The 128,497-nt window shown below is 48.7% G+C and overlaps 1 protein-coding gene across 1 annotated transcript; it reads right to left on the bottom strand.

The window, feature by feature from the left end:
- Window positions 1-10,462: 10,462 nt before the first annotated feature.
- Window positions 10,463-118,758, bottom strand: ITPKB (inositol-trisphosphate 3-kinase B). Its single transcript, XM_007988258.3, has 8 exons — window positions 118,450-118,758; window positions 114,906-117,045; window positions 27,578-27,677; window positions 26,068-26,281; window positions 20,856-21,060; window positions 18,451-18,552; window positions 16,368-16,439; window positions 10,463-13,670 (listed from the first exon to the last, which is right to left on the bottom strand). Exons 2-8 carry the CDS (start codon window positions 116,838-116,840, stop codon window positions 13,455-13,457), a joined length of 2,844 nt encoding a protein of 947 aa, XP_007986449.3. The 5' UTR covers window positions 116,841-117,045; window positions 118,450-118,758; the 3' UTR covers window positions 10,463-13,454.
- Window positions 118,759-128,497: the final 9,739 nt, after the last annotated feature.

Genomic DNA, 128,497 nt, shown 5'->3' with positions numbered 1-128,497 from the left:
AGCGCCAACAGAATTCCTGTCCACCCGTCTGGGCCCTCACCTTCCAGGGCCAGCACTCAGCCCGCAGACCCCAGAACACCTCATCCCTCCCTGCCCTCGGCACTCCTCTGCTCTCTGGCCCCGCGTGGTTTTCAGTACCGCTCGCCTCCGGTCGGTTCCCCGGATACCGGCCTCCCACTCCCCGGGACCCAGGTCCCCTTTCTTCCCTTAGATCGCACCCTGGGCCACTTTCTGGCTGCTCCAGGTGGTTCCTGGGGTGACCCGGGCTCGGGAGTGAGACCCAGGGGCCCCGACTGCGGGCTCCAGGGGCAGCCATGCACAGGAAATCCTTTGTGGCCGTGTAGGGAGGCCCTGCTGGACTTCAGGGCTGCCAGTCACCCAGAAGGTGCAGGGGGCTCCCTCCTTCAGGGTGCCATGAGCCTGAGGTTATCCCCATAGCACAGGGAGCGAGCCGAAGCTCAAAACCACAAGGCGCAGAGCGGCTGTGTAGGCTCCAGGGCACCACACCACACAGCCGGTGTGAGTCTTCTCGCACAGGTCAGCAAAATGAGGCGGCCAAGAACTCGGGCAGGTGAGGGCCAGGGGCTCCCCGTGACCCCTCCATCCCTCCCTACCTTCCCATGAGACTATCTAGTGTCTGCAGGTCCACCTGCTCCAAGAAAATGGGAGTCCTCAGCTAGCTCTTCCCATGACCCATTCATGGGACTGCAATGAAAAGAGGCAGAAACGTCAGACGCTGCACAATTTCATTCAGAATAAAACCATACGAAACGAAACAATGAAACAATCCCTTCATCTTAACTTTTTATTTTTATTTTTATTTTTAGACAGAGTCTCGCTCTGTCACCCATGCTGGAGTGCAGTGGCGCAATCTCAGCTCAATGCAACCTCAACCTCCCGGGTTCAAGCAATTCTCCTGCCTCCGCCTCCCAAGTACCTGGGACTACAGGCACCCGCCACCACGCCCAGCTAATTTTTTTTTTTTTTTTTTTTTTTTTTGTATTTTTAGTAGAGACGGGGTATCACCGTGTTAGCCAGGATGGTCTGGACCTCCTGACCTAGTGATCCACTCGCCTCGGCCTCCCAAAGTGCTGGGATTACAGGCGTGAGCCACTGCGCCCAGCCCATCTTAACTTTCAAGAGAATTGGTTAAGATACAACAAAAAGGCTGGGCACGGTGGCTCACACCTGTAATCCCAACATATTGAGAGGCTAAGAGGAGAGGATCACTTGAAGCCAGGACTTCGACACCAGCCTGGGCAACACAGTGACACCCCCCATCTCAACAGAAAATAATTTTTAAAAAATTCCCCGGGTGTGGTGGCTCGCACCTATAGTACCAGCTATTGTGAGGCTGAGGTTGGAGAATAGCTTGAGCATGGGAGGTTGAGGCTGCAGAGAGCCATGATTTCACCACTACACTCCAGCCTGGACAGAAAAAAAAGATACAACAAACAGTTGTGCTGCTGCTAGAAAATGAGAGAGGTTACTTCTTTTTTTATGAGACAGAGTCTCACTATGTTGCCCAGTCTGGGGTGCAGTGGCACAATCATGGCTCACTGCAGCCTCGACCTCCCAGGCTCAAGCAATCTCCTCACCTCAGTCTCCCAAGTAGCTAGGACTACAGGCTCACCACTAAGCTCAGATTTTTAAATTTTTTTTTAGAGATGGGGCTCTCACTATTTGTCTAGGCTAGTCTTGAACTCCTGGCTTCAAATTATCCTCCCACTTTGGCCTGCTTTGGCTTCCCAAAGGTTACTCCTTCTAAGCAGAACTTTGTTTGAAAGGGGAAAACATATCATTGATATACAGTGGTTTACTATACATCTTTGGCTATAGCCTGTGATAAATTGTGTCTCACTACTATTTATCTTACTCTATTAATTTTTTCATATAGGCAGTACCTAGAGGTTTGGTACAAAACTAAAAGTAACAGAAGGACCCAGTTTGGTGGGAGGAACTCCACCTCCCTCCTCCCCAATTCACTGATGGGTCTCCTTTCCAGAAACAAGGGTCCTTACTAGAGAATTCCTTGCTATCACAAACTGTTACCAACCTAGCTTTTTTTCCAGTTAACAATACAACCTGGGGTGTGCTCCTTCTCAGTGCTGACAGCTGCTTCATTCATTTAAGAGCTGCACAAGGTGGATGTATGTATTTAACCAGCCCCCACAATGACACAGAGGTCATCTTCAATCTTTTACTGTCCCGGAAAGGAACATTCTTGTACCAATGTCATTTGACCTGTGGGTCATGGTATCTGTAAATAAAAAACCTGGATAGTTTTGCTGGGCCACTGAGTATGTGCTTAAAAAATTTCGAATGCTGGCCAGGCGCAGTGGCTCACACCTGTAATATTGGCACTTTGGGAGGCCAAGGTGGGCAGATCACCTGAGGTCAGGAGTTTCAGACTAGCCTGGCCAAAATGGTGAAACACGTCTCTACTAAAAATACAAAAAAATTAGCCAGATGTGGTGGTGGGTGCCTGTAGTCCCAGCTACTCAGGAGGCTGAGGCAGTAGAATCGCTTGAACCCAGGAGGCAGAGGTTGCAGTGAGCCAAGATCGCGCCACTACAGCCTGGGCAACAGAAGTGAAACTCTGCCTCAAAAAAACAAAAAACAAAAAACAAAAAAATTGGAATACTTATTGTCAAATTGTCCCTTACAAAAGTAGCATAGCTTTTTAAACAAGCTCACTGATGTATGAGTTGATATGTTATTCGTTATTGCTCCTTATTTCATGAGTTTAAGCATTCACAAATAGTTAGATTTTTTATATATATATATAAACAGATTTTATTAAGAATTTATGAGCTCCATAAACAGCAAGTCACTGCCCCTGCCCAAGCCCAGATGCTGTTCTAATCCTGACAAGGGCACTGTCATGAATCCTGGGTGGTGGGGAATGGAGGTGGTCCCAAGGCCTCTCATCTGCTCACTGGAGTACATGGGCTGTGGTAGGCCTTCTAAATTCTATTTTTCCATTCATTTAACTAACATTTTCCAAGTTGCCACTATGTAGCAGGCCCCGGGCTGCAGCTGGGGACGCCAAGATGATGACTACTTATAGTGTGGAATAAGTGCCAAAAGAGAAGGGCTCGGGGACATGGAAGGGGAGCCCATCTCTGTCAGGAGGATTCCGAATGATTTGGGCACAAAGCAGTAACCAGAACAAAATCCTTACACATGTACATGCTTCTGATTATGAAAGCCAATTATGCTTGTTGGGAAATTTTTAATTAAGCAAAAAACTGTAAGGTAGAAAAGCCTTTGGGAGGCCAAGGTGGGTGGATCACAGGAGGTCAGGAGTTAGAGACCAGCCTGACCAACATGATGAAATCCCATCTCTAACAAAAATTAAAAAATTAGCCAGCCGTGGTGGTGGGCGCCTATAATCCTAGCTACTTGGGAGGCTGAGGCAGGAGAATCGCTTGAACCTGGGAGGCGGAGGTTGCAGTGAGCCAAGATCGCGCCACTGTACTCTAGCCTGGGAAACAAGAGGAAAACTCCGTCTCAAAAAAAAAAAAAAAAAGAAAGAAAAGAAAAACCACTCATGATCCCATTATCCCATCACTCAAACCAATCTCTGTTAATAATCTGATGTTTTTCTTTTAATTCTAAAACTTCAGGACTCACTGGCACATCCACTTCTGAATTCTGCATTTCTCACTGAGCATGGCAGTGTGTGTCTGCCTGCCTGCGGTGCCCCTGCAATCCTCTGATGCTATCCCCATGACTCCTGCCAAGGTCTGTCTCCTGAACTCCAGGCCCACGTGTCCAGCTGGCCTCAGAGGTGGATGTCCCACAGCCACCTGTAACTAGATATGTCTAAACTAAACTCATTCCCTGCTCCCCTGCCCTCCAGTCCTGCCTCTCCTCCCATGCTCCCAGCTCAGGGAGGGCCATCCCCATGCTTCTGGCCTATCAGTCAGTCATTCTCGGGGCACCCAGGCCTACCCTGTCACAGCCACAGTGGAAGGGCATCCGTGCGACCTCATCAGCATCTCCCCTGCTCATGGCCTTGACCTCACTTCAGGACCCCATTATCTCTCCTCTGCTTCACCTGACCTCCTCCTAATGAATCTCCTCGCGTTGTCTTCCTTTCTTCTAAGCCACAGGCAGCCAGAGTGACCCCATCACATGCAAATGTGATCTCATCATGCCCCACCTTGACAGCCTCCAAGGACACCTGCTTGTCACTGCAGGAAAGTCCACGCCTCACCCTGGCTCCCCAGGCCATGATCCAGCCCTGACACCCTTACCAGCTCCATGAGGGTCCTCTGCTCCCACTGCCTGGAGCGACTCCAGAAGAAGCATGCTCTAAAGGTGTCTCTGTGACTTTCATGTTCTGCTCCATCCTCCAACCTCCTGGTGCCACATCCTCTGCAAAGCCTCCCTTGAGTGACCTTCTTGTCCCTCTCCTTGGTCAGGCCTCCTCTGTGCCCCGTGGAGCCTCATGTTTACCCCACCATGGCCCTCTTCACACTGCATGCTATGTGCCTGCAAACCTGACCACTGCCACGCCATGCCTTATATCTGGGTTCTCTAATCCTGGCTCTGGCATTCACTAGCTGTGCAAACTTGGTCAAATTATTCAATCTCTCTGAGCATGTTTCCTAATTTATACAGATATTTACGACAACACTAATAACACCCCCTCAACTGGCTGTTGTACAGATGAAATAAAGTAACCTGCGTACAGTGTGCACCACCCTGCCCAGCACACAGGAAGCCTTCCCTAACCTTTGGTTTTGGTGATTCCTTCATCATTGCCATGGTCACTGCCTTTCTGCCAGGGCAAAGATGTAGCCAGGCTGGGAGAAGCCACGAAAGAAAGGGAGCTTTCTCTTCTCCAGGCCTTCCTGGGGGTACACGATTGGACGTCGCTGAGCTCCCGACCCATCTTCCTTTTCTTTGGGCACCTTGTAATGCACCAGATCGTCCAGAAGGGGGCAGCCTCTGCAGGCGGCGCCAGGCTATTTCAGACGTCTCTGTAGGCGGCAGTCTTGATCTCACTCCAGCACGTGTTCTCAGAAAGCATGACTAAAATTGGGCATTTTTTTTTCCCATTGAAATAAAAACAGGGCTGCTGTCGACAGCAAACTGGCTCTGTAAGATACTGTTTGTCCATAATTTGCAGAAGCTATTTTTAAAATAACCCAAACACGTGTTGCCACATTGAAAGTCACAGAAATTAGCATGGCACCCCCCCCACCCCCCGCCTCCGCAAAACTGCTTTACTCATTCACAAGCTTGAAAAGGTACAGGTTGGAAGTTAAAAACCATCCAGGATATTAGTTAGCAACAGATGCACCATTATCAACTGAATGTTTGTGTCCGCCCCCTACCCGAAATTCAAATGTTGAAGCCCTAACCCCTCATGTGTATTTGGAGATGGGGCCTGTGAGGAGGTGGTAAGGGTTGAATGGGTCATAAAGGTGAAGCCCTAACCCAATAGGGCTAGTTGCCTTATAAGCAGAGGAGTGTACTCTCTGCAGTGTGAGGACGTAGTGAGAAGGTGGCTGTCTGCAAGCCACGAAGAGAGCCCTCTTGAGAAACTGAACTAGCCTGGCATTGATCTTGGACTTTCCACTCTCCAGAACTGTGAGAAAATACATTTCAGTTAAGCCATGCAGTGTGTGCTGTGTTGTTATGGCAGGCCAAGCAGACTGAGGCAGGTGTCTGATAGCACTTTGGCCCTCTCTTGTATTACTACTACTACTACTACTATTATTATTATTATTATTATTATTATTATTATTATTTGAGACAGAGTCTCACTCTGTCATCCAGGCTGGAGTGCTGTGGCACGACCTCGGCTCACTGTGAGCTCTGCCTCCTGGGTTCATGCCATTCTCCTGCCTCAGCCTCCTGAGTAGCTGGGACTACAGGTGCCCACCACCACGTCTGGCTAATTTTTTGTATTTTTAGTAGAGACGGGGTTTCCCCATGTTAGCTAGGATGGTCTCAATCTCCTGACCTCGTGATCCGCCCGCCTCGGCCTCCCAAAGTCCTGGGATTACAGGCATGAGTCACCACGCCTGGCCCCTCTCGTGTATTATCGTTGTCATTATTACAACAACTAGTTATTTTCTTGTTTTAAAAAAAACCCTGCAAGCCCTCACATCTTGCTAAAGCATGAAATCCATCTTCTCATTCCTGGCTTGCCATTCCCTTTCTCACTTGTTTGTTGAATTTGTCATCTCAGGCCCATGCGTGGCACTTGAAATGCCAGGAGCAGGCCACAGTTGTTGCAGTAAAACAGCAAGAAAAATGACTTGTCTGCTGTTTCGATGTGTTTGTGGAAACTAGGATAATGTTCTGTGTTTCTGTGGGAGGGCATGGGAGTTAGCCTGTGAGCTAAAGAGTAAACTTGGTTCTGCACAGTCAGTCTGTGGTGAGGAGAGATGACTGGGGTATGGGGGGGTGCCTAGGCTGTGCTGCCCTGAAGGGTTACAGAGATCCCAGAACAAACAGTGCCTCCTTAGAGAGACCCAGGGTCCCCACCTGCATTAAAGAACTTTTTCACACTGCTGTAAAGAACTACCTAAGACTGGGTAATCTATGAAGAAAAAAAGGTTTCATTGGCTCACAGTTCTGCATGGTTGGAGAGGCCTCAGGAAACTTACAATAGTGCCAGAAGGCAAAGAGGAATCTAGGCACGTCTTACATGGTGGCAGGAGAGAGAACGCAAGGCGGAGAACTGCCAAACACTTTTAAATCATCAGATCTTGTAGGAACTCACTTATTATCATGAGAACAGCAGTGGGGAAACCACCCCTATGATCCAATCACCTCCCACCAAGTCCCTCCCTCGACATGTGGTGATTACAATTTGAGATGAGATTTGTGGCAGGGCACGGACACAGAGCCAAACCATATCCCCACCCCACCCCAACTCCCCCAGTCCTGCTGGAGAGCAGGTCCTGCCAGTTGATCTTGGGGGCTAGAGCCAAGGGTTGCTGCAACTCAGCTGTCCATACTTCACAGGGCCTGGCCACGTCCCCAAACGAGGACTCAGCTTGACAATGGCTGTCTCAGTAATCCCAGAATAGTGCTGGTGCTGGGGCAAAACCTGCTGCTGGGGAGACCTCCTGGACTGCTCAGGGATAAGGTGCAGAGTCATGGAAAGGTTTTGAACCTTGTTTCAAAGCCTGCATCTGTTGCCTACCAGCTGTGTGATCTTAGATGAGTTACTCACCTCTCTGTGCCTCTGCTTTCTTACCTACAAAATGGGGTTGATGAAGCTCATCATAGAGTTTTTTATAAAGATCAAACTACTTAACTTTAATCACCTGGAACAGTGCCTGGCACAAAGCAATCCTTAATTGTTACTGGTTGCCAATATTCTCAGGCAGGAGTTGGCAAACTTTCTCTGTATAGGGACAGATAGTAAATATTTTAGGCTTTGCAGCCGTGCAGTCTCTGTGACAACTACACAATTCAACTCTGCTATTATAGTACTAAAGCAGTTATAGACCAAACATAAGTGAATGGCATGGCTGTTTCCAATAGACTATTTAGGAAATCAGGCAGGCCATATTTCTAAGGTGACACCTGTTCAGAAGCTGGGCGGTTAAGGGAGTGGAAAAGAGGGGGCCAGGGGCCAGGCAGGTCTCTGATGCACAGAGATGTCACACACTAGAGGGAGCAGGGGAAGGGGCCACTCGTCCATGATGTCTTACCAGGTAGGGTTATTACAAGCCAGGGCCCATACACCATCTGGGCATTTACCAATGGACTTTGGAGGCTGGGGGGTGTCCGTGGGTCCCTAAATTTGTACATAGTATCATTTGTGTACATGCATATGAGTTTTTCTGGAGAGATTTACAGCTTTCTCTAAATTATCTAAGGGATATGTGACCCAAAAGGTGAAGAACTACCATGTTAACACAAGCCACCATCTGGATGTCAGTGAAGACCTCCCAGAGATTGTGGTGCCCTAGCAGATGTGGGGAGGAGAGGTCACAGGGCTGACCTGGCCCACAACTGCTTAGAAGCAGGCATCTCCCAGTGCCTCTCCCAGGGTCTTCTCCTCATCGCCGATTCTCAGACTGGTTCGAGGAGTGTTGTTCTGGTGTGCCCTGGTATGGAGATGGCCTCCCCTCACCAACACCGCTGAGCACTCCCCAGTCAACCTACCGTGGCACCCCACAGAGTTCCTTTATTCTCAGCTTCTCTCCCCTCCCCACACCAGAATTAGGGGGCAGTCCCATGTGACGCCAGCCTCCTGCCCAATCGAGTAAAAGGGTGAAGTCCTCAGTCGAGGACATACAAGGGGCAGAGAGGACCAGCAGGGGCTGGGGGCCGGATGGACGCTGCCCTGCTGGTGTTTGCTGGAAGAGGTCCTGTCCAAACTTAGTTTATACAACGTGCCAGACTGCAGCCACCCAGCCACGGCTAGTACGGTGCCTGTGGTCTTGAAACCACATCGCCAATGCTGCCACCCCTGCAGGGACACGTTATGGCGGTGTGGCACCTGTGCACAGGCTCGGGGCCCCATGGTTACTGGAGAGGCTGATGGTGCCACCCCAGAAATCACACCCTCCGGGAAGACTGACCACTGGGAAACAGAGCCAGCGGGCGCTAGCACAGATATTTCCATCCCTGCCTCCCCTAGGCGGACTGTCCCCAGACACGGCAGTTCACCCAGTGTCTCTGAAGACATCCCATAAGACTAAGGAGTTGGTCACACTTGCTGCCAAGCAGTGGCCATGGTGACCGGTTTCTAGGGGCCCAGGCTAAGGCAACTGGTGCCAGCAGTGGTCCTGGAAAGCAACTGGTGACTGACCATCCAGGTTTGCAAGGACACAAATGGGACAGCTCATCTGCTTAGAAAACAGCCCGCAGGGCGGAATTCTGCAGTTGGATGGCCCACCAGTCTGAAGGCAATAAAAGGCTCCATTGCTGGACATTGGTTGGCACCTGCAGAGCTGGTTGCTGTGGCATCACCAACAATACCATGTAAGTGAAGGCACAAAAATCTGAAGGGAGCATAATTACCGCATGCCAGTCTGGGAAGAGCAGGTGAAAAGACCCTGTGGCTTTCATCATCTGTACTCCCAGCCTATCACCTCTCAAAGTGATGATAAAGGAAGGATGCAGCTGGGCGCGGTGGCTCATACCTGTAATCCCAGCACTTTAAGAGGCTGAGGTGGGAGGACTGCTTGAGGCCAGGAGTTTGAGACCAGCCTAGGAAATATGGAGAAATCCCATCTCTACAAAAAATGCAAAAAAATTAGCTGGGTGTGGTGGTGCATGCCTGTGGTCCCAGCTACTCAGGAGGCTGAGGTGGGAGGATCACATGAGCCCAGGAGGTGGAGGCTGTAGTGAGCTGTGATTGTGGCACTGCACTCCAGCCTGGGCAACAGAGGAAGACTAAAGAAGGGAAGAGAAGGGAAGGGAAGGGAAAGGAACGGAGGGGAGGGGAGGGGAGGGGAGGGGAGAAAGAAAGAAGAAAAAAAGAAGAAAGAGAAAGACAGAGAGAAAGAAAAAGGAGGGAGGGAGGAAGAGAGAGAGGGAAAAAAGAAGGAAATAAGGAAGGAAGAAGAAAAGGAAGGAAGGAAGGAGGAAGAAGGAAGCAAGGAAGGAAGGGAAAAAAGAAGGAAAGGAGGGAGGGAGGGAGGAAAGGAAAGAAGAAAGGAGGAGGAGAAAGGAGAAAAAGGAAGGACCTCCATCTCCAAATAAAGAATTCTGAGTTCTGCAAATGAAGCCCCCAGCAATCCAGAGCTAGGGAGAGGCCTAAAGGAAAGTGCACAGTAGCAGATGATGAAGCCATCACGATGTGTGTCAGGGGCTTTGCCCCCAAATGTCTTTTCTGGACGCCCCAGCCAAGCAGCCATGAACTAGTTCTCCAGACCCTCCCTGGGCTGCTACTGTGTGCCAAGTAAGGGGCTTAGAGCCTGGGATCTGGGACAAAGATAAGACAAGCTCTCTGCCCTCCAGACACTGCTCCCCACCCCAATCCCCACCCCCAGTTAGGAGGACGACAGAATTGGTTTTCAATCAACGCACATTCTAGATTCAAATCCCTGCTTCCCACTTAGGTCAAGTTGCTTGATCTAAACCTCAGTTTCCTCATCTGTCAAACAAGAGACTATAAATCTTTGTTCAGGGAATTGATCTGGGTAAAACAGGAACTTTGATGGGCGCGTTCAGCCCCAGTCTAGCTTAGAGTAAGGCCCCAGAAGCGATCACTGCACCGGAGACCCCCCTGCTTAGAGGCAGTGCTTCTTGGTTGATGTTCTAGTCTCTGAGCTACTATTTCAAAGTTTTGTAAGGGTTAAAAAGACTCGTTTTGGAGAGTGGTTTATATTCTTTACAAATTAAAATGTTACCCAATCTGACATCCACTCTCCTAACAGCCCCCATGCAGGCCCTCTAGCTTCCTAAGACTCCCCAGCCTGCCCCTCAGCCAGGTGTCAAGGGTTGGGGGCCAGAAGGATCACACCACAGACAGCGCTGGTCTCCAAGGCTTTATTCAGGAAGGTTTGCATCTGTTTGACAGGCACTGTGCAGGGGGTTTGTAACAGTTCAGTTTTCTCCAAGGTCCCATGGGGAGAGGGGTGCAGAACAGAAAGAGCCTCTCGGCAGGTGTGTGTGGGGGGGTCCTCTCCTCCAGAACAAAGGCCACTGATGAGGTGAACACCCCAGAGCCAGGGGCTGGGTTATATACAAAAGGGGTGGACAGATGCAGAGAAACTCAAAGCTAAATACAACTGAAGAAGGAAAGAGTCCATCTTTATGGGGTCAGGGCTTCTTCTGGGCTCTTTCTACCAAGTGGGAAAGGAAGTTCAAAACAAACGCAAAGTTTTCAAGGAGAAACAAGTCCAGCCTTTCGGTCTTAGTGTTCTGTGCAATTTTAAAACCCAACAAAATAAATATAATTTAAAAATGCCTTACATGACACTAAAGGCAAGCATGGGAAAAGCAAGCAGTTGAGGAAACCTTCCGAGAATGCTAAGCAGTGCTGAATGCCAAGAAGTCCCCGGGCACCCTGGAGGATGGGGCAAGAGGGCCCAGCGCCCATTCACCTGGGCACAGGTACACAGAGTTTGTCCTGCCTGCTGGCACCTGCACTGCCAGGACCCAAGGAGTCCCTGTGGCGATGAGGGCTGGGCAGGCATGGTCTTCCAGGCTGCCAGGGCAGAGGTTCTGGGAGATTCCATTTCAGAATCCATCTATCCCACTGAGACAAAGGGAAGGGCCAGATGGCAGGGAAGCAGCTGGCAGAATGGCTTGAGAGACAGAGTAGGTGTGGAAGAGAACTAGCATGGTAAACACAGAAAAAGAAAAGGAAAAAAAAAAACCCAGAAAACAAAAACCCTAATTAACAGAATAACCCTAAAGTGATGCTATTTCACACACTTTCACATATTTAATGTAACCCACAGCAAAGTATTGCCAGTAAGAGGCCCCACGGGTCTCCTTTAATAAGCACATCATTTGCATATTAGCACATTGTTTGCAAACAACTGGTGTCTGCCTAAAGTGCTTGGAACATTTTGTTCTCTTAAACAGGCCCCCTGTAATTTTCGTTCATATCATGATTTGCTTTAGCAAACTTCTTTCACAGATAGAAGAGGATAACTTTTGGCCAGTCCATAGTCATATAATCTTTACGTCTGAATTAATGATGCCCCTGCCCTGCAAATGGCTGAAGCACAGACTACCAGGGACCCTTCTACCCCAAAAGTCACTATAGCTCCAGAGGCCGAGTTGACTTTGGCTCCCCAACGCCCCCGTCCTGCTGCCTCCCAGATCACATGCTGCCACGAGGTCTCTCGTGCTCCACCGGCTGCGGGTGTGGCCTTTAGCAAGTCAGCCCACACAGGAGCTCACCACTGTTTTAAACAAGAGCCAGGAAGTTTAAGTGATTTCCTTTTTTAAAATCTGTACTTATACATCCTCATGTGTCCCACCCTCCACCCCCACCAAGTGTCACTCACACTTCCAGCACAAAAGGGGAAATGTACGTGGGCAGGCTGACAGTTCCCGAGAGACCCTGGGGCGGTGGGGTGGGCAGTGGTTACTCCAGACACACACACCTTGATCCACAGTCTCCCTCTGTGTCCCTATCTCCTGGACTCTCGCAGCTCCTGTACCTCTGACAGCAAAGGAGTGGGTGGCAAGCCCCAAGGAGCCTGGGACAGAGCTTGGGGTTTTGTTCTTAAGAAGTCATGTGAATTCTACATTCCCCTCCATAACAGACTCACTGGCTTTCAGTTAAAATTGGGCTTAAATAGGTCTTCCATGAATCTTTAAAAGCAAAGACTTCAGGAAGAGGTGCCTGGAGCACGCCCTGGCATCCACTACATACCCTGCAAAATACCCATACTACATTGGAGAAGCAGGAATCCAAGCCCTTCAGGCGGTTAAGACTTATTTCAGAGGCAGTAACAAATGATGCCAGGAGGCCACCATGGCATCTCTGGAAGCCAGAAGCCTGCCTTCTTCCTGCCTGGCACGGACCTGAGCTCCTCCCCTATTTCTAGATCTGCAAGGGACTCTGGGCCCCATGACAGGAGCCCACATACGCAAGCAGGGTTGACCAACTAGCATCAGGTAGGTGAAGGTCAAGAAAAGCGTGTCCCTCCCTGGGGCCAGGGCCCAGAGACTCTATAGGTCCCATCTTCCCCTGGTCGCACCCCTGGAGCTCAGCGTGGCACAATGTGCCTTCTGAACTCATGGGATGCAATTCCAAATGGAAGAGCACAGCTTCTGCTTGCCTCCTCTGGGAAGGCCTAGATCACAGAACACAGCCAAGCTGGCTTCAGCCTTCTCCTGGCTCCTGGGTCTGGCCTGGAGCCAGCGGTTTCCATACCAGATGGGTGGGGGGCCTTGCCTGAGCAGCCCTGGAGAGGCCACCAAGGCATCCCTGAGGCTGCTAATCGGAAGACACTTTGCTCACAGTCAACATGTGGTTCCCTGATGGTTTTGTGCCCCAACTACCAAAAAACCCTGCTCCCAGCCAGGCACCAGGAACCCGGCTGGCCCCCTGGGCTCTCAGGTGGGGAGGCCCTGGCAGAAACAACACTGTGCTTGGCAGCACTCTAACAGCACTGGCCGCCAGGGGGCAGCAGGCCTCCGCAGGTGGTTGGTCCAGGCTGGCGCTTCCTAGGGGGCTCCCAGAGGCAGGGCTCATCTGGTAGGGTCCCCTCAGCACCCAGGGACCCCCTTCAGTTCTACACCTGACCCACCTCTCGGACTGGGCATTTCTCTTCTAGTAGGTGACCCTCTCTACAAAGAGCAGTCCAAACACCACCTCCAAGCTCTGAAGTTAGGAAAATGACTAGAAACTCTCATCTCTTCTACAAAGTGTCTTGTAGTGCAGTTCGGGAGGGTCAGTTCTGGGTTTGAGCCCAGGTGGAAGTGAAGGAAAAGTTAGGAATGAGAAAGGAAGCACAAGGGGAGGAAAGGAGGCCCAGGTGAGGGCCAGGGAGGGTGTGGGCAGCTCAGGCGAGTGGGGCATCCTGGGACATTTCTGTCAGGATGTCAATGAGGTTGTTCAGCCCCGAGAGGTAGCCATCCTCCCGGTTCCCCTCCTGCCAGGGGACATCATGCTGCAGGGTCTGGCCCTCAGGCAGGGGTGTGGTTTTCCCAAAGTCGATCATCCACACTTTGGCCTGTTCCTTCTTGTCATGGATGAAGAGGAGGGAGCTGCCAATGACCTGAGGGGAACAGGCGGGTGAAGGGTGAGCTGGAGCCCCACCTTGCCCTTCCCACTGCGGCCTGGGGCTGGGTGACCAGGTGGGGAGGCTCACTCAGGCCGGCGCCTGCAATTCCAATCCCCATTTTCAGCCAGGCAGCAGAGCTGGCCCAAGAATGGCCATGCCTGGGCAGAGGGCATTGGGTTCCAGGGTTGGTGGCCACCCTTCTGTGTGGGCAGCAGCAGGCACCCCTTCACGCCCCGACTCTGGTCTGCACACTTTCCACTCCTTCCCTCCTTCTTTCCTTCCTTCCTTTCCTTCCTTCCCTTCCCTCCAGACAGGGTCTTACTCTGTCACCCTGGCTGGAGTGCAGTGGTGCAACCTCCTGGGCTCCAGCGATCCTCCCACCACAGCCTCCCAAGTAGTTGGGACTACAGGCATGTACCACCATGCCTGGCAAATTTTTTGTTTTTCATTTCTGTAGAGACAGGGTTTCACTATGTTACCCAGGCTGGTCCCAAACTCCTAAGCTCAAGCCAACCTCCTGCCTTGGCCTTGGAAAGTGCTGAGATTAGAGGCATGGATCACTGCACCTGGGCAAACTTTCCACTCTTTCTAGACCACAACCAAACCTGGGGCCTCGCCCTTCCCCCTCCTAGAACCTGACTCCTCCCAAACACTCTGGAGGGAATCTCAGTGAAAGGGAAGGTGCCCAGAAGAGTCCAAACTCTCCCGGGGCGAGGGTGGAAAAGAACCCATTTCAAATGCACACAGCACCCCACCACAGCAGCACAATCCCCTGCAGATTCAGGGTGGACAGGCCCTATAGGGCCTTCCCAGCCTGGCCCAGGGACAGTGGGCATCAAAGAGCCTGCCCCTCCTGGGAGAGCTCAGAGCCTCTGCGTGGGAGTGAGGCGCTTTCCCAAATACGGCCACACATACCCCTGGGTCACCTGAGTGGGGCCAGAGGAAGGCCAGGGGGCACAGAAAGGGCTGAGGTGATATTCCAGCTTCCAGCAGTGCAGGGCAGGTGGGGCCCCTGGCAAGGCTGAGCCCAGAAAAGGGGCTTCCTCTTTCCAGGTGGAAAACAACAGATCCCAGCTGATTTGGCCTCTTTCCAGACCTTAAGGGAGACTCCAAAACGTGTAGAACAAAAGGCTTTTCCAAGAAATGAAAGCAGAAGTGTTGAAGAAGGGTGGGAACGGCTTTGAGACAAAGCTCTGTGGCCTGAAGTCCTCCGAGGCTCGGCCCCTGGGGTCAGGCAGCCAGGCAGCACCCCCATCCTCCAGAAAGGCAGCTGGGACAAAGGGGGCTCTGGCAGGAGGCAGGAGGATGCTTCATCAAGTGGAAAGGAGAGGCCCCAGGAGGGGCTGAGGGTCGTCTAGGGGACGAGGAGAGCAAAGAACATTCTGAGAAGGACCGAGCTCCCTGCTAGGGGCAGATCAAAGCCTGAGTCTCCTCTCTAGGTGTGCCACCCCCTCCTCGCAGCCATCCTCTCCAGGTGCCCCACAGGGAATAACATCCAGGAGCAAGGTAGGCCATCTGCCTGAGAAGGGCCGGTGGTGTAGTTTGCAGAAAGATGCACGGCCCTGCTGGGTGCCCCAGGGCTGACCCTATGAGTTCCTACTACTGGCTCTGCAGCCTTCTCTGTGGGCAGGGCATAGGCTGAGGCCACCTCCATACAAGACCCCATACAAGAGGGCCTCCACGAGACAGTCCAATGAGAGGGGCTGCTTTCCTGAACCACCTACACAGCTGCAGGGAGCCGCAGGATCCCACTTCACACCCACGGGGTTAGACAGCCTCAACACTGCAGCTGTGTGTGTGTGTGTGTGTGTGTGTGTGTGTGTGTGTGGACGTGTGACTGGTAAAGGCATGCATGTTTGTGTATGAGTGGGTGTGCACACAAAAATGTGTATGTAGATATATGAATACATGTGTGAGTGTGTATGTGTATGACTTGTGTCAATGTGTGATGTATGAATGTGTGCATGCATGTGATTGTGATGTGTGTGTGTGTGAATGGGTGTGATTTGTGAATGCATGTGGGAATGTGTGTGCATGTAGGGTTTATGAGTGTGATCTGTGAATGTGTGTGGTACAGGATTGATAAGTGTGGGATCTGTGAATGTGTCATGTGGCTGGGGACCTGGACTCCCCATGTCAGGGTCTCATACCCCTCCAGGGAACCTGCCGATGCCTCCCAGAGCCTCTCTCAGGTGTCTCAGTTCCCCACCTGCTGCCCGCTTCCCCTGCCAACCAACATATGCAAAGGTGGGAGGTTCCAGCCCCGCCCGAGAGTGACACCTGAAGACCTGCCTGCCCTCCTCAGGGTCTCATCTGAAGATGTAGGTGGTGGTCGGTGGGTGCCCGGCTATTCTAGCAGCTCAGAGAGCTTCTGCCCTAAGACCATGGGGTGTGTGGGATAGAAGTCCTGCCACAGCTGCCCAGAATGGACAAGACTCTGGAGCTGGAAGGACAAGGGAGGAGAAAGGGGGCAATAGCCAGGGGTCTCAGGCAGGACAGCCTGTGTGGTCACCCTAGGGAGCATTAAGACGCAGCTCCCCCATGCAGCGAGGCGGCTGGTCCCTGATGGCCTGCCTCTGGCTGCACCAACCTGAAAATACCCGACCCCCCCGCCCCGGACTTCTGGAAGAAGAAGGCCTGTCGGCATGCCCAGCATTCTGCTCAAGAGGGCAAAAGCTTGCCAATATCTACCTCGTGGCACTTGAAGAAGGGAGAAACTTCTAGAGTGGTTCGAATGGCCTTCAGCCGGTCCCGATAGGCGATCTGGGAATAGAAAGAGGACCAGATTTTTAAACACTGCGTAGGGGGAAGGGGTGGATTTTAGTCCATTTAGCTCATTAGAGTCACTGACTGTAGAAATGGCAGTGACCTTACACCCTGCTCATTTATTCCAACCTCCTTATCTACAAATGAAGAAACTGCAGCCCAGAGGAGGGGCTGCAGCTGGGGCTCCGCTGCCACCCTTTCTCCCACCAACCTCTCTCCATGAACGGGAGGTGTGGGGAGGGCAGTATCAGAACACCCACACAGCCTCTAGTGGTTCCTCCTGTGAGTGTGGTTTACCCTGAATGCCGGACGTCTAGACGCATCTTCCTGCAAGCAGGGCTGCTATGGCGACTTTCTCAGCATAAATGTCAGTACCCTTGACTTTTGAAAGGACAGAGTAAGAGGGAGAACCACAAATATCTCTCCCAGTGGCCTCTCCATGGAGCCCTATAAACTCGTGTCAAGCTGTGTTGGCCTTGGGGGTGCTCCATCCTCCCCAGAGGCCAGCTCTGTGGGTCTTACCCGCCGGCTGCCTTGGGAAGCCCGTCATACACAGCTACAGAGTTCCTCAATGCCTGCTGGAAAGCAGTGACAGCTGGCAGGGCCAGCCGAGCAGCCCCCGGAGTGTTCAGCACCAGGAACAAACCCCTGTCGATCTCAGGCATAGGAGGCATGTTCCATGGCGGCCACTGCTAAGGGGCTGAGATCCTCCCCTGCAGGGGACTCAGGAACTGGAGGACTTGGGCTACGAAAGAGTCAGGTGCATTCCCCATGTCTGCAGCCTCAGAGCTTGCCAGGAGCCAAGGGAAGCCTCCCCAGCTTGAAAAGGAAGATTTCCCAGTTCCAGTCAGTACTGAGTCTCTTTGGAGAAATGGCTACCTGGTCCTCCCCTACTTGTTCTGCAGCTGCTGTGGCCTGTTCAGAAGGTGCTGTTCACAGGGGCTCTAGGGCCTGTGTCCCAGATGTGCCTGGATCTATGACTGTCCCGGGGAGCTGTGCACTTGGGCCACAGGGGCACGATATTCCCTAATTCAGCTGGAAGGGTCAGTGCTCTGGTCCCAGTGGGCAGAGCGTCTATCCAGCCTGCGGGTCGCTGCAGCAGCAATACACAAGACAGAACTTTGTCATGAACTTGCACAACCCACACCCCCAGACTTGGAGACAGCTTGCCAGCTCTCCCTGGCAGGGGGCAGTGTGACCTCGGGCACACAAGATGGGGACAAACAGGTCTACCCACAGCAGGTTTGCTGTGAAGATTTGCTGCACACTTGGCATGACACCTGGCAGGCGGCGGGCACTGTGGAAACCCAGCAGTTCTCTCTCTCAGGGGATGGGAAATGCTCTCTGGAGCTATGGGGCCGATGGCTAAGGGAGAGTCAGTGAGTGTCCACCAAGCTTCCCCGCCTACCCGACGCATGCCTGGGACAAGCACATTGCCTTCCTCTTCACTTTCCAAGCAGAAGCCTGGGGCCAGGATGGATACATACTTTCCTGGGTACAAACTTCAGTGTCCTTGACCTCTTTTTTTTTTTTTTTGAGACAGTTTCACTCTTGTTGCCCAGGCTGAAGTGCAATGGCAAAATCTCAGCTCACTGAAACCTCCACCTCCCGGGTTCAAGCAATTCTCCTGCCTCAGCTTCCCAAGTGGCTGGAATTACAGGCATGCGCTACCATGTCTGGCTAATTTTTGTGTTTTTAGTAGATTCACCATGTTGGCCAGGCTGGTCTCGAACTTCTGACCTCAGGTGATCCGCCTGCCGTGGCCTCCCAAAGTGCTGGGATTATAGGTGTGAGCCACCACGCCCAGCGTGCCTTTGACTTTTGAAAGGGCGGAATGAGAGAGCCACAAAAGTCTCTGCCAGCGGCCTCTCTACAGAGCCCTACAAACTCCGGTTGGGGTGTGCTGTCCCTGGGGGTGCTTTGTCCTCCCCTTAGGCACCTCCAGAGTAGACACAGTTGTCCCTTCCTGGCTGGCTGGAGAGACCCTCTCTGGAGGTGCCAGACTCACCAGGATGTTATGGTTTCCTTTAGTGAACTCTCTGAAGGCCTCGGTGACCTGCTCCCTCGTTTTGGTCTTCTTGAAGTCCCGGTTCACGGTGCCGTCTTCTTTCTGAGAAAAAGAACACCACCCCACCCCGAAGGGGGTCAGCAGGGACCCTCGGGCAAAGACTGTTCTCACCCACCCAACACCACAGAGCAGGCGAGCCCCATCCGGACCCGGGGGAGGGCCAGCGGAGGCACCCAGGTGCCCGCATATGGTGCATGGAGGTGGCATGCACAGCAGAGGGGAGCCTGCCCTGTGCCCAGACACAGGGGAACACAGAGGGTGGCACTGACATCCCTAGACAAGTGAACAGTGGTAGGAAATGCCCGGAGATGTGAGGGTCATCTGGGCCGAGGATGGAGTAGCATGGCCAGGGTCTGGCCCGTCCTGAGTGCAACAGCAGGGCCGAGAGAGAGGATCGGCCTCAACTTCCCACTCCGGGGCCTGGGCCCTGAAACCGGTGCCCAGAGGTCCCTGCCCTCCAGAGGCACCTCCCCTCAGCACAGGCAGGAGAGACTTGCTCCTGCCCCGAGCTCACATTGACTTCCTTTATAATCTACCATCTCTTCTTTCAGGTTTTCTGAAAGCCAGGATCCAATACAGCCCTGCTCATCTCTGCTCCCTCACCCACCCCACTCCCATCTTCTCGGCCCCAGCACTATTTCCATTCCGTTTGTCCTGGGCCAGCATGTGGGGCTTTGCTGACCTATAAGGAAATTTGTTCTTTAGGGACAAAGGGTGAGAAAGGAATGCTCCGCCAGGAGTCCCAACAGTGGGCCGTGTCTGCCCTCAGGCTGGAGATTACTTCAGCTGTGTCCTCACTGTGGCTGCCTTTGACAGGACTGGCAGGACCTGGGGATGAAAGAGCAGCCCCTGGGTGCCGAAGGGGCCGAGAGCGGGGGACCACAGGCAGTGCACCCCAGGCAGAGCCTCTTGGCTAAGGCTGGGGTGGGCAGGTGACGGTGAAGACAGCTGGCTTCTCTCTGAGCGGGAAGACAGGCTGTTGGCCGTTCTGATGGCTGGACAATAGACAGAGACCAAGAGCACATCCTGCTTGAGAGGGAGAGGTGAAGGGAAAGTGGATTGTTTCGAACAAATAAAGTAAGGAAAGCAAGTGCTAAGGAGAAGGAGGAGGGGTACAGAATTTGCATCCAGTCTCAGAGCCGGATGCAAAAAAGAGGGAAGGGCTACAAAAGACAAAAAAGGGGGCAAATGCCTTTCTCAGCCCAGAGCTCGCAAAGCAGCTGTCCCGGGGGAAGGTAAAAACTTCCCCCACATGCCACTGTGGGCAGCGAGCCATTGACAACTTCGGAAGCGTACGTCTAAATGCCATCTGAAAGGAGGCTGAGGGGAACCTCCCACCAGGACCATCGGCTGCCCAACCCTGACTCCAGGCTGGCCACTGGAGATGATGCAGACCACGAATGGACAGAGAATGGGAGACCTGACAACCCCACAGGGACTGCCATCTGCTCTAGAGGGACAGCTTCTGAGACCCTGAGGGGCTGGCGCCCCAAAGCCCTGCTCTTGCAAATTTAACAGCAAGGGTGCACGCAGGGGCCCAGGACAGGGAGGTCAATTCAGACAGTGCCAGTGATCAATCCAGACAGTCATCAATCCAGACAGAGCCAGTTCCCCAATTTATTCTGGGGAAAGTAAACAAACATTTGAGCATAATCACATATAGGAAGCTTCTGTGTGCCCATAGCCAGAGTTAAGAACTTTTCTGCCAGATACACATAGGTACAAAGGGATAGAAGGGAAAGAGCTATCATTTTGTAAACCACGAACACAAAGTAAATATATTAATTAGGGGAATATTACATTTACTTACAAAGTTTGTCATGTTTATTTGGGGCTTATGTTTCTATTTCTGTTCCAATAAATATTTTGAAATTTCAAAAAAAAAAAAAGAAGATTGAAGAGCAAAGAGGAGAGAATGCGGTTTCTGAGGGACCCTGGCTCCAACATCAAAGGCGGCCAGCATGCTCCTCCCTTCCCTGAATTGTCTGCCAGTCCCGGTTTGCAGCCACAGCAGAATGAACCAGCTCCCCTACAGGCATCCCGTAGGCAGCTCTCGCTTGGCTCTTGGTGCCAGGCACCGTCTGGGCTAAATGGAGAGTCCTCGGCAGAGGGCTGACAGCTGGGCAGGCTGGAAGCCACTCTGCTCTGAGGCCTGAGCCCCCCACACAGCCATCCTGCCTGAGGAATAGGCTGAGGTCTCCAAATGTCTGGCCTTGGGGCAGGCCACCCACACTCTGAGCCTATGCTCGGAGAAGCTTACAGCTTCCAAAGGGCCCTGAGAGAAGCCAAGCCCCCCAAGGTGGGCACGGGTGGGGCCTGAGGCTGCGCTCACTCGCCGGCCTCACCTTGATTCCCTCGATCCTGAACCCCAGGGTGGCCGTGGAGCTGATGGTCTCCCGCCACTGCATGTACCGCGGCTTGGTCACAGCCCGCTGTGCTTTCTCCTCCTCAGTGGGGGCCTCAGGGTCCACTTCGATCATCTTCTGGTACATGTCCTTCCGCAGGCTGGGCTTCTTCCGGGCCTTGGTGAGCTCCTCCTCCAGGTAGGTCCTGTGTAGGAGGGGAGGCGACATGAGGGCCGCGGCCTGGGGCAGGGCTCACCAGCAGCTCCTTTCCCGCCTGGTGGATGAAGGTTTGGGGTGTGTGTTGCCCGACAGCCGCAGTCAGCTCAACGCCCTGAGTCAAGGCACGACCTTCGGAGGGGGTGGCAGACTCTGTTCCAGCTGGGGCTGGCTCTAATATTTTTTTCTTTGTTTAGATAATTTTTTTAGTAGATAGGGGAGTCTCGCTATGTTGCCCAGGCTGGTCTCAAATTTCTAGCCTCAAGTGATCCTCCCACCTCGGCCTCCTAAAGTGCTGGGATTACAGGTGTGCACCACTACCCAGCCTGGGGTTGGCTCTTGATCCAGGAGAAAAAGGGCAGCCTCACTGAATCGGACTGCCTTTCACTCAGAGCCCATCGGCTGGTCTCACAAAGCCCAAGGAGCTCCTCCTCAGGAGACCCCCACAGGAACCGGCAGAAGAAGGAAGACGGAGGCAGGGCAGTGGGGCGGGGGGCTTGTCCTGATTTCTGCTGCTACAGTGGAGCTGAGAGAGGGGACTGGGGGGCACGGTCTACTCAGGGCTTCACTGTACCCCCTTGGCTGCCTGGGCCCTTCCATAAAGTGAGGGCTTCCAAAGCCAGAAGCTGTCCTGGCGAGAGAAGTCTGTCCTCCTCAAGCCCCAATCTCTGCTGCTCTCAGGCAGCCTGAAGGCTGAGCCTGCCCATAAGTGTCTCTGCTCTTTCCAAAGAGGGGAAATCTTCTGGAGCACAAAGTTCAGGTCAGAAGGTGGCTTCGGAAGGGGCCCCAGTGTGGATGGAGAAGCCCGTAGTGTGGGAGAAAGCCAGGGAGCTCCCTCAGCCTCTGCTCATCCTGGAGACATGCCTGGCACACCCCACCCCATCGCCACCAGGCCTCCTCATAGGTGAGCCCCCAGCCCAAAAAGCCTGAGAAAATGCTTCCAACTCAACTGCCTCATGGCCCTGGCCTCCACACAAGCAGCTCCAGGTGAACTGGCGGGGACCACCTAGACACGGGGAGGTAACAGGGGCAGGGGCAGCAGAGAACCTGAGCAGCCTGGGGCTGAATCGCTGGCCCTGAGCTACCGGGACACAACCCCTCCCCCAGCACACACCTCTGTGCTTCTACCTTCTCCAGAGCAGAGGTGGGGTGAGTCATCCCACCCCCGCTCCCCTGCTCTCTTTTTAGAGCCCCAGTCTCCCTACACAACAGGCTCAGAGGCTGCCCACAGCCCTTGAGGAGGCAGAAATCAGCAGTGTCAGTTGCAGGATGGGGAAGTTTTCTCCCCTTTGCCCTGTGTGGGTGGGAGCTGCCCACAGAGGCCCCGCCCACCTGCCCTCCACCTGGCCCTCCACTCTTCCCACATCTGTCTCCCAGGCCTTGTTCCAACACTGCCCACCAACTTCTCCAAGTTGCTGGTTTGGGACCCAGAACAGACTAAACAAAAACTACAGCGTCTTAAAAATGACAGGCTTTAGAAACCACTGTATTAACTGAAATTTGCAGTGAAAGAAATGGGAAGAAAAAAACAAATCCTTTGGGTGTGAACTTAGGCCTGGCTGGTTAGGACCTTCTAGGAGGTGATGAGGGCTGGAGGGGGAGGTCAGTAGCTTTAGGTTGGGCCCCGGCATGCACACACACCCATGTGCGCACATACACACACACATGCTCATGCACACACATGCACATAAACACGGACTCCTGTGCACCACTGCACACACAGGTGCACCCATGCAGGACACGCACAGAGTATACCCCTCACATCCAGAGTCAGGTCAGTGGTGACGGGGGCGCCGAGGCAGGGGCTGCGTGTGCATCCGTGTGTGTACCGTGTAGAAAAGGGGCAGCCAGGCTCGGGGAGGGACTCCTGAGGGTGCTATAGGGGCCCGCATGGTGCGTATCTGCACTTCTGCAAAGAGCTCTCAGCACCTCCTTAAACAGGAAGCAGACCTCAATGTGAAATCCCTTTTCACATGGCCTTTCTCCAAAAACGGCCCCCGTGGCTCAAAGAGCTGCCCAGGAGAGGAAAGGGGCTGGGGGGGAGATGCCCACAGGGGCTGCCAGCTGGATGGTGGAGTGGGAGGCCCACAGGGAGGTAAGGTAAGGCTCAGCCCCTCCCCACAGTCCCCTGCCTGCCCGAGGCAAAGTCAAAGCTCCAAGCCATGCAGGGAAGCAGAGACCTGCTCGCCCACTCACAGGACGCTGGGGGAGGAGGGGACTCAAGACCAGGTGGAGGAAGTACTCCTTTGAGACAGGCCAGCCCAGGGAGCCAACAGGTGGCAGACAAAAGCCACCCAGAGCTCCTAAAGGGCAGAGGTGCTAGGGACGGGCTCTCACCTGCACTCCCCAGGCTGCTGGTCCCGATGTCAGGAAGACAGTGCTGACTCTCCGGACAAGTCACAAACCTCAGAGCATGCCCCAGAGCCACTGAGCATGTGTCGGTGGGAGCCAGAGTTCCAAGAAGCCCCAAGGTGCAGACACCACCAGCAACTGCATCACATTCTCCTTAGTGCCACCCCTCTGCCCCCGCCATGCCCAGGACTGTTTGGTGACCAGCCCTTCCATTTCTCTGTGACATGTCTCAAACCCTTGTGCCCTGGGACTCAGCAGTTGAGGGAGCCCTGGGCTCCAGCCTCCTCACCCTGTCATGGAAAGGCCACATTCTGGAGGTGACCATGAGCGGCCAGTCTTGGGAGAGGCTCTGCAGCCAAGGGTTCTGGATGAACACATTTGGGGGAAGGCCACAGTCCACAGCCCAGATGGAACTAGCCCGGCACCTCAGGGAAATGCCATGGAAGCTGGGTCCCACACAGCTCCCTTGGGAAGGGCTGGGCTGCGGCTGGGGGCCTGATTTGCAGTCAAGCAAGCCTGGTGCAGAACTGCACCAATCTGCTGCCTGGCTGGGTGGCCTTGATGAGTCACTGGAGTCACTGAACCTCCTGGTGACAGAATCCTCCTGCTTATACTGGAACATGACCCATCTCCCAGAATGGCAGTGAGAACCCAATGGGATAAATAATTGAAGCATCTAGCACAGCCCTTGGAAAAAGAAGGGTCCTTAGGATTTGTGTGCAGAAAAGACGGGGCTGGGTGCACCCTGCTTCTGGGGAGACCTTCCTCTTCCCCTCCATACATACTCTTCTCTCATCCTGCTCCCTCTGCCTGCCAAGATGGGTTCATGGGTACCGTCCACGGTCACTTTAGGTCTCTCCTGAGAGTGCTAGGGTGCAATCAGTGAGAAGCTGCGGAAGTCAAGCGGGTGGGTGGGGGCAGCCCTGGGGCAGGAAGTGGGGCTCCTGTCCCCAGCAGGAGCAGGCAGGTTCTGGGGTAGCCTGGCCCTGTGCTTGGCTGGCTGTGTCCTTGGGACAGCCAACTTCCAGAAATGCCCAGCCAGTGTTCTTCACACAGGCCATACATTTTTGGCCAGGTCTGAGTGGACTCCAGTTGGATTATTCTCTGTGTGGTCATCTAAGAAGTCCTGCTGCTATCTGGGTTGGAAGGAAGGGCTGGGCCTCCCCTGAGAGGACACATTCTGGTGCGCCAGGGGATGCCATCCTGGGTCAGAAATCAGACTTGGGAAAAGCAATGGCCTTGAGCTGGCTGGGGGCATGTTCTGTCTCCTCCCTGCCCTATCCCAGGTCCCTGTGGGCTAAAGATAGTAAGGAACTTGGATGGTGGGAGGGAGGTGGCCAGAGATGGCGCAAGAGCAAAGAGTGGGGCCTGTGCTTCTCCATCCCCCATTCTTTCCCTGTGGGTGACGGTGAGGGAACACAATAGTCAGTGGCAGGGGCTGATTTTAGGACAGAACTCCCAGGAGGAGAGAGAAGGAAGGAAAGAAACACTGGCTGGCTTAGCCCACTTCTCTCTTGGCCTCTCTCTCTCTCACACACCCCTCTTTCTCAATCTCCTCTTAAGAGAAATAATCCGGTTAAACCAGTCACAGTAGACACAGCCTTTTGCTCTGAGCTGAGTCTCGGTGCCTGGCCTCCCAGACAGCCCTGCAAGGCAGCATGGAGGGGCCCGGCATGTGGCCATCTAGCCCAGGTGCTGCAACCAGGGCCAGCCCCAAAGCATGAGCACCGCACTCTGGACACCACGGGGGCCAACAGCCTTAGGGAGGTTCACCAAACCCGCACAGGGGAGAAGGAGCCATGCTGTGGATGACTCAGGGTGGAAGGGCCGCAGTTTGAGAGGTAATGAGAAAACCCGGCCACCTAAAACTGAGCCCCGAGATCAGGGCAGCCAGCCTCAGGCATCCCCGTCTGCTCTCTGCCCTGCCTCCTCAAGCCCACTCTTCCTTTCTCCTCTTCCCTGGAGTCCTCTCCAGGCTTATCCCCTGGGCAGGTGTCAGGGTGAGCCTGAGCCTCTGTCAGAAACCTGGGGGTGGGAGTCAGTCCTGCACACAGGCCCAGTGACTGCTCCAGGCTCACCTTGGGCCCCTGTGGCACCCTGCCATGTGGGTTTCTTGAGCTCCGTCAGGGGCTTCCTCCTCCTCTTAGGCAGGTACAGGTCTTTATTAGTAAACCAGCATGTTCTACTAGCCACTCTCTCTTCCCACTCACCAGGGCTGAGGAAATGGAAAGACCTCGATTCCCATCTCCGCCGGCAGCTCACACAGCAGGAAGTCACCATCCTGCGACCTCCCTACCTGGTGCTCCCCACATCCCTAGTGATCCCACCTGAACCAAGGGCAGCTCTCTCTTCCTTCTCTCTAGGGGGGCTCAGAACCCAGCCGGTGCCCTTTTTCTGATTCTGCCAGCCCCTGGCTTCTGCTCACTGGAGAAGGAAAGGGGCCATCATGGGCAAAGCCAGGTCCCGGAACCCTCTGCACATAATGGGAGATTCCTGGGGATGGGGAGGTTCTAATTGGTCCAACAGCTTCCTCAGCCTGCCCTTGTACCTGCGAGGCCTCCTGGAGGCCCTGAGTGCTGTGCTGTGCACTTGGCACGTGGCTTGCAGCGAGGCAGGCATGTGAGGTGTGAGGAGCCTGGCTCACCTGATGCCCATCTTGCAGTCCATCACACAGGGCGAGTCAAAGTCGGCCAGCAGGTCGTCCATCTGGTTGTAGCGCTCCCCGTCCTTCACTACATCGCCGTGGTAGGCAGGTACGAAGGGCCTCAGCACATCCACCATCAGCCGGTCCAGACAGCGCTGCTCTGACTCACAGTGCTTCTTCAGGATCCTGCCATTGGCAGCCGCCTTGAAACTCCCTGCAGAGCAAGTGGAGAAGGTTCTTGGTCCCCAGCTGCAGGCAGCTGGCAGAGGCACCCTCCCCGGCACAGGGCCTGGGCCTCCCTGGGGATAGCTGACAGTGTGCCTATGTCCCTGCTGTGGACTGAGCACCTTAAAGGGAGTGGGTTAAAGACCCAATCCCCCACTCACTAACTGTAGTTCTGGGCTGGTTCCCCAGCTTCCTTGACTCCAGACTCCTCCTCACCAGTGTTCCCTGCTGGAAGAGTACAGAGCTAGGTGAGAGACCAAGGTGCCACGACTCAGTCAGTCCTTAGTGTTGCTATTTTCATCCTCACCTCCATCATCAGCCCTGCTTCTCGGCAACGAAGGTGTCTCCTGGCCTCAGTAGAGAAACCCTGATTGGACAGGATTCAGAGCCAGGATGGGGAGATACAGCAGGCTAAGAAGTGGGGCCGGGGGGGTCTAAGGCTCGGCCCACCTGGGCGGCACTTCTTCTGAGCCAGACCCAGTAAGTATTCACACAGGCTGTTCATCCAGGTGTCTTGGGTTGGGCCAGTGTGGTCAAGGAGGTAAGCGAAATGCTGGACCCAGTGCTGGCCTGCAAAGGACCCACAGGCTGGTGAAGTCATGAAGGCCAAGTCCACAGACAGCTCCTGACATGTCTCCAGATGACAGCGCTTCCAGAGGGTCCCATGTGTGGGCTGGATGGCTCTGGGGCCTTGGCTCCAGATGTCCCTCCTCCCCAGCCCTGCCTGGACTCAGTTCCTGGCCACCTTCCACCCAACACCGCACACCGCCCTGTGGTTATGGGGTGACTTGGCCACATCTTCCACCAGCTGCAGGCTTCCTCGGGGCAGAAACTACGTCTCCATTAATACTGCAACTGCCAGGACCATAGCAATTTGGGCACAGAGTAGGTGCTCAATGAAGGGGTTAGCTTTGCCTCTTTGTCCAGGGTGACAAATGGCAGGTAAGCTATAAAGACTGATGGCTTCATCTGTCTTATTGAATACAACTGCAAGAGAGAGAGAAAGAGAGAGACTGGAAGAGACAGAAATAAAAGCCAGAGACTGAAAGAGGGAAGGATGTGTGTTTTGGAGGAACAGGGTGACACAGACTCCAGAGAGGTCAGTTGTCTATGGCATTTACAAGGCATTGGTAAGGCTGCAGCCTGCAAGTGTGGCTGCGATTTCAGACTACAAAGTCTCGGAGGGAACTTGCTCTGGAGCTTTGATCCCCAGAATGCGGCATCCAGGGCACCTCCCCAGAGGGCTGAGCATCGTGCCAGGAAAGTCCGGGAGACCTGTGTCTACCTGCGTGTCCTGCCAGCTGGATCCAGGGGTACTTCTTCTTGAAGGACATGACAAAGGGAGACCAATGCACCATGTTTTTTATTTTCCTCCATGATTTGCTCTAGAAACAAACAAACAAAAAGCTCTACATTAGAAAGACAACCATTAATTTCTGGTTAGGACAAATTCAAAGTGAAGGCCCTCATTGCCTGTGGCCACAAGATGGGAAGGGTCCTTGGTGGGCTCCGAGGACCTTACCAGCACCATCACCTATGCGGCACGTGGTGGGAGGTGGCTTTACCCCATTTAACGAACAGCCTGAGCAAAATGCTCAGGGGAACTCCCCTCGTCCCAAGAGCAATGACCCCTCCAAGGAAGGCTGGAGAGGACACGACCACCCAGCCGCACCACATTAGTTCATATTCAATTTGTAGATGCGGAGGCAACAGAAGCACCTCTTGCCTGCGAGTGGTTTGGAGACTTGAAAGGAATTCCTCAGAACAGAACCTGCACCAATGGCTTCAGGTCACACAGGAGGGAGCAAGTCCACAGCTCTCTCCTCTGCACTGCGCTCCGCCCTCTCAGGATGTTTCTTCAGTGAAAACAGCCAGGGCTGGGAGTGTGCGTGTGTGTGCGTGTGTGTGCATGAGTGTGTGTGCATATGTGTGCATAAGTGTGTGTGCATATGCGTGCGTGTGTTATATGTGTGCGTGAGTGTATGTGTGTGCATGTGTGCATGAGTGTGATATGTGTGCAAGAGTATGTGTGCATGAGTGTTTGCATGAGTGTGTGATATGTGTGCATGAGTGTGTGCGTGCACATGTGTGTGTGTTTGGGGAGAGCAGACCCTTTGGGCAGAAAGGAGAACTAAGGTATATTGAGCATCTTCTTATTTTATTTTTTCAATGAGCATGCAAGTCAATTCTTTCTATTTCCAGCTGGTGGAGCCTGAGCCTGGGAGAGGTAAATGATGAAGCTGGGATTTAAACATTCATCTATACAACTACTTGAAAATAAATAAAATTCTTTTCTTTCCCAGCAAAAAAAAAAAAAAAAAAAAAATTTAGAAAAAATATCCTTAAGTGAACTTTAATAAGAACAGACTGCGGAGATGAAGATCAAGTGTCCCCAAAACACACCCGCCCTGAGGGGGGCGATGAGAACCTGAATGAGAAGCACTGTGAGTTCCTGAGAAAGCAGATCCCGGACCAGCTAAACCACGGAGAGAAGAAGCCATGAGGCTTGCAGAGGAGATGAGGGTGGTCCCGCCTGACAGGGGGACACGCTGAAGATGTGGTTCCCACTCCTTGCCCTGAAGCACCCAGCTGCAGCCCTCAGGGGTCAGTGGTGGCTGCTGGGTCCCCAAGGTGAAGTCAAGGTGAAATCAGCTTCCTTTGTTTTTTCTCTCTTTGCTGAGACTCAGCCGCTTCTGTCATCAGGTTTTCAAGTTAAAATCTATTTAAGGAGAGGAATTCTTCCTTACTAAACCTGGTAATTTTTATCCCCATCCCAGAAACCCTCACCCCACCGCCAAGACCAACTCTATTCTTAAGAGAGGGCAGCACCCCACGAGGCCATGTGACAAAAGGGCCAAGGCTTTACTGACAACGGTGTTTTTCCTAGATCCTTCTGATGGAGATCGCCAAAGAAGGCTAAAGCCAGCAGAGGCATTTCTTATCTAAGCACCCAGAAGGCTGCATAAACAATCAGGGCACACAATGCATGAGGGGAACAATGGAAAAACCTCATTACATAAGATGAGCCCAGCAGTGGCTTGTGGGGGATGCCCCTGCTCAGGGGGAAGCCATTACGGTGGGTCCAGGGGGAAAGTGCATAGCCAGTCACCACCTGTGGGTCACATCCCCGCAGCAGAGCTCAGAGAGGACAGGGGCTGACAGGCTTTGGGGGTGGTGTGGGAGGAGGGGAGCCCAGAGTGGTCTCAATCCAGCGCTCGCCCCATCCCATGCCATGTCTCCATTGGGAGAACCCACACCGCACTGCTTCACAGCCCCTCTTGGGGCCTCAGTTTCCTGTGTCCGGTGAGGAACAGACAGCTGATATACCAGTCTCCTTGGATGGATGGACACTCTAGGGCCCTGGAGAGTGACCTTCCCTCATCCCAACAGCAATGGCCCCTCCGAGGAAGACTAGAGAGGGCCACTCTCCCAGCTGCAGCAAGCCACTTTACCGTTTATGTATACAGGCGGAGGCAAATGGGCACGCATGGAGGAAGGGTCCCAGGACCCTAGAGGGGCCGTGCAAGGGCAGCTCACTTCGGAGAAGGAAGGAGCTTATGGAGGCTGCACCCACCAGAGACAGTTGGGGGCCAGACTCAATGGAGAGAAAGAGAAGACTGCAGCTGGCAGTGGAATTGTGGAGACAAAGGCCCGGGGACTGGGACTGGGAGTGGTTGGGAACCAGACCTGCTATGGGCATGGGGGCTGCAGGCAGAGGGAGACAGGTGAGCAGGCGAGGCCTTGGGAGAGCGTGGGGCGGGGAGGAAGGCCAACCTGGGCCCCAGAGCCGGCTCCCCTTTTCCTCCTCAATGACTGACCTTGAACAAGTTCTTAGCCCTCGCTTGTAAAAAAGACTGACACATAGATTCCCGTTCTCCCAGGAGACAAAGTTGTCAGAAGATGTGGGTACAGGGGTGTCTGTGGGAGGGTCTTTAGCCCTCTATGTTCAAGGAGGGGACCCAGGTGTCTCTGAAGTTACTCCAAGAATGGTCAGTCCTGTGCTAGGCGGAGTTGCCGGCCTAGGTTCTGAACAATAAAGACCTCGGAGCCTGGGGCAGGGTCAGGCCCACCCTGTTGGAGTGCAGCTCTCCCGAGACCCACAAGACACAGTGAGCAGGGGCCTGTGACCCAGGAAGGTGAACAGATGCTGGGCAAGAAAGTGTGGCTCAGCCTCTGCAAGGCCATTTGAAGCTAAGAAACTTCTAGTTCTTGGACCTCTCCCAGAGGCTAAAGACCAGGGGTCCAGAAAGGAGGGGGTGCTCCAGGGTGGGGGTCTTCTGACAGTTCAAGGGATCCACAAGCCTCTCACATTGCTGAGCTCTGACGAAACCAGGCACCTTTACTGCTTGGCTGCCCTCTGCCCACACCTCCTCCATTTCTTCACCATGAAAACAGGTCCCACGTGGCCAAGGCCCTGAGAGTCCCCCGATCCCAAGGCTGCCCTGCCTGGATGAGGGCCGTGGAATATTCCACTTGTGAGAATGCCACGCACTTGCACTACAGACCTCTTTTCTCTCTGCCAGTAGCAGCACACAGGGTTTCCCCGTGGTTTTTAAATAGCAGCACCCAGGCACTGCCTAATGTCAGTGCCAAGCAGTAAACAGAAAAAGCCATTTCCAGGTCCAGGCTTGGGGAAGGAGGGCTGCAGGGTGACCCCAGCTGCCCCAGCCCAGCCCCTAGGAGCAGAGATAAACTAAAGGATGGGAGGAGATTCCAGAGAACCAATGTCCTTGTGATGGTCGGGGAGACCACAGCACCCACCTCAGGAACCAAATCCACTCCAGGCACACGCCACTTTCCAGGAGCAGCCAGGCTAACAGCCCTCCCTCCGAGCATGGTGGGAGGAAGCCCCAGTCCTCAGAAATGAACTCCAGGCCTCATCCGCCAGCTAAGACAGGTAACAAGGCAAGAAAGGAGGACAACCCAGAAGAATCCCACCCGGAGGGGTTTATCTCCCGCCCCTCCGGCCCTCCCCTGTGGGAGATATTCAAGAGTGAGCTCTCCATGGCAGCCTCTGTCTCTTCTCTGTCTGAAATCAGACCCAGTCCCAGGTCTTCAGCCTCTCAAACCAAGCTCTAGGAAATACAGAAGCAGCCTTCAAATGCCTTGAACATGGTGTGGCAAAGGGAACCTGGTCCCCCGCCCAGGGCAGAGCTGGCCACCTGCTCCTGCATCACCTCCCAGTCATCAGGGGAATCAGGACATCCCTTGTGGACCCCTCCTGGAGTGCTCCCAAAGCTCTCTATGTGTGGCAGGTCCCTGCTGGCCTCCTGGGGCTGTGAACTGCTCCTTGGCAGACCCGGGGCAGGTGGCAAGCTGACTGTGGCCAGCCCTGCTGTGACCCTTACTTCCTCACACGCAGATGTGGGGCCGGCCTAGCCAGTGGATGTGCTGGGTTTCTTCCGAAGCTAGCTGAGTAGTACTGTGCAGGGGACTTGCTGCTGGCTGGCATTGCTTTTGTCATCTCTTGGGGAGATAGGAGGGCCCATTTCTGCAGACTTGCCCCAATACCATGGCATGGTGTGTGCACTCATACCTGTTACCATTTATGGGGCTCTCGCTATATGACAGGCCCTGGTTAGCACATTATGGCCTTGTTACTATGTTCTAGTTAGGAGCATTTTCTCCATTTTACAGATGAAAGAGTCTGAGGCTCGGCAAGTTACTTCCCCAAAGTCATCCCATTCTATGCCCTGCCAGTAGGTACCACGCACATGGGAAGCCTCCAGCCAGTTTACCCACTTCCGTGCCTATCAACGAGTGAGGGCCCACCTCCAAGTGCCCCTTCCAGTCTCAAGACAGCAGGATGAGGGGACAAGAGGCAGAAGACTGGGCAGGAAGGACAAGAGCAAGATTCCTCCAAGGTGGTTCCCCTGGACAGTCAGGATGCCAGCCCAGGAAAGTTTTCTGGCTGCTCTGTTAGCAGAGGAGCCCAGGGCCTCTGATGCCCCTAAAGCTGGCCACCAAAACCCCAGATATGTCCCTCTCTGGGGCTGCTCAGGTGCCACTTCCAGTGCAGCTGTCAGATGACACAAGGTTTAAGCTCGCCCACATATCAGATCAGAGCAGCCAGACACTTCTAGACTCTGTGGATGGGATTCTGCACTTGTGATGTTCTTGGGGACACTTTGGTGGAAAGGAAAGCACCACAACGCAGGAGTGCCCCTGGGCAGGTAAAGGGCAGTGGAGTGGGCTGGAGACACACAGCTTTTACTTTGGTTCTGGGCAGGGTGGTTAAACCAACTGAAGACCAGGCATGAGGTCTTTCAGGTAACCTCCGGCCTCAAAGGCTTGTATGCAAACCAGCTGGGGAACTCCCTAGGTGGCTGCGCTACTGGTTACATGAGCACTAGTCTGAGCTTTGCTTAGCTGCTCCTCTGCAGGAAGGGTGGGCAGTGCCTGCTGCTGACTTTGTCACCCCTGCCTGTTGCGACCTGGACCCTGCTCTGTAAGAGGGTCTCGTGCTGAACTCCAGAAGCACAGGGAAAGATGGAGCTTCAATTCACTCAGAGAAATGTAGAAAGAAAAGATCAGAAAACAGCCAGACGACGGTGAGGGAGGGGTGGTGGTGGTGGTGGTGGTGAGGGGGGTGATTTCTTAAAACTCAGAGAGGCCTGGAGACCTCTGGTGTGGTTTTGTCCCCTGGCACCTGACTTGAAGGAGCTAAAATATTCAGAGAATGTGGAGAGATTTGTAGTGGGAGGGAAAAAAATCTGACAACAAAACCCCAACCCTCCTTGTGCTGGAGGAGACAGGAAGTCAGAGGCGAAGGGAGCTTGAGGAGCTGGCAGACAGCAGCCTCATTCCCCCGCAACAGAGAGAAGCCTGCCCCAGCTCCCAATTCTGCTCCCCACGTCACCTGGGAGTAGGAAGCCCTCGCCTTTGGGAAGCTCAGGGCACACCACATTTTGTCTCCCTTTTCCTCTTCCCCTTTTCCCAGAAGTTCCTCTGAAGAGCAGATAGGAATCTACTCCCTGGAGGCCAAGGCCTATACAGAACCATCTCCTCCTGCTCAACACACACAGCCATAAAACAGACCCGGGGTTCTGTGGCAGGGGGGTGTAGAGCCTTCCTGGGCAAGCAGTTCCTCCTCCCCACCTCCCCACCTCCAGCCCATCCTTGGAGCTGCCCCGAGCCAGTGGGGCTGCCTGGGCAGGGTCTGATTCTGTGTGTTTTTCTGGATCAAGTTCCAACCCTCCTGTGATGCTAACGGTTCCTGGGTGTCGCCATCCTCCCCGGGGCCTTTCCCATCAGGCATCCTCAGTCACGCTGTACAGAAACACTGCCTTCAACAAATCAAAGGGCAATTGGGCATAGCATCCAGGTCTAGCCTTTGTCTTTCATAAGGCAGGCAATAAAGGACCGCTGGGGGCAGGGAAGGAGGAGGAAGGAGGAAGAGGAAGAAGAGGAGAAGAGTAAAGAGGGGGAGGAGGAAGAGGAAGAGGAGGGAGAAGGGAGGAAGCAGAGGAGAGAGAAGGGAGAGCAGGAGTATAGGAAGAAGAGAGGAGAAGGAAGAGGATAGGGAAGAGGAGGGAAGGAGGAAGAGGATAGGAAAGAGGAGGGAAGGAGGAAGAGGAGGAGGTTGGGAGGAGGGTAGAAAGAGGAGGAGGAGGAAGTGGAGGGGAGGAGAAGAGGAGGAGGAGGAGGTGGGGAGAAGGAGGAGAGGAGAAACAGGAGGAGGAGGAGGAGGGGAGAAAGAGGAGGGAAGGATGAAGAGGAAGAGGAAGGAGGGGAAGGAGGGACCCAGGTCTACCCTACTCTAGGCTGTGGAGATGTGTGGGCCTCTGGCCACCCCACTTACAAAATGCTTTAACTATCATCAGGATCATCTACATAACATGCAAAATGAAAATGAGGGGCCCCTTGTCCAAAATTCAGTAAGAATGTCATGATGGGGAAAGCAGAGCTTCACCAAGCTCGGGGTCCTTCTCAGGCCCTATGACTGCTCAGCCAGGAAATGGGCCCTGCCTCCTGGGGAGGAAATGGCCCCCCTGTTAGGAGACAGCAGGTGACCCCAGGCCTGCAGGCCTATGTGGCCTGCTCACAGGCAATGACCAGAGGCTCCTCAATCCTTGGGCAGGGGAAGGCTCAAGACCGCAGGCACCTGTGGCTCTTCTTTCGGGGCTCGGAGAGGTCTCCTGGAAAGGCCGGGCAGGAGAGGTGAGGAGGCAACTAGACCTCAGCCTTCTGCATGTTCTTCAGAGTCTGGCCTTGCTTCCTGTCCCTGCAGTGCTGTCTGAGCCGGTCAGCGGCCACTTGCCCAGCCCAGCCTTCCCCACCGGAGGCCAAGTCACCCAGGGCCAGCACTTCCCATCCTCAGCTCAGCCCACACGCCCTGCCAGGGTCTACTTCCCGTCTTCTTTCCAGCCACTTCCCGCCCCTCCAAACCAATGTTATGTTTCTCAATGCAATTTGGGATGGGTGGGAGAAGAAAAAGTTGTGACGCTGGGGGCAGACACTTGTGTGTCGTGAGGACTGCATGTCACTGGCAGCCCTGGTGACATCCACACATGGCACCATCTGCAGCACACCTGGGCTCACATTCTCTCGGGCCTGTGGAGCTCTGCAGGCAACTTCTTGCTCCACACACCTGTCCCCATGCCACCTTAGGCCCACAAGGGTGTCAGCTTCTGCTATTAGGGACTTTGCAGAAGAATGACTGTGGATGCTCAGGGCTTAGCTAACTCCTGTATGGACTTTAAAATGCAACCCAGATACCCTCTTCCCAGGAAGCCTTCCCTTGCCTCTCCTGGGTGCTTCAAAAGAGCCCTGGGCATGCCTCCATCCCAGTTCTCTTTGACACAAGAAAGAGACCTTGGTTTACCCTGGTGGGCCCTCAGAGACCCCCAGCAGGTTTCCTGAGTGCCTGGCTGGGCAGGTGCCAAGCCTCACAGGATCCAGGAGGAGGGAGATCAAATTCAGCAGGTGTGGGAGGGGCTGTACTTGCCCATCAGGAGCCCAGTCAGAGGCTCCTGAAGAAAGTTCACATTCTGGGCAGGTGTGGGCTCCACTCCATTTCCTTATCAGGGCCCTGACATTCCTCTCCTGGAAGCCACAGCTGTGCTGGAACAACTTCAGAGAAGGAACGAGGACTTCGGGAAGGCAGCTCCTTCCAGTCCCAGCGTACCCCCAAGACAGCTGCCCTTCCTCCAGCCCCCTTCTTGCTGATTTTGCCAGGCCCACAGTGGTTTCATCACCTTGCACATTAAGGGCTGAAGCGACATACATACTTCTGTCCCCCTCCATGAAGATCCTAAAAGGCAGCCCATGGAGTTGGATGTTGTTCTACAAGACAGGACGATGACGCAGAACGCAATTCAGGTTTAGAGGTTGGAATGAACCTTTGTTCTGCCGCCTTCCAGCTGTGGCACAGGCAAACCTCAGTGTACACTGGGCACGGCAGGTACCAATGCACACACCCTGCCCTCCCCATGCAGTCACTGTGAGAGCCTGAGCAGGTGACAGGCACAAGCAGCTGCTCTGTAGACTGTCACGGATAGGCAAACCTTCCAGGCTCACTTTGGTTTTTTGCTTCTGTGTCTATTTTCTTAAATTGAAATAATTTTTTCCTCCAAGGCATAGCAGATTGGCAAGCATCCAACTAGGCACTTTCAGAGGGCCTGATGGTGGCCAGTGGCGATCAGATGAGTTAACTGTGTGATTAATTGCTTACAAAGCTTCTCATCCATGCCCACGGCAGCTCTGGGGATTCATGGGGCAGTTCCTCAGGCCCCCAGATGTGTAACTTGGAAAGAGTCAGAGCCCTGGTGAGTCAGTATCAGTTTCTGGTTCAAGTCACTGACATTGCAAAAAGAAGAATGATTTCCCAAAGCATCTTATTTCACATATGTGGAACTCTGCTAGGCACTGCCAAAGAAAGATATTTTCAAGGTGAATAATAAGATTGCTTGGCAAATTTCATTTTCTAAAGTGGGTTTACATTCTGTTCTTAGCCTCCTTCTCACCTGACTTGTTCCCCCAATTTGCTACTTTTTCCTCCAGCACTTCTCTTTTTATTTAAACAGTTTGATCACTTGGCTTTTATTTTTAGATAATCATAAAGAAAGAGTCTCCGTTTGTTGTTGTTTTTGAGTAAAAGAGATGAGGGGAAATCTCTAAAATATGAGAAATGGGAAATGATCTGTAGACCCTCTAACACTCCAAAAACAGTATTGCCGGCCTAACTCTGCTGCGTGTGTGCAAAGAGATGACGTTACATGTCTACCATGATGTTAGATACTATACTAACAGCTCAGGTAACTCTCACAACACTGATACAGTTGTCTCCATTTTGCAAATAATGAAACATGTTCAGAGAGGTTTAGTAACTTGCAAAAGGTCACACAGAGTCCAATCATACAGAGTCCAGGTTTGTGCCACTTAATTCCAAGGATTTTGTTTCAGCCAAGGATTACTGGGCTCCTATCATCTCTCTCGGACCTGGGGCTATCTGCTTCTCCCCTAGTTATAAAATAGCCTCACATAAACAGCAAGGGCTTTGTCAGAAGAGTGACCTTTCAGATGGGGGAGGCCTGAACAAAGGCCTACTTTCCCCTCCCTCCAACTCTGTTCCCAGAACGTCCTTACTGACACATACTCAGGGAAGGCACATTTAACAAAGCCCCGAAAGTGGATGAAGAACGCCCCTGCCCGGGGAGAATTTGTTCTGTGTCAAAGTCTTTGTTCTGCTCTTGGAAAAGTCTGAGTGAGAGTCATTGAGTTTTCCATGTTTGGAAAAAATCCTTTTTTCCTTCCTTCTTCATTTGGTCTTTCTAAAAAAGCAGTTAGGGTTTCCCTAGTGATCATTATTTCCTTCACTGGGGAAAAGCCTGGTGTTTCTCCTAGGCTGCAGAGTGGAGGCGGTCGCCAACTTTGTTCATTGTATTCCCCCTGGCCAGGCCCAGCTGGGTTGGCAGCAGCTGGGTACAAGCCCAGGCAGGTAGGGGCCCCTGGCTCAATAGCTCCCTCCTGTAGCCTTGGTTAGAAACCTGGCTGGGGCCAAAAGTGAAACCTGCCCCTGCCAAAAAGGAGCTGGGGGGGGAGGAGGGGAAGGGCTTTCAAAACTAAGACACCAAGGATCGGAAAAATTAAGCCCAAGGACTTGGCAGGACAGGTAGCTCCGGCTAAAAATAAAAGTCTGGATTTAAGACTAACTGCCTTTCCCCCTTTAGCAAACAAGAAAATCCCCCTAAATGCCAAATGCAAAAGCACTTTCAGAAAAGACCGGAGTAAGGTTTTATTTCATCCCCCGTCTCCACCCACCGTGTGATGTTCCCGCATGCTGGATGGCACAGAACATCCTCCATAGTGCTGCTCACCAGGCACGAGGTTCTTCTCCCCTGCCCTTTATGGAACCCATGAGCGTAGGGTAGGGATTACTGAGAGCTGTCGGGTGGGTGAAGTCCCTCCTTCAGAAGCAATTGCTGGGCCTGGGGCAGGAGACTGAGTATGGTGGGTCCTTACCAGCCCCTGCAGACCAGGACCCCCTGCAGGGGCCAGGACATGCAGGGGCCACACGAACCAGCTCAGTGAACTAGCTAAACTAGCTCCAGGTAAGTGCTCTGTCCTCTCCAGGCCCAATCAGGTTGTGAGGGCTGCCGGGCCCCTGGTTTGCAGTGTGTAGACCTGGTCAGGCTGAAAGCTGGAGCTCCCCACCTGGCTGACCCTTTTTGAGGGATGCCACCATGTTCAATCAACCCCTAGCAGCACATTCTGGCCAAAGCCAGGAAAACCCTGAGTGACTGCCCAGCTGTCTCCTGTTTAGCTGCCTTCTTCCTGTTGCAACTAGAGGCCCAGTTTCTAGGCCAAGGGTAGCACCCAGACTGGCACCCAGGGGGCCTCTATCATGGCCACTCTTTCTCTTCCACCATAAGCCCTAAACCCTGCCAGAGGAGGCTGCCCAAGGTCCAGCCGTCAAGCACAGGGCTCCAGGAACAGCCCAGGGCCTCACCAAGGCTCATGACCACCCATAAGAGGGAGCAGGGTCCCTCCAGGATACACAGCCACCCCCAGATACTGCCCCACACTCACTCTCTGGTGTGCCCACTCCAATCTGTCAGGGCAAGACATCCCATACCTGCCCCACCTCCAGGTCTGCTGTGCAGATGCTCTGCACAGAAAGCTCTCCCTTCTCTGTGTACCCACATCCTACCTCTCCCTCCAGCAGATCCCCTGGAATCTGCAAACTGGCCCTACCTTCTCCCTGAAGTCTCTCGGGCCACTCCAGCCCCACGCCATTCCTGGAATCCTCCCTAAAGCCGGAAGGAGATGCAGGATGTGGATATGTAGAAGGGTGGAGGGAGAGCTTCCTGGAAGGGCACCTGCACAGCAGACCTGCAGGTGGGGCAGGGAAGGGACAGGAAGCTGGAGTGCTTCGTGATTCTTGTGTGCCATACCACGTCTCCCAGTGGCAGGAAGGCTCCTGGGGAACTGGGGATTTGTCCTAAACTTCTGTATGTCCCCCAAGCTGGACAGCCAGCGGGAATCCAATACTCCCGGCATCTGGCTGATAAGAGGACCCTGCGGGCCCACCACATGGTAAGCGCCCAGGCCTGGAAGATAAAGCACACCTACACCAAGGCTCACACTGCTTTATGTTCACCTGTCCCACCTGGATTTTTCTAGAGACTTCTCCAAGCAGCAGGAGGGGGCATGTTTGTGGGAATTTCCTGTTTTGTCTGCCTGGGTTTCTCTCCAGGACCCCATGGCTGGCAGCCTGGCTGGCCCCGGGCCTCAGGGTTCTTTTTCACTCAAGGGTTTGGAGGGCAACCTTTCACTCAGGTTAGTCACTGTTTGTTCACTCTTCCATCCCTCAATCTGGGATGCCCTTGCTGGCAGGCAGGGAACATCTCTCCGTGGGTGTCCCCAGTGTCCTGCAGGAGCCAGGGACATTGGAGACACCAGCAAAGAATGCTCTTCTGTTAGCGACTCTTTCAGGTCCCGACTCCTTCCCTCATCCACACTGTATAGGAGCTGGCATCAAAGGGGCCCGCAATCTTGCTAAACCAGAGTCTTTTTTTGGTTACTCAAGAATCGAGGTGTCCTTCACCCAAAATGGAAATGTTCCTAACCTTCCCTATTGGGCAGGGCCCAGCAAATGCTCCATCTCTGGTGAGAAGGTCATTAACTTGGCTCTTCCCTCCTCCTCCCTCCTGGATTCCATCCTCTTAAGAACTAAAAATAATGAAGGGCTAGAGGAGAGAGGCGAGAGAGGAAGAAGGCATAGGAAATGCTGTGCTGAACAGAGGCCTGGCAGAGCTCACACTAGGAGCCTCACAGAGCTCACACCAGGGGCCCCTCCAGGCCTCAAAGGCTGCTGGGTCCGGAGGCTAGGACGGGACCAACAATAGGAGGAAACAGGGAGTGGCCAAGGGGGCTGGGGAAGAGCACGAGGAGGGTGTGCAGCCTTTCCAGGCTGACTTCCTAATGGATAAAGCTCAGAGGACAGAAGGGCTCAGCCTTTCCTCTGGGAAAGGGCGCCTGGGCTCTGCCCAGCCGGTTAAGGGCCAACCCTGCAGCAGATCCTCTCCCGCCCTGCGCTCGTTCACTCCTCCCCAGAGATTTTATTTTTACTTTGGTAAATGCAAAACAAGAAGGCCAAGTTACAGAGGGTGGAAATTTACCCAAGGCCTTTACTGATCAGCAGACAATTGGCACTGAAGTTCTGGAACCTCCGAGCACCCGCAGACTCCATCTTGGGCCACTGTCTCAGAGGGGCCATCTGGGGGACTCAGCCCCATCCCCACCCCCTGGTCTGGGGAGCTAGAGTTGCTTAATCCTTCCTTTATAGCCCACAGAGAGGTAAGCAGGGCAGGAGCGCAGCCCACAGCATGTGAGCTGTTCTAGTGCCAGTTCAAGAAATAGCTCCTGTGCTATTTCTCAGCCAGACACAGGGCTGAGTATTTGCTATGGGTGTGTGATAAAAGTCTCTCAACCTATCACAGAGGTGCTGTCACGGTCCCACTTTACAGATGGGAACACTGAGGCACAGAGTCATGAGACAACTTGCCCAATGTTCTGTACATGTGTAGTCAGGCAGGCTGGCTGCCGGCTCCAAGCTCTTCATCATTCTGCTGGGCTGCCTCATTTCCTGTCATGTGGAACAGGTAACATTATAGCCAGATAAACTCAGATTTAGATCCTGCCTCTCCTGGCTGGTGGCACTAGGCAAGTTACTAAACCTCTCTGAGCTTCAGTTTCCTCATCTGTAAAGTGGAAATACCATGTATCCTGAAGGATTGCTTTCTGGGTTAAATTAAATTCTCTGTGTGCAGTGCCTGGTACATACACAAGAGGGCTCAACAGAGGCAGATACATATTGCATACCTCTCACGTATACTGTCTGGTCTGACCCCCTCAAGGTCAAGAGCCTATGGGTCAGATGAACTATACGGGAGGCAGCTCTGTATGGGCCCAGCAGATGTTAGCAGTAGGGTCTGACCACCTCCTCCTCTATCCCTGATCCCAGCCTTGAATCTCACCTTTCCACAAGGAAAGGGCAGAAGGTGAAGGCCACAGCCAGGAGGAAGTGGATCCCCAACAAAAAGTCCTATTCCCTGCCAGAAACAGTCTTTCTGGAACTCCAAAACGTCCAGGAGCTACTTTCTAGCCAGGTGTGAGAGGGAGTGCATGGACGATGAGGCAGCCTGGCACGGGAGCCACCAGAGGCTCTCGTGTTTCCCGAAAATCCCCTCACCCAAACCTCCCGCAGGGAGCTGGGATCTGAAATAAGGAACTCTGCCTGTTCCCTGGGAGACTGCGCTGGGCAACAGGGACACAGGCAGCTCTGCTAGGTGGCCACAAGTGGGAACAGACGTTTTCATCCCATGCTGGAGGATGACATTTACAAAGCCAGGAATCTAAAAGGAAGTTTTCTGCAGAAAGTTCAAGAATCTAAAATGCCATCTTCTCTCCCCCAAGCTCTCTCAGGCACAGCTCTGCTGAAGGAAACACACTTACTTCTGTGTGAGCCGCTTGCTAGTAACCCCTGGTACTTTTTCAGAGATTCCTGAGATTGAAAAAACTTCAGGTTACACATTTTAAAATCTTAGGATACTACTGGATATAGTAGAAAGGACAAGATTTCCTCAACCTCCAATTGCTAAAAGTTTACCTCTCTAGGCCAAGAACATTAATGGACAAAATACTGCCTTCTAAGTAGTTTCTGGGAATGCAAAAATGATGTTGTAAGAGATTTGGTTAAGGGGGTCACCCTGGTCTAACTCCAAAGCCAAGAGTTTTGGGAACTCCCACTTAAGGAATTTCTAACACGGAAACTTTTGAGGAAGGACTTGAATACCATATGATGGCTTATAAGCAGTTATCAAGCTACACTGGAACAATTCATATTTCTGACAGATTATGCTGATTTGCCTGTGGCTAAATGGCACTCAGTGAGTGAGAATGCAGACTTGCAGAGAGAACCAGAAACCCCAAGCTGCTTTCCAAAGAAGCGTCTGCAGCCCTGCCCCAGCAGTGGCCAATGCGCAGCTCTGAATTCTGCTATGAGTCACCCAGCTTCCCTCTCCTCACCAGAGCTGTTCAGGGCAGAGACCCTGTGTCTCAGTTCAGCAGTCATGCATCTGTTCACGTGAAGACCTCTGGAAGCACAGGAAACAGGTTGCCAAAAAGGGACACCAGAGAACCCCCAAGTATGAGCAAGACTCATCAGCTCTCAGAGCTCAGCTGTCCCCCAGGTCATCTTGACGGTATGTGTGACGGTATGTGTGATTTTCATAAACAGATTGACTCATCGCCCTTCCCCGTGCATCTCTGTCAACCAGGCCCTGCTAGTGGCAGTGGGTGCTTACGTAGCACTTTCCCCATGCGACAGGAGCCTCCCAGGGCCCCTGAAAGGCAGGCACCAGTCTCGCCTCCAATTCCCAGAGCGCAAACAGGGGCAAAGGTGTGCCCCCAGGTTTGTGTCCCAATCCAGGGCAGACCTTGGGGTCTTGCCCAAACTCCTACCCTGGAAGCCTGCATGCCCTCCTGCAGCCAGGTTCTCCCACCCACCAGGCGCAGGGACACCCTGAAACTGTTTCCTTCACTTCTTGCTTCAGGCTACAATGATTAAACATTTCTTCCTTTTTTTTTTTTTTTATGAGACAGGGTCTCGTTCTGTCTCCCAGGCTGGAGTGGAGTCAGTGGCGCAATCATGGCTCACTATGGCCTTAACTTCCTGGGCTCAAGCAACCCAGCAATCCTCCTGCCTCAGCCTCCCTAGTAGCTGGGACTATACACATGTACCACCATGCCTGGATAATTTTTCTAGTTTTTCGTAGAGATGGGGTTTTGCCATGTTACCCAGGCTGGTCTTGAAGTCCTGGACTTAAGGTGACCAAAGAAGTGATCCACCCACCTCAGCCTCTCAAAGTGCTGGGATTACAGGTGTGAGCCACCACGTCCAGGTTAACATTTCTTTTATACTGAGGTCTTTGGCAGCAGCTTTTGGGATCATTACAGACAGCATGGGTTTTCACAAAAGTGAGGTGAGGATCTCCTATGAGACAGGGGCAAAGAAAGGCTGCACCTCAGGTCCTTCCTGTCTTCTCCCTCAGATTTACAGAGAAGCAAAACCAAGAAACAGAGCATCAACATCCGTAGAGGCTGGTCCAGTTTTCTATCTAAGGGATCTTAAAGCTTGGCCCCCACAAAAGTCACTCTCTTGCCTGCACAGCTTACGGAGGCTTCTGGTTCTCTTAGACTTGTTTCATCTCCTTCCTACTGAGTTAGAGGAAATGAAACATTATTGAGGGAATGCAAGCGGGTTATCTGAAAAATGTATTCTGGAATGATAGAGGCTGAAGAACGGGCTTAAATGACCTCTGGGAGTCCTTCCAGTCAGTGAGCCTGAACACAGGCACGAGAGAGGCACTTGGAGGAATGGTCTGCTTTGTGCAGTCAGGGTTTAGGTCTCACCAAGCTTGGGGCCTCTAGGCTCAGGAGGCAGGAGCTGAATAAGAGCCCCTGACCATCTCTGAAGAGAGCAAACTTCCTTTGAAATGTCCATCTGCTGTGTGCCAGGGAGTACACGTGTCCCGTTGGGACGAGGGGAGAGCCTTGGGGACTCTGTCCCAGGGAGAAAGACTCCAGACTCTAACAGTGACCACAGCCCTCTTGCAGGCTCAGCCCCTCCAAGGTCTCCAGGGAGAGCTCACATTTAGGAACTGTAACATCATTTCTAGGGAACAGAACCAGCTGGCTGACTTATTCCCCTTAACTTTCAATGTTATTATTAGGGCACATCTGTCTCAGAGTGAAGTCACCAAGGAAAAACCCAGCTGAAGAAAATATTTTCAGGCAGTCGTCATTTGAATCTTCGGAAAAGGAAGCGAGCCGATAAACTGCCAAAGAGCCCCAGGATTCAAGGTGGCCAAAGAGGCGCATGGAAAGTATTTGCCTTGGGAATGTGGGCAGCTGAGCTATTTACACAGTGTGTGGCCAGCACGATGCAAATGGACCAGAAGCTCCTAGAACTGTTTCCTCTTCCCTTTCCTCTCTCCCTTTCCCTTAACAGGAAAGCCAGCCAGCAGAGGGTCCCCATAAGCCTGAGTCAGGAGGAAAGGCCATGGGTGAGTGACCAGCAGCCAGGTGATGTAGGACAGAGGCCAGCAGACTTACTTTGTCGGCTGCATTTTTTTTTTTCTAAATTAGCTGCCAACATTTAAAAATCAGATTGCACACAAAAATCCGAATTCCCAATTTCTCTTTGAAATTCTGGGCCTGTAATCCCGGACAGTGGCCCCTGCCTGGGGCTGAGCAGCAGCCACTTAAGATGGGGCCTTCTCTTCCCCTGTCACTGGGCCCTGCTGACACAGGTCACCTGCCTGGCCCCTGGTGGCATCTGAGTTTGAACTGCTGGATTTAGAGACAAAGGGGAAAGTGCTGAGGAAAACCAAAGAGCTCAACTGTAGTCTACTCACTGGTCATGTCAGTGCGGGCAAGTCACCTACTTTGCTGAGCTGCTGTTTCTCCCTCTGCAGAGATGAAAAAGGACAGCAAGGCCTCAACCCCAAAACTGTAGGGAAGACTAGTAGGAAAACAAGAGACGTGTTTGAAAACCTGAACACACACCATGCATGGTAAGATGTGGCCCTTTGGGTCTAAAAGACGAAACAGAACACCAAGACAAAATAGCTCTCTCTGATGAGATAAGTAGCAGAGGAAACGAAAGGACACACAAAAGCTACCTCAGTGGTCACCTGCAGGGGCTGAGATGGAAGCCAGGACTTCTAAACCATCCAGCTCCACCAACCTGGCCCCGCCTGCGGTACCACCTCCAGGAGAAGCAGAACATCACTGTGGTCGTGGCTGAGCAGTACCTGACTCTGACCAACCTCTGCCTCTAATTAGTTAGAATGCAATTTAGAACCGGGGATGGTTGGCATTTGGGACTTCTAGCCATGGCCCAGCCCAGGTGAGGCGAGGAGACACTTACGGAAGCATCTTTGGTGGGGCCAGGAGGAAGCCTAGCATCTTGGCAATGAAACTCAACACTCAAAATGCTAGGAGCAAATCACAGGGCACTGTGGTCTCTGAGGATTTCACAGTGTAGTGGCCAACTGCATTCTGAGGGGTGACCCAAAAGCTCCTGGCCATCTGCGGTCTTTCCCACCTGCCTGCCTAAAAATCAAAGAAATGACAGACATGACTGCAGAGGGCTAGCTACCAATGGGCTTCTCAGAAGATGAGGAGAGGTTTAAGTGATAAAGGCATCTGTCCTATACCTGCCCCAAAGCCCTCCCTAAGGCCACATGTGGAGAGTGAGCAGCTGTGATACCAGAAGGGGGCACATGGCACGGTGGGATCTGGTGCCTGTGGTCGTGGCAGCAATGACTCAGGCCACCCAATCAGGGCATGACTTGGCAAGCTCTGCCAGCTCCCATCAAGCCATAGGAGCTCAGAGGGAGAAGTTGTAAGTGCTTGCAGCTCTCAGGAGCAAGAGGTCATCTTGCTTCTTACCAGCTCCTTACCAAAGCATCATATGTGGCGGACATGGTTCCCTGATGGCCAAAGGCTCCAGGGGCTCTGGGTAGATGGAGCATGTGCAGTGTCATGCCCCAGCAAACAGACCCCACAGACCTAATGGGACCACACTGAACATATGAGGTCACAAATTCCATGGGAGACCCAAAGATCTACCCTCAGGGACAGCAAAGGAGATTCTGGAAGAGGGCTGCCAAAACATCCAGTCAATCATCAAAGTTCCTAATTTACCACTCTGACAACTCTCCCTATGGCCAGCACCCCTTGCTCTTCCTATCTCTCCAGGATGACAACAGCCTGCCCTGCCTTGGGTGTGCCTTCCTGCAACCCTCATCACTCATCAGCCTTGTAGACCTTTCTAAAATATCAATCTGGTCATGCCAATTCCATCATGTGTCTCCCTGGCTTTAAACCTTCCGTGGCTTCCCTAAAGCCTGCAGGACAAAGGCCACAGACCACACAGGGACTCTCAAGGGCTCTTGCCCTCTCCCCACCAATGCGTCCCTTCACTCCCTGGGCTGTTGCAAAACTGATCTGGTTGTGTTTGCCGACCCACACCACACTGCTTCATGCTCCTGAACCTTTTGTGCTGGCCCCTCTGGCTGGAAGACCCTTTCCCTAACCTACCTAGAGAACTCTTTTTCATTCTTTACCATGCGCAATTATCACCTCCTCTTTGCACTTTTTGCCCAATGCACTCAAAAAGGCTAATTACTTCTCCCCTATACCTCACACATGCTTTTGCTTCTCTGCTGAGATCGCATTCACATGGTCTGCTGATGACATGAGTGTAACCCCTACTAGAGCGAGCATTCCCTGAGGGCTGGAAATGGCCAGTTCACTGCTGAACCTCTAGGCCCTACCTGGCACACTGCTTTCCCCGGGTTGAGAATCGATAAATATAGGCTAACATAAACACGTGGGAACCCCGCCAAGACCCAAGAGTCTGGCTGAGAAAGCAGAAGAGTGCCCAAAATGCCCAGCCCTTATTGTGGGGTCTGGCTTAAAGGTGGGGTTTCTGAAGCAGAAAGGTAAGTTGAGTAAGGGTTGCCTCACACCCGGAGGCCAAGAACCAGAGGCAGCAGCCTCCAGACTCAGCGAGGTCCCACTACCAGGGCCAGCCCATCAGAGAGAGAGGCGAACAAGGAGAGCTCCGGAACCAGGACCCAGGCAGGTAACCTGGGCTGGCTCCTGGGCTCCTTCGTCCAATCAGGCCACCCGTACTTTCTGACATTAGTGCTGTCCCTGGATGCACTGGACACAGCTGGGAGCGCTTTCTCCTTCAGATCTGGGATAGGGCTACAGGAATTCAGAAGAGGAAGTTATTACTTTGGGAGAAAAAGGGAAAAAATTAAGGAAGCTTGATGGAAAAGGTGACATGTAAGCTAAGTCTTAAAAGACGAGGAAAATGAGGGGTGTGTGCGTGTGTGTGTGTGTGTGTGTGAAGTGGAAGTTGGTGTTTCAGGATTGAGAAAAGCATAAGCAAAAGCCTAGAAGCAAAAAAAGCACCAACAGCACAGCCAACAGCTTGGCATAGCTCCGCTCAGCTCGGCACCAAGGGCCTAGCACAGAGCTGTCTGCCCCAGACGGAGGCAATAAGAGGGAAAATTGCCTGTAGGGAATTTAAAACAATACTGAAACTGATGGGCTTTTTATCATGACCATGAGCTGGCAATTCTGATTTAAACATAATCTAACACCGCCCCCACCTCCCCCTCCCCCCCACCCCTGCCAACAACCTTTTGTCTAATTCTAAACAATTGCTGCATTATTCTTGACTTTTAATAATACATGTAAGCTTCAAATTCACACAGACTAATTACCTTTCAATAAACATTATATTCTCTATGGAAGTTAATTCAAGGAACTCGTATTTTGGTTGCAAAGCCAGTCCCTGACACCCGTGGACTCAGCTACCCATGCTTCAAGAGCAAGTTCACAGGATTCGGTATCATTGGCACTCATTTTGGGGTGGCTTGTCCCCCGAGTCCTGTGGTACAATGTGTTCCTAAGCTTGAAGACCAGACCAAAAATAAAGGCTGGAAGCAAAGTCACTGTAAAGACAAAGAAATAGAACCTGGGCTATTCCATCCTCTCATTCTACCAGACCACTTGGGAGTTTTTATTTATGTTTCTAACTTGTCAACAATGAGATATTATTCAGTCCTGAAGAAATGAGGAACAGGACTTTTTCGCAATGTCTGGAATTTACTGTGAAATGGGATTGTTGTGAATTTCTGCCAAATTTTATGTTTAAGATTTATCCTATTTGTATATCTGCTGTTTCAACCAAAAGAAACTTTTCAAAATTAACAGGAATAAAAAGCGCTCTGCGACCAGCTTTGAGGGAAGATAGACCAACAAATGCGGCTTTGTCTATTGATCATGATGAATAGGCAAAGAGCAGTATTTGCGAAGTCTGATCAGTTTACAGAAGACTCAAAACCAGAAACCGTAGAGTTTTATTTACTACAGACCACTACGAAAGTGTAACCTTTCCCTTTTTTCAAATAAGCATTAGCGTCACTAAATTCATTACTCACCGCCCCCCTTTTTTTATTGCTGGCATCATATACACAAAATTCAAAAACAGCAATGTTTAACTGTCTGAAATTCTTTTCTGGTCATCTTCATCATCATTTATTTCTTAATTACGGAAATCACTTTCTTACTAGAGGAGGGGAGTATTTTAAAAAATCTACTCCTGAGCTGGGCGTGGTGGCTCCCGCCTTTAATCCCAACACTTTAGGAGGTCAAGGCAGGTGGATCACCTGAGGTCAGGAGTTCGAGAACAGCCTGGCCAACATGGTGAAACCCCGTGTCTACTGAAAATACAAAAATTAGCCAGGCGTGGTGGCGGGCACCTGGGCTAAGGCTGGAGAATCGCTTGAACTCAGGAGGCGGAGGTTGCAGTGAGCAGAGATCACGCCATTGAACTCCAGCCTGGGCAACAAGAGCGAAACTCCATCTAAAAAAAAAAAAAAAATTGTACTCCTGGTGTAAAATATGCTAGATGCACCACTGATTCACCTTCCTAACAAGGAGGTCCTAAGGGAACAGAAGGTGAGGCTTCTGGAATAACAAAGCCAACACAGGCCTCAACCGCCAGGCTAATGAACTTGGACTACAGTCTCTAGGTAAATAACAGAGAAAATTATAAAGAACTTTGACTATCCAAAACGTGAAACCTCAAAGTATCTAAAGCAAAGACACCTGCAAACCAAAGCACAAGTCAAATAAACTGGAGAAAATATTTTACAAAATAAAGTATGATTGAAGGGTTAAGTTTTATATACAAAGAACTCAAACAAATGGGTAAAAACAATCTCAGGTGCCAATAGATAACCTGGCAACATACATATAATTCAACATACATATAATGAAATAACAATATACTCTTTGCCTATTAGCAAAAAAAAAAAAAAATTGTGTTTTGTTTTTTGTTTTTGTTTTTTGAGACATTGTCTCACTCTGTAACCCAGGCTGGAGTGCACTGGCACGATCCTGGCTCACTGCAATCTCCGCCTCCAGAGGTCAAGCAATTCTCCTGCCTCAACCTCCTGAGTAGCAGGGACTAGAAGATGCGCACAACCATGCGGGGCTAACTTTTGTACTTTTAGTAGAGATGGGGTTTCACTATTTGCCCCAGCTGGTCTCAAACCCCTGACCTAAAGTGATCTGCCTGCCTTGCCCTCCCAAAATGCTGGCATTACAGGCGTAAGCCACGAGCTCGGCCGCAAAAAAATTTTTTTTTTAAACAGTGAATCCTAGTGCTGGTGAGGAGGAGAGTAAGGTGTGACACATACCAACCCACTGCTCGGAGGCATCCCCAAGGCACATGACCTTTTGGGAAATCAGCCCAGGAATAAGCTACAAGGGCCATAAAAATGTTTCAACCTTTCAGTTAGTTATTTTACCTCTGGAAATCTACTTAAGGAAATACTCCAAAATATGGAAAAAGTTACATGCACAAATATGTTAATTACGCCATTGTTTCTAATAACAATAGTAGTGAAAATAGCCCAACTTCCAACAATAGAGGAATGATTAAACAAATTAGGGGCACATCCTTGGGATTGATCATTCAGTCCTTAACAATAAGAGTTAAGACAGAAACGTGGAAATTTTTGCTATAAGATTAAGGGGTGGGGAGCAGAATAAGCTATGAAAAATATACAGACTTAGGCTAAGAAGAAATATACCAAGAGTAGTTATAATAGTATGCATTTCTGCACATTAACTTTATACTGGCTTTGATAAACAATTTGACCCTTTGCTCTGATTTCTCAGTTATTATATTCTATTGTACTAGATGCATATTTGTTTTAAGTATCCGCAAATCTTTTAAATAAGGTAGAATACAAATTAACCAATTAATTAATAATTCGTAGAATCAAGATGTTTCATTACGATGGTAGGGTTATGATGATACCCATTCTTTTTCTTTATTTTCGAAATTTCTGTAGCCTGGTTAGTTTGCTTTTACAATGTAAAAAATATACAGAACACCAAATAAACAAGTAACATAAAGAAACTGCTGCCGGCCGGGCGCGGTGGCTCAAGCCTGTAATCCTAGCACTTTGGGAGGCCGAGACGGGCGGATCACGAGGTCAGGAGATCGAGACCATCGTGGCTAACACGGTGAAACCCCGTCTCTACTAAAAAATACAAAAAACTAGCCGGGCGCGGTGGCGGGCACCTGTAGTCCCAACTACTCGGGAGGCTGAGGCAGGAGAATGGCGTAAACCCGGGAGGTGGAGCTTGCAGTGAGCTGAGATCCGGCCACTGCACTCCATCCTGGGCGACAGAGCAAGACTCCGTCTCAAAAAAAAAAAAAAAAAAAAAAAGAAACTGCTGCCATATCTTACACCTTCAGTGCTCCTTCCTGTATTTGATCTGAGAACACAGCACTCTCCAAAAGGTCACTTCAGCTAAGGGAGAAATAGGGCTTTCTTCCTGTAGGTTCTGTGAGCTGAGGACTGAAAACTGTTCCCTGAATGGGTTGACTGCTCCGTGAAGACCCCAAGGAACTCTAGAAGCCCAGGAACATTAGGGTAGGATCATTCTGATGACAGACAGCAGCTAGACTCCTAGGGTGGAGGGGCATTCCCAAAATTCAAACAGCATGGGTAAGAACAGGATCAGAAAAGAGACTGATGTGGGAAACCCTTCCACAAAGAACAGATCAAAGGAGTGAGCCCCTGAGGGCAGGGACCGTAGTATCCATCTTTGTACTCCTTGCTACAAACGTGATGCCTAGTAAAGGAACCCAATAAATGCTGTTGCTAATGGATTCATGCATGCGTGCACACATGCATTCATTGTTTGACAAATATTTACAGATGTGCCACTGTTCTAGCTGCAGGTTATTTAGCAGTGAATACAATGAAGTCCCTACCCTTAAAGCACCTTACATTCTAAGTGCGGAGAGGTAGATGATAAACAAATAAAGACATATTGCATCAGGCAGCTATGAGTATCCTGAAGATAAATAAAGCCAGGTAGGGGGAAAGGGAGAGCCCCGGGGAGGCAGGGAGAGGGGTGTGCTGGCTTAGCTGACCACGGCCATTCTGCAGGAAGTGAGGGGCTGAGCCATACACAGGTGGAGGGTAGGGCACTGCAGGCACAGGGAGCGGCCAAGTGCACAGGCTTTGAGACAGGTGTGTGGGCAGCTTCAAAGGCCAACAGGAACAGCAAAGTGGCTGGAACAGAGTAAACAAAGAGGAGAACATATCACATATGAGGTCAGTTCTTGCAGAGTTTTTTAGGCCGTTCTTAGGACTTTGGATTTTATGTCAGTGAGACAGGAAGCTGCTGGAGGGTTTTGGGTGAGGAGTGTCATAGTCTGGCTTATGTTCTAAAAGGCTCACTCTGCTTATGAATAGAGTACACCTGGGGAACAGAAAGCAGTAGAGAAAGGGTGAAAAGAAGAAAGATCCATTTTGAGGCTGCTGTAATTGTCCAAGTGAGAGAGGAAGATGGATTTTTTTTAAACTCTCCACTTTAGACTGAGAAAGAAAAATGTTTTATCTGAGAATCCAAACCCCCTTTAATTATCAAACCCAGAGAGGCACCGAAATGTGACAGCGATCACGTCTCCCCGCCTGAGCTAAATAATCACCTCCTGAAGCCACTTGCTATGTGAGCTCTAGACTAACTGATGCTAAGTAGCCATAAAATGACATATGCTGGACACCATCACTCGTACTATATAGTTCAACAGTATAGAGCAATCACTATCCAATGTTATCTCTGTAAACCGGGGAGGATTCCTGTCAAACAACTTTGTCTCAGCCCACTTCCTTGTTCCTTTTGCCTTTGAAAACCTGCTTATAACAAAGGCCAAACAGAGCACTCCCCAAGGCAACTTGGAAGTGTGTCCCAGGCAGCTGTCCTCAACCTTGGCTCAGATACTAGGTCGACAAGACCGGGACTGTCTTTCGGTGTGAGGGGCATGGTTTCTTCCCACTCCCACTCTAACCTGGAGCTGCAATCCCTGCTGAAAGAATTGCCCTCTAAAGGACTAAGGATCTCAGCAACAGGGAAGTGGGAGGAATCTTCACGCCAGAGATAAAGAGCCGGTCCTTGGGCATGGGTGGGAAGCACTGGGGTGGGGCGAAGAAATCTATCTCCCGGGAGGTGTTATCACTTCATAAATCCCAGATTTGATCAGGCAATGTAGCCATCTCACTATTTCAGGCTGCGGCTCCTAAGACAAGTGTGAACTGGGCAGACAAACAGGAAGAAGGTCCCAGGTGGAGAGCCTGCATTTGGCTTCTGTACCCCAGTTCCAGCAATTAACAAAGCAAAAACCTGCCGCACTCAGAATGATGGCCCTTCCCAACCAGAATTCTGTTTCTGACAAGTGGCAAAGATACTTTAAACTGCACCAAGTGTATGACAAGGACAATCTTCTGGATATTCCCATTTAAACAGGGATGGGCCAGATGCAGTGGCTCACACCTGTAATCCCAAAACTTTGGGAGGCTGAGGCAAGAGGACTGCTTGAGACCAGAAGTTCAAGACCAGCCTGGGCAACATGATGAGACCCCTGTCTCTACAAAAAACACAAAAATTAGCCAGGTGTGGTGGTGTGCACCTGTGGTCCCAGCTACTCAGGAGGCTGAGGCAGGAGGATTGCTTGAACACAGGGGTAGAGGCTGCCATGTTCGTGCCACTGCACTCCAGCCTGGGTAACAGAGCATGACCGTGTCTCAAAAAACAATAAATAAAATAAAACAGGGATGAACTGGAGAAACTTCATCAAACTGTTCAGGATGAACTGGAGAAGGTATAGGTGCTGTCTTGCTTAGAGGTGGGGATGATTTAAGGAAGGCTAACACAAGGGCCTTGGTTAGTCTAAAGATAATCACAGCAACCAGGTGGTGGTACCAGGAACTAGTCCACCAAATCCCAACCTGCAGTCAAAGAGTCTCAACTCTCACCTATAAAGGGATCCTCCCAAATTCTCTAAATGTATGGAAATCTTTGACAGGTCTTCTGAAGCCTACAGTCATAGAATAGATATAGATAAATAGTGTAGATATTGTATAGCTATAGATTGACATGTATATATGCCGTATACATTAGATACATGCTATATATTTACATTTCTTGGCCTTTCGGCTTTATTATCTATCTCCACAAAGTAGGACACAAGACAAGCTTGTTTCCCATTTAAGTTTTTCTACCTGGACTGTTTTGCAAATCTGCCAGAGAGTTGCAGGATACTCCTGCTATGGAAAGATTTCTGCCAGACAGGCTCAGAGACCTGCCCTGTTACTGTTCTATTTAATAATGCATGCACACAAACACACAAATGGGGGACTTTCTTCCCCATGACTTTCACGGCATGGCTGGGGGCAGAGCTGGGAGATTTTCATGGCCCATTTATCCTCAAACTGCTCCATTTCCCCCTTGATCTCAGTTGCCACCCGACTAACTCCGGGATGATTCAGCTCCATACCACAATCATCTCCTGGTGATAGAGTTCCATGGATTTAAAAGCGGTAAGAAAAACTGAGACAGATTCAGAAGAGATTCTAGTAACCCCAAACCAGCAATTACAAATATTTTTTAAGTATTCATATATATATATATATATATATATATATATATATATATTTTTTTTTTTTTTTTTTTTTTTTTTTTTTTAATTTTTTTGAGACAGTCTCACTGTTGCCCAGGCTGGAGTGCAGTGGCGCCATCTCGGCTCACTGCAATCTCCAACTCCCGGGTTCAAACCAATCTCCTGCCTCAGCCTTCCGAGTAGCTAGGATTACAGTCACCTGCCCCCACACTTGGCTGATTTTTGTAGTTTTAGTAGAGATAGGGTTTCACCATTTTGGCCAGGCTGGTCTTGAACTCCTGATCTCTCGTGATCCACCTGCCTCAGCCTCCCAAAGTGCTGGGATTACAGGCATGAGCCACTGCGCCCGGCCTAATTTTTGTATTTTTAGTTAGAGGCGGGGTTTCACCATTTTGGCCAGGCTGGTCTCGAACTCCTGACCTCAAGTGATCTGCCCGCCTTGGCCTCCCAAAGTGCTGGGATTAAAGGCATAAGCCACCATACCCAGCCACAAGTTTTCATATATTTTTAAGTATCTAAAATTAGCACCTCCCTTTAAACCTTTTACTCACCCTTTCCTGACCCCTTCCTTGTATCCCCTATTCCCTTTCGGTTTCTTCACCATCCCCATTTGTCTCCTTTTCCTCAGTACCTACCCACCAAGTCCTGCTCTGCTCCCATCCCACTTCAGATTTTCGTGTCTATTCTGTAACACCCTTAATGACCCACTGAGGCTGTGAGCTTCCTGTTTACCCACAAGCGTTTAGTGGATCCAGCAATCCTACCAAGCGTTAAAGATGCTGTAGTCCTACTGTGCTGCCTCCAACCCAGTTCCTTCCAAAACAAAGCAGGATGACAAGGTGACTCCACAAGAACTGCGTTTGACCTCTGTGTGGGTTTTGTTTCCAAAGCCACAGCAGGGTACTCTGAAAACTCTAAACCAGAGGGAAAGGAGACCTAGCCTTCAGAACTCTGTGTGTGTGTTTAAAGGCAGAAAAAAAAAAAAAAAAAAGGAACCAATGAGGTTGTCAGAAGGGGATACTCTGCCGTAACTGGTGTTTACCACGACCCACCGGGTGCTGAGGAGGAAGTGGTTGCTATAACCCCAAGGGGGAAATGCTCGCTTGAAACAGGAAAATGGAACTCTTACAACTTTCCATTAGCAGCATTCGAGAAGCCGGCCACACTGGGAAACGCTTGCACAAGCACTCCCCAGAGTCCCTGAGATGAGTGTCAAGACAGTCCAATCACAAAGCACAGATCAGGACACAGATACAGGTCCATGTTGTTTCCAGAACGTCTCAGCACTGGAAAAACTCTCATGATCACTTCCCTTACCTCCAGCAGGCTGAACTTGTAAGGAGCTGTGGGGAGGAGGAAGAAAGGGGGAAAAGGCAGGATGACACATTGGAAAGAACGCTGGGCCCAGTGAGGATCAGAAGACCTGGGCTTTAGTCCCAGTTCTGCGATTTACTAGTGGTGGAACTTTGGGCAAATTACCCACCCTTCCTGCTTCTCGATTTCTACTTCCTCTATAAAACAGGGATATTGTTCACTGCTTTGCTCACATCCTCGGGCTGCTGTGGGAATCATATGGAATCCTTCATAGGATGAAACTTGTATGTGCTATGCAAATGCTTGTTATCAGTGTAAGATTCGAATCTGCATAAAGCTTTCTTGAGTCCCAGCCTCTTGCTCCTCAAACGCATCCTCTCTGCTACACTTCCACCTGAGCACTTCCTCAACCCACTTTACTTGTAATTCTGCCCACACTGCTGCAGAATTTCAGTAGAAGATCCCATAGTCTGGTCAGAAGAGTATAAGCAAGTCTAAATAACCAAAGTGGGGGGAACTCAACCAAATCACTTGACTCTGGGCTCCGTGTTCCCACATTCTCTCCTCTCCAGAGATGAAGATTTCATCCTCAATGGCTAATTTGCCTGCTTGGAGGCTCAGATTGACCCCTGTTCTGAGTCATATTTTCCATTTAGTAAAATGAACATCTGGCTGCTGCATGATGCCTTTTGTGTACCGTCACCTACGCCACAATTATCTGCAAGGTAATTCATGCCACTACAGCACGGTGCAAAAACAGGGTTGGTTTGGGATGGTGAAAGTCAGCCATCTTAGTTTCAATCTTACATGCAAATTCTAATGAAGAAAAGCCACTACCAGCAGGTCCACACACACTCACAAAGAACTCATAAATTCTTTTAATCCAAGTGTTCAAAGGGATCTTAGGTCCCAGGAACCATCCTGCTGTTTCATCTCAGTGGGAGGCAAGATGGTTAAGGAAAAACAGCTCTAGTTTCCTCCATCCCCCCAGTCCTCCTATCGGTGTGATCTTGACCAGGCCATCCAACCTTCTAAAAACCTTGGCTTCCTCATCTGCAAAATAGGGGTAATAACAAGACATGTCCTTCCCGGCTCCCAGGGTTATTATGGCAACCAAGTGAGAAAACAGATGTGAAAGTGCTTTGCAAACCGCAAAACACTGTCCAAGTGTGAGGTATTGTTATCTAGCAAAAGTGCCTTGAGAATAACACAGAAATCTGGAAGTATTTTAATTTGTTAATGGACTTATACCACACCTTGACTTAAAAACGACGTAGGGTAACTGCCTGAAGGAATTCTGAAATAATTTCTATATAAGTTCATCCAAGCAAGTTGCCGAAACAACCCACTGAATTGGGTAGTAGGCTTTTGGATAATAGGAAAACTGCAGATCACTGTTCTTCATTCTTATTTCACCTTTTGAGCTCCGGAAAGAACTGGAAGGACCATACTGTGTTGCCTTTTAGGGAAGAACTAAACAGTCTCTTCACACCCTCCACACCCTCCCTATTATCACTTCCATCCCCTGAGCACCTGGGAAGCAGCTCCTTCTCCAAACCTACAAACCTTCTTCCCAGAGCCCAGGCTAGCTTGGAAGCCTGGAGCGATTTGAAACGCTGTCCTAAGATCTTGAGGCCAAAGGCATCCCCATCATCATTCCAAGAGGGTGTTACCCCCAGGGACAGCAGGAGTTTCCAGAACACACAAAGGCTTATTCTGCTCACAAGAATATTTACCAAATCAGCCCCACAAGAATTTGCCAGGATCAGGGCAAAAGAGCAGAGCTGGGACAGCCTTCTGATTCACAGCCTGGCAGATTCACCCTTCTCTATTATTAGCAACCCAGGCACGATGCCACCAGGGCTGAGGAGAGACCTTGGTGTCAGGGTAGAGAAAGCAGGAAGAGGTGTGTGTGCCGCGGGGGAAGTATGCAGAGTTGCCTGAGGTTTCCTCCAGAGAGAGAGAGAGAGCAGAGGGGTTGATTAAAGCAATCTCCCCTTCCTCCTTAGTTCTCTAACCTCCTGTGAATCTCAGACAAGCCCAGCCCCAGGATCAGAAGACCTGGAACCCAGACCCACCCTGAATGTTGCTGGAGGTGCTCCCCCTTACCCTTCTGGGCCCAGCTCAGAGGTGCACAGCAGTGTGCCAGAGGCTGCAAGATGGAGAAGCATAGAGAAACCGATGGGAAAGGTGGAGAATCTCTTTTCCCTGCAAGTTGCTGCAGCCCTAACACACATTATGTTCCCTCCTCGTAACAATGACTACCACTGAAAGAGCACCCATTACATACATCACAGGGCATTCACCTCCTGTTATAGACAGGAAAACAACCGTGTGGAGGCTCAGCAGGCTGCCCTGGAGAAGAACGTGGCTAATGCTGATTGAGAGGGACAGGACTGAAGGAGGAAATGAGTAGCTTCACCTTCATGCATCTTGTATTATTTCATTTGTATAGGTATTTCACATGTATTATTTAACGTGCTATATCAAGCTTGTACAGGCATTACTTGAATACACTGAAAACCATGAAATGAAGGAATTGAAAAAAAAAAAAGAAAGACATGTTGCCAATCAATGGTAGAGTCTAGATTTGGACAGATTTGTCCAACTCCAGAATATACTCTCTGGCCACACCTTCACAATTTGTCCAAATACCAAACCAGGACATGGACGCTAACAAAGACTATTTTTCTAATGTTATTCATATGAATAATTTTACAAAATAACCAATAACCAAACATTTGGTTATTAAATATGATAAATGTGGCCTATGGAAAATAAAATGACACAAAATGAAAACTGGCTGCCACGCAAACTTAGGAGAGGGAAGAGGAGCCACGGTGACCCCAGACTCACTTTCCATAAAGGGGGAGGAAAATCAAATCCCCTGCAGATGGCTGCAGACCTCAAACACAGTTGCTGCCACTGAGGACAGAGGCCAAGCCCCTGGAGCAGGCTGACTAGTCTAGTCTAGTGGTTAGGAACATAGTCTCTGGAGCCAGGCTAAGTGTGAATTCTGGCTCTGAATTTCATAGCTGTGACTTCAGGCAAGCTTATTTGTGCCCCCATTGGTTTCCTCACCTGTGAAATGAATCTGGGACATTGTGAGGACTGAAATGTAAAGTATCTAGCACTAAACACTACCTAAGTGTTCGTTATTATCATCATTATCAGTCCTGGTCAGAGAGAAAAAGGGCGAATTATCTATTCCAAAAGGAGCCAGGACTGGGATAAGGCTCTGGTGAGCTTTTTACGTGGTCTTGACAACAGTGTTCATGATAGGCTTATTCTAGGCTGCTCTCTGCTCTCAGGAAGGAGGTTTCCTGTGTGAAGAGAAGGCCTCCCAGGAAGTGACAATAGAGGTATCAATACTCCCAGCAAGAGAGCCACAGGCCCAGACTGGATGTCAGAAAGAGGGGCATCTCAGGGAGCATGCCTCCACAGAGGGCTACTGATGAGGAAGAGAGCACATGGTTGTCCAGAGGGCAGGCCTGCGGGGAAGCACTGACGCCAGCACCCAGGTTAGGGGAGTCCCGGTGTCAACTTCTGCAGAGATCGGCACTCATATCCCAAAGAACTGGGTGTCTCTCTAAGATATAGCTTCCCGCCTCCCAATATCTCTTCCTGCAGGTGTTTTTTTCCAATGGCTGACAGCGTCTATTCAGAATTTTTAAAAATGTCACTTTGTTTCCATTTGTAAGAGGAATTCAAATGTACCAAAATTCCAAAGAAAATTGCCCCTTTTCAAATGTGGTTGCCTGTCTCCCCTCTTCCCTTTTCTGCTTTTGATCTTATTTAAAATCTCTGACCTAAAAGTGAACTCTGATATTCCATGCTCCTGGAGTTTTGGGAGGACCCTGACTTCAGAGGCAGAACCCCTGAGTTCTTCTGGTTCCAGCTCTGCAGCTAATTTGGAAACCCCAAGAAAGTTGTATCACTTGTCTCAGTCCAGACAATGGAAAGATTAACCACATAAACTCAAAAATACTATCTGGCTCTGAAATTCTGTGTTCTTGGGATAGTCTCAAAAAAGCTGAGTTGTGGAGACTAACCTAAGTCGATATTCTACCCTTTTGAACTGGTGTTGAAAGGAGAAAGAAGATAAACGAATGTTTTCCTCATCAGTCATTCAAGACTATACTTAAAATTACATTTTGCAGAAATAAAAGCAGTATTTTTAATATTAGGAAAACGTCTAAAAGGGTGACTACGGGTGATTTTAATTTCTTTATAGTTTTCTGTATTGACCCAATGATCTACAATGGACATGTCACAGTTTAAAACTCAACTTAAAGGTTATTGCTTTAAATTCGATTTTGCTGGGGAAAGAGTTAGGAGTCTGGCTTCTAAAAGCGTCCTTTTCACCAGTGAAACTGCCTTCACTCCCAACCCTGCAGCAAACCTGGGAAGAGTTAAAGCGCAGGCCAGGCGGAGAGCGCGGGGAGAAAAGGGAACTGTAAAAAGCCTCAACACCCAGTAGATTTCCTACTGCTGCTGACACCTTGGCCCAGCGTCTGTGCCTCCGACCTGCTTACGGAGACCAACCACACCTCGATCCTCCTAACACATCACCTGTGAGTGCAGGGTCAGCTCTCAAGCGGCCTCAGACGGCCTCAAACTAAGCACTGGGCGGGGTTTTCAACCCCGAAAGCCCAGAACTGAGCCTCCAGGCAGCGCAGCGCCCGTGACCACGTGAGGACGGACCCGCCTCCCCCGCCTTTCCATGACGTGACTGCTGGGGCGGGGAGGGGGGCGGGGCACACCCAGCTGCTCAAATCAGCGCGACCCCAAAAGAGCAAGCGAGTTCCTGAAATTCCTTGAGGTTTGAAAGGCAGCTTAAAGATTCTAAGTCCCTTTTGGAGGAGAGGTGGGAGGTAGGGAAGCCTGAGGGCATCCCAGAACCAGCATGAGGAACAGAAATGTGTCAGCTCCTTCCCCAAGAGAGTCAATGCTGAATGTGTTAGGTAGGGTCCTTTTCCGGGACCAGCTGGTGAACCGATGCGTGGAGAGTCAGCTCTAATATGATTACTTGTATTAAGTTACCCACGATTCTTATGAGAAAGGAAACCAAATATCCCACAGTACAAGAAGGAAAGAAAAGGGGGCCCCAGGCTTTTCAGCAAGGGCGTTTGGAAAGAAATGGATATTGATGATTACGGACTTTTCAGAGACCAGGCTCAGCCCAGTTGGGATGCAACTCAGGCAAGTCAGATCGAAGGAACTAAACCAAGATACTGTTGGCCAAGATAAATTTCAAACGCTTTTTCTCACCAGGATTCATGAAGCCCTTTTGCCTTGAAGCCCACAGGGCACAAGAGAGCTACCCTGTCCCTGGGACAAACAGGAAAATGTTCAACCCCATCTTGGGTAAATGCAAGACCTCTGCCAACCCCAACACATACGCCTTGTGACTACCCTAAGTGGATATACTCTTTCACATTGCTAAGAAAAAGTCTGCAGCTATGAAGTGGTCAGCCTCTGAGGTCCAGTCATTGCCCTGACAAGGCTTTGAGATGCATGCTCTCTGAAACTCCCCTCCCTTCACCTGGCAAAAATTATTCATGCCATCCTTAATAGCCTTTCAGCTGAGCGCTTTGGTCAGAAAATTAACCACCTGCCTCTTCTCACCATGTCAAACCCAGTGGTCTGGTGAGAAGACCTAACGTGGGGTGCTTCTCAGTCCACAGACAGTGTTGCTGGTTCCCAGAGGCCAGATTGTTCCTTTCTTCCTAGCCTGTGAATGACACTCCCACCTAGAACCAGCCCTTCTGCTCTTGAGGGGTTACACTTCATTTACCTTTGATTTAGCCAGAAAGTTTACCTTGCAGACACCTCCATCTGTAAAATTGGGCAGAGAAGGCAGGGAAAGCAATTAGTGTGTTGCGTGTGTTCTCTGAGCCTACCATTATGCAAGAGAGCTTGTGTCCATTCTCTAAGATGGTCTTCACAACCACCCTGGCAAGGGCACAGAGTTGCTAAGTGCAGAAAATTTAATAAATCTAGAGCCCAGATGCAACCCAGGCCTTCCCTATGCCAGGCTGCTTTCCTGCAATTGCCTGGGGCATACAGAAAAATACCTACATTGAGGTAAAAGGTTTGATTTAAAAATTAAATATAATCATTTTCTTTTAAAGCCCGATTTGCATAATTTTGCATTGTACAGATTTGGATCTGCGCTTCATCCTCTCCCATCTGCAACAACATTTAAATGCCTCAGCCTGGGCACTAAAAAAGGCAGCAAATGCAGGTCTACTAGCTGGCCACGTTTTTGGTAACCCTGCAAAACAAAATTTCCAGCTCTCCAGATGATACCCCCCCCCCCCCCTTCAAAACAAATGCCTGTACTCCAGCATGTGTCACTCAGGAGTCCAAGCTGGGAGTTCAGACTCAAGCTGCTTATAAGCTCATAGGCTGAATGAGGGCATTACATAAAAAGGCTCGGAGCTATGGGGAAACAGTGTAGAAGCAACGTCGGCAGTCCACCTAAAGGCCTGGCTGAAGAATTTCTGGGCCTCCTAAAGGATCCCCAGGCAGCTGCCACCATCTCATCTCCAGTAGTCAAGAGCCCACCACTAGCTGAAGGCTGGGAGGGCAATGCAGTGGTCCTTGACCTTGGCTGCACATCAGTATCACCTGGGAGTTTTACAACCATTGTTGCCTGGGTCCCCCCCACCCCGAGATTCTGGCTTAGTCAGTGCGGAGTGTAGTCTAGCACAGGGATTTATTTGTTAAGCTCCCACATGTTTCCAAAGTGCAGTCTTGGCAAGAACCACTGGGCTAGTGTTTGGTCAAAGTGGCCCAAAAGAGCTAGGAAAATGTAAATAACATTCAGCAGGCCATTCAGGGTTCTTGAGAACAGAGAAGGACCAAAGGGACTTCTGTGTACTGGCAGTGAAAGGCGAGGTAGTGAGATAGAGCAAAGGGTTTGGAGCAAAGCAAGCAGAAATTTGAGTCCTAGCTCCAGCATTTTGCCCACCATGTGACCTGGGTAAAGCCACTCATTCATTCTGAGCCTCAGTTTCCTCATCTGTAAAATAAGGCTGCTTCCCTTACTGGGCTGTGCTAGGAATTAGCTGCACTAGGGCATTGCCTGGCACATACAAATTCTTCTGTAAGTGACACTTATGATTGTTAATAAACAAATTGCACCTGGGATTGACTTGTGTTTGGTATTTAGAGAGGCTGTGGGCTGATGGTACCCTTCAGAGGGGACCCCTTTAGTGAACGAGATTCAGACTTCCTTGGGGAGCAGCTGTGGAAGATAAAAGAAGCTGAAAGTGGTATAGGAGACAGGCAGGGCAGCCACTCAAGCATCTGGGGCATCTCCAGCCTTTGTTCTCTATCCCTAGTCCCTTTTTCTCTGCAAGTTGAGTCTCAGGAGGAGGTGTATATTTACAGGGAGACTCCAGCTATATTTGGCCACGTTCTACCTACCAAAGTGGGTGGCAATCAGACTGGATTGTGTCATCCCAAGCAGCTCTGCCCAAGACAGGTCTGTCTGCCCACAGACTCACACCTACCTTCTACCTCATACTTTACACCATGATGCTCTGAGGAAAGCCAGGCCCTAGAGGGGGCAGCCAGCACTACAACCTGTCACCTGTGCTGTCCACGCTTGCATAAACCTGGGTAGAAGACACAGACCCTGGGAATGTATGACAACTGTCCCAAGGCAGAGAGGGCTGGGGAATCCCAACTCTGCAACACTTCCCCCTTCGTGCTTTGAGCAGCCCAGCATAAAGGAACCCACTGCCTACATGATTCTTTCTGCTTTTCCTTTTCTCTCCTTTCTCCCTTAATACCTGTAGAGTTGATGGAGCTCTTTCTCATCCATTATTTCTTATGATGTTCAAAACAGCCCTGTGAGGCAGCTGATTACAGGGACTAAGATGACCTGGATTCACCAGTAAGAAAACAGAGGCTCAGGCAGATGCCATGACTTGCTCCTGGTCACAGGACTCATCAGAAACAGGATTTGAACCCATGTCTATGTACCAAGAACCCATTCTTCTCCACCATGCTATGCCCCATGGCCCCCTACCCATGTCAAAGGCCCTCCTGCTTGCTGTGTAGTATAAGCCATCTGTGAAGTGGAGACAGTGGCGGGGGAAGGGGAGTGTAGACATGCAACTAATCTAAGCTCTAGCTGAACTCAGAGTCCCCCGACTTGATGCTCCATTCTAAAACTGAGTTTGAGCAACACATCATTCCATCTCTCCTTTCTCCATCTGAGAAAATGGCAAAGCCAGCTACCCAAGGACAGGCTGGACGAGTCAACCACCAAACATCTTACAACATCTGTGCCTCAGAACACAGCTTTCATCTCACCAAACTTCATTTTAAAGAAATGAAGGTACCACAAGGTACCTTCATTGCAAAGAGATTTTGTTCAATTGCTGGGCCAATGTGGGAAATATTAAATTCCAGTCAAAGAAGGCATGGATATCCTACTAATTCCCTAAGGCATGTTCCATATTGACAAAGCATCTGGCTTTCTGAGTGTCAGGGAAATTTCCAATCCAAAGAGTAAATGAACTTCCATAAGTAGAAAAATAACCTCTTCACAGCACCCAATTCTCACCTGCCAAGAATTCTCTCACCTTTCGCGTGCAGCACTGATGTTGGGGCCATTAGGAACAAAACGAAGGGGAAGGAAATGGCACCAGGTCAGGTGTTACCAGAAGGATATGTGAAAGCAAGTGTAGAATCACCCCCAAGAAACTCAAAGTAGGAGAAGCACTTGCTCATCTGTTACCAGATACTCACTCTCCAGCTGGTTGGCCTAGTGCACGCTTCCAGAAGGAGACCAGCACCAGCTAGGGAGCAGAGCAGTCAACCTGTGCACCCCAACATCCTCCCTCAAAAGCCTGCATGGAAGGCCTGCATTTGGATTCACAGACAGCTATTCTTTCAATAAGCACAGCTGACTCACAGGTCCTACACGGGGAGAATGGAATGGGGTCAGGAAAAAACATTGCTTTCCTTTTCCCTTTGAATGCCTGAGTAGACACTGAAGCCAAGGTGGGGAATGAAGGAGGTGGCCTCTGCCCTAAGAGGGAAACAGCCCTTTAACGGGAACAACACAGTAAGAGATTCATCCAAGAGTCCCTGTCTTCAGAGATACCTCCCTACACCTCCATCTGTGGACACCCCTTTCAAAACTCAACCTGTCCTCTTGCCATCCACAGGATATTTTAATTTCCTTAGAATGTGGCACTTCAAAATTCAGCTCGTGCTGAGCTCAGTGTTCAGCACCCTGGCTCCACACAGGCCCGCTCTGACCCACCCTTGCCCCTAAGTCCTAGCGACATCGACCCACTCACCATTTCCCGGTCCCGCCACATTCTCTCAGTTCTCCTGGCCATTGCTCACGTGGACCTTCAACTTGGAATCGTCTTTCCTCCCTGTCCAGCCACTAAGGTCCAACTCAACAGTAAATTGAAGTCCAGTCACTGAAGTCCAACTCAACAGTTATTGACTGTCCCTTCTCCCACAGAGCCTCCACAGATGAGCTCTGGGCCTCCCAGCAGGCCCCAGGGCAGTAGCTGTTCCTCCCTGTCTGCACCCACACAGCATGGCCCTGCCCTCATGGGCCTCCCTGCAGCCTCTACCCAATGACTCTGTGATCTGATTGCATGTCTCTGTGACCAGTGACATCTCCAGGTCCTCAAGGGCAGGCACCAGGGCTTGTTGGGCTGGAATGTTCAGCATGTAACAGGTGTTTAATTCATTGTTCATAAAATGGACACATGAGTTAACTAATTAAAAGCTCCACAACATTGTACAAGGAAAAAAAATTCCACTTTCTCATCCATGAAGCTCTGGAGCTGGAGAAATGAAGTGGCTGGCTGCTGGGTGCCAAGACAAGGAACTGATGACGGGGGAGGAAAGGAGAAAGAGTGAGGGAGAAGAGGAGGGGGATGATGACGATTCCAACCTGAGACATTACTGCAGAAAGCAACCCCAGGTTGACAAGGCAAGTTGCTAAAGGAAAGGGAATGGCAGATAAAGCCCCTGCCTCCCCCCGCCCTGCCCCTCCGCCCTAGAGGGTTTACCAGGGCACTTCAGCAGAACCCAAGGGAAAGCCATGTGGGCCAGCAGGCTTCCAAACCAGTTTTGTCTGCTCTAATGAGGCCACAGGGGTGGGCGGGCAGGGGCAAGTCACAGAAGCATCTGCTTTTGAATCAACAGTGAGGCTCTGGCTGGCTGAAGAATGTCTCCAACTCCCTAGTCACCCAGTGGACCTAATTTCATTCCTGGACATGTCTAGTATAGATTGAAAGAGAAGCCATAGTCAGTTTCAAAAGGAAGTGGAAAAATTCCCTGGGGTTCACTGAGATACCATGATTAGACTGGGGTCTCCAGGAGCATTTCTTGTTAAGTGCCAAGTCCAGAGCTTGGCCTTTGGGGAAATGGGGGAAATTCAAAAGGATCAAACCCCCCAAACTCCCTTTAGCTCAGTGGGAAAAACCCAAAGCTCCTGCGCTGCCTCTGTGTGTCCTCTGGGGCCCCGAACCTGCGTCAGCCTGTGGTGTAACGTGCCCTCCACCCCAGCACAGACATAACACAACATAAAACTCATTAAAGACCAGAGGACTCCATAACTATCTGGCACTAAAAGGAGATCTCCTACCACATGTTTCCCATCTAGGATTCTTTCGTGAAAGATCATGTGTAGCTGTGCACAATGTCGAAAAAGGACATCCCAAAGGGTTTGGGTGTGTGTCCATTTTTCCTAAGGGTCGTCCTGGGGTGTCAAGTGCACATCTGCCACCGTGTCCTGGGGGCGATATGTGGCTGACTTTTCTGGCAATGGGAGGGGATAGAGCAGAACTGGAGGTAGAGAAAAACGTGCAAGGAGAGTGAGTTATTGCCAAGAGGATTTGACTGTGCTGTGACAACAGAAGTCCCCTGGGTCTTCAAGCCTCAGGCTGGGATGCTATAATCTGGAAACTCCAGGGAGTGACATCACCATGTGCTGGCAGGGACCAATGCCCTGCCTCACTGATGTGGCACAAGTCATTTGCTGCCTTGGGTCTCTAGTACTGTATATTTGTAGTCAATAAGTGAGCAAAAAGGAATATTTTAAAAAGGAATCTTTCTATAGCGTCATTTACACTTGGGCCAAAATAAGATCAGAGTGGAATAAAATAAACTGTAATCAAGAAGAGAAGGCAGAAATAGTGCAGAATGCTGCCTGAGATTTCCACCATGAGCTATAGAACCGTAAATTATTCGTAAGAGAGCTCTTCAGAGTCATAAGTCCATGGCTTCCATCCTTGGATGAAAACAAAAATCTCACCCACTATCCACAGTGAAGCAACCAAAAGTGGGCCTCGAAAGGGAACACTAGGGTTTGGAGTCTTCTATGCCATCTGCCCTGCCACATCACACCCTGATCCCTTGTTTCCAGCCTCCAGCTCAGAGGCCAACATAGAAACAGCTTCTACCCTCTGTCCCTGGAACAGCTTTTTCCATTGAGACCGAGGGTGCTGCCCGCTGTAAAGGAACATGAATGAGCTCAGAAATCACATCTGCTTTTGCACTTGTCAACTTGAGGCTGGCAAAACTGAGGGGTTCCATGAAACTGCAGCCCCAGCAGTTCCAGCACTGTAGGGAGCACTTAGAGACACAGTGCCCTCATGCCCTCCTGTGGCCTTGCTTGGCATAGAGGGGGCCACACAAATACCAGCTGTGGGCAGGATCTCTAGCTGGGCAGCATCACCATTGCTCCTCATTGTCAAGGGGCCTTTTGGGTGCGGCTCTCTACTCAAGACCACGGGGATGGAGGTAAAAACATTAAAAAGATACTACTTCCGAGTTTCCTCAAGGAGCTCACCAACTCCCCCAGGCCTCTGGGGAGGAGGAAAGAGCAGCTCCTAACACCTCAAGAATCTTTGCCAGGACCAGCCAAGGGAGTCTCTGTAACAGCTACTTTTAAAAAGAAACAGGAGAAAGCTCCCAATCACCCTAAGTTTTCCTTAGGATAAATACACCCAAAGTAGAAGCCATACCAAGTCTCAGGCCCGAGCCTCTGGCAAGAAAAAACAAATGGGCTTAGCATTTCTGATAGGGTTCACACTTCTGATAGGGTTCAGCGATGATAAAGCCATTATGAAATGGCAAATAGTGACCTTATCATACAAGAGATCCCTGCAGCCCTTGAGTGTTCTAGGAAAGAGCACAGCCTTTTAAACTGCAGCCCCCTATATGTGGCAGGTACCATGCTGGCACTGGAAATGCAAAGACAAATTAGACCAAACCCTTTGGGGAGCTGTTTTGCAGAGCTGTTCCTGGAAACTCAGAATGTAACCCCCCCCACTCCTAACTGTCCCCCATCAGGATTGTCTCATGTGTTCAGGGTCCCACAGAACCCAAGCCAAGAGTCACCCCCACTCTGCTATCTTTGGCATTAGATAGTAATGAGGGCCAAGAGGAGAGGACAGAATGGGAGGTCCTCCATCTGCAAAGCAACCCTTGACAGCAGCAGCCCAGCTGCTCGGGGGCCACTGCCCAAAATGCTAATGAAGCCAGTCACAATTAGCAGGCTACTCAGGGGCTGCCCAGACCACAGAGCTGCTGCCACAGTCAGCTGTGCCAGAGCAGCCTGCTGGGTCCCAAGCAGAGCTTTTATGCTAGAACTTTCTCCTTTCCCTTTCACCTGGCATTTGGAATGCCACCAACAGTCTTTGTACCCTTCTCTCTGCTTGACCCACAAAACCATCCAAGGATGCTGGTAGGACTCTCATTGATAAAGACAAAGGCAGATGGGTAGGGATTGGGATGGGAGTTGGGAGAAGGGTCCAGAAAAAATGATTTGAACTCTTTTTGCTCCCATTACCAACCACTCCATTTTCCCCCAACAAACAAGCTCTTCCCCACTTTACTGACATCTGGATTCCACTGGCTAGTTCCACTAGCTTGGGAGCAAGTTTGTTTTCCGACCTCTTTAGGGTATTCAGCAGATGGTGATCAACACAGTCCTCTCCAAGGAGAGACGTTTAGTTTTATGAAAATTCCTAAAGAAAGCCACTGGGATATGTTTTTGTGCCAAGACATCTGACAACTGGCCTATTTTTAAAGTTCCAACCAATAATCTCTCAAAAGCACTCTACCCACAGACAAAGGGGCAATGACGAAAAAAGTAATGAGGCCAGTATTAGGTTTTTGTTTTTCAAACAAGCCAGAATGTACCCATCCAAATAAATAATATTATCTTCAAAGCCCGCCCCCTTAGAAGGCTCTGTGCTGATTCCACTGGGGCTGTGTTTTCTCAGAACATTTTTGGAAAGTCTTGTTGTGGAACAGCCTTTGTTTCCCAGAGAGCATCCCGGATAAAGTTAGTAAGCATCCAACCAGCAGCCGCTACTGCAGGCCAGGTACTGTGGTAGGCCCAGGGAAGGAGAATCCTATAGGTAAATACAACAAGGTCTCTCCCTGGCAAGATGCTAACTATCCTGGTGGAGAAAGGAGGAGAAAGTTTTTGTGGGTCTTTGTGGGGAGGTTTTATTTGTGTGTGTGTGTGTGTGCGCGCGCGCATGCATATGTGTTTGTGTACTTTTAAGTTCAGAGGTACATGTACAGGTTACCTAGGTAAACTTGTGTCATGGGGGTTTGTTTTACAGATTATTTCATCACCCAGGTATTAAGCCTAGTACCCATTATTTATTTCTCCTGATCCTCTCCCTCCTCCTACCCTCCACCCTCCAAAAGGCCCCAGTATTTGTTGTTCCCCTCTATGTGTCCATGTGTTCTCATCATTTAGCTCCCACTTATAAGAACATGCAGTATTTGGTTTTTAGTTCCTGTGTTGGTTTGCTGAGGAGAATGGCCTCCAGCTCCAACCATGTTCCTGCAAAGGATATGATCTCATTCCTTTCTATGGCTGCATAGTGTTCAATGGTGTATATGTACCACATTTTCTTTATCCAGTCTACCACTGACGGGCATTTGGGTTGATTCCATGTCTTTGCCATTATGGAATAGTGCTGCAATAAACATACATGTGCATGTGTCTTTATAATAGAATGACTTATATTCTTTTGGGTATATACCCAGTAGTGAGATTGCTGTATTGAATGGTATTTCTGTATTTAGGTCTTTGAGGAATCGCCACAGTCTTCCACAGTGGTTGAACTAATTTACACTCCCACCAACAGTGTATAAGCATTTCTTTAAGGAAGAGAAGATGTTTTGAACACATACCATAAGCCAGGCACCGGGCAACAGCTTTTGACATGTTACATTAAATATGGACCCCAAAATCCTCTTAGATGTAGACAACCAGGCTCAGAAAAGTTAAAGTGACCTAGCCAAAGTCACACAAGAAAGAAATTCTGAGACTGGTCCTGATCTGGGGCTCTCAGGCCCCCAAACTGGTCCTCTCATCCCTACAGCATCCTGCAGTAAACACACTTTCCAGGGCAGGAGGCTGAGGCAGAACTCACTTCTCCTACGTCAAGCACTCACCTCCTGTTTACCCTTTCATCAAAAGGCTCTGACAAGCCAGTGGGCAGGGAGAGTTTCTTCAGATATAAAACAGGACTTTTCATAACCCTAGTATTTACGTCAACTGAGAAGGACAGACACTCAGACACAGTCGCACACACTTCACTCACACAGAGGACCGTCAATTCAACGTGTCCACCTACCTCACAAGCAGGCAGGCAAATCAGGCCTGCATCTCAACACGTCAAAACTGGTTTCCTGCAATAGCCAAAAGGTGGAAGCAAGCCAAGTGCCATCGGCAGATGACTGGATAAACAAAATGTGATATAGACACACAATGGATTATCATTCAGCCTTAAAAGGGAAGGAAATTCTGACACATGCGACAACAGGGATGACCCTTGAACACATTATGCTACATGAAATAATCCAGACACGAAAGGACAGATGTTGTATGACTCCACTTATCCCAAGTACTGAAAACAGGCAAATTCACAAAGACAGAAAAGTAGATTAATGGTTGTAGGGGCCTAGGAGAGAGGGGAGAGGGATTATTTAAGGGTAGAGTTTCAGTGTGAGAAAATGAAAACGTTCTGGAGACGGATAGTGGTGATGGCTGTGGGACAGTGGGAATGGATGTAATGACACTGAACTGTGCACTTAAAACGGTTAAAATGGTGAATTTTATGTTATGTACACTTTGCTACATTTAAAAAAAACCTCGTTTTTTCTCTTTGGAAATATGAATGTATAATCTCTTCCTCAAACAAACTCTGGGCACATGCATATGACCAGTGTCTTCTATTCTCTTCCCAGCCTCAGCTCATGAGGCTTCAGATGAGAGAGGCAGGAGCCATGCTGGGATGGGGCCTGACTGGGGGGGCTCTGCACGCACAGTGAGCAGGCATTCTAAAATCAGCCCCAGAAAATCCCCCAAATGCAGCACAGAACGCCTTAGCCCGGCCTGAGTCAACAGCAGGAAGGGGAGAGCCCAGAATGAGCAGCCGCATCCCCTCCCCTGAAATTTGCAAAATAGTATTTTGGCTAGTGCATTTGGCCCAATATAGAGCAGAGCAAAAAATTTTTACGGAGGAACACTGAAAAGAGACTGCTAGTCCTAAGACTGAGGTCTTTAGGAAAACTTTGTTCTCTGACCAATTTCAACTTTCCCTAATAAATAACAATGCTATAATGCCGAGCAGTCTACCATGCCACCTTAGCAGCTGTGCTCTGCTCCCAAATGTTCTGTTTATGTCTCCCCATCGTGTCACTGTGATGGGTTCAATTTTAAACTACCCCAAGCTAATAGCAAATCCCCCAGAGCTCTGGAAGCAGCTCTGTGTTGCGTGGGTCCTAATCATGAAGGTGGGTTCAGTGGTCACCCAGGGCCCACCTGGAGTCTGTAGCACTCTTTTTCCTCTGGGCTCCCAGGTATCTGCTGAACTCCAAATGGGTGCCTACCAAGGACCAGTGAAGAAAAGTTAAGAGCCCCAGAAAAACAAAGATAAAATGCCTGGGAGGGAATCAGTATTTATCAAGGGCCTACTACATGCAAGGTGCCATGCATTTATTTTTCCTGGAGTCTTCGAAACCCTGTAACTTTCAAGTTTTATACATGAGGAAATGGAAGAAATTCAGCAATATGTCCAAGGAGCAGAGCTAGGGTTCAACTCTAAGTCATCTGACTCCAAAGCTTATACTCTTTCCATTACACTAGGCTGCCTCTCAAGATCATGTGGGGTTTTTTTTTTTTTTTTCCTCGTTCTTGTTTTTTATAATCCTGCTTGCCTGGCTTTTAAACTTCTCCAGCTTTTCCACAGGCCCTAGCCCAACTTTCCATTTGGGTAAAAAGAACATCATCCCAGCTGCTATGTCCCAAGTCACATGAAATGGCGGGAACAGATTTCATAAACACAAGTTCAAAAGCCCCTTTAAATAGGAAAGTAGAAATTATTTTTCAGGGAGTAAGCTTCTAAAGAAAGCATTCCCATTCTGCAGCCCTGGACTTCTTAACATAAACCACCAGGTCCAATTCTCACCCTACACTGCCATAGAACAGCTGAGGCTAAACTTGGGCTCCAAAGCCTCTGTCTTCCGCCAGAGAGCCTGGCAGTCTGTGTCAAAAGTGTTCTGGCTATTTCTGAGCCGACCACTATAAGGGAAAGCCACCCCCAAGTCACCACTCAGTTTAGTCCCAAGAATGAGAGCTGAAGGTAGCATGTCACTAAGGGGATTTATTCTTCAAATGTAGAATTGTTAGTGCTCAATATATAAATACGCAGGTTTGAAGAATATGCCAACTTCTTTAAAAAAAGAAAAGGGAGGCCGGGCGCGGTGGCTCACGCCTGTAATCCCAGCACTTTGGGAGGCCAAGACGGGTGGATCACGAGGTCAGGAGATTGAGACCACCCTGGCTAACATGGTGAAACCCCGTCTCTACTAAAAATACAAAAATTATCCAGGCGCAGTGGTGGGCGCCTGTAGTCCCAGCTACACGGGAGGCTGAGGCAGGAGAATGGCGTGAACTCGGGAGGCGGAGCTTGCAGTGAATGGATATCGGCTGCTCAGGAAGCAAGGCAGGCATGTGAGTCCTGGCTTGGGTGCTGCTGTCCTCCAGGGTGGTCCAGAAGCCTTCAAAGGTAGCACATTACAAGAGTCACTTCTGGTCAACTTCGGTGAGCAGACAGCACCCAGCTCTGCTTTCTCAGGAGCAGGACTGCAGTTTCTGTTGGGAATAGTGACAGCCAAAAGCTCAGAAGAAGAACATACAAGACACTGAGCTGAGATCTCTTCGGGCTTCTGGAAGCAGTCAGACCCTCCACCATTCCCTTCCTTTCCCTAGCTGGTCTAAACTGCTGTTGAGCGATGCTGGGCAGCTCTTTGCACACAGATATTAGGAAAACCCCTGCCTAAGAGTCATTGCTTTAGAATTTAATTTCTAGACTTTAGAACCACTTCCTATTGGGTCTGTAGCGATCACTGCCTGTCCGCCCACCGACATGTTTTGTAAGCAATCTAATTTATGGTGTGCTCAGTATATTCTTCATATACACAGACACATACAACTGAAAACAAAAGTTTCACACAACAGTACTTAACATTTCTTTGTGCAATGAATTCTGTTATTTTCTATTCTACTCTATCATATTCTATTTTATTAAAACATATTGGTTGTAACCATCTAAATTGATCCCCATTTGAAGATCACAATCTGTACTTTTAAAACTGCTACGGTCATAGGAGCCAGTCCCACGTTTTTGAATTATAGCCCTGTGCTGACACTATGGGTCAGAGAGGTGATTTGTACCTTATTCCCCTTTCCTGGATAACTCAAGTTTACTCAAAAAGCTCCACATCAACGTTTTTAAAAAAGAATTCAAATGATCCATGCGGCCCCACCCACAATGGGTTCTCACAGCACACCTTGTCTTCAGACATAGCTCTGAAAGAACTCAACTCTGCATTCACAGAACCATTGCTAATAACCTTTAAGAGGTGTCAGAGGACTAAAGATGGGTAACTATTTGCCTAACATTTTGCCAAATTGGATTCTGAAAGCTTCAGACTGGTAAACATAGGGCTGGATTACCGAACAAGTGATTCGTGAGCATTTACAGGGAAAGGTAGAAATCACTAAAAGTCTACATGGGTTCATTAAGAAAAAGTCTCAACAAACCAATATCATTTCTTCTTTTGATGCAGGCTACAAAATCAGGAAGAATGCCATAGAGAATGTGTTCACATTTCACCAAGGTGCATGAAAAGATAGAAAAAGAAAATATGTGTCCAAGTATGGTTGAACAGTTTTGAAGCTGTTAAAACAATTGTACCCCTAGAGGCTATTGATAACAGACCCTTAAGAACATTGGAAATTGCTTTTATTAGGACCCTAGAAGGTTCTTTCCTGAGTCTGATCCTAGTCAAACTTTCTATCTATGACTTCTTCAATTAGTGATAGCAACATTACCAATTGGTATGGCGTGTCCTCAATAATAACTGATCAACTGATGAACTGGGCACCCACAGAGCACTGTGCAGTTTTATCAGGTACTTTTACACATCTTATCTCATTTGAGCCTCCAAGTCAGGGAGCCAGGTATTATTATATTCATTTTGTAGTAAAGAAACTCAGGCTCAGCCATCAATGTTTCTTAACCTCAGCAATATGAACATTTTCAACTGGGTAATTCTCTGCCATCCTGTGCACTGGAGGATGTCGGCAGCATCCCTAGCCTCTACCCACTATGTGCTGGGAGCACCACCCTTACAGTTGTGACAACCAAAAATGTCTCCAGACATTGCCAAACATCCCCTAACGGCCAAAATCACTCCTGGTTGAAAACCACTGGGTAAATCAAACTTTGATCTGGCTCGATGAAGGTCCACAGTTAAAAAGTTACCAGGACAGTATTTGAATTTAGGTTTCCTCATTTTTCCAACTCTTTCAAAAAGCTGGAAGGGGTCAGGCACCGTGGCTCACACCTATAATCCCAGCACTCAGGGGAGCCAAGGTGGGCGGATCACCTGGGGTCAAGAGTTTGAGACCCACCTGGGCAACATGATGAAACCCCATCTCCACCAAAAATACAAAAAATTAGCCAGGTGTGGTGATGCACACCTGTAGTCCCAGCTACTCGGGAGGCTGAGGCAGGAGAATTGCTTGAACCCAGGAGGCGGAGGTTGCAGTGAGCCAAGATTGTGCCACTGCACTCCAGCCTGGGCGACAGAGGGAGACTCTGTCTCAATAAGTAAGTAAATAAATAAATACATACATACATAAATACATAAATAAATAAAAGCTGGGTGAAAATAGTGAACAGGATAAATTACAAAAATCAAGAGTCAAAATTATCTTGATTAACATTCTAGGCCAAAACCACTAATAAAAGACTGAAGGTCCATATTTTGGTTTTAAATAAATCAATTGTGCAAAGTGAGATTGGCACTCACGGCATTTTATGGCAGTTAATGTATGGAAGGGTGGGGAAGGGGGATCAGTTAACTTTCAGCCCAGGGAGTGGCAGTCCTGCGTGACTCCACAGACGCCAACACAATCTTGGCTGCACTGACAGGGCAAGCAGTCCAGGCATCTCCCACACTCTCACCCAGGCCAGCTGCCCGAGCATTGACCCCGCCATCCTCTCTCTCTTCTCACACCTGCAGCAGACCTGACACTACCTGTGGGGCCTCCCCCTTCCCCTATAGAACATAGCTCTGCCCCATCCCACTCTGTTCTCTGGCGGCAGCAGCAAGAGTCGGTGTGCAGCAGAATTGGAAGACAAATGGCAAGAGGGAAGAGGGGAAGGACAGGAGGGAGGGGATATGGGGGAGAAGACAAGAAGGGAAGTGGATAAATTATGGCAGAGCCCACAATGCCACTGTGAGCCCCCCAAACCCAGGGGGCAAGACAGTAAGATGAGGGAAAAGAGAAGGAAGTGGTGAGGAGGGGGAGGAAACAGATGCAGGGCCAGCAAAGGGAAGAGGAGAAGAAAAAGGCAGAGCAGAGGGAAAAGACTAATTACTCCCAGCCCTCCAATATGCACTTACATGCTGCTGCTTCTTCCATTCAGCTCCGTCCTGCTCCTTGCCCAGGGCATCCAGCTTGGCCTATTAGTCACCCATTAATGTCCCTACCTGGGAATCTCTGGAATTCACTATGCTGGATTAAAACCCTGGCTCTACTAGTCACTAGCTGGGTGAATTTAGACCAATTACTTAATCTCAGTAAGCCTTAGTTTCCACATCTGTGAAATGGGGACAATAATATCTATCTCATGGTTTTGATATGGGATTGAGACTTAATTTTAAACATATACACACATATATATACACATAGATATACGTGTGTGTGTGTGTGTGTCTCTCTCTCTCTCAACACAGATGCTTGGCACATATAAGGTGCTCCCTGGTAGCTAGTTTTAGTTATAATGTACATCCCCGGCACATAGATGGCGACTTATTTTACTATCTTGGACACCGGCTTCCACTTCCAACAAAGCCAAAGCTTAGAGAGGAAATGGCACATGCCCGGCCCCTGTATTTTCTACTGTTTCCTGAGAACATCATTTCTAGTTAGAGTATTAATTACTAGCTTGGAGCATTATTAGCTGCTGCTATTTCTCAGGGTCCCCTTGGAGACCAAGCAACCACTAAGATGGCTGGCCTTCTCCATAGAACTCATAGCTAGCACTAGCAGTGAGGAAACACACACGCGCGCGCGCACACACACACACACAGTCTTTACATCTGGTTAGGGCTCTGAATATTTCCTGTCTCATCACGCTTACTAAGGCCTGAGAATCTCAGAGCTGACAAACTGCAGAGGTGATGTAGCCTAAGCCATTCCCTGAGGCCTGAGTGTCCTCTGCAGCACCCGACTAGGGGCAGGGGGGTTAGCACAACCTGTCCCCATTCCCAGGAAAAAACCCAGCACACAGATCACACTCAATGATGTCAGCTTCCTACAGAAAGGACAGGTACAGCGTCACTAATTAAAAAGAGGTCACAACCATGAAGTTCATTCATCCAGGCCTCATGGGAACAAATCGTATCAGCTACCACCAAACAAACGGATTCATGTTAATTTGGAGGTGTTCTTATCTGACAGCAATAGGATATAGTTCACCAAAGCAGAAACCTGGGCAAGCGTCAACTAAATGTTGGTAGGTCCAGGAAGAAATCCACTGATTCAGGCTAGGTGCCTGTCACAACTTGGTTAACCTTTCTGAATCTGTCTCCCTCTCTGAAAGATGAAAATAGTAATAGTTGTTGTGAGGAGTGATTAAGATATGATGCATTTAGAGGCACGGTACAGTGTCTGGCAAAGATTTGAGAAACTTTAGGCTCTTTCCCCTTTCTGCACCAATAAGCAAATCTGAAAAGATCATGAATACACAGTGCTGCAAAATAAGAAATAGAATTTCCCCCTTTAAACAAGAGAGCACTGTGATGCAGACACAGCCCCGGCATCAGCAAGGAAGGCCTTAGTTCTCCTCCTCATCATCCCTGGAGAGATGGGTGTCCAGAGGTCAGGTGAGGGAATCTCTTTGTGCTTGATTCTCCAACTCTGCAAACAATGGCTGGCCATTTCATCTGAGGATTAAGCTGAAATCAAACATACCTGACAGGTGAACTAGGCTTTATGCACTCCCAAACACTCTGATGAGCACTTAAGTCACTTTTCCTCACCATGACTATGGGAGCTAGAGAAGGGAGGCAATTAGTGGTGAAGACACTGGGGACCTGCCCCAGGTGGCATAAGTGAGAGAGACAATTCTCTAGGGTCCTCTGTACCAACCCAGAACTCTCCTAGGAATACCTAGAGCTGGCCCTAGGAACACCACAGTTCTGTGGCCTACCCTGGCAGATGTGCCCTCATATCTGGGTGATAAGGGGTCCCCAAGAGGACCCAAACCCTCTTGGGGCAGCCCTGGTCACAGCCACAGCTGGCTGCCTACAGGCTGGGAGCCACTCAACTCAGAGGCAGGGTCCTATGCACTGTGCTCTCCAGACAGATGGAAGGACACTCCCCCGGGGCAGAACAGCACTGTAAGCTGAAGGGCAGCTTTGAATCTGTCTGCCAAACCGGTTGAAATCTTGTTTTCTGTCCCCAGAATGTCACCAGTGTAACTGTCAAGGGGCCAAGGGGAATCACCCAAATTGGACAGCACCTTAAGGGCAGAAGCTCTGTTTGGTTTATCTTTTGTTTCCACAGCACCTAGCCTAGTGCCTGGCATAGAATGGATCTTCAGGAAATTTCTGTTCCTGTGAAACATGAGAAAGGTCACAGACTCCTTAAGATCCCTAAAGCAGCTACGACAGCTCATTTCTGAACTGACCAGAGCTGACCTTAGAGGCCAGAAGGGCAGGGCTAGGAATGCTGACTGCTGGGGTGATGAGAAACCTCTCTTAAATCAGAGTATGGAGGCACTGAGCCAATTAGAGAAGGACCAACCTTTCAGAATAGTAAGACTGGAAAGTGTGTGCCTTCATGTTTCATTTTGCCTCTCCCAGACTAAACCAACTAAACCAATTCTGGAAAAGACAGAGGCCATGGTGACAGGTATTGTTCACTTATATATGAATGAGTCATTACTAAGTCATCAAAGGCTGGAGAAATATGGAAGACTCTTTTCCCCAGGTTGACTAGGAAGAGGACAGGCATGATCTGCAGGAGGTTATGGAAAGCAGCATCCCAAATGGGGCAGCCCTACCTGCTCCAGGCCACTGGGCTAGAGCTCGGCTCTGCACCTGGCCTCTTATCCCATCCTGCTGACTGCATTCACACAGATCTGCTGATAGTCTCCAGACAGAGCTAGCTCTGCTACCCTGGTCATATCTCAAGCTGGTACCCTCTCCAACCGGTTGCACACATTTGCTTAAAATTAAGAGGGCTGAGCTGGGCAGTGCAAGAAAGAACTAGAAAGCCAGTCTCACCTGGAAACTACCAACTGCTGGGAAGAATACAGGGAAGAGCTGGCAGGCAAGAACAATGCCTTAAGTTTTTTCTTGGTTCCTTGAACTCTCCACGGCCCTCTGGCCTCCTCTCACCCCCACTACCTCTCATAAGGAAGCAGCCCTGGCTTTCTAGTATGCTGATAATAAGGTACTATCAGGCCATCTGAGAAAAGTCTCATCTAGAAGGAAAGGACTCAGTGGGCCATCTGTTCTGTAGGAAGGCTTAAGGCAATGCCTCCTGGTCACAGCAACAATGCTATAGAGAAAGGAAAGGTGCAAGGGCAGGACAGAGACTGGAGGATGATCTCTGAGGATCTCTGCACCGCCAAGCACCCTCCGGGCTGCTGACGACACTGTTAGATTCCCCAGTGTGTTATCCTATACTACAGCAGTATAGATTACAGCAGTTAAGAGCCCAGATAGTGCAGCCAGGCAGGTCTGGGCTCTAAACTGTGTTCACATACTAAAATTTTCTCAGACAACTGAGAAGTCATTTAACACCTCTGGGTCTCAGTGTCCTCATCTGCAAAACAGATGTATTAATAGCACTTACCTCACAGGGTCATTAGTAGGATTAAACAAGCCAAAATATTCAAACCACTTAGAACAATGCCTGGAGCATATTAAGCATTCAGTGAACATTAGTCAGTATCATCTTTACTGTCAGCTTTTTGAGAATAGTCCTTTCTGGGATATTCTCCATAGCAGCCAGTACAGCAGAGCTTCATTAATTAAAAAAGAAAGAAAGAAAAACAAACACTAAGCTACTGTATTAGTCAGGGTTCTCTAGAAGGACAGAACTAATAGGATAAATAAATACATAAAGGGGAGTTTATTCAGTATTAACTCACATGATCACAGGTCCCACAATAGGCTGCCTGTAAGCTGAGGAGCAAGGAGAGCTGGTCCAAGTCCCAAAACTGAAGAACTTTAGAGTCTGATGTTCAAGGGGAGGAAGGATCCAGCATGGGAGAAAGATGTAGGGTGGGAGGCTTGGCCAGTGTAGTCTTTTCACGTTTTCTTGCCTGCTTTATTTTCTAGCCACGCTGGCAGCTAATTAGATAGTGCCCACCCAGATTAAGGGTGGGTCTGCCTTTCCCAGCCCACTGACTCAAATGTTAATCTCCTTTAGTAACACCCTCACAGACACACCCAGCAATCAATACTTTGCAACTGGCTGGACGCAGTGGCTTATGCCTGTAATCCCAGCACTTTGGGAGGCTGAAGCAGGCTAATCACAAGGTCAGGAGATCGAGACCATCCTAGCCAACATCCTGGCCTATCTCTACTAAAATACAAAAAATTAGCCAGGCGTGGTGGCACACAGCTGTAGTCCCAGCTACTTGGGAGGCTGAGACAGAGGAATCGTTTGAATCTGGGAGGCAGAGGTTGCAGTGAGCCCAAATCGTGCCATGGCACTCCAGCCTGGCAAGAGAGCAAGACTCTGTCTTAAAACAAAAAACAAACAAACAAAACAAAACAAAACAAAAAAACCAGAACTTTGCAGCCTTAAATCCAATCAATTTGATACTCAGTATTAACCATCACAGCTATTAATATGATTTACTATATATGCAAGGCACTTTACCCACATTGCTCAGTTCCCACATACACCCAATGCCGAAAGTGTTTTCACAGAAAATACATTGCCTAGAATGATACTAGTGATTGGCCAGGCTAGGATTGAAACTCAGCCTCTGACTCCAGAGCCTGCTTCTTCTTCCCAAAGGCTACATTGCCTGCCTGCAGAACACCACCTTCTGAGCCCCTCTACACTTATCAGAATGAGAAAGAAGTGGGACGCAAACAAAACTCAATCAAGAGAGGAAGAGAATACAAAAAGAGATGCTGGAAGCTCAGAAGAAATTCACCACCTTGTCAAGGGCTGTGTCTTTTTCTGGATCTGGGTTTGTCATCTTTTGCAGCTTTTGCTTTGACTCTGGACATTAGATTACATAGAGCACTACATGGAGCACACCGTGCCTTCAATGAGAAACCAGCAAGCAGTCAGTCTGAAATTGTTTCTACAGACATAGACAAGACTTCTCACAATGTCCCAGCTACCTGATGACACTGATTCTTTATGCTAACACACCTCCAGGAGCTTCAAATGCTTTTGGCACTCTGACCAGAAGCCAGCCACACAGGGTGTGTGAGCTGCAGCGAGGCTCCCTGCTATATAAGCCCAGAACTCCAGCTTTTGGAAGAAGTATCATTTCAACAGAACAGAAAGTGACACCCCAACAGGAGAATTCCTACAAACTCTTAAGTGTGCTAACATCTTCCTAACAACAGTCCTACTTAAAAACGTCACTTTACCCATTTTCTCCAAGGACTTAATCTCTTAAGCTCCACAGATCCATGGAGACACACAGCAAACTGCCAGCACACAGGGAGTAGGAGGGGTGGGACAGTCTTCCCGAATTCTGCTGCCGACTGCGCCTGAAATGAGTACACACACTTCAGGGGCGCTCACTAACCCACCCAGTTGTGACTGCAGATGTCATGATGACTGAATCCTTCTGACTCCTTGTCAGCATCCAGCGCTCCCTAATTCTGCAGAATAACTGGTACCAAATAGCCATTTCCTGCTCACCCATGGCTCCCTTAACAGAAAACTCCCTCCTCCTTTCTCCCTTAAGTCCCATGCACACACAGGGGATCAGAAAAGGCAGGAAATACTTGCCTAAGACCAGAGAAAATGCCAGGGAAGAGAAAGAGACAAGAAAATTCCACCAGATCTGTGTTGAGCAGGCACATGATTCCCCCGAGAGAAAAGTTCAACTTGCCGGGCGCGGTGGCTCACACCTGGAATCCCAGCACTTTGGGAGGCTAAGGTGGATGGATCACTTGAGGTCTAGAGTTCAAGACCAGCCTGGCCAACATGGCAAAACCCCATCTCTACTAAAAAATACAAAAATTAGCCAGGCGTGGTGGTGGACGCCTATAATCACAGCTACTCGGGAGGCTGAGGCAGGAGAATGGCTTGAACCCAAGAGGCGAAAGTTGCAGTGAGCCAACATCACGCCACTGCATTCCAGCCTGGGCGACACAGTGAGACTCCCTCTCGGAAAAACAAAAAAAAAAGAAAAGAAAATTCAACTTGACGGCTAGCCCTATTTCATCATAGTGAGGTACAGAAAAACGATTCCCTTCTGCAGGGCTGCCTATCCTCCTCTGATGGCCTCATTGTGGCTACCTGGTTACAAAGGCAGGCAACAACTGGCTCTAAGCCTAGAGAGAGATGACCAAAGTTGACTATGCTCGCACAGAAAGGGACTAGATTTAGTCCGATCATTCGGCTCCAAGAAATGCACGAAATACAACTACTGGTATTCTCTTTATTCGACAAATGGTAATGAGGACCCATTGGGAGGGTGCCTTCCCATTTTGTCAGTCTAGGATCCGAGTGGAGCCCCCACTGGGAAGCCTGGGGCAGTGTGCTAAACCAGTAGCCAACAGATACTGCATTCCAATAGTGGCTTCTTGGACCCCTGGCATTTTTTGTTTTTACCTTTAACTGTTCCTTGCCTAAGCTCCCTCCAACCTCAAGGAGCTAAGAGAATTTCATTCCTTTCTAATTAAATATTTTTTCCTCCAATAGATAATCCACACTGACCCTATCGAGGGAAAATCTGAGCTGGTGTAACTGCAGGAGGTGGTTTATTTTCATAACAGTAAAATAAACCAAATATGCCCTGTGTTTCAGAAGCTTAAACACTTAGCTCTGACAAGAACCCGAGATTCCGCTTTGCCTGCCAAGGGCTAAGTGTGTATGCTGAAGCGAGAGAAAGTGATTATGAGGAAAAATGGGGAATGTCTGAGTGGGTAAAGAAAAAAAAGTGCAAGATATTATTAGAAAAACCTAATTGCACACACAGTCCTATCCCTTATGCAGGGGAAAGACCAAGTATCAGCACCCTGGGTGTGAAAGCCTGCACCAGGGAACCGGGCGGAACCAGGCCTGCCTCCATTTCTCGCTCGACTTGTTCACAATTAAAGGACGGCGCTGGAGTTCCTCCGCCCTCAGCTCAGGCCCGGTTCCCACCGCCCGACGCTCGCTGGTCGAGGCGGGGGCGCCGCGCGGGGATTTCGGGCAGGGCGATGGAGCAGGGCCTGCTCTACAAGGGGCTTTTCCTCGCCGCGGTTTCTTCCCCAGTCTCTGCCCGGCCCCCACCTCCTCTCTCCTCCCGCGCGCGCCCGGCCCGCCGCCCACGCGCGGAAGCCCGCGGCGGGGAGGGGGTTCTCCCGGCATGCTCGGCGGCGGCGCCCGTCACGTGATGGGGAGGTGGCCGCCCCTGCCGGCTCCGCCAGCGCCAGCGGCCCCGCAGCAGAGGCAGCAGCGGTGCTTGAAATGCTGTCTTGCACGGCTGGCTTGCGCCCCCCAGGCGGGAAAGACAAGGGGGCTGCTGTTGCTACTTACGAAAAGAATCTCCGCGCTGCTGGCTGCCAGCTCCCGGCTTGGGATCAAGGATGTGTTTCAGTCTGGGTTTCCTCATTTGTAAAATGGGTATACTTTTTGTAGGGTTGAACTGTAGGTCAGGAGGCTCCCAAATCCTGTCTTCCCTCGTCCCCCTCATCCCCAAGAGTAACAACTTTTGATTAATTAATTTTGTTTAAGAGCTAATTAAAAAAAAAAAATCATTTCTTTGGATGACACTGCCCAACTCCACGGACAGCTTGCAGAGCATAGCGGTTCTGCCCGAAACCCATCCGCCCAAGGCGCTTATTTTCCTAGATCTCAAACAGTGAGAGCGTCGGACTCTAAATACTGTTTGTTTAGACCCCTGAAAATTTTTGATAATTCAATCTTAATCTGAATTCCGTTTACCTTTACAGTATGAAAAAAGGGTGACTACAAAACTAATAGATAAACATTAATAGTAAAAACACTTCAGAAAAATGTTTAGCATGCCATAAAATACCAATTACAAAGCATTGTTAACTCTCAATAATTAGACCTCCGATATAATTATACATGACCAAGAAAGTAATAACACTACTTATCTTTAAAGACGTTAATATAACCAAGGCTACCCACATTCCAACAGGTATCATAACTGCTCAACTTGAGAATTCCCTGTAAAAAACTTCTCGTGTGTGCTAATGAAGATGTGTGAGAATGGAGAAGAACTCAGCTAGTTTATTTCCTGGACGTTTATGAAAAACTGAATTGAGCGGGCAGCAATGAAAATTGTCATTCTGGGTAATGCAATATTTTTCCACTCTGGGGAAATGAACAAAAAGATGTGACAAAAGCAGTGGAGATAAAAGTGACACTGGGAAAGGCAGTTTACAGTGGCTTGAAACAAAGCAGTGCATCATTCTGCCAACTTTACAGCCAAGCTTTTTTTAGAGATCATTGGCTACTTAAACAGTAAGTAATGGACGTTCAACAGTGCTGTGCCCAGTGTAAAACTAAGAGGCTTTTTATCTCTGCCGACGACATGAGAAATCCTGTGACTACACACAGCCTCAACTTCATTTGAAATCTTGAGCTGGAATGACCTTTCTTAAAGTCAGAGGCTCCTTTGCACAGTGGAACAAACTCCTCATAAAATTTAGAACTTGAAAGAAGTATTGACAAAAGCTTGTACTTTTTAAAAAGAATCACAGCATTGTTCTTGCTTGGCCAAATGTATTAAATGTTCAAAGATGAATTCCAGAAGAGGTAGGAGATAAGAACAACATCAGTAACTGGGATAAAATCAGAAGGGCGTAAGAAAAGTTATAGGTCAGTTACTCAAAGGCTCCCTACATTCAGGCCACTCTCCCACACAGCAAAATCATCCTAACATTATGTAAAATATTTAGGTGCTAATTCCTTTATCCCTCATTTCACATTTTTCCATAAACATTCTGATGGCCAGAGGAAGAGAGGAGAGTCCAGAAACAAAACTGATGTCGATCAGGCGCAGTGGCTCACGCCTGTAATCCCAGCACTTTGGAAGGCCCAAGGCATTTAGGTGTCACCTGAGGTCAGGAGTTCGAGACCAGCCTGACCAACATGGAGAAACCATCTCTGCTAAAAATACAAAATGAGCCGGGCGTGATGGTGCACGCCTGTAATCCCAGCTACTCGGGAGGCTGAGGCAGGAGAATCGCTTGAACCCGGAAGGCGGAGGTTGCGGTGAGCCAAGATTGCGCCATTGCACTCCAGCCTGGGCAACAAGAGCAAAAAGCCATCTAAAAAAAAAAAAAAAAAAAAAAAGAACTGATGTCAAAGCTTCTGATTTTCTCCCTCCTTCCCCAAGCTTCCTGGGTCAAATCCAAATATGCAGAAGTGCCTGTGGGCACATACAGGCCTGAATACCTTCAGTTTCCCACCAAGGAGACTTGTATCTGTGACTGCCTCCACCCCATTCCAAGAGGCTAGGCTGGCCTTGTCCACAGCTGGAGGTTGCAGACATCCCCTCTCCAACTATATCAACTTATACTGCACGTTTTCTCCTGACTCCTGAGGAAAGATCTTGGAGGCCCGAATCATTTGTTAAGACTCCCTGTCAGGCAGGTCATTTGAGGAATTAGAAACTCTGAAGTCCCTGGGAACTGAAGCAAAGCCTCTTAGCCACGCAAGCCCAGAGTGCTGGGAAAGCACTTGTAGAGCCATCAGAAGGGATTTCCCCCCGCATCTTCCACCTCCCAAGCATCCATATGTTCACATAAACATCAACCCAACCAGTTTGTTGCCTCTTGTTCCAAGCTGTTAAAGGGCTGGGAGAGGAGGCTGAGGGTCATCAGGCAGAGGCTAATATCTGCTGGGAATTGCCAGAAAGATGATCCCCCTTCCTGTGAGGTGAAGGTCAAAGTCACTTGAATCCCATTTCCACTCCACAAACCTGTAAGAGTTCAATTGTTTCAATCAAAGGCAGTACGAAATTTAGAAAGATTAAAGTGATGGGAAAGAATGTGGTACCACAAAGTAGAACTCAATCCTGGAAAATAACAAATGGTAAAACAATAAATAAAAATATCTGATAGTGAAACCCATTGGGCTGGACAGTGGTTTCCTCCAAGTTAAGTACAAGAGACTTCCTTTTACCCATTTCCATACCTAGGGTCCTTGACAGAAAACTTTCTAGAATGTGGGTTTTCTGAGCTGAGAGGAACTTCAGAGATCAACAAGTCTTTGGGTTCTAAACCTGAAGACCATGGGCTAGGATCTAGACAGGCTTCTTGTTATCAATGTCCTGAAAGTGCAAAATGGCCTGTGAAATGTGCTTCTCTCTGGAAAGAGGGTGTGTGGCTTTCTACCACTTTCCAAAATGGCATAAGACCCAAAAGGGGTTAAAAACCACTGATTCGGTCCAGCTCTTGGATTTCACAGATAAGGCCCAGAAAACTCAATTGAGTGCTCCAAGTGACAGGGCAAATTATATGTCACCTTCTAAAGCTGGTTGGGGCCTGTGGGAGGAGGAGGAGGAGAATACCACTCGAGCTAACAGGTCTTTTCCATTTCTAATTACAAGGATTCCATGAAGTTTCCAGCCGCCAGTCTGTCTGGCTTTCTGGGCCTGGGTGTGTCAGTTGCCACTCTGTTGCCGAGGTATACAGATGGCCAGGGGACTGGGGTGGCTGGATATGGCCAGCAGCCAGCTGGCTAGCATCCAGGCATCAGCTCTCAGCCAAATTGCTTCCTGGGGGCTCAAAAAGGGGTTTCCAAAAAGTCCAGTCCACAGAATGAGGCACAGTTCAATCCTCTAGGGACTCATCACTAAGGGTGGTTGCATAAGAAGAACAATGAGAAACCATCACCCTCCAGTACCATATGGGCTCTATTTCCAGGTCAGCGCAACTAAGAACAATTTCACAAGGCAAAAAAGGGACCTAGTAGAATAATTCGGAATAAAAACATCATTGCCAAATAAAGTACACTTGTTTTTTCTTTTTTCTTTTTTTTTCTTTTTGAGATGGAGTTTCGCTTTTTTGCCCAGGCTGGAGTGCAGTGGTGCCATCTTGGCTCACCGCAACCTCTGCCTCTCGGTTTCAAGCAATTCTTCTGCCTCAGTCTCCCAAGTAGCTGGGATTACAGGCACCCGCTACCGCACCTGGCTGCTTTTTGTATTTTTAGTAGAGACGGGGTTTCGCCACGTTGGCCAGGCTGGTTTCAATCTCTTGACCTCAGGTGATCCACCTGCCGTGGCCTCCCAAAGTGCTGGGATTACAGATGTGAGCCACCGCGCCCAGCCAATAAAGTACAATTTTAAGAGAAAAACATGGAATGGAAAAATATTTGTACATTAAGTAACTGATAGCTTAAAAAATGCTATCAACATGTTCGGGCAGTGGTAGCTCAATGGGGATAAATAAGCAGCGTACACATGAGTAATTAAAGGCCGTCATCACAAGGAAACATGTAGAGTCCCTCTTGAAAACTAAAGAATTACAAATTATAACTTTAAGGGACAGTAAGACAATATCAAACTACAAACAAAATCCAGTGGTCGTAGGGAAACTGCAGCACTTAGACTTTGCAGATGACCCCATAAATAGGCTCAGTCTTTTGGGAGAGTAGCGTGGGAAGATGAAATATGCTATACATCATTCTTGGTATTGGACATTGCCCCAGCAGTATCACTGAGGGGAACACTTCCCAAGGAAGTCACTAAAGGGAGAAGAAAAGAGGTCGTTTTAACAAAAATGCTCATGCCTGCATATGGCAATAGCTGCAACAAAATATGGAAACTACCCACCCAAAGGTAGAAGTAAGATTATGTAAATGGTGTAGTGGCTGAAAGTTCACACTCAGGAATCAGACCACACAGTTCATTACTGTATACTCTGTGCCTCAGTTCCTCATCTGAAAATGGGTCGCCATGAGGATTACAAGAAATAGTCAATGTAAGACACTTAGAACAATGACTGGCACATGATGAGGACTTGATAAAAGTTAGCTGCAATTATTCATTTAAAATGGCAAGCAGGTGACCTGCATCAATACATGAAAATGAAAATATAAAATGACGTTAAAACAATAAAAGATAAAACTAGTACAACCAGACTGCAATTATGTAAAACAAAATTAGGTAGTTGAAGACCAAATTGGATTTACAAAGATTGTAAATACCTAGAATGAGTTAAATCATTCATTTAGTCGTGGTTATCATTATTTAGTTATGGTTATCATTAGCTTCTTTCTCTGTAATGTTTAAGTTTTTGTTAAAAACCAAAAAGAACAAAGAAAAAATAAATCAAACCTGCCTCAAGCTGTTGGCAGAATGAGGTAGGGAACAGTTCAAGGGACCTAATTGAGACCCACCCAAATGCATGCTCCTTGGAGCTACTCCCAGAGTCAATACTAATTGTTATAAGCCACTCCCATGCTAGAGGCTGACTTAGGCACGAGTATATGAGACATTCTGGTCAAAGAGACACAGGGGATATCTGCTGGGAGCCTTCTGAGAAAGATGTCTCGGCCTTAGACACTATGAAGAGCCAGCCCCACTTTTTCCTCCAAGGGATATTATCATGTCCACACAGGACACGAGGCCCTGCAACACCCATCCAGAAACCATGAGGAAAGATGAGTCCACACGTTGTGGTACAGAGCAGAGAGAGACAGACAGAGGACACAGGTCTTTCAGTAAGTCTGATGTGCTGATGAATTAACCAATGCTAAAACTGCCTATGCTGGGACTTGTTGATTAAAGTGAAATAATGTGTTTTATTTATTGTTCAACTCTACTGGGTTGCAGTTTTCTGATACTTGCTGCTGACAGCATCTTAAGTCATGAGGCAGGGAGCCTGAGCAGCTTTCTGCTGGAGGCCTGGCAGACCATGCTGCCTTAGGCCAGGATTCTGCCAGGCCCCTCACTGTATTCCATGCTGAGGGAGAGCCTACGGGAGGTGGAAGAAGACACTAGTATCTCCATCCCCACTGAACACGAGCTACACCAGGCCTCAGAACAACTCCATATGGCACAGCAAGCAGGTGGCAGCAGTGGGCAGCAGAGCCCCAGACGTCTGGCCCCTTAATAGGAGATCTCCAGAGGCCTCTGGGCCACCAGCTCTTTCCTTTCTGGATTCACCCATTTCACAAAGGCTGTGACAAAACTGCCCTCTGGGTTAGGGCTGCCAGAAAAAGTACAGGATGCCCAGTTAAGTTTGGAGTTTTAGATAAACAACGAGTAGCTTTTTAGCATGAGTATGTCCCATGCCTTTATTCTGGCTGCACCCCCTCCCTGGCGAGGCTAGGAACATCCAGAAACAAAGATGGCCTCCCCTGCCCTGGGCTGCCTATCTGTGCTGCCATGGGTGTGTCTGGCCCAGTGGTAGGAGGATATCCTACCAGTGTCTGCCCTCTCCAGGTCTCCGATGGGTCTAGGAATGTCTGATGTGCATTTTATAGTAACAGACAAGCAGTGGCTAACACTAAAAATGTATGGGTGGGGTGGGCGTCACTGCGGTCCTGGGACACTTGGAAACTATGCAGCAGGCTGTGGAGGGGACTAGGGTAGAGGCAGGCACAGTGGCTTCTGACATCCAACTTTCCCCCAACAAGAACTTCCTAGATAAAGCAGAAGATGTGATATTTCCCTGACCCTCCTCTGTCTAAATATGAAACTTCTACGACTAGGGACCAACGATGAGAAGCAGCAGGGGCAGGGCCTAGCCCTCACCTGTCCCTGTCTACAGGCCCACCTGACCTGCAATTAGGTTTCCTCACTGTCATTCTCCCTTGGGCCATGTCTTACGGCACGATACTCCTGTCCAAAGACAGTGCTTAACTTGCAGCACTATCTCCCTGCTTGAAAAGAGTCCCTTAATAAAGCTCACTAATGAGAGCAGAGCCTGGTTTCTTGGAACCTTGCTTTATGGTTCCCTGTCTAGTATCCTGACAGCATCCTGCCTGGGGCCAGCACTAGCTCATAACTGCCTGGGAAGGAATCTCTTCTCCCCAATGGGAAGATTCACGACCCACCCACCACAAAATTCAGCCACATCCCAGTAACAGATAAATCTGTCTTCCCTGCCCCTGTCTCCTCTCCCCCGACTCACGGCCTCCTCCAGAAGGTGCCATGCTAACAGGTAGCATTGGAAAAGAAGTCTGGGGTGGGGCAGCTGGTGATTGGCTGGTGATCATGTCCCTCAGAAGAACAGAAAGGGGGACACAAATGGAAGCACTTGTGTTCATGGTGAGCCATTTTAACTAGTTATTTCTTTTTAGAAACTGGGAGACAGAAAATAAACAGAAACTGCAGGTAGCAATGAAGTAAGCAAGTAGGGCCAGCTACCTAAGTTTCAGGGTCCAGTGCAAGTAAAAATGTAGCACCCTTGTTCAAAAAACAGGAAAAAAGTGCCATAAAAGGTACTAAAATAAACTGTTTCCTTCCTTTCTTCAGCAGGGTTTCTCTCAACTTGATACAGTGTTTCGTATTTGCTATTTAATGAGTGCAGAGTCTCACAGGACTCTGGGAGCCCGCCCCTTGATTCTGGCCACTCTGTCTACTGCGTTCCTCTACCCGGCGGCCAGGCCAGGAGCAGAGAGGTCTCCTCTTTCCACATACCTGCCTGGGCAGACCCAAAGTGATTGCACACTCCGTGCTGGGACACCCTCGGTATTTGGATCCGGAGTGAGCTGAATTCTCACAGAGTTGCCTACTTTTTGGCCCTGCCAGCCTGGGGTGGGGATGGCCACCACACCCTACCTTGGGACACCAGTGATGCCAACCCTGTCCCTCCCTGAACCTTCACCCAGGCCCCTGATGGGACCAGAAGAGTCAGTAGTTGCCAGGGGTGGGGAGAAGGAAGCCAGGTGGGGCTGGAGCCCAGGGAATTCATGCTTCATTGTCCTACTGGACTTCACTTACAAAACACCAACTCAAAGAATTATCACGAATTTCAAGGCAGCAACGGCCAGGCATTCAACCCCAAAAGCGGGGCCCTTCTGAGCATGCGGCCTGTGCAACTGCATTCATAAAGCCGGCCCCACAGGTAATAGTGCTTATTAAGAGACATCTTATTAAGACATTCTTATTAAGAAAAAGTGAAAACAAAACCGAACAAAATGCACAAGATTCTCCAGTTAACTGAGAGTGCTCGTCAATTGGGTGCTCATAAATAGGACAAAAAAAATGAAACTTCTTCACTTAAAAAAATTAGGCCAACACCCTGTCCAAGCTGACAGGACATTTCTTAGCCTAACATCGTCTACCTCCTTCCTACTCCACCTCCCCAAAGTCCTTTAACTCCAGTTCGATGTCCTCTTGAGATGTTGCCAAGATAAATAATTCCTTGTGGTGGTTCCTAACCAGATGCAGTACCTGCCTCCAGCCCTAGAGGATGTTTTGAAAGTGTGTGTGTGTGTGTGTGTCTGTGTGTGTGTGTATGGTGTGTATGTTGCACAATGGCAAATAGTGCTCCAGGGCCCAGATGCTCAGTGACCTTCAGTGTGCTGGACAGTCCCAAACAATGGAGATCGTCCTACCCAAAATGACAATCATGGGCTGTTTGAAAAAACTGCCCAGGGAAATTGCAAGGAACCAATGCTTAAATGGAAACCTCCCAACCCGGACCTCCCATCATTTATCATGGCGATGACCAGTGCTGAACAGAAGTTCCTCAGGAGTGTTGCCCATCCCCATCCCCTCTGGAGTTTGAGCTGAACCCACTAGGGTGTCTGCTCATACTTAGCATCCCTCACCACCACGTCCATCCCTGACCCAGAGACTCCATGTTAAAAGGCAAAAGGGGGAAGAGGAGGGGCTTCCCTGTGGGCTGGTACCATGTTGGTCCCCAGCTCAGCTAGTGGGAAGCTCACTAGGGCGAGGCTGGGCATTTGCCTGGACATCTTTATTCTCCTCCCCCTTCTACAAAAGGCCTCCCTGTGGGGAAGGTTTTCTCTCTCTCAGAAGGCGTCCCTCACTCTGGCCCCAGAGCTCTGGGAGAAGGGCTTCAGGAAATGTTCTCCCCGGTGGTGTACAGTAAGCCGCGAGGGTGGAAACTTAGCAAGAGTGAGATAACAGTCTTAGTTTTATATATAGCACCTGTGTCTTCCGGAGACCTCAGAGCATAGGATAAGGACAGGGTTTCAACCACCTTCCCACCGTACTAGAGATGGGCAGGGCTCACTGTGAGGCAACCCTCTCACTGAGTCCTGCTGCTGCCCCCTGTCCTGGCAGCCCAGACCCCCTTCCTGGGAACTGGCAGGCCCTTGTGAGGTCCATAGCCATCTGGCTCTCCAGCCTTCGTGGTCACTGCAGGGACAGTCCTGATCCTAGGATATGTGAAGGGTAAGTGGGTGTTCACAGTTACTCCAACTGAATGGACAACTGACAAGGTGAAGAAAGCCGAGGCTGTGTGCGCCACCAACAAAGGGCCTCCTTTACTCAAATTCCCAGAGCCTGGGCACTTGCAAACACTCCCTACACAACTGTATGCAACGTGCCCATTTTACAGCCAGGAAACAAAGGCGTTGAAGGGAAGGTTGAAGGGAAGGTCACGGTGAAGGGAGCAGTCGGCTGGAAGGAAGTGAGCTGGTGTTGCCCTGGCCCTGCACTCCCCAGACGGCCTGTGACCTTGTTCAGGACCATCTGTTCTGGCCCTGAACATTCAGGCTCCTCTTATATTATCTGGTCCTGTGTGTCCTACTTAAGCACCCAGAAGGGCAATATTGCCCTCCGAAGGAGAAAATAACAATACAGATTGCAGGTGTGAAAATATTAGTGTCCCAGGGCATCACAGAGCGCCCTGAGTGTCTGCTGGGGGAGGGAGGAAACACACAACTCAGATTAGGCAGCTATCAGCAAACCACAGGATGGTCAGTAACATTCATGCAGCTGCACACAGCTTCCACTGCAGGGGTGCATGCATGTGCACACCCACACATATCTACACACCCACATATCTACACCCGTACACACATGCATGTACATACACACACATACACTGCACACCTACCCCTATACACACATGCATGGACACACACATAAACACACACGTGCATATGTGCAAATACACACACATACATATATATACACACACATACACACACACTCATGCTCTGCTAAGACACCAGAGGTGAGGTGACTCTGGACCCAGCTGGCTGTTCGACCTCTTCACGTCTCTAGAATGCCCCCGTTCCCGGTTCCCAGACGGCTACTAATTCTGCCTTCCTTTGAGTTGCTGCCTATGTCCCATTCCTCCCACTCCCACATTTACACTGGCTCCCTACACACCATGCGGCAAAACAGTTCAGAAATAGAGTGGAAACCAGGTTTGGAGAGAACACTTTATTGGGGAGGGAAGTGGCAAACAACTGCTATTTTTATTTCTGTTTCTCTAAGGCCTCTGTGCCCCCTCTGTCAAGGGGCGACAAGGACAGCATCCTCCCCACAGGTTTCCGGTGTCATCCCGTTTTAGATCCACTATAGCCAGGCACCCTCTCTATCTCCTAACCCCAGGGCCAGGGCCAGGGCCAGAGTCGTGGTCTGGAGGAGTTTCTAACAAAGAGAATGCTCCTTGGTGTTTAAAGAAATGTGTTTGGGGGTTTCTAAAATCATCCAGAATGTTCTCAGTCGCTACTGTTGGCATCTCTTCTCTCTCAGACACAGTCCCATAAATTCAGAGTTCATGAAGGACACCCTCCTGCTGCTTGACACTTGGCTCAGGCTTTAAAACTATTACAGTGACAGCCAAAGAAAGCATCCTGGGTGTTCAGATAATGATCAGTGTCCTGAACAACTGCCCCTCCTCGTAAAACAATCTACCACATCCAGACTGTATTGACTTCAATCAATTCTATCACTCCCACCCCAACATCCTGACTCTTAAAACTGAGGGCTTGTGACCTGGTCCCACAAGGACTTTCTTTAACTTATTCAGATAATTGATATTTTTAAAAATCTTGACCATCTATGGCAAAGGGCCCTTCTTGAAAGCCAAGCTAGGAGGCTGTCAGAGAGCAGATGATGAGTTGTGTGTGCTTGAACATTTGAGGTACGGGCCTCTGACATCTATGGTACACCTGAGTGCTGCCCCCAAATATTTCCAGTTCTCCTGGGCACATGGTAGGACTCTACTCCCTTGCCCCCTTAAAATTAGGTGAGGACAGCAGACTTGCCTGGCCAATTAAATGTGACCAGAAGTGATAAGTGTTACTTGTCTGGAATGCAGCTTTAGAAGTCAGTATGTGATTCCCCATGTTCTCATTCCCTCTGTACAGTAATCAGCACCATGAGACCACAGCTGACCCAGATCAGGTATGTGGCATGAGTAAGAAATAAACCTTTCTTGTTTTCTGCTGCCAATTCTGGGGCTGTTTGTTACTGCAACATAACCTAGCTCATCCTGACTAACACAACACCTTTGATTTGAAGTAAGAATGACATAGAGAGCTGCTGTGACCCTGGCTTGCTGCTTGAACAGAGGAAACAAGAGAACAGCACTGAAGAGGGAATTAAAGGGTCTACAGAAAACTACCCGCCATCCGCAAGGGTGCCCTGCTTCCTCCTGCTGCCGTGCTCTTGTGCATGCACATTCCTCTACTCCAGATAGTCTTCCTTTTTCTCTGCCTTTTTTGAACTCTCTGGAGTTCAAAATTCAACTCCAGTGGCACCATATCTGAGAATATTTCTCTTCTCCACCACCCTAGGTAGTGTTGGCATCTGTCCTCTGCTGCCAGCAGGAATTGGGACTTCACATTGTAAACATGCTTATTCTCTCCCATAGCACTCACTCATCTAGGAAGACAGTACAGAGTGGTGGGCACAAGAGCAGGCTCTACAGCAGTGCTTTTCAATCAGGGGTGATTCTCCCCACGGGGGACATTTGACAATGTCTGGAGACATCTGGTTGTCACAAATGGGGGGAGGTGCTACTGAGCAGAGATACTGCTAAACATCCTACGGTACACAGAGCAGCCCCACACAACCAACAAGTATCTGTCCCTAAATGCCAACGATGAGAAACCCTAAGAATATCTTGATTCATAGCCTGACTCTTCTATTACTATGATTTTAGACATGTCACTTAACTTCTCCTTCAATACTTACCACATAATAAAAGCATAATAGGTATTAGGTATTACAATCTGCCCCCTCTACTAAACTTCAAATCCCTAAAAAGTAGGAACTAAGCTATGCTTATATATGTATCCCTACTGCCAGAACACCATAAATGTTTGTGAACTCCATGAGTAAACCATTAGTTCACTCTTTCCTGAAAGCTAGTTAGTCGCAGGTAGTAGATAAAACCCTCTACCTTGTACCAAAAAGACAAGGCCTGTGCGTGCATTCTCTTTAGCAAAACCTCTGCTGGTTTTAATAGAAAGTATTTATTCTAGTTCATTGCGAAGCACAAATGCAAGTATAGTATAGTAACTCTGACCCAGAATATTTAAGAAACCAGAAGATCACAACCATCCTGGAAGAATGTAAGTTCATGGAAATTAAATTTTATAACAATGATGCTATCTAGAGAAGTAACTTGAATCAAAATGAACTAACTACTCACCAATGGCTATAACATATTTTATGTATTCAAACAAACCAAACACAAATATCAGATTTTAATTTGAGTCAGGAATGTAACAAGAGGTTTTTGTATAGCAATATTTTCTGTTTTATTTTTCCCACTCAACATCAATTTTCTAGGTATTACAAGTTTTCTTTCTTTATTAAACCAAGCCATTTGAAACCTTCAAAATGTGCAAGATTTCCTGATTAATACTGTAATACTCTATTGCTTTTATTTTTATGTATTTATTTTGAGATGGAGTCTCGCTCTGTCACCCAGGCTGGAGTGCAATGGCAAGATCTCAGCTCACTGAAACCTCTGCCTCCCAGGTTCAAGTGATTCTCTTGCCTCAGCCTCCTGAGTAGCTGGGACTACAGGTGCCCGTCACAATGCCTGGCTAATTTTTGTATTTTTAGTAGAGATGAGGTTCTGCCAAGTTGGCCAGGCTGGTCTCAAACTCCTCACCTCAGGCGATCCGCCTGCCTCGGCCTCCCAAAGTGCTGGCACTACAGGCATGAGCCACCGCACCCAGCCCTCTATTGCTTTTACATGCCATTTTCTGAGCTTATAACATGTTCATACACTTCTAATCAGACGACTTAAAGTAGTGTGGTTGATGTGAAAAATACTAAGAAATCCCAAGTTGCGGCATGCAGTAAAAATGCGTAAGAATAGTTTTGTATATCTCACATAAACCCAAATCATTTTCTGCCAAAAATTGCTCTACCCAAAGTATTTCTGTTCTTCCCATACTCTAAAAAGAGATTTGGTGGCTCTAAAATCTTTTTTTCTTCTTTTTTTCTAAAAATCTTCTCTTTTTATTTTCTTTTAAAAAGTTTTTATTCCATGGTGTATATGTGCCACATTTTCTTAATCCAATCTGTCACTGATGGACATTTGGGTTGATTCCAAGTCTTTGCTACTGTGAATAGTGCCGCAATAAACATATGTGTGCATGTGTCTTTATAGCAGCATGATTTATAATCCTTTGGGTATATACCCAGTAATGGGATGGCTGCAGTCATAAAAAAGGATGAGTTTGTGTCCTTTGTAGGGACATGGATGCAGCTGGAAACCATCATTCTTAGCAAACTATCACAAGAACAGAAAACCAAACACCGCATGTTCTCACTCATAGGTGGGAACTGAACAATGAGATCACTTGGACTCGGGAAGGGGAACATCACACACCGGGGCCTATCATGGGGAGGGGGGAGGGGGGGAGGGATTGCATTGGGAGTTATACCTGATGTAAATGACGAGTTGATGGGTGCTGACGAGTTGATGGGTGCAGCACAGCAACATGGCACAAGTATACATATGTAACAAACCTGCACATTATGCACATGTACCCTAGAACTTAAAGTATAATAATAATAAAAAAAAAGAAAGAAAGAAAAAGTTTTTATTTTATTTGAAGTTCTAGGATAAATGTGCAGTTTTGTTACATAGGTAAGCAAGTGCCATGGTGGTTTGCTGCACCTATAACCCATCACCTAGGTACTAAGCCCCATGTGCATTAGTTATTTATCCTGATGCTCTCCCTACCCCAATCCCCGAAAGGCCTCAGTGGGTGTTGTACCATACGTTTTTTTTTAAATCTATTGAACAACTACAACCAGCATCAAACCTAGGTTTTCAAAATGTACCAAAATGGAAAAATATTCTGAACCAAACCATCATTTGATTCAGTTCCAACTTTGGTCTTGAGCCCAATCAAATAACCACTGAAACATGCTGGACAATTCTAGTGGGCCATGGGGACTGGGTGGAAAGCCTGTGGTCATCTGTCTCCATGAGACCATTTCCATTCCCCAGGCTCAGGGAATACATGGGAAAATCCTCTGCCCATTTTCCAAAAATCCTTTAAGCCCATAGAGAAAACAATACTTTCTTTGTGATAGATTGTTTATACAATTTCACCAAAGGAGATTTTGCAAATATTATATAGAATTCATCATACTGAGGGAGAAACAACCATGCCTTTTAGTTTCTTCTGATTCACTGAAATAAGGACTAAGATGCTTTATTTCACACACTACCAGGTTCATGTATATCACTGGGCAGAAAAACAAACATAAACACCTTCGTAAGCAGATGACATCTTCCCCTGTTTCTCGATGGAGACCAAACCCTCCAGCAGGTACTCAAACTAGTAGCAATCCCATTAACTCTCAAGACCACTTTCTGCTGCCCCAGGAGTTAAAAGAAGACAAGGACATGGCCAAGCGGCCTAGGGTGCAAGGTGAAATCCAGTGCTAGCTCTAAAGAGAAAATTCCTTCCATCGCTGCGGTTATGAGTAGTTCTAAATTACATACCCAATGTTTCTTTTTTGGTTTAATTATAATAAAAAGGGGAAGCATCTCTGGGACCTTCAGCATGACTGTGTTGCAAAACTAAACCCAAAGCACAGGCCCAGGCTGCAGAGAGACAACGGGAAGCACCAGTGGCGGAAAGGAAGCCTCGCCCAGAGCGGGGCCTGGTCCTCAGCCACCATCTCAGAGACGCCCAGAGGGAGGTGGCAAGGAGACACTCTGCATCTGCTTCTTTGTTTTTATTTTTATTTCCAGGCCCAACAATCAATAAACAACTTTCCTTAAATAATACAGCACCTGTGAGTCAGCCTGGGTAAGCTCCTGTGGAGACGGGGCTGGGAGGTGATGGCATGTGGGCAGGGGCCGCCGTCCTGGCCTCCTACACACCACAGCTCCTGCCGAGGCTGCCTGCCAAGGGGCATGACTGTGTCTTGGAGTCAGAGAACACTGAGGGCAGGAAGGGACCTCAGAGATGACCAAGCACCTTCACCTGAAGCCCTGAGAGGCAAAGCCCAAACCGGAGGCCAAGGCTTTTGACACCCTGCCGTTTTTATAGCACCTCTGTGGAATTTTTCTTTTTCTAAGCCAGATCATTCCACAGAAGGAGACAGTAAATAAGCCAATGAAAAACTGACATCACCAGCCATTAGAGAAAAGCAAGTTGGCCAGGCACGGTGGCTCATGCCTGTAATTCCAACACTTTGGGAGGCCAAGGCAGGCGGATCACAAGGTCAGAACTTTGAGACCAGCCTGACCAACATAGTGAAACCTCGTCTCTATTAAAAATACAAAAATTAGCCGGGCGTGGTGGCAGGCGCCTGTAGTCCCAGCTACTTGGGAGGCTGAGGCAGGAGAATCACTTGAAACCAGGAGGCGGAGCTTTCAGTGAGCCGAGATCGCATCACTGCATTCCAGCCTGAGCGACAGAGCAAGATTTCTTCTCAAAAAAAAAAAAAAAAAAAAAAGAGAAAAGCAAGTTAAAACTACAATGAAGGCTGGTGTGGTGGCTCACTCCCATAATCTCAGCACTTTGGGAGGCCAGGAGACTTGAGACCAGCCTTGGCAACATAGTGAGACCCCGTCTCTGCAAAATAATTTAAAAATTAGCTGGGCATGGTGCTGTACACCTGTCGTCCTATACGTAGCTACTTGGGAGGCTAACGCGGGAGGATCCCTTGAACCTAGGAAATCAAGGCTGCAGCGAGTTATGATTGCCCCCTGCACTCCAACCTGGGCAAGCTACAGATGAAGACCCTGTCTCAAACAAACAAACAAACAAAAAAACCTACAATGAGATGGCCTTGCATACCTGCATACCTACCAGAGTGGCTAAAATAAAAGTAGCTACTCAGCTACTAAATAAAATGCTGGCAAGGATGTGGAGAAGCTGCAGCACTCATACACTGCTGTGGGATGTAAAATGGTGCAGCCACTCTGGAGAGCAGTGTGGCAGTTTCATAGAAAGTGAAATAAATATGCAACTACTGTACAACCCAGCAACTGCACTGCTGGGCATTTGTCACAAATAAATGAAAGCTTACATCACACAAAAATGTGTACACAAGTGTTCACAGCTGCTTTATTCAAAATAGCCAGGCCTGGAAATGACATAGATGTCTCCTCCTAAAAAGTGAATCGGGGGCCGGCACTTTGGGAGGCCGAAGCATGCAGATCACTTGAGGCCAGGAGTTTGAGATCAGCCCGGGCAACATGGCGAAACCCCGCCTCTACTGAAAAATACAAAAAAAGTAGCCAGTTGTGGTGGCGTATGCCTGTAATCCCAGCTACTTGGGAGGTTGAGGCTCTAGAATCACTTGAACCGAGAAGGTGGAGGTTGCAGTGAGCCAAGATCACACCACTGCCCTCCAGCCTGGGCAACAGAGCAGGACAAAACAAAACAAAAAATTAAATCAGAAAATCTGAGGGTAGCATAGCAGAGACTGAGGAATCCAATTTCAATAAGGAATCCTGGTGGTCACTCCCTGCTGACTGCCTGTGCCCTGTGGTCGTTCACTTGCCAGCCCACATGGCCTTCACGATGCAGGCCACAGCCTCACCTGGTGACCACAGCTGTGCTCCTTTCCAGGGAGCTGCCACAGCATGCCCAGGGTTCACACCCTTCAGTCCCACCTCTATCACCCATTGAAACTATCACCTATTGAAAGCCTGGGCCTCCTGTCTCCTGGCCCCTTTAGGTCCTCACCCATGTCTCCTAATTTAAATGAAGATTTAATTTAATTTACCTGCAGGCAGGTAACCCAACTTGATTGCATTCAATGCCTACTTAGGTACTGACATTATAAGCCCACAACAACTTGTACCTGTTGGACTCATGCCCAGGCCGTGCAGCTGCAGGCTGTCTGAGTGCTTCACAGTATAGCAGTACCTAGCAAGCCCTATGCAGTCAAGAGGCCCACGATGCTCTCTCTGGGTGGCCTGAGACAACTGGACATGTGCAGATCCGTGCTCTGTATCTGCTGCAACCCTCTGTTCTTCTCCTTGTGGGAGGCAGGCTGAGTCCCTGGGGACCCGGATTGCAGAGTGAATGCCTTGGGGTGCTCCCCTTTTCTGCTATCAGGAGCTTATTGCCCTGCTACAGCTGTAGCAATGAGGAGCTTTAACCTTTTCCTGCCCTTTAGGGTTAAGAGTTCTCTTCCAGTTCATCAACCTAAGGAGGCAGCTCCAGGGGCTCACTTTTGCTGCAGTTGCATCTATTACATCCCTTTTTTAAACAAAGGCCCTTTCATTTATAAGGAAAAGAATCCTCTCTTAGTTCTACCCCTCAAATAGAGAATTGATCTTTAACCAGACTAAAACGCTACTCCAGGGAACCTATGTCAACAACTATCTTTCCCCCAGGTCCAATATTTCCACAGCAACAACCAATCCTAATTCCCTCAGCCACCTCCCAGGGCTGTGGTTCAGAGCCCCCATGGTTCCAGCCATCCACCTCTGCATTCAATTCAGTCAGTCCCCAATCCCCCTAAAGCAAAAGGCCCAGAACTAAATTCAAAGCCACCTTCCTCTGTTCTCCAGGTGACAGCTGATGGGTGGCAGGGAGGACGGGGTAGGAACTTGAGAGATTCAGATGAGTTAAAATCCCAGCCCTGCCCAGCTGTGGGCTTGGGACTAACAACTTGTATGTCTCATCCTCATCTCTAAAAGAAGGAAAATAATGAATGCTTTGCAAAAATTACATAAAGTATTTGATGGAACATGCCTGGTACATAATAGGCACTTCTGAAATCATTGCTGCTATTATTTTTATTATTATTGTGCATCCTAAGACTGCTTAGTATTCTTAACAGCCACACCACCTGTTAATTCATATTGAACTGGTAGTAAAATTATAACTTCTAGTGAATTTCCAAAGAAATATTGGCTGGGCACGGCCGGATGTGGTGGTTCAGGCCTGTAATCCCAGCACCTTGGGAGGCCGAGACGGGCGGATCACGCAGTCAGGAGTTCAAGACCAGCCTGGCCAAGATGCTGAAACCCCACCTCTACGAAAAACACAAAAATTAGCCAGACGTGGTGGCACGCACCTGTAATCCCAGCTACTCAGGAGGCTGAGGCAGGAGAATTACTTGAACCCGGGCAGCAGAGGTTATAGTGAGCCAAGATCCCACCACTGCACTCCAACCTGGGCAACAGAGCAAGACTCTGTCTCAAAAAATAAAATAAAATAAAATAAAATAAAATAAAATAAAATAAAATAAAAAGAAATATTGGCCGGGTGTGGTGGTTCATGCCTGCAATCCCAGCACTTTGGGAGGCCGAGGCGGGCAGATCACCTGAGGTTGGGAGTTTGAGCTCAACCTGACCAACATGGAGAAACCCCGTCTCTACTAAAAAAAAAAAAAAAAAAATATATAAAATTAGCCGGACGTAGTGGCACATGCCTGTAATCCCAGCTACTCGGGAGGCTGAGGCAGGAGAATCTCTTGAACTTGGGAGGCGGAGGTTGTAGTGAGTCGAGATTTCGCCATTGCACTCCAGCCTGGGCAACAAGAGCAAAACTCCATCTCAAAAAAAAAAAAAAAAAAAGAAAGAAATATTGATGAGCCAGGACTCCCTCCATCCTATCCTATGTGCAATTGACTTTTAAATACCTTTATGTGGAACTCATGTTCCCTTTTACGATATCTGGTCATGGGGTCATACTGAACTATTTTCTTTTTTTTGTTTTGTTTTGAGACGGAGTTTCGCTGTTGTTGCCCAGGCTAGAGTGCAATGGCGCGATCTCGGCTCCCTACAACCTCTGCTTCCCAGGTTCAAGCAATTCTCCTGCCTCAGCCTACCAAGTGGCTGGGATTACAGGCATATTCCACCATGCCTGGCTAGTATTTTGTATTTAGTAGAGCCGGGGTTTCACCATGTTGGTCAGGCTGGTCTGGAACTCCTGACCTCAGGTTATCCACCCGCCTCAGCCTCCCAAAGTCCTGGGATTACAGGAATGAGCCAGCACACCTGGCCTTTTTTTATTTTATTTTATTTTATTTTTCTGAGATGGAGTTTTGTTCTTGTTGCCTGGGCTGGAGTGCAGTGGCACGATCTGGGCTCATTGCAACCTCTGCCTCCCGGTTTCAAGTGACTCTCCTGCCTCAGCCTCAGGATTAGCTGGGATTACAGGCGCCTGTCACCACACCCAGCTAATTTTGTATTTTTAGTAGAGATGGGGTTTCACCATGTTTGCCAGGCTGGAATCAAACTCCTGACCACAGGTAATCCACCCACCTCAGCCTCTCAAAGTGCTGGGATTACAGTCATGAGCCACCGCATCCAGCCATAAAATATTTTTCTGAAGTTGCTCAAATCTTCTTTCCAAAGTCAGTGTTCCCAAACTACAGTCAGAGGCCAGGCTCATGGTCCCTAGCAACTTGCCACCTGGTACATTCAGGGCACCCCCACTTCAGGCACAACATGGATCCTTGGGGCTTCTCGCCACTCCAACTCCTAGGAGACATTCCTGCCCTCCCCTGGGAATATGGTATTTGAGGCCAATGGTGACAGACCAGAAAATCTAGCCCAGTTCAAAATGCCAAAGACAGGATGCCAGGAAGGACCCTAGGACCTGCAGGGCTCCGTTCAGCTTCTCGGTGTTAACCAGCAGTCTGCAGAGGCGGGAGACGGCTCGGCTCTCAGGAGAGAGCAGTTGATTTTTAATGTACAGTGTAATACCGCAAGGTAAACAGCATCCCAGACGCTGCTCCATATGCCTTTACCCTGAGATCGAAACTAATTACCATTCTGTGTATATTTCCAGGTTGGGGCAATAAGAGAGTTACTGTCCAGCACATTTGCCATCAGACCACCTCTGAGGTCAACACTGCCACATGCTAACAAGCTCCTTTCGTGGTTTCAATCCTCCCAGACATCAGCCCCTTCATCCTGCAAAGGGCAGAAAGAAACTGGGGCTTGGGGAGGTGTTAGGGCATGCTGAGCCTGAGACATATACGTCTGGAAAGGGGCACAGTCTCAAAACTGCATATTCAGAGCCTGGAAGCTCTGTACAGATGCCTCATGGGTCCTGGGGCTAGAAAAGGCTTGAGTAGATCACCCTGGACAGAAAAGATGCAAACTCCCAGGGTCAATCCTGCCTGCTGCCTGCCCACCCCTGCCCCTCCCCCACCCCTTCCCCGCCCCCCGAATTACAGCCGAAAGGAAGGAGAGAGTTCCATATCACACATCCAGTGTGTAGCAGAGTACAGGCCGGGGTTTGGCAGGCAGAGGTGCCCAGGACTGTGGTGATGCCACTCTGTGCTGCTCAGATGGAACCTGTTGCCATCCAGCTTGGATCCTGCATGGGTTCCAGTAGGCCCTCTTGGGACTTGGAAGTGAGCTGGTGTGCTTGGGGTTCATCAGGTACGTCCAGTCACCTGACTGGCTTTTCCTTCCACTCCACCATCCCAGCCCAGATGACAAGGGCACAGCATGGCCTTGTGACTTGGTAAGTGCTGGGTAAGTTCTCTGTGGCTCACTTCAAGAGGAAGCTATGGTGATGCACAGTGTGCTTCAGAGACCCCAGAGCCACATGGACCTGAGTCCCTGTGAATGGACACCTGACGGGCCTCACTGGGTGTGCAGTAAAATAAAACATCTCCTTAATCTCAGAAAGAGCCTGTGTTAATAAGCACGTGCCTGGCCTGGCCACCAGATGCGGCACAGAGAAGAGATGAAGGCTAATTAAATCACACACGTCCAGAGACCTCCTTGGTAAGAAAAGTCACAGCGATACAGAGTAATGTGTGTGTGTGCGCGCAGAGATAAATATTGATATATATATCATTGGCTCTCTTATGAGCTACAGTGACTCTAAAAGATGCACCAAGAAATCAGAGGAACAAGAGGAAGGGAGGGAAGGGGACGGCTTTCACACCCCAAATGCTGGGTGTTTTGTGTCTGAATGACCTCAGCCAGTTTCCACCTACAAAACAGAATAAAAAGAGGCTGGTCCCCAGGGTGTGTAACCTGACACCTCTTGCCAGCAGCTGAGTACAGGGGATTGTTTTTTTAAACTTCAAGTTCCAACCCCTAGTAACAAAGTGAGGCCTCTCCTGCAACTGAAGAACCTCCTTGGAAAAATAAATCCTGCTGCCTGTTTTGTCATCATCTTCGACAATTAGCTGTACTTGGGATGACGCGACTCGAGCCACTTGGTGAAGGCGATTAGGGAATCCACTTAAAAATGCTCTTCACAACTGGAGGAGGGGTGTCCTCTATTCCACCCCTGTTCTGAACCCGGCACTTGAGCCGCATTATCTCCTTTCATCTTCACAGCAGCCCCTGAGAAAGGCTTATTATCCTCATGTTAGAGATGAGGAAACTGAGGCTCAGAGATGTTCAGCCCACACCGAGGTCTAGGACGGAGGGAGGGTGTGGGTTCGGGTCTGGCTGGCTTGGGCTCCACGCTCCCCAGCAGACCATATTGTTTCCGTGCTCAGCAGAGCAAGCCTCCTCCAGCACACACTTCCTACAAACATCAATGTCAAAGAGCTCCCAGACCCCATGACCTCTCCTCTTCCAAGGGAAGAAGACAATACTGCCTTAGGCACCCTTATTCACTCTCAGCCAGCCAAAGGGAATGGTGGAAGTTGCAGGTTCAGCATAAAATGTTAATGAATGGCACCACAGCTGCCTCTGAGGTCCATGCTACTGTATCGAGCATTTAGTATGTCCAGACGCTGTACTAGGCATTCCCCACCTTACCTTGTTTAAGGCTCACAGCCTTAAGGTGGGTATTATCAGTCACATTTCACAGATGATGCAACTGAGGGGCACAAAGTTTTCTCTAGGGTCACACAGATAGGAAGTAACAGAGTTTAGACTCAACCCAGGACTACCACCCTCAGGGTTCTCCCCCTCCCCCTAGGCCTCTTCCACAGTTAAGGCTCCATAATGCGTACTAAGCAGAAAAACCCCTGCCGAGCTCTCCTGACCATGTCCTGGTCAATCGGGGTCCTCCCGAGAGCACAGCAATAGTGCAGCTGACTGGGCTCTGCACTGTGCATCTGCTGAGCATCAATTTGTGCAGAATCCAACGCTCCAAATCAAGTCCTGGAAGAGGGGTGCCCTCTTTCATTCCAGTCTCCATGAGCCTCTGGATCCAGAACAGTCTCTTTGATCGACCACTTCCAACAGAGGGAGCAAATTCCTCAAGACCTTTACCCCAGACTCCTTCCCTAGAGGCTGTTGCCCAAATCCAATTCCTTTACTCCCTGTTCCACAACACGTACTGAAGCTTTCTGCATTGTGCATGCCAGCACCAATCCATTACTTATTAACTCATATTTAATGAACATGCTTGCTCAGTGGCCATACAACTTGTTCTTCAGTTTCGCAAATCTCCAGTATGTCTGTTGGCATTAACTTTGTCTTAGAAGGCAGATCCCCAAGGACAGGGACAGCATCCGTTAAGCCGTTCTTTTCAGCACAGGTGTCTACAGACAAGGGTATTAAATAAATGCCTACTATTTGGGCCGCCACTGGGTGCAAAGTGCACTTCTCAAAGTGGGCAGCCACCCGAAGGGAGATCCAGCTCTGTGAGAAAGGAGGCAGTGGTTGCCAGACCTAGCCCAGGGCCCGGCCATACAGAAGAGGCACCAAGTATGTATCTGCTGAATGTAATATCTGCATTAAAAGCTCAAGACTTTGTTGAATTCCCCTCTTTCACTTTCCATGACACAGAAGAGAAAACCACTACATGGTACTAGAAAAGTCCATGCCCCCATTAAGTACCCTCAAACTCTAGAGTGCAGTGCAGTCTCCCTGTCATGATTCAGCAGCTGGCGGCCCTGTTCAGGGAGCATGAGACCCCTGCTTTGGGGCCCCCTTCTCGCTTGCTCCAGCCTTCCCTGGTGTCTGTCACATCTGCATGCCCACTGACAAGTGGGCAAACTACAGCCAGAGGAGGCTGCATCCACAGTCCACAGTGGCCAAGATGGGCACACAGGCAAGAGGAGACAATGCTGTGGCTGAAGTGAAACCGGGGCATTATCCAGAATGTCTCCTCATCCCAACCCCGACCTCACTGCTCCGTCCACTTCAGAACTGGCTCTGCTGTGGATGCAAAGATTGTTTTTAACATAGTCCTTAGCGATTTCTCTTTAAGCAAGGTCAGAATACGCTTCATGAGTGAGTGCTTGCCCTTGTCCATCCTTTTTGTAAAAGTTTAAAAGCAAAGTCATCATACTGATAATTAAAAACTCATTTAGGCAGGAAATAATTCACTCTCCCCAAATGACTATATACACTGCCTCATTTGGACTCACAAAGACCACATGCGGTAGGAAGACTATCAATATACCCATTTTATAGATTGAGGATACCTAAGTCCAAAGAGGCCCAATGAGGTCAAGTGCTGGATCTGAGAGTCACAAGTCTTTCAAGGATGTTGCCCTTGTAAAGCACAAAAAGCATTCTCAGAGGAGGCCTCGTCTCCTCGATTACTTGCAATTAGCCAGATGGTGAATATTAATGAGTGTTTAATGCTGTGATGACTATGATGATGATGAAGGAGAAAGGTTAAGAAAAAGAGAAGGCCAGGCTCAGTGGCTCAGAGCTATAATCCCAACACTCTGGGAGGCCAAGGCGGATTGGGAGGCCAAGGCGGATTGGGAGGCCAAGGTGGAAGGATCGCTTGAGCTTAGGAATTCGAGACCAGCCTGGGCAACATAGCAAGAGATGTCTCTACTAAAAAATAAAAAATTAGCCAGGCATGATGCTATGAACCTGTAATCCCAGCTACTCGGGAGGTTGAGGGAGGATCTCTTGAGCTGGAGAGATCGAGGCTGCAGTGAGCTGTGATTACACAACTGCATTCCAGCCTGGGCAACAGAGTGAGACTCCGTCTCAAATTAAACAAAGTTTTTTGTTTTGTTTCTTTTTTTTTAAGAAAAAGGTTTCAGCGGCCTCATATAGACTAAAATATCAATTATAACACATTCAAAATGTCCCCTACACTGGCGAATGTTTAATCTGTAAGGTTTTTTTTAGCAGTTTCTCAGTGACCTTCTCACTTCCCAGCTGTAACACATAGCAACCAATTTTCCTACCCTTGGCTCAGCAATCTAGGTCTCAGGATTATTTGTCCCTAACAAAATCTCTTAGCCATTTCTTAAGCTACTGGCAGGTAGTTAGATTTTCCACTTGACATTGTTAAGAGATTAAAACTGTTTATCTCATTGTCATACACAGGCCTTTTCAGTTTCCTGCTAATAGATTCAGGTTAGATAAGGATTACAGAAGTGATACTCCTGAGTTCCTCTCTATACCAGCCGGCATCCTTTCCCTATAAGATTATGAGGTGTATTTTATTAAATCTACCATTCAGATAGCTAACGTGTAAAAGCATTATATAACGTATAAAAAGCATTATACCTCATGCATAAGCAGAGGCTTAGACAAACACCAGCTCCTATTCAACTGGGCAAGAAGCACTTCACAGGAGATCCTGCTGAATTACAGTCAGTCATCAATTGCCATAGAGAAGATGAAAACAAATTGAGTTGAGCCCGGAAAGAATGTCAGTGAAATTGGAAAAAACACTTGCTGGGAACTGCCTGGGGGTGCAGTGACCTCCCTTGTAATTGCCCAGGTCCCACCAACTCGGCAGCATACCAAGAGAGATTGCAGATTGAGCTGGGTAGATGGTCAGTCACCAGGGAACCAAATCTGTCTCGCAGCAGGCTGAACGCTCCCTGTAGTTCATGAAAATATTAAGCACTGGTAGTATAAAATGTGTTACGGCTTCGTTTTGGAAAACAGTAAAATCAGTTTATTCATTCTCATTTAATGGGTCGGGGTGGGGAGGGGACAGAATGCAGAGAACCTTTAGAAGGGCCAAGAAAGAAAACTGCTGTCATTGCCCCAAAAGTCAGAGGTAAAAGCACCTCATTTGCACCCCAACCCCTCAACACCCTGAGACCAACTTTATAAATGTGAGCAAATGGCCCATCCCTTTAGAAGAGTTCTCCTTGGCCAAGGGCCGGCCCTTACCCTGCATCATTAATACATATTATCATCTCTGGGTTAGGCAAACCCTAATCTTGGTCACCAGGTCAACGGAAATAATCTTGATGCCTATGTTTGAGATGCTATATCATTTCATTTTCCCTTTCCACCCAGAATCTTACCACAAAAGTAAAATGCTAGATTAACAGGATAGCAGTGAGCTTCATAAGGGAGGATTCCCTTTAGCTGAAAATTCACCACCACCACCCCAGGTTGCGTGAGATGTTTTTCTACTTATTCAAAGATGGGGAAATAAAAACATCTCCCACTCCAAGTGAAATCGCCCATAAATATGAATTGCAGAGGTTCATTCTGCTTCCTTATTGTCTATAGCTCCTACTTTTTGCTTACTTATAAAACTTACCAGCTGATGTAGGGCAAAATAGAAGTAAAAATCTCAGGAAATAAAAAATGCTGTATTGACTAGTGGCCTGAAGAGATATTTTTGTTAATGGGTTTCTATTAAGTGATATCAAATCAATAAAATGTCCAAGTAAAACTCAACAGAGGAGAAAAGACCAGATTTCTAAGAGTGAATTCTTAATGGAATTGTTGAGAAACACACCAGACAAGTTAGTCAAAAGTCTGAGTGTTGGCTTGCCTGTGAAATGATTGTAACAAGTCATTCCTTATCAGACAAAGTTGGAAGACCCTGCCTTTAAGTAAGAAACATCAGAGTGGTCTTCCCTGCACAAACACTTTGCAAACGTGTCATGGTTGACCTTGTCCCTTGAGGCCAGTGTACAGTGTGCACTTCTGCTGACCAAGCAATTCATTCCTACCGCTTTGAGTCTAAGCCTTAAAGTAATACCCAACCCTGCAACTGAACAAAAGGAAACCACTACTACTACACCCCTACTATGTATCAGGTACAGTGCTAGGCACTTTTGTAAACATGACATCATTGAATGCTCACCACTCCCTGAGGTCACACTAACTCTCCCCATTTTTCAGAGAGTTTGCCGGCCATGTGTAGACCGGAATTTCACCCAAGTCTCCTAAACCCAAGCCTAGCACCTTTATCCCTGTGGCAGCAAAGTCACAGGAATAAGCAACAAACTTGCATTCCAAGGGCTTGATTCTCTTTCTTTGTTCTTTACCTTCCAGATGGTTCTGCATTTCTTTTATGGGTAGATAATACGGCAGAGATTTTTTTCTCTCCTTCATTCATTCATCTATTCCTTTAACAAATGCTTTAAAAGCATGTACTGTGTTCAAAGCTGAGGTGGATCTGCAAAGGCGAATAAGGAGCTTATCCACTGAGGAAGTTTGTTAGTTGAAAAGAAGAGTGTAACCATGGGTCCTGTAATGGTATTGACTATTTTCCACCCTTGCTTTCCTCCTCTGTAAAATGTGGATATTAAAGGAAATGAGGCTAGGCGCAGTGGCTCACGCCTGTAATCCCAGCACTTTGGGAGGCCGAGGTGGGAGTATCACAAGGTCAAGAGATCGAGACCATCCTGGCCAACATGGTGAAAACCCATCTCTAGTAAAAATACAAAAATTAGCAGGGCGTGGTGACATGCACCTGTTGTCCCCGCTACTCGGGAGGCTGAGGCAGGAGAATTGCATGAATCCGGGAGGCAGAGGTTGCAGTGAGCCGAGATCATACCACTGCACTCCAGCCTGGTGACAGAGCAAGACTCCATCTCAAAAAAAAAAAAAAGGAAATGAACTCTAAAGCCGGTCCCAGACCCAGATTTCGATACTGTTAATTATGGAAGCTATCAAAAAGTTTTTGTTTTGTTTTTGGTTTTTCTTTTTGAGACAGAATCTTGCTCTGTCACCCAGGCTGGAGTGCAGTGGTGCCATCTCGGCTCACTGCAACCTCCACCTCCTCGCTTTAAGTGTTTCTCCTGTCTCAGCCTCCTGAGTAGCTGGGATTACAGGCGTGTGCCACTACGCCCGGCTAATTTTTGTATTTTAATAGATTTAGTATTTTTAGTAGATGGGTTTCACCATGTTGGCCAGGCTGATTTTGAACTCCTGACCTCAGGTGATCCATCCACCTCAGCCTCCCAAAGTGCTGGGATCACAGGCATGAGCCACCACACCCTGCCTAGTTTTTGTTATTTTTTAATAGCAAGCACAGAGGCCTAACTTCCTAATGAGATCATATATATTTATGGTGTCTTTCAACCAAGGAGACCTGAACTGTATTTAAGATAATAGTTTACTCCTGGAAAAATGGATCGGGGCTGCTGTCTTCACTACAAAGTTGGGGTGAATGAAGGGGGCCCAGTGAGAAAATGAAGAGCTGTCTGGCAGAACTTCAGCAAGTCAAATTTGACTAGAAGGTCAAGGGACCAGGTCAGCAGATTCTTCCAGATCACCAAGGTGGCCCTCCGCAGTCAGATGGATCAGACCCATGGGTCTGAAGGAGATGCTGATTGTTTCTGCTCCATGTTGTTTGGGATTGCCTGTAGCACCATCGTCACTTGGTTTGGTAAGTTAACACAGGAAGGGCAACCATCTTAGAATTGGTCATACAAAACCCCAAACAGGCAGCTGCCACTCCACTTTTCAAATTACCGAAGAGTTCATAGTCGGGTTTGGTGTGATTTTTGTTAACAGTGAGCTCCCCTGATGGCTGAAAAATACATCTTTCACAATGCCAATTCTACCCAGTGAGGAAAAGAAAAATCACAGCAAGGCCTTCTTGTCATGGAGTTGAATACCATGTGCATAAACCTATGATCCCAAGGTCTCCTCTCCCACCAAAATCTGCAGAACCCTCTACACTGATGCTGTGATCACAACACGCTTTAGAAGAGTTCCAGTTAATTCTGAATCACCTCCTGATTATCCAAAGTCTGTAGTTTTTTTCACCAAGATACAAAATTCTTTCCATTAAATACCTTAAAATTGTACCTTTAGATAACTAAATTGAAATCTGACAAAATAAAATAAGCCTAAACAATGTTATCAATGCTCCTAGGAATATAAATAAACTAGCCAGTACTAATCTAATCTGGAACTGCATTTAACAGGTATGTGCCAACAAAATCAGAAAAGTGACTCCACAGCAATTCAGCACTTAAAAACAAAAATTCTGAAAATGGCTTATGTAACACCTGAAATATATTTCTCTAAAAACACCAACTGACAGCTTTAATGTTTTCTTGTAGTACCTAAAAGCGGGTAAGTCTTGAGCTGTATGTTTTGCAAAGTCTAAGCATTTGCATGACAAATTGCAATGCTTAAAATCCATCTTTCTTTTTCTGTATACCTCACCTTTACTTGAAAAGGTTTTAAGCTGGCTGAATACTTTTATCTTTGATAAGACAAGGTCTTTGAAGTGATGTTTTGGCTCTGTGTGGGCAAGGCCTCAGTTTCTAGACTTCAGTATCTGAGGGGGGACAAAGCCCTGCTTTTGGTTTTTAAACAGAATGAATCTTTTTTTTTTTTTTTTTTGAGACGGGGTCTCGCTCAGTCTCCCAGGCTGGAGTGCAGGGGCGCGATCTCGTCTCACTGCAAGCTCTGCCTCCCGGGTTCATGTCACTCTCCTGCCTCAGCCTCCCGAGTAGCTGGGACTACAGGCGCCCGCCACCATGCCTGGCTAATTTTTCTTTTTCTCTCTTTTTTTTTTTTTTTTTTGTATTTTTAGTAGAGACGGGGTTTCACTATGTTGGCCAGGATGGTCTGGATCTCCTGACTTCGTGATCCGCCCGCCTCCGCCTCCCAAAGTGCTGGGATTACAGGCCTGAGACACTGTGCCCCGCCAACAGAATGAATCTTTTACTGTTCAGGTTAATGTTCTGGCATCCTACCAGCAGTCTCTACCACCAGTCTAATTATTAATGATAATCTTAGGTATTGTACCGATGATTTATTTTGATGATACTTTTTCAATGTGAAATTACAAAGAGCCATTCTTTTGGCAAAAAGACAGAAGATAGACAGATCAATCAATCGGTCTCAAGCAAAAGCACAAAAGTGAAGGTGCCCAGTTTTGGCCTCAGTGCCAGAAATCCACACCTAACAAGTCTTGTCACATTTCCCGATACCCTAATACAAACACTAGGTTTTAAATCAGATGTCTTCAATTACATAGTCACAGACAGAACTGGATGACCCCATGAGATCGATACCATGCAATACCCACATTTTCAGAGGAGAAAACTAAGCTAGAGAAGCAGAGCCCATGAGTGTGTCCTTGGTTCCCTTTGACTTTCTGAGTGTTTTGTTTCCTCATCCCCAAACAGATCAGAGTCATACCCCAAATCAAACATAATGACTCGGGGTCCTCCCAGATCTCAAAGCTGCTGAGGCCTTGCCAGAAAGATCCTCTCCATGTACCTGAGAGAGAAGAAGGGTACCCCATCTTCAGCAAACAGCATGTGCAACTTGAGCTCATAACCCCACGAATCTGAGCTTTCAACATTCTCATCTAGAAAAGAATTTTCCACTTAAAAGTATTCACCAACAGATGCAGTTTTTAAAGTGCCCCTCTAAAGCTTTTACATTTTAGTTTGGTTTACCCCGAACTAAAATTTTTACACACTTTTCAAAACCACATAAAACCATGTTAAACTGTTTGAATTTTTTACTATGTGTATGAGTTAGTTTTTCACTCAGAAAAAAAAAGACAACAAAACTAGTCAACACCAAAAAAAAAAAAAAAAAAAGGCTGAAGAAACAGAATTCCAATGGCCCTTAAAAAACAGTAAGCACCATGAAGCCAAGGGTTTCGTACTACACTTCTTTATACATCTCCCAAGTAACTAGGCCAGTGTTTTTTGTTTTTGGCTTTTGTTTTTTGTTTTCTTTTGAAACGGAGTCTCACTCTGTCGCCCAGGCTGCAGTGCAGTGGTGCAATCTTGGCTCACTGCAGCCTCCACCTCCAGGGTTCAAGCGATTCTCCTGCCTCCCACTCCTAAGTAGCTGGGATTACAGGCACCCAACACCACGCCAGCTAATTTTTGTATTTTTAGTAGAGACAGGGTTTCACCATGTTGGCCAGGCTGGTCTCGAACTCCTGACCTCCAGTGATCCACCCACCTTGGCCTCCCAAAGTGCTGGGATTACAGGCATGAGCCACCGTGCCCTGCCTTCCTTTTGTTTTTTGTACATATAATTGATAGAACAATTTTGAAATAAATCAATAAAAATCTATTTTTAAAGTAAGGTACTTTTATATCTTAATACAACATTTTAAGCCTGGTGTCTCAATGGTCCAGATTCTCTTAAACGGAATTATATAAGGAAGTAGACAACCGCTGGTTAATTTTTAGCTGTCAGAAAGAACAAAAGAGAGAGCACTATCCTTGCTCAGTGCAATTTGATTTTGTTCAGATCTCAGAGAACAGTAAGCATGAATGTGCCTGAATTTCAGGCATTGCCCACTGGGTGTGTAATGCAACTACTTCTGAGCAAATTGCAAGTGTCTGATCCTTACTAAGCAGATATACTATCACCCCCTGCCTGCACACCAAATCATACACACTCGTATTCCTCAGCAAGGATGAAGAAAGCGCCACAGGAGGCCTGAGAGGTTTAACTCTGTGGGAAGGTAGGGCAGCACAGAAAAAATCTGTGTCTAGTGTGGGTCTGAGGGCCAGGGGTTGGTTATGTGACTGGAATGCTGAACATACCATTTCAGACCTGTGTGTGAGTGGGGTGAGCAAGTGGGAGCCTGTGTAAGCACAGGAGGGTGAGTGTGAGCGTGTGTGAGGGTGAATGTAAGCAAGTGTGAGCAAGCATGAGAGTGTGCAGCTGTAGCGTAGTGCAGTAGCTGTACAGACACAGCAAAGTCCAGAAAAGAGAATGCTGCATCAGTTTGGTAGAACCTCAGACAGAGCTGGTAGGGCTTTTATCTATCAAACAGAAAGACCCAGCCAAAAGGCTCACTCCATCAAGATGTCTGGGCTTATGTGGACAAAATATCAATCGCAGGTAATCAAGTGATTTTTGACCCTATGAGCTGATGTTCGGGTGTCACAGATAAGGCTCCAGCGTAACAATCTGTACAAGAAGAAAACTTTGCTTATCATGCAAGCACTCAACCAAAGCTCAAAAGTCCCTAGGATCCCATAATTTCCAGTTGGTTACCCACCCTTACCCCCCTACACACACACACACACACACACACACACACACACACCCCACTTCCCACCAGTCTCATGTGATTCAGAGAGCAAAGCCGGCAGGAGATTTTTCCCTGGCTCTACTCTGCAGGTATATGAAAACCTGTTTAAAGGTGGGAGGTAGACTGGACAACAAGCTGGCCTCATTTCTACCTCTGGATATGTTCACTAACTTAAAAACACCACTTAACCCTCTGGTTTCTCAAATGGCATCCTTCTAGCAAATGAAAAAAAAAGTCACCTGTCGTTATTGATCTCCCGGTTAATTCTCTTCTAGACAAGAGCCCTTTTCAAACATCAGGACACAAACTGTTTTGACAACCAGCCAATAGAAGTTGCTAATATACCACTAGAAAGGGTGAATGGACAGTCAGGGAACAAGTTAAAGTGACTTTGGCTGTTCTAGTTATGCTTCAGGAGTTCAAAAGCAACTGGGAGGGGTGGGACGGGGGACCATCTCTTATTCAGTAGGCCTCTAACTGCTGGACAGAAAGACAGATAAATCTGGGCCATGCCTTCAGAAAGAAGTAATTCCCACCTGCCCTTGACCACTATCCCGTTCCAGGTGGACCGTTTCCCCTTCTAAAGGTGGTGTGCCTATGCCTGACAGCAGGTGCATAATGCCCAGGGGCCCTGTCCTAGCCACAAAATGCCAGGCTGATTGGGGCGATTTTGCATACACATTTGCCTCCAGATCATCAGCAGAAAGCAGAGTTTCATGAAAAGGAATGCCTGGTCTTCAAAAATCCAGACTGTGATTTGTGAATACGGAATCAGAGAGGAGTATGTTTTGTGGTCCAAAATACCTTAGTGAAGAATGCAGAGTAGAAACATAAAGCTCCCAGTCATGGTGGAGAAAGTTATTGAGGTACAGTGAAGAGTATTTGATATTCAAGATGAAATCGGAAGGCTACCTACTATAATAAAATGCAGACTCCCCCAATGTAGCACAACCACCCCTGGCACGCTGAACTAGGAAATTCCCCATGCTCTCTGGAAAAGCTAATAGGAAGTCCAGACCTTTTCAGAAGTGCTAGTTTCAACTCCTATGTCTTCTGTAAGATACTGTGATCCTCGTAAGAGTAAAAACAGCCTACACGTTCGATTAACCGTGTAATAGAAATAAACTCCTGTCTAATGCCATAACCAGAACAAGATGTCAGTGTGATGACCCAAACCAGAGGCATGTGAAAACATACCTGAAATGTCAACTTGTACCAACTGGCATGTACATCCATTAGGAGGTACCTACTCTGGAGATACCACCCAGGTGCCTATGATACTGAAGAAACCATCTGCTTAGCTCAAAGTATCATTTTCATTTAATTCATACATCAAACTGCACCTTGGTTACGCTGACCACACAAATATTGCAATGGCCTGGCTTAACTTACTGAGGCTCAGTGATTCCTCACCCAGTTGACTGGCCACAACCACATCTACAGGTTTCAGGGTCCTGTCATAGACTCACATCACTCATTTTCCTGCTTTATTAGTAGAGGCTAACTTAATTTGATGACATCCTTGTCAATTTTCTTTGGCCTGAATGAAACACAGAGTTAAGTGTTTCACCTGATCAGACAAAAACTACACTCAGTAGCTCGGTTCACTATCTTTGGGGATTAGTACAGAAGTTTTTGGTGACACTTATGAATATTATTTTCCCAAGAAGCATGGTGACCTACACAAAAGACTTTTAAAACTTGTTATTTAAGATGTGCATGGAAATAGTAGAAATGACTCAGATTCACTGTCCAAGCTAAAATGCATGGTCAGTGCCTCTGCTTCCACCTCAGCAAAAACACCTGGACAGAATTATTCACTGTGACTGTCCCAGGGCCCTGGTTTGAGTTTTCATGACTCTGTAGAAAGTAAGAAAAAGGGATGCATAGGGTATCAAAAGTCTGCTGAAATCAGCATGAGTTCTGGGCAAATCTCAGAGCAAGACTTACCACTCTAGGTTTCTGCTGGTCCAGGGTATGCAGGAAGGCTGAGTTGGGGTCCAGGGTGCGCTCAGGGTCACTGGAGATGTCCTCCTCTGAGTCTTCATAGGATGAGGAGAAGCCCGTGGAGGAGGCCGAGGAAGAGGACAGCTTCCTCAGGGGCAGGTTGCCCCGAGGGCTTCCCTGCGTCTCCTCCAAGGCCCCGTCCTCCTGGGTACCCATGTCTGTAATGATGACGGCAGGTATGTTGCTGGGGCTGCAGGCCTCTCTCAGGAAAGGCTTGTCCTGATCTTGGGGTAGCAGCTCCGGACTTGGGTGGGCATCTCTGTCCTGCCGCTGGCTTTCCCAAGTCCCCTCTGATTGCACCCCTGTGCCACACGTCCAAGCCAAACCGACTTCCTCCATGGTGCCCTGCCAAACCCTGGAGCTCCCAGGCTGCACACCCACCCTGTCCCCAGGAGGGCACTGAGGTTCTTTCAGATCCTTCGCAGTGTCCCAACAGGGCAAAGGCTCCAGCATTCTGCCAGAAGGAATTCCCGCCTCCACATCCGGGGTCCCCGGCTGTGCTGAGGGGCTGCCCCCAAGCAAGCCCAGCGTTGGGGACCCTCCCTCCACTCTGTCGGAGAGCTGCCAACGCCCCCTGCCCACAGGGGCCCCACTTCGGGCCTCCTCAGGGCCTACGGAGGCCAGGGCTCTGGGCAGCCTGGACCAGCTCAGGGCATCAGAGGACTCTGCGCTTTGCACGCTCACAGTCGTCTCCTCTGGCCTTTCGCCCACTTCAGGCGCCCCAGAGCCCGGCATGCCACAGGGCAGATTTCCTTTCCCCATCTTCCCAGGGGGTTCTCCAGCGCGGGGCCCGCCCCTTTCTGGGGCTGGGCTTGTCTCACTGCCCAGAAACTGCCCCTGCCTCTCCACCAGGGCCTCTCGGGGCTGCGGGTCCTCAAGCTCACGGGCTCTACCAGACGGCTCAGTGAGGGCAAGATCCTGTAGACGGTGTGGCCCAGTAGGTGTAGCTCTCGCTGCCACTTCTGTGGCCATCGTTAAGCTAGCTCCGACCAGTCCCAATGAGGGAGCTAGGCAGCTGCGGGTTCCCGGGGGAGGAGAGACCCTCTTGTCAATTTCCATAGCTGTGGGTGAGTCACAGCGGGGACTGGCAGAGATACCCTTCTCCATCCTTAGAAAAGGACCCCAGGCCTCTGATCTTGTAGGGGCACCCCGGCCAGGAAGAGGTGGCATTCCTTCCTTCACCTGCGAGGTGCATAGGCCGGGCCCTCCTTTTCTCCTGGAGTCGGCTCCTGAAGTATCTGGACATTGCTCCCCCCAGGACTTTGTCCTCCGTTCCTCGCTCCGGGCGCCCTGAACCAGGACCCTTCCAGGGGGCTGGCTGCTGCTGCGGAGAGGGCACGGGGAGGGCGAGCGAGCTCTACCCAAACGCGGGCTGCGGGGCGCTTGAATGGCGGAGCTCTGTGCCTGGATGTGCGCCTCAAACATGCCCACTTTCTGGTTCACCTGCACGTTCTGCAACTCGCGCTGCAGGATCCGCAGCTTCCTCTTGGCCTCCTCCGGCCCCGGCGGGGAGAGGGTACCGGCGGCCACCACCTGCTGCCCGTCCCCTCGCAGGCGACCAGCCCAACTTGGGCTGCTCACGCTGCTGCCGCTGCCACTGCCACTGCCACTGCCACTGCCGCTGCTACTATTCAGCCTGCGCCGGCCGCTCCGCCAGCCCCCGGGGCTCCGGGGCTCCTCGGGCGACAGCGACTCGACTGGGGGGAAGAGGAAAGAGGCGCCTCTCCCGGGGCTGAAAACGCTGCCGGGGCTCAGCACGGCCTTCCCCGGGGGCGGGGGCGTCTCGCTGCCACTGGGCCCGGGGCCGCCGCCGCTCTTCATCTCGTTGGCGCTATTCATGATCACCAGGCTATTGAGCGCATAGCAGTACACAGCCATAGTACTGGGTCCCGCGCTGCCCGCCGCCGCGGCTCCCGCTCCTGCTCCGCAGCCGGCGCCTCCTCCTCCCGGCGCTCCCGGCTCAGCCCCGGAGGCCCGGCAGCCGTGGCTCTGCGCGCAGATTGGGCTGCATGACCTGGGCTGCGGGCTGGGGGCACGACCGCGGGTTCAGCCCCCGCCCAAAGCTCCATAAACAACAGTGCGGCTGTGGAGATACAAGGAGAAAAGTCAGGACCCTGGAGGGCGCGAGGGGATTGGGGGTCGCCTGCAGAACCCAGAGGGAACCCCGGGAACCCAATCTATCCAGGACCCGGCGCCACCGGACATCTCACCTATAGGGACGGCGAGGCTCGGCGAGGGAATGCCCCGGCTGCCTCGGTCGCCAGCGCGGTTACGGGTGTGCTTCCCCGCCCCCCACCCCGCCCCAGACTGCGATGCGCTTTATGAGGTCCCTTCAAATCCTAGTCCTAACATTTGTCTCCGGAGCCACGCCACGCGGACCGGCGAGAAGCGAGGTCCAACTCCTTGGCTCCTAAGTATGCTGTGCGCAGGGCGCGGCTGACTCCCAGCTCTCGCGGGCTGAGGACATCCCAGTCACCGTCTCCGGGTCTCCCCAGCCTGAGCAAACATTGGCTCTATAGAGGGCAACCCGGCAGCCCTCGCCCTGGGCTTCAGGGTCTCCCTGCTCTACCCTCTCGGGGCATCAGAGACCGACCGGCTCGGAGGCAACCTGAGCGGAACCTGCCTTCCCCGAATCGCTGCCAGCGCCCGGATCTAGGAGGGCGCCCGCGTGCCCGCCGTTTACCTTCCAGACCCTGGCCTTGGGGCTGTGTCTCTCGGCCTAGGAAGGCCTGGGCGCGCGGCGGGGCCGCAGCCGAAGCATTTTTCAGCGCTGGCCTTGTCGCCTATCCCTAGACAAGTGTTTTGTGAGTGTGGGCGCACCGAGGTTCTACACGTCCCCTCTACCGGAACCAGTACTCGCTGCCCTCCTGCCGTCGTCCCCTATGGAGGGGTGTGTGACTGTGTGTGTATGTGTGTGTGCGTGTGCACGCGTGTGTGTATACGCGCGCGCGCGGAACGAGTCCGCTCTCAGCGCGCCCTGTTGCCGAGGACTCGGCTGCCCCTGCGGGCTCCCGGACCCGCGCCCACTCGGAGGAACTTAGGGGCGTGCATGGCTGCAGCCGGGCAGCAGCCCTAGGTGCACAGAGCCTCTGGCTCTGCAAACCTCCCTGGAGCCGGCGCTCTAACACCCCAGGACAGCGCCGCGGAGCGCAGGGCTTCTCTGCATCCCGGGCAGCCTCGTCCGGCGCCAGCAGAGCCGCCCGGAGACCCCAGCCTGGGGACTCCTGGAGCGCGCTGGGGGAGGCGGCGCGGAGTGAGCGGCCCGGAAGGCGGGTAGGAGAAATGCGGGGACCTCCTCTCTCCCGATTTTCTCCCCACCACCACCACTCCATGTCACTCTCCAAAATCAAACCCCCTTCCCTGCCTCCCCAGCCCACCCCTCTGCCCTACTTCGGAACCAGGAAGGCCGAGATCCGCTCCAGAGCAGAAAGTGAGGGGAAAGAGGGTTGTTCAGATGCGAGAGCCATTAAAAGGCCGCCAAACTTACCTGCAATTTCTCAGATTCTCCGGTCCTGTGTAGACTACATGCCCAGAGGAGCAGACCTCGTAGGGACGAGATGGTTTTAAAAGTAAAAATGTTCAGAAATTATTTTCTCACAAGCTGTGGAAGACAAAAAAGAGGAGTGCGAAACAGAGGGAAAGCTCTTCGGTTCAGGGGCCCGGCGATCCCGGCAGTTGCGACGCCAAGCCGGCCCTGCACGCCCTTTTCGGCCGTGGAGATACTGCCCCTGTCAGTGTCTGCTCCGGGCTACTTCAGTGTTTGTTCAATGTACGATTAAAAAAAAAAAAAAAAAAAAAAAAAAGAAAGAAAAGTTAGGGGGGGGTGGAGGAGGGAGGAGGGAGAAAGGCGGAGGCTTGGGGGAGGAAAGCAGGAAGGAAGTTGTGAGCCTGTCTGGGGTTGAACTCAGCGGAACAAGTTTTTCTTTTCTTCTTTTTTTTTTTTTTTTTCTATTGCTTGGCAAGACGAGGGAGGGAAACACTTAAAAAAAAAGTTTCCATTGTTAGCTAACAAAAAAAAAAAAAAAAGGCCTTTTAACTTCTGCGGTTTAAAGATACACAATTCATTTTCCACCCCTCAATCGAGGCTTGCTGATGTGTCTAGCTTTATGAAACTAGTTTTGAAAAATGTTTTTAATAAAGTTTTGAGTGTATGTCTTAAACAAAGCAAATCATGGGGACCTTTTTAGCATTTAAAAAAGGCTACAATCCTATATAAACGGTTTGTTCTCGTACACAATTCTGCAAATTCAAAGAAGGTACATTGAGGTCACCTTCATGCAGAGTTGCAGATTTTAAGTGCATCACAGTAGTATTTTGGAAGACTGGTTGGTCTATGAGCTGGGGATAGTTTTGCAGTGCAATTGGTAGATGCATAAATACACCTTTACATATCACATTTATTTATAAATGCACACAGCACATGTGACATTCGCATATTTTTGCACTTAATTCTCAGAATTATTTTAAGAAAAAGCATAGTCCTGGAACTAAGAAGGCTTGGCTAATGTCTGAAACCCCTCTTGCTCCTGTAGACCCTTGTAGACTGTCTCCTGTAGACTGGATCATTTTCAAGAACCTTTTTACAGCAAAAAAGGGAGAAAGAACATGAGCAAACATTACTGGGCAGGGGATCCTACCCCTTTTAAGCCCTGGCACTGCCAGTGTGTTTTACATAATTCTCTAAATCTTAAACTACAGCATTTAGTGAAAAGAGGGAAAACACAGCTGCACAGCTCAGGAGACTAAAACATCCAAAGCCTGAATTGGTCCTTATATCATGATTAGCTGAAATTCAGATGGAAATTTTGGTTTTGCTTGTAGCACACAGATCTCTTGCTTGTTTATGTAACAATACTGTTAAGTGAGCAAAGTAACCTGCTGCTCAATCAGGAAAAAGCTGATGCTAAATCTGAAATCAAGAGATCTTCTAGCCAAGAATTCCTGAGAATCACACACTGTTGAAAACTTTCTAGTTTTTAAAAATTAGAAATGGAAGAATTGAACCTAATTCCCCTCCTACCTTCAATGGGACTTTTTTAAAAAAGCCCAATCCCAGCACTTTGGGAGGCTGAGGCAGGCGGATCACAAGGTCAGGAGTTCGAGACCAGCCTAACTAACATGGTGAAACCCTGTCTTCATTAAAAATACAAAAATTAGTCGGGCATGGTGGTGCACTCCTGTAATCCCAGCTACTTGGGCAACTGAGGCAGGAGAATCGCTTGAACCTGGGAGGCGGAGGTTGCAGTGAGCCAAGATCGTACCACTGCACTCCAGCCTAAGCGACAGAGCGAGACTCCATCTCAAAAAAAAAAAAAAAAAAGAGCCCAGAGTTATTCAGGGCTCTGAGCAGTTATTCAGGATCTGAGCAGTTCCTAAGAAAGAGAAGCCAGCCCTCTCCTTGACCCTAATTTAGTTCCCTAGGGGCAAAAGAAACGAGTTGCTAGTTTTCAGGAGACCCAATCATTGGAGTTTATGTCTGAGGGGCCTTTGTTCTAGTAGAGGCCAATACCTATGTCAGGTATCATGGTGAAAGCAACTGAGGGACCTAGCAATGCATGCATTAAGCACAGACACTTAGCTTCCCAATCCCTGGGAAACCTCACTGTCACCTCACAGCCTGATATCATCAGGCTTCCGTAGCTGAGAAACTCAGACTTCTTGAATGTGCAGTCCACCTGAAGAATTATTGGTCAGAAGGCAGTCAGCAGCTGTCAGGTGTGATGTGCAGAAGGAATTTCTGCCTTGGGCTTGAGGTGGGGCTAGCTGATGATTCTACCAGTCTAAAATTCTAGCTGTGCCACCAAGAGCAGCAGGGGTTGGGGAAAAGACAGAATAAAATGCATGTCTGGAAGCTAGCATAGTGGGCTTGCATCCTGAGACAGAATCTAGTTGCCTTCCATGATTGTGAATGAACATGAGAAGAATATTTTACATAGCACTTATTTGAGAGACACTGTTCTAGACACATTATAAATATTTATACATTTTTATCCTGATAAAAACCCTATGAGGCAGGCATCATTATTATCCTTATTCTACAGATGAAAAAATGAAAGCGCAAATAAGTGAGTCGTTTGTCCCCAAATCCCATTGCTGGTAAGTGGCAAAACCAGGATTTGAACCTGTGTAATCTGGGTCTAGAATCCATGCTTGTCACTAATTCTCCACATTGTATAGTTATTATCTATAACCATAGGGAAGGTGTGCCTAACTTTTCAGTTGTTCTCTACAGGTGTAGGGAAGGTTTGCCTAACTATTCAGAGTACCCATTTGCTTGCTTTTGAAATTGAAGTTAAAAAAATCAAAGCCATGAAACTAGGAATACAAGGAAACTTCCTCAACTTGATAAACAGCATCTACGAAAAACCTAAAGTTAATATCATACTTAATGATGAAGTACTAAACACTTACCACTAAACTGAGGAACAATGGCCAGGCGAGGTGGCTCATGCTTGTAATTCCAGCACTTTGGGAGACTGAGGCGGGTGGATCACTTGAGATCAGGAGTTCAGGACCAGCCTGGCCAACATGGTGAAACCCTGTCTCTACTGAAAATACAACAACTAGCCAGGCGTGGTGGCACGCACCTGTAGTCCCAGCTACTCAGGAGGCTGTGGCAGGAGAATCACTTGAACCCGGGAGGCAGAGGTTTCAGTGAGCCAAGATAGCACCACTGCACTCCAACCTAGGCAACAGAGTGAGACTTCATCTAAAAAATAATAATAAAATAAAACAAAATTAGGAATAAGGTTAGCATGTCTGCTCTCACCATTGTACTTGAAGTCCCAGACAGTGCAATCAGACAAGGAAAAGGAATAAAAAGGCATCAAACTGGAAAGGAAGAAGTAAAACTATTTATTTATATTATGTAATTGTCTATGTGGAAAATCCTGGGTCTATAAAAAAGCTATTAGAACTAATACGTGAGTTTAGTAAATGTATTAGTTTGCCAGGCTGCCATAATAAAGTACCTCACACTGGTTGGCTTACAACAGAAATTCTGTTTACAACAGAAATTTATCTTCTCACACTTCTGGTGATTAAGAATAGTAGTAGTCTGTAGATCAAGGTGTTGCAGGGCCAGTGTCTTCTGAGGCCTCTCTCCTTGACTTGTAGATAAGTCGTCTTTTTTTTTTTTGAGACAGAGTCTCACTCTGTCGCCCAGGCTGGAGTGCAGTGGCGCAATCTCAGTTCACTGCAACCTCTGCCTCCCAGGGTCAAGCAATTTTCCTGCCTCAGCCTTCCAAATAGCTGGGACTGCAGGCACCTGCCACCACGCCCAGCTAATTTTTGTATTTTTAGTAGAGACGGGGTTTCACCATATTGGCCAGGCTGGTTTCAAACTCCTGACCTTGTGATCCACCTGCCTGGGCCTCCCAAAGTGCTGGGATTACAGGTGTGAGCCACCACACCTGGCCAATAAATCTTCTCTCTATATGTTTATATGGTCTTCTCTCTGTATAGGTTTTTGTCCTAATCTCCTCTTCCTGTAAGTACACCAGTCATATTGGATTATGGCCCATCCTAATGACCTCATTTAACCTTAATTACCTTTTTAAAGACCCTACCTCCAAACAGTCATATTCTGAGGCATCATGGATTAGGACTTCAATATATAAATATGGAGGGAAACACAATTCAGCCCGTAATAGCAAAGTTGCAGAATACAAGATTAATATACCAAAATCAGTTGTATTTCTACATACTACCAAGAAATAATCAGAAATTTAAAAAAATTAAATAATAATAATACCTTTACAATAACATCAAAAACTATGAAACACTTAGAGATAAACATGACAAAACATTTGAAGATCCATAACGAGAAAATTATAAATCACTACTGAAAAAAAAGACCTAAGTAAATGAAGAGATATACCATGTTCATGAATTGGAGGACTCAATATTGTTATGATGTCAATTCTTCCTCAGATTTATCTGTAGATTCAATGCAATCACAATCAGTATTTCAGCAAGTTTTTGTTTTTGTTTATTTTATTTTGTTTTTATTTTCTTAACTTCATAGGGAAATGCAAAAGATCTAGAACGACCAAAACAACTTTGAAAAATAATGTAGTGGAAGGACTAACACTATCTCATGTCAAGACTTATTATAAAGTTACAGTGATCAAGATAGTGTGGCATTAGCATAAAGTTCAAAAAATAGATCAATAGGACAAAATAGTCCAGAAATAGACCCACATATATATGGAAAGTTGATTTTTGACACAAGTGCAGAAAAAGTAGAGAAGTCTTTTAACAAACAGTGCCATAACAATTCAGCATCCATATCTAAAAAGAGGAAATTCAATGAATATCTTATATAATATTGTACAAAAATTACTCAAAATGGTTCACAGATCCTAATTATAAAGCCTAAAACCAAGAAACTTTTATAAGAAACATAAGAGAAAATATCTGGGAACTTGGCTTCCCGTTTCTTAGATGTGTTACCAAAATTATTTGGACTACATCAAAATTTAAAACTTCTCTTCAAGGCCAGGCACAGTGGTGCACACCTGTAATCCCAGCATTTTTGGGAGGCTGAGGTGGGTAGATCACTTGAGCTCAGGAGTTTGAGACCAGCCTAGGCAACATGGTAAAACCCCATCTCTACAACAAAATAAAAACAAAAATTAGGCCAGGCATGGTGGCTGATGCCAGTAATCCCAGCACTTTAGGAGGCAATGTGGCTCATAACTGTAATCCCAGTACTTCGGGAGGCCAAGGCAGGCAGATCATTGGAGGTCAGGAGTTTGAGACCAGCCTGGCCAACATGGTGAAACTCCGTCTCCACTAAAAATACAAAAATTAGCCAGGCATGGTGGTGCATGCCTGTAGTCCCAGCTACTCAGGAGGCTGAGGCAGGAGAATCATTTGAACCTGGGAGGCAGAGGCTGCAGTGAGCCGAAATCACACCACTGTACTCCAGCCTGGGTGACAGAGCAAGACTCTGTCTCAAAAAAAATACAAAAATTAGCTGGCATGGTGGCACGTGCCTGTATTCCCAGCTACTCAGGAGGGTGAGGTGGGAGGATCAATTGAGCCTGGGAGGCCACGACTGCAGTGAGCCATGATCATGCCACTGCACTCCAGTCTAGGTGACAGAGTGAGACCTTGTGTCCACAAAAAAAACAAAAACAAAACACCCCACTTTTCTTCAAAAAATACTGAAAAGACAATGCATAGACTGGGAGAAAATACATGCAAAGCATACTGTTCATAGCAGCTTTATTAGAATTAGTCACAAATTGTAAAAAATTCAGAAGTCCATCAAGAGGTGAATGGATAAACAAATTGTGGTATACAATGGAATATTCATTAATAGAGAAGAAATGGACATTGATGTACATACAACATGGATGAATCTCAAAAGAATTATGTTGCATGAGAAAAATCAAACAAAAGAGTATCTACTGTATGATTCTAAATATGGAAAATTCTAGAAAACACAAACTCATCTATAGTAACAGAAAGTAGACTGGGTGGCTGCCTGAACATGGAGGCTGTGGAGAGCGGCAAGAAGTAGGAAAGATGAAGGGACATGTGGGACATTGTGAAAGTAATGGGTACTTTTACTGTCTTAATTGTAGTATGATTTTATGAGTGTATACATAAATGAAAACATATAACACTGTAAAACATTAAATATGTGCAGTTTGTTGTATATCACTTATAACGTAATAAAGATTTTTTTTTTTTTTTTTTTTTTTTTTTTTTTGAGACGGAGTCTTGCTCTTGTAGCCCAGGCTGGAATGCAATGGTGTGATCTCAACTCACTGCAGCCACCCCCTCCCGGGTTCAAGTGATTCTCTTGCCTCAGCCTCCCGAGTAGCTGGGATTACAGACAACCGTCATCATGCCTGGCTAATTTTTGTATTTTTAGTAGAGACGGGGTTTCACCATGTTGGCCAGGCTGGCCTTGAACTCCTGACCTCAGGTGATCCACCCGCCTCAGCCTCCCAAAGTGCTGGGATTACAGATATGAGCCACTGTGCTCAGCCAATAAAGATATTTTTAAAAACATAGCTGTGGATGGCTGTAGCCTTTGATGAGGATATTATGGGCCCCATTCCTAGTGTCAAGCACAGTGCTTGACATATAATATCTCTTCTGGGTTAAACGTTCTGGGTAAATTGTTCATTTGTTCATTCACATGTTTCATGGAATAACTCTGTGTTCCCTTTTTTCAAATACAACTTTGTTAAATTATCACAATTGTTCCAGCTGTCCCATCTGTCCTGCAGTGTCATCCTCTTAGGAATCCTCCTCTGATGGCCCAGCCCGCAATGACCTCCTCTTCCTCGCACATGGAGACTCTGCATCAGCACCCTTCACTCAGCATCCCTCCTTCTGCCTCGCACCGTTAGTAAGCTTTTCATGCTGTCTCTCGTAAGGTCCTTGAAGGCAGAGAGCAGCTATGACTTTTCTATGAACAACCCACCTCCCCTAGCCACTTAATACCTTGTCTTACATATATTTATTCATGATTAATTCCTTAGTCATTAAAAATACTATTTTTTAAAAGACAGGCTTATTTATTTAAACATATACATACACAAACACAGTCTTGCTGCCCTCTGCCACTAGTCATGAGGCACATGGTCTGGAAGAGCAAAATGAAAACAGCAAATGTTATGATTCTAGGTTGATATGGAAAAGAGAAAGTCCATTTTTACATTTTCCCTATACACCTAAGCTTTAGCCCTAGTTTCGTGGCTTCCTGGGTATACTTCACTATTATAACAGCTTATTCTTGATGTCTTCATTCATTCATCAAACGCTTACTAAACCCTTCCCTCCCTTCAGGCTTTGTTACAATGTGCTACCTTTTCTCTCCTCCTCTTTGAGGACTTATTCCCGTTTGCATCTGCTATGTCTGGTGTAGCGAAGGTATTTCATCATATTTATTGAATGGTCATTGTCCCCAACTCAGGCAAGAGCAACAGAAGTATTTTCTGCCTCTCCTCAATCCAGAGGCTGCGTTGTGGTGGTACTGGAAAGAGAATACCAAGCTGATTAGGATGATTTCTGCAGCAAAGTGTAAGATACTTACAGGTATATTCCATTTACATGTGGACACTGAAACAATTATCTAGTTTCAAACTGACTTTTCCAGCCATCTAAACAACAGATTGGGTTGGCTCTGTTGTAAACCTATTAAGAAATTATGCACAGAGACTCAAAATCCATACAATAGCCATGATCTGAGCCAGTGGTATAAGTACATGTATTCACTTAGCATCAAAAATGTATATATATATTTTTTCATTGTCTGTAATGACAACTGTGAACTGATAAGAGATGGACTGAAAAAATGTGATCCTGCTTTTCGTACCTAAATGTGACTTAGCTAACTTAAACACTCATGTTGAAATGTGGTGTCAAGCCCAGGTGCAGTGGATTAGCACTTTAGGAGGCCAAAGTAGGAGGTTTGCTTGAGGCCAGGAGTTCAAGACCAGCCTAGGCAACATAGCGAGACCCTGTCCCTACAAAAATTTAAAAATTAGCCAGGCATGATGGCATGCACCTGTAGTCCCAGCTACTTGGGAGGCTGAGGCAAGAGGATCGCTTGAGCCCAGGTGTTGAGGATGCAAAAAGCCACGATTGTGCCACTGCACTCTAGCCCGGGTGATAGAGTGAGACCCCATCTCAAAAGAAAAGAAAAGAAAACATGTGGTGTCAAGACTTTGTTTTAATTGAAACCAAGTAATTTGCTATCAGTTTAAGTTGCTGACTCTCTATGGCTTTACACTAAACCTCTTCTCCAGGGATCCCCTCCTATACACTGAAAAGGCTGCCTCTGCTTTAAATCCTAAAAAGTGAAGGGTGGGCTGGGCACGGTGGCTTGCACCTGTAATCTCAGCATTTTGGGAGGCTGAGGAGGGCGGATCACCTGAGGTCATGAGTTAGAGACCAGCCTGACTAACATGGTGAAACCCCGTCTCTACTAACAATACAAAAATTAGCCGGGTATAGTGGCGGGTGCCTGTAATCCCAGCTACTCCAGAGGCTGAGGCAGGAGAATCGCTTGAATCCAGGAGGCAGAGGTTGCAGTGAGCTGAGATTATATGCCATTGCACTCCAGCCTGGGCAACAGAGCAAGACTCTGTCTCAACAACAACAACAACAACAAAAGAGTGAAAGGTGAGGAGCGGCCTTAGCACCTTTCTCTGGATAACTGGATTTGTGTGACATCTGTGGACCCTTAGGACAAAAATAATTGGTGAGAAAGCATTGGAAACGTGCAAGTTACAGGACATTCACAAAATGTTTTCTCTGAGGTTTTGATACAGTGGGTCTTGTGTTTGAATAGCCTCCATTAGGAAGTTTAGGAGAGCCAGAGAAGGACTTTGGTCAACCTTAATCCATCATCTAAGATTTTAGGAATGAAAAGAAAGTGTTAAGTTTACTTGCTTGGTATGTAAGAACAGAGTCTCAGAAAAGGTCACCATATAATGTTCTAACACAAAATAGACAGCTGTCTTTGGTAGAAAAGGGAAGTTTCTCTTGCCTCCCATTTCTCCTTTCCCTTACAACAAAGGGACAGCACCAGCAACAAGAGATTATATCTATAATGCTTGCAAACCACACTCAGTCCATGCTTCAGGTGTCTACAGAGCTTCTGCTGGTACCCACTAACACAGCCTACCTCGCTGTCGTTTAACCCATGAGCATCTCATTTCAGCTTTGGGTATCATTAATGCCATTCATTTACTCTTAAACTATGACTGGGTTTTCTAGGCAGGGGGAGAGGGAAGAGAAGGATATGAAGAGGAGTTGTACTCATCTTTAAAGAACTCACAGACTAGAAGGGGAACCAAGTGGTAAAATAGTTATAATTATTTTTATTTTTATGTGATAAATGGTATAATAGCACTCAAATTACCAAGAGAAAACAGTGGTAGCGCTGACCTTGGACTAGGGGAGGAGATGGGAAGGCTTCAAGAAAGGGTGATCTTTTGGTGGACTGTAAAGGCTGAGTAGGAGTTCACCAGGAAAAGAAGAGTCTTCTAGGCAGAGGCACAGCACACACAAGTCCCTTGACCCATGGAAGAGCAGGTTTGAGGAGTGTTGAATCCATGTGGGCAGAGTATATGGTAGTGGTGGGTGGGGGGGCAATGGAGGGGGAGAAGAGCCTGGAATAACAGTTTGGAGACATGTGGTGAAGTTCCTTAATTACTAAGCTAATGAGCTTGGATTTTCATTAAAAATGATAGGCAACCACTGAGGAGTTTTAGGCAGAGAGTGACACAAATTAGCATTTTAAAAAGATATCTCTGAGGCAGTACGGAGAATATATTGGAAGGGAAATAGAGACCAGGTTCAGTAGGGGCACAAACCTTACAGAGTTCCCGGATACCGGGCCCTCAGAGATGAGTAAAACATGCAACACAGCCCTACCTTTCAGGAGCTCGCAACTGCATAAGGGAGCATATTAATTACCTGTTGCTATCCCAGATTACCAGAAATTTAGCAGCTTGAAATAACATGTATTTATAATCTCACAGTTTCTGTAATACACAGTGTGGTTT

Source organism: Chlorocebus sabaeus, chromosome 25, assembly GCF_047675955.1.
Source record: "Chlorocebus sabaeus isolate Y175 chromosome 25, mChlSab1.0.hap1, whole genome shotgun sequence".
Taxonomy (NCBI): domain Eukaryota; kingdom Metazoa; phylum Chordata; class Mammalia; order Primates; family Cercopithecidae; genus Chlorocebus; species Chlorocebus sabaeus.
The sequence above is the reverse complement of the archived record's forward strand: the minus strand, read 5'-3'. Positions and strand labels throughout refer to the sequence as shown.

What these genes read in the sequence shown, in the direction of transcription:
- ITPKB (XM_007988258.3), bottom strand. Translation starts at nt 116,840, where the DNA reads ATGGCTGTGTACTGCTATGCGCTCAATAGCCTGGTGATCATGAATAGC. An exon ending in ACCAGCAGAAACCTAGAGTG is followed by an intron (nt 27,678 to 114,905) that starts GTAAGTCTTGCT and finishes GTTTGTTTCTAG; the next exon opens with AGCAAATCATGGAGGAAAAT. An exon ending in GACTGCAAGATGGGCATCAG is followed by an intron (nt 21,061 to 26,067) that starts GTGAGCCAGGCT and finishes CCTCCTACACAG; the next exon opens with GACCTACCTGGAGGAGGAGC.